The sequence below is a fragment of the Corvus cornix genome, chromosome 1, assembly GCF_000738735.6.
Source record: "Corvus cornix cornix isolate S_Up_H32 chromosome 1, ASM73873v5, whole genome shotgun sequence".
Taxonomy (NCBI): domain Eukaryota; kingdom Metazoa; phylum Chordata; class Aves; order Passeriformes; family Corvidae; genus Corvus; species Corvus cornix.
Window position 1 is genome coordinate 4,880,150 of NC_046332.1, and position 141,627 is coordinate 5,021,776.

The following is a 141,627-nucleotide window of genomic DNA, read 5'->3' on the forward strand; positions in this document are numbered from 1 at the left end:
TGTGACTGTGCCGTACCGGAGGGCAGCCGGGACCCGGGCAGGCACATCGTGCCGGAGCACCACCAGCCCTCCCTGCCCCTGCCCGCTGCCCAGCACCCCAGTTCAGCCCCCCAATCTCCGGGAGGTGCCCGAGGCCGGGGCTGCCCCGGAGCCCCGAGGAGAAACCCCGGCAAGGCCAGGAGAGGGCACCTGGAAACAACTGTTCTGTGCGTGGCTCTGCTGCTGGGCTCTTCCCTTTCCCTTTTCTTTTTATTTTCGCTTCCCCCTCGCCCCACCTTCCTCTGCACATACCCTGTGAGCCGTTTTCATCTTCCTGGGAACTCGCAGCTTTTTGCCATGAAAGAAGCGCACTGAGCACCGCTCGGTGTGCGGGCTGCGCCTCTCCCGCCTGCGCCCCCTCTCCTCCTGCCCCAAATTCTCTCTCCGACTCCACGCACATGCCCATGCGCGCCCCTATATAAAACACAGGGCACTTTCAAGTGTATTGTCATCACGCAGCAATTCAGGGGCCAAAACCCGATCCTTTTTTCTTTTTCTTCCCCCCCGAGAAGCTCTCCCCCAAAACATGCAGTTTTCAGTAAGGAGCACCTGCGTTCAAATCACGGTGGCATTTCGAGGAAAGAGAAAAATGCCCCACCTCATTGAGCAAGAGCACCAGGCTGGAAGCAGTGCCGGGCTTGGATGTCTTTTTGAGCCGCCACTACACCCTGGCTCTTGGAACACTCCTTGGAACAGGCTGCCCTGGGAAGGGGTTGAATCATCATCCCTGGAGGTGTTTATAAGACCTGTAGCTGAGGAGCTTAGGGACGTGATTTAGTGGTGGGCTTGGCAGTGCTGAGCTAATGGTTGGACTCAATGATCTCAGAGGTCTTTTCCAACCTAGATTATTCTGTGACTCTTATTCTTTTTGTTAATACTGGTTGAATGGTGCTCCCTGAAAATCCGGGTTTTCTGAAGGATGAAAACACTGAGCCATCAGACTTCAAATGAAAGGTGTCAGGCTGGGGAAATGTCCAGAGCCCCGTTGCACTGAGGGGTGGCTGGGTGCAACACCAATTTCAGCCAAGTTATAAAGCTCCTGGCCATCTCTTTGGAATGAATTTTGACGCATGCAGTCACATTGCAGCATCCCCGCCTTGCTTCCCTCCTGGGACCATGGATATCCCATGGTCTTTTCCTCTCTCATGTGTGCAGAAATGGACTCTTCTCATCCCCAGTCCCCAGACGTGCTCTGTTTCCTCCTCACTTCTCATGGGTGCTTGCAGATTCATGCATGAAATCTCTACCAACAAATGGTTTTTACACTCTCTGCTGTGTGGCTATACACTTACGCCTAATTGTGTCACTTCCCTGGAACTCCCTTCCTCAGGTGAGCACCCCCTCTCTTAGTCAAAGCATGACACAATAAACATTTTTTGCTCAGTAGCTGTGCCCAGATAGTGCACATATAACTCACATTACATGTACATCTTCACTTATTAAGCACAAAGGCACTGCCTGCTCTGTACTAAATTCCTACTACAGACTGTGTGTATACAGGCACATTTTCCATACAACTTCAAGTTAAAAAAATATTCTTTTTCTTTGCACGGGCAGGCACACACACACACACGTACTTTCCTCTCTCTGGAAAAGACAAGCCTTTGTTGTTAGGCTGTCTTTGCTCCTCTGGTCTTTCTTTCCCCCCTTGTTTCTGTTTTCCTTAATGCCTGTCTCTCCTGCTTGTTCAGGCTGTCAGCTAAAGCTGCAAGGTGCTGCAGATGTGCCGCTCGAAATCATGTTTGTCCAAGGCATTTTCCTGGGGCGACGTGTGGCTTGTTAAAATGGGCTCTGTGTGTGCTCCCTCAGTGAACCCCCCTGGTCTGTTTTAAGGGTACAAATGCAGCATTTTGACAAAATCTTTGGTGGGATGCTCTGTGCTGTGCTCCGGTGGGAGACCCCTCGGGGAGGTGAATATCCCTCTGTGTTGCCAGAGCTAAAACCTGACAACTGCTTTTGCAGACTCCTGCTCTTGCCAGGACAGACTGGATGGCTGTACCCAGCCTGCCTAAGCACCCCTTTGCCCTGGGTGAGGTGTTGGATGGGTGGGGGGTGTTGCTCATATGCAGGAGCTGAGGGAGAAGCGGAAAGCTGGGGTGCAACAAGCGGCAGTGACGGAGGCAAGTGATGTGAGTGCTTGAGTGGCCAGGAGGGGTTTCAAGGTGGCTTGCTGGCATCAGCAAAGGCTTGTGGCTTTTGGGTGGGTGCAGCTTGTTGTAGGGGGTCCCTGCTGATGGAATGGGAGCAGGCAGCCAGGCTGTGTTGTGCTGCAGCACCAGGGAAGGGGAGGTCGTGGGGTATCCCCTCACTCCCATGCTGAGTGCTCAGCACTCCACACCAGCCAGTGCTGGGGAGGTTTCTTGCACATTGCTGCTGCCTGGTTTGCCCAGGGCTCTCAAGGACCAGCCTTTCCAGGCCTTCTGTAAATGATGGAGTGCTCCTGCCCAGAGCTGCCAGTGTCTGAAGAGGGGCAGGGCCTGAGCCCTGGGCAAAGGGTGTCAACTCCAGCCAGAGTTCAGCTGCTTCCCCAGCTGTGCTCTGTATTTAAATAACAGCTTCCTGCTGCTCAGAGTGAATTGCCTCTGACTGAGAGACCAGGACTGTGAGGAGGTATGTGGATGACAATGAGAAGTGTTGGCTTTATGGGATTTGACTGGTGCAGAACCAGCTTATGGCTTTGCATACCTGAGCACTAGTGGTGACCTGTCCTAGTGCTAAGGCAACATGCAGCAAATAGAGCTGTGCCAAGTGTCTCCATCCCTCTTCCCAGTCTGCATTGACCCCAAATGCATCCACGTGTTGTGAAAGGCTCCGCTGAAGCGGATGAACAGATATGAACTCACCTGAAAGGGATGTGGTGCAATGTGACGTGGTGTGGGATGGAGTCCTGAGTCTGAGGAAGTCTCTGAGTCTTCTGTGGTGCCCCTGAGAGTGGTAGCATCTTGTGCTAATCAACATTTTTGCCATGAGAGTGATACTGGGGGCGAACCTTTGAGTAAAATATATTCAAAGATACTGGCTTGTCCCTGCAGTACTGTGCCAGCAGCACCCTTAATACTCAACCCAGTTTCCTCCCCTACTGGTCTTAGGCTGCTGGGTGTCTCACTGGGGTTAGGGTCCTAAATTGGTCATGTGCTCTTCACTTTTTTCCCCCCTTTATATTTATTCTTTTCTGTTCAGAACAGACATGAGGCAGGAAGCAATGTCCAGCAGATGTACTGTGCATCCTTCATGGTCTCCTCAGAGCTGTGACACTGATGCTACTTCCAGTTGCACTCCTCTTTTCATGCCTTCATCCCAACCTTATGGTGAATCACAACAGTTGTATTTATGTCTAACAGAGCCAGGTTTTGCATAAGCTGTTTTATTTTTTAGTGAGCCCTCTCATCTGCTCAGTCAGGGGATGGCAGCTGGTGCTACCACGGTGGGGAGTACCTTCAGCTTGTTTCGCTCTGCCTCTCCTTTCTTGTGTACAGTAAACCAATGGCTCTGGCTCCCCACCCCCAGCAGCTTGCTGACCTGGAGACCTCTGGGCATAAACAAAGCGCAGCGTTAGTGGAAAATTGGTGCAGCCCCCAGAAGGTCCTTAGGAAACATCTGAGCCCGGATGGAGCCAGCTGTTCTGCGTGGGAAGGCAAGAGGCTAGTCCAGATGAGGCCGAGCAGAAAGGCGAGCCAGAGCTGGAGCACATTATTTGTCTTGCGGCCGAGAAGATGAGTGGCTTGGGCTGCATGTGGGTGAATGGTGCTCGGCCGTGTTTTGTGCGGTGACCTTCAAGGCGAGCTGAAAGAGCTGTGGATGTCAGGTCTTGGCAAAAGGATGTTGGAAACCCAACAGCCCCAGGAGGCTCATAGGGCAGCATGCTGCTGTTTGTAATCATTAGCTGAGTCTTTGCACAAGTTTCCTGTCACCTGCAGTTTTATGTTCAGCAGCAAAGGCACAAACCCAGTAAATGGGTAGTTGCTGTCTGGTGCACAGCTCCTCTCTTTGCTTCTGGACTGGCATTGTGTGACAGAAAAAGCATCCAGGCTACCCAAGGAGAGAAAATCTCTTCTGTACAAGCCCTTGCACCCCGAGGAGCTGATTCAGATTTGAAAGGTTGTTTCTGACATAATCTTTGCTCTGGGATCCCGGCTGGATGTGACTACGGATACTGTGAAACACATGTGTTAAGCAGGGTGATTTGTTGGTGCTAATGGGGAGGGCACAGCTTTTTAACCTCCTCAGGAAATCCATTTGGGCTCTGCATGTGTGTTTTGGGGGTAATCTGGCTCAGACACTCAAAGCCCTCCCTCATACCACTGCCATGGCTCTGAGGCTCAAAGCAGAGGGTGAGGCAGCATCCTCTTTGTGAAGTGAGTTGAAATGGTTCAGCTTCCCTTCAGAAGTTTCTGGGTGACCAGCCATGTTAACACAGCTGCAGCTGTGTCTCCACAGGGATGTTGTTTTTACAAGCTGAAACCAAGAACAATTCCCTCAAAGATGCGCTGAGGATAAAAGTGATGATGCGGTAAAGACCAGTGTTGTTGCTTGAGTGGTGCTTTGGCTCAGATCTCTTCCCTCAAAATTGGAGAGCCATAGGATCAAAGCTTAATTTAGGCTGAAAGGGACCCCCTGGAAGTGATTTAGTCCAATCCCCAATGAACCCCCAAATGCAATGGGTAGACTGCAAGGCATCGTCATGTTTCTGAGTAGAGAAACTCTGAAAATAAATCTTGGCTTATTGGGGTTCAGTGCGACTTATGTGGTAATACAAGAGGGATCAGAGGTTTGGTTTGGCTGAGGATCACATCCAGACTCTTGTAGGTCCATGTCACCCTCCAGAGCCGTGGTGGTTCTGGTCCAAGCATGATCCCTTTAGCTCATCATGAATAATTCTGCTGCCTCCACCACTCTCAGCTGTATCTGTCTGGGACAGTGTGCTCTGTGCCCGTCATCGTGGTTGTGCTTTCCTGGCTTGGGCTGGATAAACAATGGCCTCTTTGCCCCCCTGCAGTGACTATGTGGCAGTGCAGTGGAGAGGCACAAGAGCTGCATCACCTCCTGGTTTGACCTCCTGGTGAAAGGGTGGTAGGAACATGGTTTGTGGGGCAGGGCCGTGTGGGCCCACAAGCTGTGAGGAGGCCACCACTGGTGTTCTGTGGCTTCACATGGGTGGTGGTTTCACCTTGCTGTTGCTGCTCCGTTCTCCTGATGGTGTCCTGGCACCTTTCCTCCCACCCTTTTGGAGCCAGGGCAGGAAAGGAGGGTGCTTAGAAACCTGCCTCTCTGCAAAGCAAATGCTGCAGCTAGCTACAAGCAGTTGTGTCCTGTCTGACCCTTGGTAGGAGGTGCATCTCGTTGCAGAGAAGGTTAATACATCTGGCATTTCTGCTCTCTGGATCCCAGAGCGCATATGCCTGCAGCCCAAACCCTTCCCCAGACCTCCCAGGTTTCCATGAGTTTGCAACTGTGCTTCCTGCTACTGGTTGGTGTGGACGTATGAAAGGAACAAATGTTGGATGTTATTTAGCACTTCAGTCAGGTCATTCTGCAGCCAGGAAGCGCCATGGTCTGTAATGGAGACCATATGGGATCTCACACAAACACCCTCACTCGCTCCGTCCTTGTTTCCCTGCCTGTCAAATGGAAATAATAATTCAGTACCTCAGAGAAGAGCAGTGGGCCTTGCTTAACAAAGGGATTTGCGTAATGCTCACAGACCTTCATCCAGGAGGGGCGGCAGGAGAGGGTTGTGTTTTTAGCGGCAGGAGCGTTGCCAGCCTGTCTTCTTCTCTTGCTCCTGGAGGGAAGGAGATGCTGGGTGGCCTGTTTGGATGACAGACATTGGAGCACAGTGGCCCCTGACCACACAGGGACCTCTGGGGGCCTGGCTGTACCAGATGCAGACATTGCAGCACAGTGACCCATCTGTGCCCATCTGCACAGTGGCTGCCCCAGAGCCCTTGTGGTGACACTACTCGGGGCAAGATCAGTCCCACCCATGGGGGAGTTGGATGGTTTCTCTTGGCCCTGTCATCCCTGCAGCCATCTGTGTCTGTTTCTCACTGGTTGTGAGCAAAACTGGATCCCTCCCGTGCAGCCGTCCTTGCACATGTGTGCTCTACATCAAATGCTCGTTCCAAGAGATGTGAGTAGCATAGAAAAAAATTGTCTTGGAAGATAGGAATATTTCCCAGATAGTAACATAAAGTAAAAGCCAAGAATCTATTTGTTTATTTTTTCCTCTTCCTCCTCTTATTTTTTTTTTGTATGACAGTTTTTATTTTGCCAAACTATATTTATCTTAGAGCTGTTTTTAAAAAATTATTTTCCTTTTCCATACTGACCTTTATGAGGCAGAACAAAGGAACAGCCTTCAGAGAAGAGAGCTGGTTAAGCCAGAAACCCCTTCTGCCTTGTCCTCCTCCTCATCCAGGGCACGGTGTCTTTATTCCCTCCATCCTTAACTCTTGGTGTTGATTTCTAGAGCAGAAAGAGATGGGCTCCATTTCGCTTGAAATGGTTGGTTGACAGGCTCTAACACTAACACACACACACACACACACACACACACACACACTGCCTCCCTGTGTTGGTTGATGTTTTCTTGGTCTCTTTACTCCTGCTGAGCCCAACACACTGATGTGATGAGCTTGAGGTTCAAGGCCTTTCACTAATGATAAATCCGGGTTCCTGTAACACTGGAGGTCCTCTCCAGTCTTCAGCAGTAGGGTTTGTAAGAAGTCATCCTGGTGCCCAAAGCCACCTGAAAAGCAGGGTGGCTGCAGTGCTGTGTGCATTTGGTCAGAGTGAGACTCTCTCCCACCATTTCAGTCTGGCCAGAAAACCTGAACTGTGAGCACTCTGCACAGAAATTTCCATAAAACCCCAGCTGCTGCTACCTGGCCAGGGAAACCGAATGTGTGGGAGAGCTTCTGGGGGCAAGAGAGAAAAAGAGGGTCCCTGGCACCCCCCTGAGAGGCAAAGATGGGGCCAGCAATGTTGCTGGACTCATCCTGCAAACCTGTGTGGTAGCTGGTGAAAATCTGTCAAAGCTGAGATGTGCTGAGCAAACCAGCTCACCAGTAAATGAAGTGGCATTTTGCCAGAGAAATTTTTGCTTAGCAGAAACTGTGTGGCTGCATCTGATATGGACCCTGTAAATGGCCATTAGACTGTTGCGGATGGGAGTGATATAATTGAATTTAAGGAAAAGGTTTAGGATGGAATAAACTCTTTTTTTGCATAATTTCCCAGAAACACTTTTTTTTTCCCCCCCTTCAGTTGGTAGCTGAAAATGTCAATAGGATGCAGTTAATACCTGGATACAAAAATAAGAGCTAAGGGAGGGCAAATGAGAGGGAAAACTAGAGATGTCCATCTTCACTAGAGCTGGGCATATGTAGCAATAAACGTTCACAAAATGTGCTTGTGAATAAAACATGCAGCCTGTCTTCCTTAGCGATTGTGACCCATTTTATTCCCAAACACTCCGCTGGAAAAGAATTTTCTACCCACAAAGATGTTCACGAAAGCAAGCTATCTTTTGGAGTAATGTGAATAAATGTAATTGAATGCTCAGGCTGGCGTTCACTCTTAAAGCCATGCTGAAGAGCCCTATCAGTTGCATAATAGGCTCGTGGAACAATTCGGCATGATTGCAAATAACTCGCGACGAGGAGGGGATGTCACCTAACTAGAAGCATCATAGGATGACTTCCATGACCAATGGCACAACATAAATGCTGAGTGAGGAGTAGGATATTTTCAGCAAAAGGGTCCCAACTCAGCCATATGTTAAAATGCCTTAATGCAAACTGCTTGTCACAGCCATTGGAGAAGCGAGCCCGCCCGGGAGCAGCCAGGCTGCCGGCTGATAAGCGGGGACAGATAGCGGGGCTGCGTTTGTCAGGGGTTTATCTGCAGTGAGCGACTTGATCAGCTTTAATCATATGTGACAGCAATGTGAAGTCTGAAGTTGTGGTCAATCAGTTTGAATTAATCCCTCCATCAGTGTCACTGAACCGAAGATCAGGGCAAGTTGGTGTTGTTTTCTCACTTAGCCCATTCCCAGGAGGAACGGCTCTCCCTGCCCGCAGGTGATCCAGCCTTTCCTGCGCTGGCCTACACTTCTCTTTGTGAGCCTTCCCTGACCATGGTACCAGGGGTGGAGATGGAAATGAGCTATTGGTTCACACAGTCTGTTCACCCCTGGCTGTTGCAAAGTCCTCTCCAGTGGGTTTTTCTTTTTTTTTTCCATGTGTAGCAGCAAGTTGCCTTTCCATACGCCCAAAATGCCTGGGCTTTCCCAGCGTCTCCCAGATGGCTATTACACATTAAACTATAATTGCACAGTCAGGGAGTTTTCCTTTCTGATGGTCTGCCAATGCGTTCCTTTTCAAAAAATTATATCTATTGAGGTTAGCAGCTCGGGCAGGAAACAATCCAGACAAATGCAGGCTGCCCCATCTTCGGGCCAATTAATCTGAACCAGATATCCAGCGAGAGGGTGACGGCGGAAATGCTGAATGAGAACTGTGGGGAGCACAGGGCAATTTAGCCGGGCTGTAAACTTGCAATTGAGATGCTGGCAGCAGCACTCAGTGATTATGGGCTCTGGAGAGGGCACAGGAGGACTCTGCCGCAGTGGGCAAGGGAGGATGGGGTTTACGGGCAGCAACTACAACGCTGTTGTGCTTCAGGCATTCCAAGGCCAGCTCCGAACTGACAAACTGCTGGGCATTTCTGGAGGGAAGGCCGGCAAAGTGCTAGGCTGGAATAGCATTCCAGTGGGAATAACCTGTTGGCAAAGTGCAGGAGAGGAGCCTGCATTGCTCAGACCCCACCCAGGAAGCAGTTTGTTGCGCAGCACAGCACTGGCTAAAGGTGCTATCCCGGATCTTGGCAATGCAGAGAGCACCTGCATTAAGAAATTAATGGAAAATTAAGAATGGCAGTTTTAGGGCAGAAACACTTCTAGGAAGCTGGGTGGCTGCCTGGATGGGGCAGTGTGGATTGCAGCAGAGCTGATGGGTAGGGAAGTTGTGAGCAACTCATTCCTCTGCTCTGGAAACTCAGCAGTATGTAGTGACTGGCAATACCTGGCAACCCCATGGCAGGACAGTAAATTAAGAAAACATGATCTAACTTAAAACATGGCAAAGAGACAAAGCCATGTATTTAATTTTCTTTATTCCATCTATGAGGATTTAAGACCTTCTGGCTTAGAAAGAAATGAAAAATTGTTCCAAATGTTTCATATTGACAATACTGAAATGAAATCTTTTGGCTGCCTGAAGAGTTGATTGGTCACCCCCCACCCCTATTTTTTTTTTCTTTTTAAAAAAAATACCAACAACTATGCAGGTTGTGATGAGCCCACGAAGATTTTGGTGCCATCAGATCTGAATATATGTCAGAAAAAGCACTGCCAGTTGTATTCAGGTGCAGAATCAGGTGATTGACGAGATGTTATGGGATGGGGGCACGAATTTCTCCAAGGAGGGCCATGAAGTCTGAGATCAGGTTCGTAGTAATGAATGTTGACCAAATGGGGAGGAATGTGTATACGAAAAGTTTGATAGAGAGGTCTAAGAGAAGGAGATTACCCTGAGATAATAATTGCCTTTGTACTACAGGCTGGTTTGGGGGGGAAAAAAAAAAATTGTTTTTACCCATTTTCTCTCTCCCCCTCTATCCTGCTCTCCCCTGTTTGATTTGTAGTTATAATACAAATAACACAATATCTATAAACCCTCTCTCAGTAGCTCCATTCCTGACCCTGCCTGAGAAAAAAACCCTCAAAGTAACAGAAAACCTTAGGCAAAAACATTTGGAAATGGATAGCATGTGATATTGTGTATAGATTTTAGTACTGCTAGCTGAGTTATATGAAAATGAATTGGATGCAGCAGAGAGGTCAGCAAAAGCTGTTGTTAAAAGCTACTCTCTTTCAAGATACATATAAAACTCCCCGAACACATTCCCTTTATGAAATATACAGCTGAAATGATAGGAGCTGCTATCCAAATTGCAAACAGTGCAAAGAGTGGGTCAGGAGAGGTGTGACCAGAGGAGAGAGTAACTGAGTGCAAGCACAAGAGGCCGGTGCAGAGCACAGGAGGGAACTGTATTATTTTGTGCAGAAAAGCCACAAAAGTGCCACGGAAGCAGATAAAGGAGGATGTAAGCAAACATCAAAGAAGGGCTAGTAGCATTGCTTTGGAGAGTTTTAGGGGAAACAATCCCAAAGTGTGACTGGGAAATCTCTCCTTTGTTTCCCTTCTGTGTTTAGGAAAACAGGCTTTACCATTGCTTGCATGCACAGTTCTGCCAAGGAGAGAGGGACGTGCCCTGCTGCAGGACAGGCAGGCTGTGAGGACACGGCAGCAGGGACAGGGGTTGCCGAGGGGCAGCCAGGACACTCATTTTCTCTCTAATCCCCTGTTCCCCTGTTGCTCAAAGTGTTTGTCTTTCAAGCAATGGTCACTATTCCAGCCTGGGTCCTGTGCAGGAAGGAGGCTTTCTCTGGAAAAGAAATGTGGTTCAACCAATTAGGAAGAAAGTAGTGATGTTCTTAGCAGATTTTTGGCCAAAACCCCAGAGCATGAAAGGCTGAAATTAGGCAGGGAAGTTACCTCTGCTATGAACAGCTTTCTCAGCTTACGTCTGCAAAGTTGACTTTTTCTTGAGCACATTTTGATTGCTTTAAAGTCATGTATTGTGTGTGCACGGTACTTTTTTTGTGTGGCTATGGTCTCAAAGTGAGTGTCTGAACAAGGCTTTGCAGTCTGCATGAGTGGCTGATTTCCCTGCACAGTGACAGGTCTGGTTAAATGTATCATGGGCTGAGCAAAGTGTCAACAGAGCCCCAGCCTCACCCCCTGCAAGGGTTGGAGAGGGGCAGAAGACCCTGCCCTGCAGGTGGACCTTCCAGGGATGGGGCATCCACAACTTCTCTGGGCCACCCTCACAGTAAAAAATTTCTTTGTGATATCTAATCTAAACCTGCCCTTTTCCAGTTTCAATCCATTCCCCCTTGTCCTGTCACTGCATGCTCTTGTATAATGTTGCTCTCCATCTTTCCTGTAGGCTCCCTTCAGGCATTGGAAGGTAGGATAAGAGGGGAACAAGAGATACAGAAGCCACATTTCTGGGAGGTGGTGAAATATGAGGGATATTCTGCTCCTTGGGCAAACAGGCATGATGTCCACAGCTTCTTCTGGTATGCAGCAGTGCTTCAGAGACATGCAGACCAAAATTCTTACTTTCCTTAAAATAATCAACAAAATTAAAACAAGCCTTCCCTTCCTCGCCAACTAGAGATGGAATGTTGGATGCCAGCTCCCCACAGACAGCATCTTTGTGCAGGTGGCCATCACCAGCCCCTGGGCAAGGGGAAGGAGAGTCTCAAGCCCCACACAAGGGTTTCTGGGTGTGACAAAGGGGGACTGTCACAAACCCACCCTGCTCTTGGGCTGTGTGCAGAGGCATGCGGGGAGGGAAGGTGGGTGCTGTCAGTGCCCCCAAGAGCCAGTGCAGGCTGCTTCACATTTTTCCTGCCCAATAAGTCAGCAGAGAAATCCCTGCTAGAGACAGTCCTTTTGGATCTCTTGACCTCTTCCCTTCCACAGCCCACTGCATCCTCCCTCCCCACGGGAAGGGGTACAGCATCCTCAGAGGGCTGGGTAGCACCTCAAGACCCGTGGGAGGTCAGTCTGGGGGCCTCTGTCACGTGCTGCAGTCCTGCTCTGGCTGGAGGACAGAAAGGGTAGCAGGAGCTGGCAGTGCCGTGTCTGTCATCCCACGGGATGGGAAGCTCAGCCTGAACCAAAGGGGCCATTTAGCATTGTGAATTATTGAGTGCTTTGCACTGTGGAGGAGCTGAGTGAGTCAGCTGAGGTCGGGCAACCTATGCTCCACTTTTAGAAACACTGGCTGACCAGGGCCCAAAACACCCGTCCAGCCCACCAAAACTGCTCTGTGTGGGCTGGAGCCCCTCGCAGCCAGGTGCTGATGATGTGGGGGTGGATGGGAGGCGATGCTGGGGGTCTCACTGGTGGCAAAGGGGAAAGGGATGCACTTTCCCTCCAGGGATGGAGAGAGCAGGCTGGGCAGTGAGCTGTGAGCACACTGCTTGTGCTTAATATTTATTAATGACTTGGAAAAGTGGGGGAAGCAGTGAAGCAGCAAGTTTTGCAGATGGCATGAAATAATTTAGGATAGAAAAGACTGTGCAGGCACTCGGTGGGACTTACCCAAGGTAAGGGGCAGGCGACCCTCGCTGTTGGCACACATGGTGGGGAAGGCTGCCTCGATGCCACCGCCGCCTCGCCAGGTTCTCAATCGACTGCAGCCGCCTGGGTGACGGTGGGGGGAGGCTGGGTGTCACCACACACAGTTCACTGGGAACATCTGCTCAGTCTGCAGCAGCTGTCTCAGAAGAGAACAAAATGGCTGGCTATATAAAGAACAGCATTAAAAAAAAAAAAAAAAAGCCATGCTGAAAATACCACCTTTCTGCTGTCTAAGCAGAGCAGGTGAATTGTGGACTGGAGACATCCTCTTGTTGCACAAGTAACAGATGAAGAATGTGGAGCAGGGAAAGTGATGGATGCAGAGAGGCTGAAAATAGTGACTGTCTTGTCCCCACCTGTATCAGGAGGATTGAGGTGAGGTGTTTGTAAAACAAATCAGTTTATCCCCCTAAAGGAGCCACAATCAAAGATACATCCATGGGCACTGATGGACAAAATGGCTGATGTGGGCAAAAGGATGGATTCTTTTCAGCTGTGTAGCATCAGCCTGGAGACTGAGTTAGTGCAAGATACATTGTGCACACCAAGAGTCCAGCATTCAGAGCAGGGCTGTACATGTGGGTGAATCACAGACATTCATGTTTTGTGTCGGGGTTGGGAGTTGGCATGGCAGGTTGACTGGGCTGTAGTTCCAGAGGGTTGCCCTCGAGGTTCCCTGCAGCTTTTCCCTGAGGCATGGCAGTGGTCGCAGTGCAAAGGTGATGCTGAGCTGGGAGGGCAGGTGAGTGGTCCCCCCCAGCAGTGTGAAACCATCAGCCAGCATGTGGGAACCATCTGACTTCTTCACAAAAGAGAACTGAGGTGCTGGGCTGTGCCAACAACAGCAGTGGGGGAAAGAGGCAGAGGAGATTGGGGTTTACATCAAATATCAGCCAATCCTTGCCTCTCCACCTACCCAATGGCAACCAGCCCTGAGATTTGGTCTTTTACCTGCACCAAGGGTGCAGAATCTCTTTGCCCCACAGCTTTTGCTGCTTGGTGCAATTGTCTGCAAGATAAACACAGCGTACAGAAGTTGTGCCTTGGCAACTAATGGGGTAAAAATGCAAGCTGGAAAAAGCTTGTCTCAGAGACACACATATCCGTACTGCTGAAAAGGAGCTGCTTCTCACCTAGGATCTTAAAGCAGTGGGGCTGTAAACAGCTTTTGATCCCTTGCACAGGTCTTTTTCATTCCTCCAATGCAAGGCAGGGGAGTCATTTCTCACCATGGGCACTCGTGGCACCGCTTGGTAAAATTCTTCCAGGGTGGTTAGTTAAATTACTCAAGCAAGACGAGCCTTTGCCTCCGATACGGTTGGGAAATGTGACCTAGTTAAGCCCAGACGTTTTTGAGTGCGATGAAATGGAAGCGGCTTGCGCTCGCTGAAAATTGACACCAGAAGCAGAGCATTTGCTGCTGTCCCAGCCTGCGGAGCGCCGAGCCCGCAGAGTGTGGGGTGGGTGCACGAGGCAGGACCCTGCCACAGCAACCCTGCCCCAACCCTCCTCCTCTGCTGCACCACAACTGTCCTGCCAGGCACCCCTGCAGCCCCAGCCATTCCCCCTCTGCACCTCGCTCTCCTCCATGAAATCCTATTAAAGGGTGAAATGAATTTTGGAGTCACTGCTACAGGCTGGGAAATGTCTGTGCATGGAGGAGGGGGTGGAAAAGGCCTGTCTGCTGGTGCTGGAGCAGCAGAGAACTGGCTCTGGTCTCGTTTTAAGCCCAGCCCCACGGAAAAGCTGCTGCCGCAGCTGCAAGGGGACTATAAACGTACCATGCAATAACGTTATCGCTTTGATGGATGCTGGAGAGGCTTTGAATGCCTTTTCTTTTTTTTTCTTTTACAGTGTGGCCTTGTACCTTGCAGCTTCCCTTGCTGTAATGTGCCAGTTTCTTTTGTAACTCAAATCCTGCCCCCTCTTCTCTTTTAATCGGCATAATACCTTTGTTTGCTGCCCCTTTCCTGGAGGAAGAAAGAAATGCTCTACCATTCAACGAAAAAAAAGCCTTTGTCCTCTCCTCTTGCTGCGCCCAGAGCAAGTTTATGTCTCTCCAATACGGATTATCACAGAGGTGTCCAGAAAGGAGCACTGATGCAGGTTGTCCAAGTGCCTGGAGCTCTTCTCTTGGAGAGGAACTGGCCTTGTGGGGACTGCAGGCTCCTCGGGAGGGAAAACAAACTTCTTGGTGCTGAAAGGCATCGGTTTTGGCATTTTCTTTCTCAGAAACAGTTTCCCTTTTGACAGTGCTACGCTTGGGGCAGTCCACTCAAATGCGCTGCTGATGTCTTGGACCCTCCAAGGGGCTGACATGGGAGCTTAGGAGTGCACCACAATGATGTGACCTCCATTTGCCACTTTAGGAGGGTTCTGCAAATGGCTGGACTGGCTGATGCAATGGGTTCTTTCCCAGAAGGATCCCCTCCATCCTCCCTCACTTCTCAGCAGCTTTCCTCCATCCCTCCCTCCCCTGTGTTTTCCCCTGTGCACCCTCAGGCTGTGGAGTCCACTCCTGCTAGTTTGGGCAGAGGCCAAAAGCACCGAGGGGTTTGCAAAGCAATTAGGTTCAGAGGAGAAAACTCCCTGAAGGCTGTGAACGTTGCAGGCACAGCCCCTGGCTCGGGGAGCTGCTACGCCGTGGCATGCCAGAGGCTGGGAGGGTCCTCTGGGGAAAGTCACACTCTACGCCTGTTCTGGCCTTTCTGCACTTTTTCCTTGGACATCTGCTCCTGGCCACTGCTGCAGACAGTGTACCAAGCTGGATGCCCACCAGTCTGGTGAAGGGTGGTCATTACTACATCCTGCACTTCGGTAGTTCTCTAATTTTGTTCATCCTCCTTATTCCATCTCTCTGGCTGTTTCCCTGATAGGAAGACTTCTTCTCTTTCCCACTTGGCTCTGGCCCTGTTCTCATCTTAGACAATTTGTCTCAACATTCAGGCCTTGCTTGGCTTCAGCTGTGGGTGACTCATTCCCTGTGCCTTGCCTCAGTCCCACCTCTTGGCTGTCTCTTGGACATCTGCTGAGCACTGCATCATTCAAACACAGCCTGCCTGCCAATGCAGCCCTGCTCTGTGCCCTCACACAGCCCCCTGACAGCAGAAACTTGCCTTCCCTGGAGAGCTGAGGCCTCTCCAAGGGCGCAGTGGGCTCTCCAGTGGATAGCATCAACAGCAAGGCATTAGAACAGCCCTCTCCCCCCACCCCCAGCCTAAAGATAACTTCATCTCCCCACGAGCCTGGAGTCACAAGTGCAGGAGAGGGACAGAGCAGCACAAGCTCCTGCTGCCAGGCTGTCCCTGGGTACTCAGTTAAGGGATTTTTGAGCTCGTTGGGTATAAAAAGCCACATGCAGCCAGATACCTGCTTGCATTGCTGCCCCGTGGCTCCTTCCCTGCTCCTGCACCCATGTCCGGAATGTGCCTTGCTCAGCATGCTCTGCTTGCCTCTCTTTCTTCATTGCCTGCCCTGCTGCAGGGTGGCACAGCTCTCATGATGAATTCCTTTCTCATGGGAGGGGGAGGAGAGCTGTTTTGCACAACTCAAGGCCCTGCAGAGAAGGGCTGCCCCATCCTTGTTTGTTTCACAGACCGGGTTTCCTGGAGACCCCAGTTCCTCAGGGGCACAGAGAGCTCATTGTAGAGGGATGCATTGGTACCCAAAAAGATGGAGTAAGAGTATGATTTGTTTTAGTCTTACTTCCAAGTTTGCTTCCATGTAGATTTTAGGAGTAAGATGTTGCTGGTTAGCAAGGGTATAAAATCTAACAAAAGTCAAAGGCTGAATTTCAGACCAGTATCATTAGCCTAGACAAAATTTGATGAATGTGTTTTCTTTCTTCCCTCCTCTCCTAAAATGAATTCAGACCAGGCCAATGTTTCCTTCTTGGTGAGGGATTTCTGAGGTTCTGACTCCATGGAAAGTTTGACTGGCATGGGTGCGTGGCCAGTTTTTGAAGACAGCATTTGTTGAGGGTTTACTCAGTGCTTGGAATATAAAACTGAACAAAGCATATACATTCAGTTGCTGTGCTAAAAGTAAGGGCTTTATGTGTGTACTGTTCAAACACACAGGAGAGACTCTGCTGCTGCAAACCCAAGCCAACTGGCTGAATTAAATACAAAGATATGCACTTAAGAAACTCCCGTGCAGATTTGCAGTTGAACAACGACTGTGCTGAGAAGAGACAAAACCCAGGTGCATTTCCAAGTGAAAACTTCCACAGCTACTTAATGTCAACAACAATAATTCCTGTTATAGGTGCCTTTCACCTTGAAGCCTCTCCAAATGCTTTGTAGGTCTGTGTGTACATTTGATCGTTTGCCCAGCAGTGAAGGGGAGGCTCTGGTGTGGGATGTAGCAGCCATACTCTGTTACCTACAGTGCCCTTGGGCTCCTTCTCATTTCTGAGCACACAACAGCAGTGTTGTTAGCTCTCCAGCTCTCTCCTCCAACCTCCTTCCCCTGCATTTCTTCTCCACATCCCTCCTTGCATCCCTTGCTCCAGCTCTTGCCCTTCTGTGCTGCATTTCCTGTTCCTGAACAGTCCTCCCTCCGCTCATCTGTGAGCGCACTATCACTCTGCCTTGGCAGTCCTCTGCAAAACCGTCCTCCTAAAGTACTCCCCCTTCTTTCCTCTCCTCCAGACTCCTCTGAACTTGAACTCTTGGATTTCGGTTGGATTTGCATGCCGTGCCTGTTTTAACTTGAACGCAGCCTGGGACAGCAAAGATGTTTTATCTACAGTGACAAATTGCTGCGTTGCTTTACAGTGCTACATGAGGAGAACAACCACCCTAATGGTACTGCAACCTGACAGATGTAATATGCCAGGGAGAGGAGGTTAAAGAAAACAAAGGTCAGGGGTGTTTCATTAAGTCTGAAAGCAAAGAAATGTACGTAAAAGGTGTCTTTGTCTAACACTCTGCATCCAGACACTTTCTGAGATCATTCTGAGAGTCTTCTGTTACAGGTGGAGGAAGGACAAACTTCCTTGTCCCTCAGGGGTGGTCAGAGCATACTGATTGTAAGAGCCACCTAGCAAACCTCCTCCAGGCTGAGGCTGGGATCCCCAGCTGTCAATTCTACCAATGGTTCCATTTAAGCTGCTTTAAGTGAGGGCTGCTTTAAGTGAGGACTTCAGTGTCATGTGCCTAACCTCACACAGCTGATCCTCTGACATACCTGCTCACTTTAATTTCTGCTTTTGGGCTGGGCTTCCTCATGCTTGAGATGACCTTACCAGAGTGAGTGCTGCATGAAGTGCTGGGCAGTTAGCAAGCAAGCCGCCCTGAGCTGCTGCTCATCATCTACCTGACACTTGCACATTATGGTTTTCCACTCTTCTCCAAGCCCAAGCTTCACCTCTAGCTCTTCAACACAGAGAAGAGTCCCAAAAAGGCACAAAGAGAGTAATTTATGATGTGCTTGTGCAGCACCTCGCACCGCAGGGGCAAAGTCTTTATGTGCAATGCCTCACTTCTGCATTAAAACATTTGGATAATGTGTGATCTTTCTGCACCCTGGGCAGGAGCAGAGCTGATCTCAGTGCAAAGGGCAGCTCGGAGCCTTTGGCCCATTTCTCCATGGACGTGCTGGATGGTCTGACTCATGTGGCATGTGTCCATTAGAAACAGGCTTGGGTTTGTCCTCACCAATTTCTTCAACAAAATGGGCCAGAAAGTACCCAGGGGGATGGTACCAGGCCTTGGCTGTGAGTTCTTCCAGTCAGCAAAATGAGGAAAACCAAATGTTTTTGGTTATTCAGCTAATCAAAGGTAGCTGAATATCATCAGTGTGAAACCTGAGGTTGTTGAACAAGATAGGCACATGAGGACAGTGGAAAATGGGGATGAAAAGGGACCTTTTGTACCATATTGTCCAATCCCCTGCTGTTCGGGACAGCTGTGGTAAAGAACTGCCTCACTTCTGCATCAAAACAAGTTGGGATTTTTGTCCCAATAAAATCTCCTGGAAGTCAATCCCAGAGATGCACTTCTTGGACAGTCAGGTCCTTCTTCTAATTTCCAGCTGAAATGTATTCCTGGCAAATTTATAGGCGCTTGTTCTTGTGCCAGCACTGCCCTTTCACTCAAATAGCTCTTCTCTCTTCCTGGTACTTCCCTCCAGGGTATTTGTAAGCAACAAATATATCTCTTCCCAGCCTGCATTTTGCTAGACTCAAGAAATCAAGCTCATTTAGTCTCTTCTTGTAGAAGAAAGCTCTCTCCTCCCAGGTCATGACAAGAGAGAAAGGCACAAAAAAAGGCAATTTTAAATTAATTCATCTTTTATATGGACATACAATATTCTGTACTTCTGTGATGGCATTAAAATCTTGCTATTTCTGTTAGAACTCCCTCATCTGACATGTCTTAGGCTCGCATTTGTCTTTCTCACATCTGCATGCTACTGCCAGCTTACAGACATTTGATCAGCTCGTGCGCTCAGGTCTTTCTCCTCCTCTGTCACTTCCAACTGATGAGCTCCCAGCTGGTAGCAGAAATTCTCATTATTACTCCCTCGGGGCACGACCTTGCATTTCGTACTATTAAATCTGATTCCATCGCTATTGCTTCTGTCCCTTTCTCGTAGGAAAACTGCTCTGATTAGTCACCATATAATGCCTTAGAGACCTAAAGACATATTCACTATATTTTTATTTTTAGAAACTGTTTGCTGTTTCAGTATTTTCATTCAATGAATGATGCTGATGTCTCTCTGTATTACCACTTCTCTCTAACAGAAACTTCAGGCTGATGTGCAGAAGGGCAGGAAAAAAATTGCCTTCTAGATGAAATATATGGCAAGAAGAGCTGTATTTCCAAACAATTTCAAGGAAATAATTTTGTATGTTATTTGTCACTCTGCTGCACAAAATGATCAGACACACTGTCCAATCAACAGCAAACCAGAAACTAACAGGTATGAAAATGTTCTGTTTTATCTAACTACTTTTCCAGCGATCCAGATTTACTGTGAGTAAATTTACTGCATCTCACTGCTGGGATGCAGCTCTCATCTATAGAGCTGTCACAGTGATGGCTCGCAGCACTTTGGGTTTTAACCATTAAAACTATTTTTATGATGTTCAAAATACTTCAGAAACAACTGCTGTTATTGCTTAAATTTTGTGCCTAATTACTGTGGCAGTGGGCAGCTTATGAAGATCTGTGATGGTGATGAGAATTCATTTACTCTAACCTCTCATTTTCAATTACAAATAATGCTGTGTGGAGATTGTTTTACTCAGAGAAGGTTTGGTGTAATTCAAAACACCCCTCACATCCTTAGGATGCTGCAGCTACTCTGAAGTGTCTGACACTGCTGGTGCTTTATGGAAAAATGCATTTCAGAAAATAGCTGGGGAGAGCTGCCCACAGCAGTACTGCAGCATTTTATTTCCCATGTCTAGATTGTCTGGTGGATGTTTGTGAAGTGTTTCATAGGGCTGTGAGCTCTTTACTGGCTTTGTAGGTGTTTCAGCAGCACCTAAAGCAATGGGGCTTCCTGGCCTGAGTGGACTTCTGCAAAGTCCATCTCTGCCAAGTGAGATCACTGTGACTGCTTGTAAACCAGAGAAGTCTGACGTGTGTAGGGAGCTGTAGTCCTGACAGGGTATTAAAATCAAAGGCATTTTCAATTTGTTCTTGCTTATACAAATGGGGCACATTCCAGAGGCACACAATGATTTGCCATGGAGGTCTTCAGATGGCCAAAATCTGTTTCTCTTGAAAGAGCCAAATTTTCTTTCCACACTGTGCTCTGCACATGCTCTGGGGATGCCTTCTCTGTTGGGATTCTGGGGGGAAGAGGTATCTGGGGGCAGACTCTTGCTGTGTGCCCATGATACAGGCTTTGGTGGCATCTGAATGACCTGCTCAAAGTATCAGGACCTCTGTGCACCTTTTCAAGCTGTGCATCATGGGTTTGTGCCAGCAAAGATTGTATTTCTTGCCTCATCCAGACATGCTAATGAGGTGCTCTGACAGGGCTTACCTTTGGAGAGGTGAAAGAAAATGGCAGAGGGAGATGGAAGGCAAAGCGTCATTTTGGAAGCATGAGAATTTCTGAAACATTAATCAGGTGAATAACTCCCTGCCAACAGAATTTCACTAAACCATTGATCTGAATCATGTCACAGATGGCATCATCTTCCAAAGTGTTAGCAAAACACAGGGCTCAACCTTCAGTGCCCCTGCATGGCTATTTCTGATCCAGCACAACAACATGCCTGCAAAAGACAGAGCGCTTAATAACTGCAACTCAGGAAAAAAATAACCAACCCTGTCTGGGATCTGAATAGCTGCCTTGCAGAAGGAGAATTGCCCATTTTGCTCAGTGCAGCAGTGAAGATGGGCTCGTAGGATACAGAGTACCACATGCTCTGATAGACTGCGAGATCCGCTACGATGAGTTTTTATAAGTGTAAAAGCTCGACTGGCATTTCTGAGTGGAAGACAAAGGTGCTAGGCTTGATAAAGTAGGACCAGTCATGGCACAAATGGAAGGAGGAGGAAGAAGATGTGCATGTCAGCTGGCAGCCTCCACTTACGGCATTTCATGGCTGCAGGAAGAATTTAGGCTTGAAACATTGTTTTAAATACTAAAAGCAGCGTGACGTGATGACAGGATGGATAAATAGCAGTGCTCCCGGGCATGGAATCTCCGGTGCCAGAAGCTACATCTGTATTACCTCAGCCAGTGACCTTTTTGGCACCTGAACTTAGGCGCCCATCCTGGCTGTGTCTCACCTTCTCAGTCAGAAGAGATTAATGGTCCCCCCCTCCCTACACCTGATTTCCATGCAGGAAGGCATGCTAGCTCCAGGTCACATCTGTGGGTTGGAGCTCATTCGAGTGGCCAGGAGCCTGAGGAGAGCCACAGCACTCATCCAAGACATGTATCACCTCTCCCAGGCACCTGGGGCCTGGCAGCCTGACCTCAGCTGGAGTTTTCACTGGAAGAAGAGCTGAGATTTCCCCACCCTGGTTTTCTGAGGAGGGACAGGCCTCCCAAGGACACTGGTAGATGTCTCTGGGGCTTTGCCCTGTCATCTCCTGAGCTACCACTGAGAAGTCTTTACAAAAGATGGTCAGCTGCTGTTAGACATCTTTCTAACCACCACCACCACCCCAAGCAAAAAGATGTTAAGAGCACAATGCTAAAGATTGCGAAAGCAAGCCCTCCACAAGCAGGAAGGCAATGGAGGAGAGCCAGAATAATGGTTTCCTTGTGCAACCTAATTTTGGGCCCCATGAGCATCCAACTTGCCTGCTCCTTTAGCCCCTGAAGCCCTGCCTCTCTTAGTGCCCATGCTGCAGCTGTGGAGGGGCTGAACAGCAAAGCATGAGGACAGAGGAGGCTGTTGCTGGTTGAACTATACTCCTTTCTTTGGAGAAGCTGGAAAGTGTCTAACAGTTGACGTGGAGGTTGAAAGAAGACGCTGTCTCACTGAGAAGACACCAGAGTTCTGTCCCTCAGAGCTGCACTTTCTCCCTGCCTGCAGTGCCGTGTACCTGTGGGATATCGAGGACATCACTTCATCAAACAGTTGTAGGTAATCATTGCCTCTGTGTGCTCTCATTGCCCAGTGCCCATCTTGAAATCAAAATCAGTGACAGAAATCAGTGAGAGTCCTGCTCTGAACCTCCATGCCCTGAGCCAACTCTGGTCCCTGGGTAGGCAGGCCCTGGGCAGCTTAGGGGGTATCAGAAATAGCTGCTTTTTCTCACCAAATGAGCTGGTGATAATAAATGCGGGAGTTGCTGTAAGCACTTCAGCATTATAATGGTATTACAGAGGAACCTACGAGGAAATTAATAGGACCAGAGTAACCAGATTTGAATAGCATTGAAAAGGCTGAGGAATCCATCAGCCCTAGGCAAGATCTCTCACAGAAGATGTCAGCCCAGCCAGTTAAAGTCAGGCAGCGTTAGAAGAAACTGAATATAATGCCAACCTTCATAACAGACACTGCTGCCACCTATCACAGTAATGATATTTCATAAAGAAAAGCCCATCTCGGTGGCTTCCAGAAGGATTTCCTTTAGCAGACAGCTGGGCACCTGGGCTGATTAAACACAGATACAAGTTTGAACAACTGGAGCAGCCTATCATGTTTTATTGCACCCAGGCAGTTCAGGATGCAGCAAACACATCCAGTCCATTTCTAGTCCAGCTCTGAATGTATACACTGTGAGATAACTAAACATTTAGTCCCCACAATGAACACAGTGCAGCACAGAACTCATCAGCAGTCCTTCCATGGGAATGGGCACTCTGCTGAGGCCCCAGGGGTGGGAATATCATCTCTGCCATGAGACAGCAAGAGGCAGTATGCACAGATTGGCTGTCACCCCATCCTTCAGGCTGATGGAGGAAAGCAGGACAGTGACACTTGCTCTTGGTTAGAAGAGAGGGGCTGCCACAGGGTTTCCTCAGTACTGAAGGAGTACCTGAAAGCATGACTTGGCCATCAGTGTCTCCACACTTGGCTCTGCATTGCAGTACAGCTGTGATGCTTCCTGGCTGCCCAGAGCCACAAGCACAGCCCTGTCCCTCCCAGCAATACGCTGGTGAGGTTCTTATACCTTTTCACTGGTTTGAAAATCAGCCACTGCCAGTCTCAGTTAAGGCACTGCCAGCTGGAGTCGGGGCTGAGCTTGTGATTTTGATCTGTGATTGCCTGGTGACTTGTTGGACGCAGTAAGAGTCACCAGGAAAAGAGCTGGAGTGAAACATTGCAGACACTGGGCTTCTAGGTAGGGAGCTCTTCAGACCTCGCTTCTGCCCACAGAAAGGTTTTGTTTGTCTCTCAGAGTTATCTGGGTCCCAGTTCCCTCCCTCAGGACCCCACTGCCACCCTGACAAATCATGTCAATCTCAGCAAGACCTGCTTCTAGCACCAAGCTTTTGGCAATATCCTACTTTACAGCCAGGGCTCAAGCAACAGTGAGACAATCTAGGGAAAAGAAAGGGATTAAAAGTGCAATTAAGTGAAGGGATGCCAGAGGCAGGGAAGGCTTAAACTCCTCTCCTTGTTAATCTTTGTAAAGCTGGAACTGAGGCAAAGCCGTGATTCCTCAAATCACCCAACACCTGGAAGCCACTGGCAGGCTCACAGCACAGGCAAAATTACACCACTTTTACTGGTATTATCATCACTAACCAAGCAGTGAAGGAAGAAAAGCATCACCCAAGGAACAGTGTCCACCATGCATTTGTACACCATACGGCTTTAATTGCACTCAAAGGCTGACAGATAAAGGCCAAGTCAGTGTTCTTTGAAGTCAACCAAAAGATTTCTGTTGACTTGAGTGGGCATTGGCTGAGGACCACAAGCTGCAGGAGGAAGTCTGAATCACTGTGATCCCATACAGGACTCTGTGAAGGAATGGTTTTTCCTCCCTGAGAAGCCACTGTTGTCAGAGCCAGCAGAACTGGGAGCCCATGGCTGCCAAATCAGAAGCGTGGATTTAGCAAAACCCCCATGCTGTGGTGTTCCCATTCACTTGTGATCTGTAGAGTTGCAGGCTGGTCCATAACCCTCACCACTTACCCACACAATCCTGCCCCATTTGTAGGGAGTCACCTTTCTAGAACTACTATTTTCCTGGTTGTAAAATGGGACCAGGACATCAACTGGGGCACCAGCTCAGCATCTGGCCTCTTTTAGATTTTTTTTCCCTTCCTTCATCTAGAAGAAATGGCAATCCACGCTAATTTTTAAAACTGGAAAAACTGTCAGATCAGATTCAATTAGCCTCTTTCCACCCCTTGCACATGCCTGAAATAAAGCTTCTGTTATTGGAGTTTAGCTGACGATGCTTTTGTGCAAGGAAGGAAAGGCTCCAGTTAGTTTTTCTTTAACTGAAGCCATATGGAATTGAAACTTGTTGAATCAATAATGAAACATGTCTGTGTCACAGAGCACTTTTGATTCCAAGACATACAATGGACTGTTTGCAAAGTCACATTGCTGGTTAAAACTACATTTTCTTAAAATTGACAAATAATTTAGGGACTCAGCTGCTTAGGAGGATATGGTCTAGTTGATTGCCTGAGAAAGTTAAAAAAATTCCCAACCAGCCTGAGGTTCTCTGTTGACTCATTTTCATAATGCATTTAAGTACTGTGGCAAACACTTGCCAGCCATTTAGGCAAGCAGTTTAAGACACATCAAGAAACACAAAGCAAAAATGATTTCAATGTCCTAATTTCCCATCCATCCTTCCCAACACGTGCACAGTAGCTTCACTGAGAAGCAGGTGAGTTGCTAATGCAGATTAAGTTGTCCTTTGAGAAGCCACTGCAATTAATCCACCCAGTAACCCCCGAACAAAGAAATACTTCCGTGACACATCAGTGTTTCCAGATTTGGAAAGGATTTGACAAATGCCAAACTGAACTTGCACAGCAAGTGAACTGTGGTGGAGAAAAGAGTGTGCAGCCTCCAGCGGAGGGCATGGAATATCTAAGAGGATAAATAACCTACTTGCTCAATGGTAGCTGTTATGTTACGTTATGTTATGTTATTTTATGTGTTGTTATGTTTTGTTATGTTATGTTTTGTTATGTTAATTTTATTTTGATGCTTGACAGTAAAGAATGGGGTTCAAGGATGTCAGAGGTGCTTCAGAAAAGCCTGCTGGTGACTAGGAATGTCTTCACTTTCTGTTAGCATGCAGGTAGCATGCCCACAGCCACCTGAAGTCCAGCTATATTACTATATGAGGTATTCCCTCTCGTTTTGGTTCTCGGCCTCAGTGTCATGCAGTTTTGTAATGTGAATGTAAAGTAGCATTTTGTGGAACTCAAAAAGCTTTGGTAATTCTTTTCAAGATGCTGAGCTTTTCTGAATGTCCTTTCTTGGAAGTGCTGAGCTGAGTCTGCCCTGACAACATCACATTCCATAATCCCTTGCTTCCTACCAGCTCTGGGAATAAGACAAGCGTAAGACCCCCATGCTCTCCGAGCAGGAGGAATGTTGTGTGGTGGTGGACTCCAGGCTGGCAGCTCGGGTTTCCTCCTCAGGGACTGTGGGAGCAGATGCCTGGAGCTGGTTTTCTTTCTTTCCTCTCTGATTCAGTGTTGGGTAATTAAGGACTGAAAGGTTGCCTTAAGTGCAGCCTAGAGAATTGTATTTTTCTGCAGATGGTGTTCCCTGTTATCAGTTATTGTATTGTGATAGGGCCTAAAAATCCGATGCAGATATGATCCTTTCTTGGAAAGGTTTAGTATCGGAACACAATCACCACGCAGGCAGATAAGAAGATATCTAGGATTATGGTGCACTGTGGCACTCTAAATGGAGGTAACCTGAGCCAGAGAGCGCTGGAAAGAGGCAGGCACGGGTGGCAAATCGCTCAAATCCCAGTATCTGAGTCCTGTAGCAAGGGGATCAAAACACCACAGGGGACAAAATCATTACTAACCAAAATAGCTGACATCATTGGTGGTTATATGGGAACCTGCCTGTTGGTAGGGATGTATATATATATATGTACACACATACATATATATAAATTTCCTGGTGTGGATTTTCCATAGCAATTTATCACTTCGGCAAAAATAAAAACCCCAACAAAACCCAAACAAATGAAGTGAAAAAACAAAAGAGTGCAATGTCTCATAATAAGCTCTTTCTGTTGAGGCAGCAGCTGCAGTTTCTCCTCTCAGATTTCTTTTCTTTTATTACCCAGAAAGAATCAGCAGCTGCTTAGGAAATATTCCAGAAAGATTCATTGAGAAGTTCCTGGCTGTTTTTCACATACTAATCTGACAGAATCAACATCTTCAAGGAAGGGACTAACTCTCCTGGTCTTTGTCTGCTCCTCATAAATTAGTGGGTTCTGATAATGTGGTTATCTACAAGGAAATAACAGCAGGAAAAATAAAGAAATAACATGTCCTGGTGATGGGAGACAAGTAGGTTTTTTATGTCACAGAGGGGGTGTGGGAATTGCTTAGGTTCTTTCAATGGTCGTGTTTGCATCTCTTCAAAAACTTTTGCACAACCAAAGTGCTTTCCAAATGGGTGTATCTGGAGGCAACACCCCTAAGAGGGAGCATTTGGAAGAGACATAACACACGCTCCTTGAAAAGTAGGATACATCCAGGACATATTAACTCTGGGGTTATTTCGGCGCTGTCGTGCTCTGTGCTTTAGGACTGGAGCGTGCAGCCACCAGAGTATGGATGGGGAAGCTGCTGGGGTGGAGCTCAGTGGCACAGTCCAGATCAGTGGCTCTGGGCAGGCACTCCCAGGGCTGAACTTCTCTGTTCTTTCTTGCGTGGCTTCTTTTAGCCGGGCTGCCTCCGCGTCAAGAACATTCCTCCCCATAACGTGGATGCCTCAGGAGAGGCAGAGCTGGTGCCTCACCCCAGGCAGGGATCTGGCAACCAGTGCTTGTTAAACAGGTGAAGGTAGAGATGGGCAATTGTGTCAAGACTCAGCGTTCCCTCAAAATCTGACTGGAAGCTGTCACCCTGTGCCTTTCCCCTGCCATTGCAGGACAAATCACATTCTCATTTCCAGGTCTCTGGTGCATGAGGGCACAATTCAAATGTCATCTTTTGAATGATGTTTGCCCATCATTCAACATCAAAGGGTGTTTGCCCTTCCCCTGTCCTTCTGTGTCACAGGCAGCTCTGCCTCTGAGCTCACTCCTGGCAAAAATCCAAACCTCCTGTTGGCATCCAGAAGTGGAGACATGGATCTTCACACAGCATTATGGAGCCTCCGAAGAGCATGGATCTTGCTTCATGGAGAGCTCAATGAAAAAGCTGCTTCTTCCTCTTCTGCTGTCATTAGTGACTAGGGGAAAAAAACCCTACAAAACCCAAAAAGTAGCATGTGATTCTTCCCACAGAAGGTCTGAGGAAAAGCAGTTTGGATCTGTGATGTCCGGTGCTGCAAAACACTGTCCACTGAAGTACACAAACTCTTGGGAGTGTGGGAGAGATAATTGGAGGTTAATAGAGCTTTTACTGCTGGCTGCCTGGCCTATTATTTCTGTGAAAAAATCCTGACATTTTCCCTTTATTGAAGTGAGTTCATGATCATCTATATAAAAGAAAGCTGTATTCTGAGAACACATATGCATTTGCATACGGATGGTGTTCTCTTGAAAATTATTTGAATAAAAATAAAAGAAGAATGAAAACAGGAGTTTTCACTCAAGGGAAAAGTTAATGAACTCACTTCTCTTTCTTTCACTCCCTGATTAAATATTATGTTACCATTTTATCTTTGTGCATGAAGAGTAAAGCCCTATTCTGTATTTTGCCAGCTTCATTCATGAAGCTTTGTATTATTTTTACTGCAATAAAAAACTAAAAATTACTCTCTCCACATGAGAAGCAGAATGGAGAAGAGCAGTAATTCCCCACAGTATGGAGGAAGGAGAAAGTGAAAGACGAGACATCCTCTTTTGTTTGTTTGAATAGGCATGAGATGTACTCCAACATGTGCTGGCAGGAGCAGTCGGAGAAGACCGGCTACAGAAGCTCACCAAGAAATGCAAAAGGCATTGCCTGCTATCTAAGATATCAGTGAGACCTTCCTTTCTGAAGAGGCTTTTTCCTTTAATGCTCATTATTTCTGAGAGTCTGTGGGCTCGTAGCAGATTGTACCGATGTTTTAAAGTTGACTACTTCATCATTCTAATTAGGATCCTGTGGATTTTCAGTGTTGCTAGCCAAGTGCATTTCAGTGCATGTTCAGTTAGACCAGCTGAGTACCACTGGACTTCTTGTTGTGCAGTGGCCAGGTAGCTCAGCTGAGCCAGGGTTACTCACATGGGGCACCACCTTCGTTCAGCTGGCAGCAGAAGCATTGCAGCATTCAGGTAAATAAGCCCACATTCCTGTGCCAGAGTATGATTCCAGATTTGGCTTGGCATTTTATTAGCACTTCAGAAGGCTATTGCCATGGGTTTGTCAGCCTCTGGATACATGAAATTTGCTAGGAGTTCCTGTCTGAGACGGGACAACACCTGAAAACTAGCACTATGTCAAAGCAACTTCGGAGGGAGTGCCCATCACCTGCTAAACATGGCTGGTTTTCAAATGTTCTTAAGAATAAACGGTGTTGATTTTAGTCTAGAAAGGGATGCTTTATGGAGGCTAAGTGCCTGAATGGCTTGCAGTCTTGTTTGATTGGTGTTGAGATGTGAGCAGAGGAAACATGAAATCTCAGATGAGATATTCACATGCAAACCTTGTAACACACAGTGTTCTTGGGGCAGGGTGGGGGAATGTTAATTCCAAGTGTGTGAAAATGAAAAACAAACAAACATGAGAATGGGGAAAGGAGATTTAAAATTTAGAAATGGACCCCTCTGTCCAAGGATTTCATCTGTGCTGCTGTTACTGGCCCATTGCTCTAGGTAGCAGGAGCAAGGCTTCTAGCTGCCAGTCAACCATTTTCTTTTTGATAATTATTCACATTGCTGCAGAAACGGAAATTATCTCTATTTTCTCACTTCCCAATTCAAAACTGTAATTGCAGCTGCTCCCTCCTCCTTGTTTGGAAGTTTTACATGCAGAGAGTCATCAGCCAGGCTTGCCTTAAATCAAATCTTCCCATGCAGCCTGGGTTATAATCTAGTGAGCACAGCAGCTGCCTAGTCGCAGCAAGGAGAAAAGCAGCACATTTCTGCAGCCACTGGCTAGGAAATTCTTGCTAAAATAAAAGGGCTATGCCTTGTCTGATGCCTTTATAAAAATGTAAAGGAGTCAGCTTCCTGAGGGCTTTCACAGATATTGCTAATCATCTTAAATTGAAACAGGACTTCCAAACCCAGCACGTAAATCCCCATAACACACCTTCAATTTCTGTCTCCAAGGCTACCCAGCTGCCCTGATCCTCCGTGACAAGCTCTGGAAATGCAGTGATACTTCCTTTTGCACTAGTCCTTCCCTGCTCCTCAATCTCCCTTGCTCTTGAGTCATCTTGCTCGCATGAAACACCACTCCACAGCGTGGTGGTGGGTGAGGAGCTGGCCTGAAAGCCCACGGGAAGTCTGAGTGGCAGGGAATGTGCAGGCTCTCATCCCTTCCACCCACAGAGAAATGCTGTTTCCCTCAGGGATACAAGAAAATAGCCAGAGCCCCCGTGCAGACTTGCCCAGCTTTGCTCACTCATCTGTGCAAGGGCTGAAGTGGAGGTCTCCTTAAAACAATGCTAATAGGATTTATTCATGCTGTTTTTATCAGCCCTTCTTATTCTGCTACAGGACATGCAATTCATGAATGACAGCCACTAGTCCCCAGTCACAGAAGTGTATTTTGAGGGACACAGTATGAGTAGCCTTACTGAACATTTTCCAGTGACTTTATATGCAGAAAGTGTACTCTCACAGAGAGCCAAAATCTGCCCTCTTCTGAAGTCCCTTGGGTCTAAATTAGTGAGATTTTCATATACTGTGATTTGAATCTGAATGTGTTTCCTTGCTTGCAGTCTCTATGGTCACACAGTACGCAAGGGGACTCTATGCTGTGGTTTACCTTGTGACTTTTGGGGATTTTTTTGGGGTGTCCTGAAGAACCACATGATCAGCAGACACATTCCCCATGCTGCCAATACAGGAGCACCTTCTGACAGTGCTCATCTTCCAGGGTGCAAGATTTGCCAAGGCACAGGTGTGTGGAGCATCCTAGCAGAGAACAGGAGCCCTCAGCTGACAGCTCAGCTGAAGGTCTGGGGTGAGATACAGCTTCTCTGACCATTATCCAAGACTCACAGAAGATCTGCTGATGAGCCTTTTGTACTGCAGATCTCCTCAAAACGCTGCGGGGTCAACAGCAAAGTGCCAAACTAGAATCAATGAGGCCTTAAGCAGACACTCAAGAATAGCAAGTCAACCAGTGGATTTGCAGGCAGACTTTAACAGCTTGTTATCTAATGTCCCCTGGGCAAAAACACTGAGACATCTGCAGTTTCTGACCTTTTTTTTTTTTTTTTGTCTCTGCTGGCTCAATAGCTAGTTAGCTGGTCATTTGATGGGAAAACAAAACAGAGGAAAAGAGAGCAAATTGCAATAGGCAGGACATGCTGGACTATTTGGATGCCAAAAGGACTGGAAATATATAAGCATAGAGGTTGCTTTGCTCTCCTTTATTAAGCTCTCTGAGATGCTTTCTGGAACTCTGCTAAAAGCAGGGCTTTCAATATGCCAGTTGTCACTGAACTTTTATGTTGGTTTTATTTTGCATGTGTTTTGCATCTCTATTCTCTTTGCTTGGCACTGCAAGTTAGAAATTAACCTGAAAAACACACACTGAGACTTCACTGACTTTCCCAGATTTTCTTTTTTGTCTGAGAACACAAAGCTCTCTTCATAGCATCTCCTCTAGTCCCATCAAGGGGAGGGAAGATCCCCAGAAGACTGACTTCTGGATCATCCTTTGTACTGAGATCTCAGTTCCTTGGAATGCAGTGACTGCACTAGCTTATATGTACAGGGGGTGTGGAGCCTCCTTCCTGTTTCTAGGCTCTTGTTAATAAAGTGTGCCCACATTCTCAGACAGGGCCCTAATCACCAGCCTTAGCCTAATCTCTTAATTAATTCCTGTTAATGTAAATGCACTCGAAAAGATTCTTTTAGCCATAGTGTTCGAGAAATTAGAAGTCCTTTTTTGAAGAGACAGTGTGCTTCTTCTTTCATGGTCTGGTATAATGACGACACTGTCTTGCTGTATGAGAAGGATTTGACACATCCTATGGTGCTCACTTCTCATCCCTGGATTATAGATTATTTTAAATCAACTCAGGATAATAGGTGACAGCTCAGTGTATATTATATGTAGCATTTCAGTCTAGCATAGGCAGAGACCTCCTGGCCTCTTGTTTCCATAATTTCTGTGTCTCAGAATGGCCTAAAGTCAAGGTTGGGTTATGCACCTTGTGTAATAGAAGGCACCAATATGTGAAGTTCTGGGACCTGCCAGAGAAATGCACTGTTCCTGCTTCTAATTTAATCTGATTTATTCTCATTGCATGGATGTCCTACTCATTACAATCAAGGTCAGAAAAGGATTTGAGCCTGTTTCTGATGTGGGAAGACAGCAGTCCCAGAGGTAAAAAACACAAAGAAGAGCTAAGCTCAGATTGACCTCACTAAAAAAAAAAAAAAAAAAGCTCCCAAAATGGAGTGTAACTGGTCAGTACCAAGAGAGTGAATTCGGAGCAGGGTAAGAATTGTACCTGCTCCCGTTATAAGCAGAGACCCCCCTCTCTCGTGACTTCAATTTTGCCTAGGAGAATCCATATAAAAACAAATAAATGCCAAGAGAAATGTTTCTATTGTTTTCCTTCTCCGTATCTAATGAAATCTATTCCTTTAAAACAGAGCAATATCCTCCCCTATGATTTTTTGCAGTCACATCGCAGAAAGAGAGAAAACCTGAAAGCAAAATTGAATCCTTTTGATTTTTCCTGGTTCAAGAGAGGAGACATGCCAGTGGGAAGGAGAATAAAAATCTCACTGAGTAAATCTGGATTTTAAACTGCCTCTAATGATCAACAGCAATCATACAAATATTTATTTTTGGGTTTATAGTTTATTTGTGTTAAGGCTGACAGCAGATTTTAAATTTGATATTCAGTCTTCCTTACATAAAAATATGTTGGTTATTTAATTATTCACTTCTGTAGGAGTTCAGAGTGCAAGTTGTTGTGGGGATAATTTTGTCACGTACTGCCTTAGAATGTATTTTCTGTTCCCTAATTCTTTGGTTGCAGAGGCTCAGTTCGGTACTAGAGATCAAATCCTGTCTGCACTCAAGCTGACAAGGAAACGTCCAGTAGTTTGAATAGGGTGTTGATTTTATCCTTACTGTTCATGCTGTAGTGGGAGCTGCCATAACATCTAACATCAGATCTTTAACATCTCTCCAGTCCTTTGAAGTGCAAGTCCCTCATATTTCATTCACCATTTCAACCAAGAAACAGCAGAGGGACTGCAACCCTGCTGCTGGAAGGGCAAGAGGGAGGCAGGAGGTAGGAGGATGTGTCATTTATTGCATAACAGGTTGGAAAACCTTTTTGCATGTGGTTTGCTCATGTGGTGACAGCGACATGATGTGCAACCTGCAGCCACAGGCAGGTTTCTGCAACCTGCCTGTTTCGCAGCTGTTACGGCTCTAACCTGTGAGACCATCAAGCACACAAGCATCTAGAGATATGCTGCTAAACCTGTACATATGCATGGAAATATCACGACACGTGGGGTTTTCCTCGTGTTTAGTGCTCAGAAATTCCATCAAATTTCAACAAGAGCTCAGCATGTGGTGTGTTTATGAGTGCTTAAGTAGTTAGGAATCAAAGTTCAGGCAGCTAGGTTTGAAAAATGTAGTCAGTCTTTGAATGATGTGCTCTGTTGAAAGGAATCTAGCCTAAGACGCTCAAGAAGTTTGAGAGTTTAGGATGTAAAGAAACCTGTAGCATGTGGTGTGTGCTTTCTACTTTTCCTGGATTTCATTATGCCTTCCTGCCTCACAGAACAGCTGTAACACTAAACCCATTGAAATTTGTAAAGTGCTTAGAGATCCACTGAAGGGAGGCTGTAGAGGAGTAAAAGGTACTCAATTTTCATTGCTGTTCTATCAGGCAAGAGAGTTTCCAGAGTGTCTTAATAATAAATAAGAATAAATAACTGCAAATGTAGAATCTGTTCTATGCTCATTAATAGGTACCTTTGGGGCTGTGGTTGAAGAGAATCTCTTTTAAGGAGAAGGTGAGTATAGATTTGAAGATTTGAATTCATATTTCAGTATCTTCTTTAGGGCCATGGCTTGAAGCACTGGGGTATGGTTTAGTAGTGTATGAACACTATCCAGGTCTACCGGAATTTGAATAATAGTGGCAGATTGTTTGACCATTTTCTCCTGTCAAATTTCAACTAGATTTTCAAATAAATCATTCACCAATATTTTTTCCTCATGGTTTGGTTAGCTCAAGAGCCAGCTGAACAATATTCATCAAATAAATTACTCACTTTTTCCTCATCAATCTGCAAATAATTTATTCACAAATACTTTTACATGAGGCAGCCAGCTCTAGCCAGGACAAATCAAGGTAATTTCCTACGCTTTTGATCACATGCCAGTAGGACTTTATCTTGGACAGCTCAATAGAGACAGGTTTTAATGCATAATACATAAATGGGTAAGCTGAGTTTTTCACAGTTCTTTGTGAGCTCTCTACTATTGCCCATACTTCTGTTCAACTGCTAAAGGGGAATGACAGGGGGACATATATTTTCCATCCAGGTACGCTGAGAAACATTTCACAAAACCGAGTGTACAGCTCCGAGGGTGTGGGGCTCACGTCAGCCACAACCGTGATGGGGCAGCCCCCTGGCTGGAACACGCAATCTGCTCACTGGAGCAAGGCGAAATTTAACAAGAGCTGAGGAGAGGAAATGAAGACGAGTATTGTGCCTGCTTGGAAACACAAAGGGAACCTAGGGGCGGAATGAAATCAAGCAACGTGGAATTTCGCCAGCGTGCTGGGGATAAAGTCCCTAGCTCTTGAGAAAAGGGTCTTTAAATGAGACAGCACATCCCCGTGCAGATGTCTCCAGGACAACGTTTGTGCTGCAGCTCCCTTTCCTCAGGGTTCTCATGCAAACAGTTTGGAAGCCACTGAGAGTCCCCTTCCTGCCCTTAGAGGCTGCTGTGCTGCTGACAGGGCAGTCGAGCATGGCCTTACCTGTCTGTCTGCCTACGCCTCTTGTTTGTTGTGGAGAGCTCCTGGCTGCCACACGCCAGGCAATGGCACCAAAAGATTTCTCCCCTGGTTAAGGTTTGCAGCCTGCAATCTGCACTGCACGAGAGCAGCACTTTTGCACCTCTGCCCCTAAGCAAGGTGCTGGGTCCTCATCACGCCAGGTCCTTCTGCTGTTGGTCAGAGACATACAGCCCTTCTAAATGTTCTTTACTCTCGCACTCCATGCTGGATGTGGGCCTCATACACAGACATTTCACCCCTGTCCTCCACTGCTCAGGCAACAAGGTGGGGAGAACAAGAGTTGTTATCCATGTTTGCCAAGAGAGAAACTTTGCAAAAGCTAGCAAGTGTATATTAGAGGAGTGGCGCAAGTAGGGAGTGGTTGCTTGTGGGTTTCTTTAGGATCAGGGTGTGTTCATGTTTCATGAATGTGTGCATGCATAATAATGTGTTTAACGTAACAACTCCAGTCCTGATCCTTCCCCGAAATTCTGCTGGCTAACCTAGTTACCCCCAAATGAGACACTTTCAGCCCATACATTATGCAGAAATGTAGGTATGAAGAAACGTAAGCAAGCACTTTTACAGCATCATCAATAAATAAATACGTGCTATCTACTCAAATCAACAACATGCTAAACACTGAAAGTCAAATGGGCTGCCTTCCTGAGAAACAAACAACTGACCATGTATTTACTCTGCAGCTCATGAATAAACATAGAAAATGCACAAAAACAGAGGAAGATATTTGTCTCAACTTGGAGAAAGCTCCTGGCTCAGACTGGCTCTCATAGCTGAACGATACAAAATGGAATTGGCAAGGGGGGAAAATGACATAATCACATACATGTAACAATCCATTCAAAGTAGGACACACAAAAAGGAGAAGAAAACAAGCTTTGAAGGAGAAGGTAGACTAACACAGCGGTCAGCTTCAAACCTGCTCTTTCTGTCATCTGTGCTGGCGATTTATCAGCCTTGGAGAAGCGGCTCTCAAATTGAAGGAGGGATCTCAGACACCTGCTTCAATTGTCACAATGTTACAGAATGTATTTTAACACATCCTGCTGCAAGGCCACGTACTGAGGGGGGAAGAGCATAGTGGTGAATGGCAGGATAAAGATGCTCTCAGGAAAAACAGAGATGTAGAAAGAGATTTGGAGACTCAACATGGGTAATGAACTCCACAAGCTTTTTGTACAGCGTAGGAAATAGTCTACTTCCATTTTTAGTTACGAGAGAAGGGGAAAAACAATGACTGAGAAATGACTTTTAGTCTGTGCACAGCATGTGTGTATAGACCACAATGACATTGTACCCAGGGTGGGTGCCTGCAAGTCAAAAAACACGCTTAAAAACACTGGAGTCCGAAAAATCTGCAGCGACTGAAACTAAATCTTACAATGTAAGGCTTCAAAGAAAACAATCTGTTCAGTTAAACAAGAAGTGATAGGAGCACCATGTATAGTTACTTATCCATGAAAATGGGATCGGTGTGCAGGTTTGTAGGCAAAGGCATAACAAGTTCTGATGTCTTGAAGTTGAAGTTAGACAAATTCAGCCTTAAAAGAAGCAATTTCCTAGCAGCAAGGATAATTAAACATTGGAATAAATTAGTAGGTGGAAGAAGGCAGTTGCCATTACTTGGAGTCTTTAAGACAAGATGTGCTGTCTCTCTAACTCACTTTGATCCAACTGCTGAGGAAAAAAATCTATGGCTTTTGTGTATGGGTCAGATGAATGGGTTACAGTGGCCCTTCTGTCTGGAAGTCTGACTATGTGGAGGAAAAGTGGTTCTTACTGAAGTAAAAGAGTGAGAGGTGAGAACACCACCTATGGGTCAGGATAGCAAGAGTTTCAGGACTAAAGGTTGAAGAAGGATCAGGAGCTTAAGCAGTGTGATGGAAGCTGACTGGCAAGGGTGAGAGATCTTCTAACCTGTTTTCTGAATTTGATGTAAGGGACATGTCTTGGTTTATGGAAATGACGTTTTCCAGTGAAGAAAAAGTTGTTTAAATGCTGGCTAAAGGAGGATGTGGAGCAGACTGATTGGAAACAGGCAGCAAGAACAAGCAGGGATATGAGGGCATTGTAAACATATTTGAAGACAGCCTTGTTTTGTTCGGGCAGTCTTTTCTCAGTCACACTTGTGGATTCAGCCTCATTTGCTGTCTGGGAGCTCAGAGAACTTCAGTGTGCACAGGACCAAGTGTCCCCCAGACACCTCTACAAAGAGGTCTATCTACTCTGTGCAGGAGCTCGGGTAACTGTGGTTGGACAGTGAAAGTTCTCATCAGTTTTAGGAGGGTCTCATTTCATTCCTGTCAGGCAACACCCTCTCTGCTGTAAAGCATTACAGAAGGAATAAAGTCCAGCCTAAAATCCAGTCTGATAATCATGCTCAGTTATGAACACAACACACACTTCCTGCTACTGGGAGCAAACAACCTCAGCCAAGCCAAGTCATGCTCAAGAACAAAGTGCACTGGAGACACTAGAATAAAGCCTAAACCAGCCATTTTTGTGCAGGAGCAGTTGCCCCAAACCATGGGTAGGCATCAAAGGTTCCCCACACAGGGAAATGCGTAACACGGATCCCTCTCTACCAGGGAGCCTGGGCAACAGACAGCAAAATGTGCCCAAGGAGGGCACAGATTTCCCAACGAATGTGGCAAGGGGACTGAAAGAGCAGATAACTGTCCGAGTTACTAGAGAGCCGCCCAGTGCCTCCGCTCTTTGTTTTTACAAACAAACAGGAAATTAAATCCCCGAGCAAACAAAAATCTCCAAGCAGGCTGGGAAGAAAGGCGGTGGAGCGGTGGCACAAATGCCGTGCTGCAGCAGCCCCTTACTGAGTTAACTGGGATCTCAGGCAGGGGAAAAGAAACAGAGTCCCCAAAAAGGGCAGTGCTGCTTGTGGGGCTGCCTGGCACCAGTAGGGAGGGAGCGGTGGCCTTATCCACGAAGTGCATGGGGCAAAGGGTATCCGTGCTCTCCCGACCCAGGCCGTGAGCAGGGCAGGATCGCAGGAGCACGGGCAGGCCCACTGTTGCCGCGCTGCCCGTGGAAGGGTCGGGGACACGAGTGGGCGCACCCGGCAGTGCATGGAAGGGGCATGAGTGGCCGCTGTGCCTGGGGGGTGCGCAGCCCAGCAGGCAGCCCCCGGCGGGGGCTGTGTTTGGGGACAGGGGCAGCAGCGGCTCCCCACGCGTGTGCGGTGGCTCTGTGCGCACGGCGTGAGCAGAGGGGCCACAGGCGACCCCGCGCTGCGGGAGCGGACACGAGGGGACCCCACCCCGCGAGGCGGGGCCGGACCGAGTGACCGAGCAGTGCCCCAGCCCCACGCTGCCCAAGAGCCGTTCCCGGGGCTCCGGCGGACACTCCCCGCCGGGCGCGCCCGCCCTCCCCGCACCGGGGCTTTCCCGGGCCACGTGTGCGCGGCGGCGGCGGCCCCGGGAGGGAAGAAGGGAGGGAGGCGACGAGGGCAGCGCCGTCCTCCGCTGGGCCCCGCTCGGCTGAGGCGCTCCTCCGCGCCCCGGGGCCGGCGGCCCCGCTCTCCTCCCTCTCTCCTGCCCGGGGGGAAGGGGCCGGGCCGGGCCGGACCCCGCGCCGCCCCCGCTACCTGCGGGCGGGGGCGGGCCTGGGAAAGTTTGTCTCTGTGGTTGGCTGCGCCGCGCGGCGCGGCCGGTCGGGGCGGGCGGGCGGCTCCGTGCGCTCGCAGGGCAGCGAGCGGCCGGCCGAGGAGCGCTGCCGCCGCCGGTCCCCCTCGGGCCAGCCCAGCCTGCGTGCCCGCGGTCCCGCTCGCGTAGGGAGAGGCGCCGCGCAGCCCTGCCGGCATGGGGCACCGCGGGGAGAGGGCGTCCTGCCTGCGCCTCCTCCTCCTCGTCCTGCTGCTGCTCGGTGAGCCCGGGGGTGCGCGGCCGGGGGCGGCGGGGAGGGCGGCCGGGGGTGCCACCTTGCCCGCAGGTAGCGCGGCAGGGCCGGGAGGGAGCCGCCCGCCGGGCCGTGCCCGCCTGGGGCGCGGCGGAGCCCGGCCGGGCGCTGCCCTGCGCGGGGCCGGGCTGTGCCGCCTGCCCGCCGGGTGCGCCGGCCGCGGGCCGAATCAGCCGGCGCAGCCCCCCGGCCCCCGCTGCCCCCTCCGGGGGATCGCTGCCGGGTTTTCCCCCGAAACTTCAGGGGGCCTCCTCGGAGCGGGGGTGGCTCCCCGCCGAGAGGGGCTCCCGCAGGCTGCCGGGGTCCGCGGAACGTGGCGGTGGAGCCGTAGTTGCTCGTGAAGGAGCCGGTGCGTGGGCTGTGGTCGCGGTGAGGTGAGAGCGCTCCTTCGCTCTGAAATCTCACCTGGCGGAGATGAAGGCGCTCGTTGAGGCGGGGACCCTCCTCCTGCCTGTCCCCCGAGGGGCTGCGAGAGGGGCCCCGCGCCCTTCTCGGGTTCGCCGGGCACACGGGGTGCCGGGGGAGCGGCGCTTCCCCTGCGCCCTCCCCGCCGGACTCCTGGGGTTTGCTGCCTCTGCCGGGAAGTTCTCCCGCTAGGAGATAGCGTGTAGGTGATGGTTTATGCCGTGTTCAGGTAATTGTGTAGCTGTCGTTAGCGTGACATGTGGCATTGTTCCTTACTGGTGTCAGTGCCAGCCAGGCAGCGTGCAGGAATAAAGACAAGCGAGCGCTACACAAAAGGGTGGGTGGTGGGTTGTCGTGGGGTTTTTTACTTTTGTTTTTTTCCTTTTTTCCCCAGCCTTGTACTTGTAGCATTGTTGCTAACCCTATTGCAGAAGTAGCAGTAAGTAGAGCACCAGAAGACTGTTCGGGTAAGGTAGTTCTGTGTTAGTAGTATTTAAGTGGCTTTGTGTGGGCTCTGGGCAGCCAGAGGGACCTCAGGTGCTGGTGAGCAAGTTACTCACCACAAGTCCTACAAGTTACTCTATGTAGTTCGTGACTCAGAGCACTTGATTAATTGCAGGTAGTAAGTGGGAGCATTTTCCAGATTTCAGGTGGAAGGAGTAACTAAACAGTACCCCAGCCCCACACTGCCAACATTCTTCTTCAAACAAAACTCTATTCGCTGACTTAGTTTGTGCTTGCACTTTTGACTTTGCTGTGACTTTTGTTTTAATTAAGTCTGCCAGAGCACTTTCTTCATTTTTTGGCTGTTGAATCTTTCATAACCAGGTCTGCAGACCTGAGAGTTGCAGTTGAAAAGTCAGCTCCCTAAACCTGGGCTTGTCCTAGTCTCTTTCCTGAGGCTGCTTGTAGGCAATTGGGGCAGAGGGTTTTCTGTCTGCAAGATCCTACCAGATAAAGGTGTCCACTGTGCTTTCTCTTACTTGCAGCTGAGGTTAGTCATCTCGTTTATCTTTACAATATTGGCATTCTGCCAGCTGGGGAAACAGTCAAGAGCTGGAGAGCTCACCTTCAGTGTTTTTGTTTAGAAACAGAAAGGGAATAAGATTTTTCAAGAGAATGGTTTAGTAGGACAAGCAGAAAATCAAGACTCTCAGATGCTCAAGGTCATGCAGCAAAAAGTAAAAACTATTAAGAATGACGCACAACTGGAAAGTTGTTTCCTTCTTCATTCAAGATGAAATAATTAGAAGAACTTAAAGTGTGCATGCAGAGATACATGGCCATTGTTCATGATCTGGTTTGTCTAGATGTTCTGAGCTGTCTCTTGGGGATTTTTTTTTGTAATTGGAATGGTGCTTTTAAAATTCAAAGTGCTTTTGTGTGCAGAAAAATCTCTGAACTTTAGTCATACTTGTGGTGTGTGTTGTAGTGTGCCTATCTTCTGATACCATTACTTGGTCACTTCTATGAAATATTCCAAAGGTTAAGAGGTTTGGAAAGTAGTCTTTCTCTCACTCTGGATGGAAGAAGTGTGCTTCTGTGAGCCTTTTCTAGCAGCTCTTTAATGGAGAGGAGGTTTGGGGCTTTTGCTGCAAGTGTTGAGGAATTCTTGTATGAGGGAGGTGGAGGGAAGGAGCTGAAGCATAGACAAGCTTATCCCTTGTGAGTACTTAGACTTGACTGTTTTCTTCAGATATTTACAAAATAATCCAGCAAAAGGATGCAAATCGCTGAAGTATTTGGCTGTGACAAATGAGAATGTTTTATCATCCTTTCTTCTTGATCCAGTACAGTTATAATCTGTTTGGTAAGGAGATTGTGGATCCTGATACTAAGGCTTGATCTACTCTCTCTTTTCTTCCCTCCTCTGGTGTGGCTACATCCTGAGAAGGGAGGGCACTATGAAAGCGTTTTCCTCTGTCTGTTTCATGTGTGATTTCACTCTGCAGCCAATCTACCTAACCAACCTGTGAAATGCTCTGGAAACCAAAACATCTCTTAGGACAAGACAGCCAAAAACCAAACCAAGTATCTGATTGTTACCAGGGCTCAGACTGTAAAGTAAACAATAAGCATTCCACCTCCTGGGCTTTTTTCCCTGGCTCTTATTTGAGGTTCAAGGTAATAATTTCAGTGGATCTGAAAAAAAAAGGTTTTTGTTTAAATGCTATGGGCGTGAGGAGAGCATGTACTCAGCAGATCCTGGGGGAAAACCGCTGATAATGGGTTTCCCAGAGATTGCCTTTTTCTTACTCACCCTTTAGACCTGTGTGGCACTCACTGTCTGCTATGATGAAAGTCAGTTCCAGCATGCCAGAACCCCAGGATGTGTGTTTAGATGAATGGACTTGTTTCCTGCATCTCGTGTCTGAAATAATTTTTGTTTCTTTTCCTCAGAAGCTACAACAATTAGTCATTTGAATCAAGGTTTAATTCAAGCTCTGCAATAGAAGGCTTTTGGTAATTAGTGTAAGTTATTGTGATCATGCACTTCAAGGAAAAGCATGCTTTAATCTTTTCCTGCATTTGCAGCTAAAGTGGAAGCGTTAGAAAATGGGAGAGCCTCAAGGTTTAGGGCAGGGAGGCGATGTAAGGATGATTCCCCACGGAGTGTTCAAGGTATGTTAGAGTGGAATCTGCTCCCTGCTCCCTTGCTGGTGCCTGCTCACCTGCGGGTGAGCCCAGGGCTGGCCCTGTGGCCTTTGCCTGCCTGTTCTTGGAAGGAGGCAGGCTCAGATCCTCACTGGTACTCAGGGAAGGCTGACAGCTAGACCTGCCTATCTCTTGCGACTTAGGAGGTGGCTCAAAAGGCTTCCAAAGGCGAACTGCAGACTGCTAAGACACTAGGAGCACGTAGTGAGCGTTGGAACTGGGTTGGTGAGGCACTGAAGGGCAGGTGGTGTTGCTGAGGAGGAAGCGCTTTCCCCGTGGCTTTGTCATGCTGATGTATTTTCTTGGTGTGTAGGCTGTGGGAACATGTGGGAATCGAAGGGCGAGCAGTGTAGTGAGTGTTTGTTCCTTTACATCCTGTGCTCTTTAGGGTTGGCAGATGATAGCTTAGTCACCTTCTCTGGCTCTCTTGCATCTTTGTAGGTGCCTGTCTGGGGCTGCTTTTTAGGGAGTCTGGGTGCTTTTTCTGAAATTCTTCGACCTTGTTCCCCAGGTTTCTCAATGGCTACATTTCAACATAGCAACAGCTTGCTCTCTTTAGGTAGCCTCTGTTGTATTTGGCTCTAATCCCTGAACTGAGGTATAAACCTGCCTGAATAAGATTTGAAGTAAGCAGTAGGGGTCATTTAAAAATGCAGCCACATGCTTGATTAGAGTGGAATGTGCTTAAGAAATAATGTATATCCATCCATCTAGTTATATAAACAAACATTCAGGGACATTTGATATTTCAGCTTTCACATCTAATGTATTCATGGGTTGATTTGTTTCTGTGTGGTTGTTTCTTGTTTTGGGTTGGGGTTTTTTTTCCAATCTCCATAATCCTTGTCAAACACTAACCTGCAAAACAGAAATGTATATTTTTTTTAGTAGGGAAATGAGTATATATCTCAGTAAGGTATTTTTAGAAAGTGAGCATTTCAATTGTCTGGTTTTAAATGCCTTTCAGTGATGTATTTTATGGCGTGTGAAGTTCTTTGTTTTAGAAGGAAGGGAAAGGGGACACATTGTCTGAAAACGCGAGTTCTTTCAGACTATGTATGGAAGTCAATCCATTGAAAGCTAAGTTGGAAAGAACTTGAGGAAAACATTACTAACGTGAGCTGGGTCAAACTAGGGGTTATGTCAGTGTCTATAAAAGTCTTCAGCACTTTCAAAAGAAAGATATTAGATAGAGTATAAAGTCAGACTGTATATTGCAATGCAAATAAAAATATCTGTTTAGTACTTTGGTTTTGATTTTTATTGGAGATGTTACTAGGCCCCTGATATTTGTTCTGCTCTCTCAGATCTCTGATAGTAAGCGATAAAGTCTGTTTTATAGAGACCTGTGAGGTGAAAATTGTCTAGGCATACCAACGTTTCCATTTCTGTCCAAGAATAATAAGCAGTTTCGTGCATGACCCCAGTTCCTAACCTGCTCAAGGTACCTCAAAACTGGATCTAACAAGGCAGGGAGAGACTGTGACATAAGCAGGTTTGAAGTTGTTAAAATTTTCTCTTCTAAAGAAGAAATAAGCTTATATCAGGGAGATGGTGTCTGTGGGGAATTATAAGAGTGAATTGGGCTCTGAGCTGTAAAACCTGCCTGCAGAGGCACATGGCAGCACACAGAGGTTTGTCTCCACTAGACCCTGGGGGAGGAGGTGTCACAGGGCAGACCCCTATGGAGAGGAGCCTGCCAGGAGCTGACAGACGAGTGAAGGACATTGAGAAAGTGTGTTGCTGATGTGGCAACACGAGATAGGTCACGACATACAAGGAAACACTGTGCCTTGGAAAAGTATATAAGAGCAACTCACTCCTTTGAATAAACGATTCAGATTCCCTGCTGGTCTGGGTCCATCATTCAATCGCTGACAAATGGTGCCCCGTATGAGTAGTTTATTATACACCTATCTGCGCGTCCGTCGGTGAGCCCCACGGGACTTGAAGTGCTGCTGCAAGAAGCAGGAGTGCTGGCCAGCGATAATCCCTACAAGTTGTAGGTGAGCCATGGGGGACTTAGGGGATGGAGTATCCCAGGAACAGAACGTCCCAGAGATGTTAAAACAGATTTTAAAGAAACATGGCGGCAAAATTAAGTCTACGGATTTGAACACACTCTTGTTCTGGGCAAGAAACTGTGGCTCAACTTTAGATAGGACCAATACTTTTGATCCTCTGAGATGGGACGTTTTAGAAGACGCGTTGTGGGACCCGAGTTGTGCAAGGCGCTCACAGCGCAGGTGGCACCCAGAGACCAGACAAAGAAAGACAGATGCTTGTGCCACCGCAGCAGCTGTGCTGAGCCCTTCTGCGCCACCAGTGAGTGACCATAAGTCTGTTGGGGCTGTGGGAAGAGAGCCAGAAGATGGCCCCTCGTCCCCCGAACCGTTTGACCCTGGAGGGAAGCTGGACCGTACCGTAGAAAGGCTCGCGCCACGTGGCGCTGGGTCGCAGCAAGTGGCTGGAGTCAGGGAGTCCCGTCCTTGTAGCGTGTTCCCCCTCAGAAAAGGGGGGAGATGCAGAAATGGGGTGTGGCCCCTGTGAAAGACTGTCAAGAAGTTTACATGTTCTTAATTTTTCAGTGGCATTCAGAATGATGTTAATAAAGTTTTTAAGCAATTTTATAAGTATTTTAGAGAAGCCCTCTCAGTCAAGGCTTAAGGCTCTGGCCAAGCCCTAGCCCTGGCTGACTGGAAGTTATACCATCAGACCCAGGTGTTTCTGCCCTAAAAGTGTAATCAAGTCATTTTGACTTGGTAATTTGATCTTAAAAAAGCTGGACCCTCTTTCAAAGTAAACTTGAAAGTCCTGCCTAGGAAAGACTCTCCAAGTCTTCACTGTGAAACAGGACCTTCCAGCAGCTGCAGACTCTGAGTGATGGTAAAAGCTTTAGACAACTTTACATTGTTTCTCAAAGTTTTATCTATTTGATAGCTACCATAATTCTTAATTGTATAAAACAGAAAAGGGGGAATTATGGGGATTTATAAGGTAGAGTTGGGTTGTGAGCTGTAAAACCTGCCTGCAGAGGCACATGGCAGTACAAAGGAGCGCATGGTGGCACACAGAGAGGCTTGTCTCCACTGGACTCTGGGGGAAGAGGTGTCACAGGGCAGACCCCTATGGAGAGGAGCCTGCCTGGAGCTGAGGGACGGGTGAAGAATGAGTGACCACCCCATCGAAGGACATTTAGGAAGTGCATTGCTGCTGTGGCAACATGGGATAGGTCACGCCATAGAAGGAAGTGCTGTGCCTTAGAGAAGTGTGTAAAAGCAACTCCCTGCTTTGAATAAACGATTCGGATTCCCTGCCGGTCTGGGTCCGTCATTCAATCACCGACAGTATCTATATACTTGTATCAATGGTTCTCAGGTTTTCCTTTTTGTTTTTTTTTTTTTTTTTATCAGTTGATTCTCTGTAGACCCTAAAATTTCAATTATCTTTGAATAAGAAGACTTGAATATCTACTGAGAAGAGGCTTTAAAAATAATGAGAAACTTTTAATACACCTTGTGTTTTTCAAGGGGCAAAGGTATAAAGTCAGTTTCAGACCAAACTGCTTTTGGGTAAACTGGCAAATAGCTGCTAAGGTGCCAAAAGTCTTGAATAATGTCTTTCCAGATAATCAGCATATGTAAAATAGGGTAAGAAGCAAGACAGAAATTAAGGAACTTAAAGTTTCTTAGGTTTTTTGAATTTCATATCAGAAACTGGCTTATTCATTTACATGTAAGCTTTTATAACTGTAAAGCATAACTGTTTCCTTCTCAATGAAGTCTGAGACAGAAAAAAGGATGGTCTTTTTTTTTTTTTTTTTTTTTTTTTTTTGTGCCTTCCAGAGTTGAAAGTGGTTTCAAAGCTGGGTTACCAGTGAAAACTGTTACCAGCTTTGACTACCGAGTTTAAAGCGAGCTAGGTAGAAGGTAGAGCCTGTTTTGCCAAATGCCTTTGTTGAGTCTTGGAAAAGTTACAAAGCAATATGGTAGTGCTTGTAGATTTGAGTCAATGTAATGGCCGTGGGGACTGCTTGAAACTGGCACTGGAGTGCTGCAGTTGGTGCTCATTTTCATTACCCTGGAGGAGGCAAGTTGTGGGGAAAGAGGGGCTGAAGAAGCAGCCTGGGGAACACTGTCTGTTATAGGCAGCAGTGGCAAAATACTGCTGCAGAAATATGAAGAATTGCTGAAGCAAGCCGAAGTATTTGACTGGTGATAATCTCCACGGCCAGATGGAATTTGCGTGGATGCTCTAAAGGATCTGAACTGTTAGCTGAGTTATGGGAAGAAGAGGTAAGAAAGACAGAGAATCTTGGACAGGATTTCCTTTAGAAAAGAATCTGAGGGTGGTTTTTAGAATTAATTGACTTGTGAACTTCAGGAATGAGAACTAATTAAAGACTGGAGCTCCCAGGCAATCTGTCACAGCTGCCAATAAGCAGGGCTGGCAGCAATGCCTGTAGCATATCTGCTTGTTACTGTTTGTTATGAGTGCCATCTCTTAAATTGTTTATTATTCTGCAAGACTTCAGGCATTCATGCTGAAATTTTCTGGGCTGGATGTCTCCCACAGGTTGGCTTTTTTTTCCCCCCAGAAAATACTGCTCCCCTCAACTACCTCTTTCCTTAAAAAGCTGCAGTACTTCTGGTAGTTACACTTGGGGAGGCAGCAGGGGGAATTTTTTTTTCTTTTTTGATTCTTGCAGGTTCTAGTCATTTCTTCCTTGTCACTCTTGAACCAATAATAATCTCAGCTGCCAAGTTTAGAAGTTCTAGCACAACCATGGTTTAGAACAAGAACTGGAAATTTGGCTGAAGTGTTAACTCTGCATCAAGAATGTGGCTTTTGCTGTTCTTAGGAAAATGTCCAAATTTGGCCACATTATAAGACTTGGAAAAGCATCAGTTTGTAAAAGCTTAATAGGGAATTAGTCTCAGGTCCCTAGAGAAAGCATTCTGTCATTGCTTGTAAGGTGTCAAAGGATTACAACTGCAGCTGGGGGTGGAGAAACAGAACCCTCCTTTTAATTCCAGTTTCAGACTTCTGAAAGTGTGTGTGAAGTCCTTTTTTTTTTTTTTTTCTTCCCCCCTTCTGTTCTTTTTTTCTCTCCTTTTGCCAAATTGGCCAGTGCTGGAGTGATGTACTGGTCTGTGTGGATCACTGATCAGAGCTGCTGTGAGAGTCTGCTGCTTGTAGCACACAAAGTATATATATCATCTTTCTTAAATGTAGTTTGGAAAAAAAAATCAATGTAAACTTTGTGTTGCTTTTAACTTTTGTTCTCTGGCTTCAGTTCTTCTCTCAGGGTTTTTTCCCAGATATCCATCACCATTCTTTACTTCACACTGGCTGTAAAACAACTCCTGCTGCTGTAGCTGCTCTTATTCCACTCTTTCTGTTTAACAGGCTTGATTAGTCTGGACTTGCCTTTCTGCCTTTCTTAAAGACGTGGTTTAACTGTGCTGCTCAGTGCTTGCTTCACGACTGCAATTTGCGTGCTTTCATGCTCTTTGAGTCACTTTCTTCTTGCCATATCAGTAGCCTTTAAAAAGAGTTTGGTGGAACCATTGCTGGGGGGTCGTGTTGGTTAGCAAGAGTCCAGTTCCGACAAAAGCTGGCTCCGCTTAGGTTTGCCAGTCTTAAAAAGAATAATTGCCAATGTAAAGGACTTTGTTTCCGTGCATGTTCCACTGCTGGCTCCAAGTGCAGAGATTTAGCGTCGTGTTTCATCGGCCTTTGATGCAGTGTGGCTGTGGGGAATCTCTGAGCAGGCTGTAATGCATTGTTCTCCTACACGCATTAAAATGATTGTTGCAAGAGAGGCATCCGCGGGGACCTCTGCCAGCTCCTTATTGATGTGTGCAGTTTCATCTATTGACACGCTACCCTTCGTTATTGCACAGTGGATCCTGTGGCAGTGGAATTCGCTATTAAATATGCCCCGCAAAAGAGAATTGGCAGAGGCTGCTTTAAAAGCAGTGTGACCCCTGCATTTGCACAGAATAGCTTCTAAATATGAAACAGATGCTGAACTAATAGAGGATGCTTCCTAGATTTTCAGGGTACCAAACATACTCATTTTGAGCAAAAATTCAGAGTTTGCTTGATTTGTGAATGGTAATTTAAGTTTCAATACCCTTTTTCCCCCCTCAGAAACACATGTATAATCAGTGCATGTATTTGTGCTTGAATGCAGCCAGTAATACTGAGGTGAAAATAGGCAATTATTTGTTAATGGAAACTGTTCGAATAAGCAGTGAGGTGTTAGTCTTTCTGTCTGCACTCTAATCCTCTTCCAAGTACTAGAGGGTGGGAGAAGTGATGTATTTTCCTTTGCCACCGACTGTTTTGTGTTTTCAGAGCACCATCCCGTAATATTTACCCAGATAACATCCACCTTCCCCCAAAAGAAGTGTTATGTTCTTCAGAAGCCCAGCTCTGTGTAAAGAGCCTTCATGGGGTATGTGGAGTGTTCCTGTTCACATCCAGTTCATAGGGAGGTTTAAATTAATGCAGAGTAAGAAGTGTATCTCATCAGCCTTGTTTCTGTTTGATCTCAGGATTTGGTTCTGGACAAGGCATGCTGTACCTTTTGGCATGCAGGGCTTAAGTGCTTGGAGCCTTAAGTGGCCTCATCAGTGAGAAAATAAAGAGCATGACAACTCATTGGAGGTGGGAAGTAACACGAGGCTGGGTCTTCCCTGTCTTACCCCAAAACAGGGTTGAATGGTCACTAAAGCTATTGACTGAGCCCTGTCTGCTGCCAACTGTATTGATAGGCACCTGTCAATAATTGCAAAGCTGATGACATCCCTAGGTCTGTGGCTTTATCTATTAAAAAAAAAAGTTGAGAAAATAGCATATGTATACCCAGGGGTCTGGGCACAGAAGTATGGCTGTTGCTTGAAATTAAAAGTGGGAGAAGGAAAGGGAGAAGAGAAAACTGGAGCAGGGCATGCTTTCCACAGAGAAAGGAAAGTGGGTGAATAGCTTGTTTTAAAATGGAAGAATTAGTTAATTGTATGTCTGCATGAGATGGTGGTGCTGGGGCAGTTACCACCACAAAACAGCCTTGGTAAAAAACTGCAGGTTTCTCAAAGCTCTGCAGTTGAATCTTGAAATACCATGGTTTTCTAGGCAAAGTTTTCTGCTCACCACTGGCAGGTAAATGGAATATCTAATTGTAGACTCCTGCAGAGTTTAAAACAAGGACTGAAGTGTGATGCATGTGGCTGCAGGGTATGCTGTGGCATTTGAGTTGTTGCTGGTGTCTGCCTTTTAATTCTGAAAGGGAGGGTTGAGGGGGAGGCTGCAGCGCTGTGAATAGAGCTACTGGGTGGGGATGTCCTTCCGAAATAGCCAAAGAACAAACGAGACTTCTCATGGTACCCTTGTTCCTGCTTAGGACCAGAGGCCACAGGGCGTGTGCCTGTTCCATACTTTGCTTTATAAACCTTTAAGGATCAGCAGAGATAGGCCAAAACTACTTAGAAAGTAGCTGTTAAAAGTACTTTGAAGCATTTTTCATTGGCCCTCCTCTTGATATGAGCCATCAGCTTTTAGTTTGTATGTATATAGAGAGGTTTTTCTCCCTGTCTGATGCTGTAGAGAGACACTTAAACCTCTTTGTGCATCTGGGCAAGGGCAGTAACCTACAGGTGGATGCAGAGCTCAAACTTGTAAGGTGGGTCCTTTCCTTGCTTTAACAATTCCTACCCAGAATAGGAAATGAGTCCCCTTACCCAGACTTTGATGGAACATGCATTTGTCATCAAAGAGATGTGCTGGCTCTCTTCTCCTTCTGTATTTTCTTTTTTTTTTGGTTGCACTTCTGGTATTGGTGCATGGGGGTGACAACACGCTTTGCATATGTGGGTTTGGCCCCAGTCCAGCGTGAGTTCTGCTCTCACATGAATGCAGTCTGGGCTCAGCACTAATCCTCCAGTGTCAGGGTTGCCTTGTTGCTGTGGGATCTTGACTGCAGTCCAAAACAGGGCTTTGGTCAGGTGACTGTCATCAGTACACAGATGTTTCTTGGAATTAAAACTCTGCAACTGAGGTTGGCTCCTGAGTGAGCTGGGAACCCAGTTTCTGATCCAAAACAGCCAGGTGTGTGTTGGCTGTGGCTGACACATGGACAAGGAGGGACAGCCCTGTCTGCGCTGGTTTTGACTGTTTTGTTTGCATGGATGAGTGAAGAACTTCGATCTGCAAAGTTACTTGAATGCTTCTTGGTACTAGTTCACACCCCCACTTCCTTCTGCACTCCCCCAGCAATTGCTGGTTTTACATGCATTAGAGACTTGAAAGGCTCATGCAGTGACAGTTGTTCTCAATGTATAGAGCCAAGGGGATCTTTAACCCGTGGTAATTAATGCCCCACCTTTAAGACCTCTGTGTTGTCCTGGATGTATGTCACCAGATGATGACAGGAAATGGTCTGATGACTGTTTCTGTGTCTTTGCAAGATCTTTAAATTCCTCACAGGCAGTTGCATGTACCCTTCCCTTGTAATTTGATATAAATCTGCTCCTGTTACATTTACCATGTTTCAAACAGATATTCAGTACTTCCTCAGAGGCAGTGGTGTGTCTGGCTAAGTCAGGCTGGGCTTGGACACTCTCTGAAGATGAGCAAGTGTGGCTTGCCAGTGTTCTTGTTGTGCTGTGGCCTTTCTTAGAGATGCCCGGTTCATGCACTGAGTGTGGCTTGGAGGGTTGGTGGCAGCTTCAGGGGACCTGTGGGTCTGCTTCAGCAGCCTCTGCCACGGGAGCCTGAGACTGTCTCCTAGCTAGCCTGCCTGTACTGAGGAGGTTCTGCTTTTTGTGGAAAAGATGGCACGTGTGCTTTGTATTGAAGTAGGTGAAGGGCAGTGAATACCTGCTGGGAAACCTGAATAGCACTTGGACAGAATTCTGCTCATCTGGTGGTATATATTGTTGGCATTCTTAGGAGAGTAGAATCTCTCTCTTGCCCTCTTTCTGAACATCTGTTTCTGTGCATGAAGTCATCTTTTGCCTGCCTTTTTTTCTTCCATTTGAATCCACTTCTACCTAAATAGTCTTCTTTGCAGCATCAGGAGTGTGAAGGCCAGCAAGGATTTTGTCAGGTCATCTTGGGGTGTTGTGTTCTGCAGGAAAGTCACTGTGAGTAGAAGCACTGGAGTGTACACTTGTGATGGGCAGAACTATAAGAGGCTGTAGGGCATGAGCTGAGCTGTGTTTGAGCTCATTGAGGCAGAATGATAGCAAAGGTGTAACAGTAGAGAGGTTTTTTCAATAGGATCTTGGTGCTTGTGAAACTTTACAGAAGTTTCTTATTGTTTCTGTTTCAGAAAAAGGACATGTATGCCATCTCTTCTTACTGTAACAGCGGGTCTGATGAAAGCTATCTAAAGAATATTGCCTTTTATTACTGTGGTTACATAAATACTGCTACTCTGTTACACAGTTATTCTGTGACTTGTTGTAATTTTGATGATTTTTGCCACATGAATGCTGAATTATGTATTGCATGGAAGCTCCTGTCACAAGTCCCAAGTAATAATAAAACTGGAGTTTAAAACTGAGTGAGCTCTAAAAATGAAATAGTTGGCAGAACGTTCTTTGAATTTTTGGTGGGGGTCGTATAGAAATTCCGCTGTCCATTTCTGGATTCCCCCTCCTTAGCATCAGCTACCTCTGATTGTTACAGAAATTTTTTATGTTGAGATAGAAGCTAATTGGCATTAGGGCTGCATTAGGGCTATGAAGATGGTGAAGGGACTGGTGGGGAAGCCATACAAGGACAGCTGAAGTCACTTGTTCTGTTCAGCCTGGAGAAGAGGGGGAACCTTGTTGCAGTTACAGCTTCCTTGTGAGGGGAAGAGGAGGGGCAGGTACTGATCTCTTCACTCTGGTGACCAGGGACAGGACCCAAGGGATTGGCCTGAAGTTGTCGGGGAGGTTTAGCTTGGATATTAGGAAAATGTTTTTCACCCAGAGGGTGGTTGGGCACTGAACAGGCTCCTGAGGGACATGGTCACAACACCAAGCCTGACAGAGTTCAAGAAGCGTTTGAACAATGTTCTCAGGCACATGGTGTGACTCGTGGGGTGTCCTGCGCAGGGCCAGGAGCTGGACTTGGTGATCCTCATGTGTCCCTTCCAACTTGGGATACTCTGCGATTCTGTGAATGTTTTTTTCCTTGTCCTTTGGTATTTCTGGCATTTAAGGATGAAATAGGGACAAACATTTAACTGTGTGACATCCAGGCTTAGCAGGAGCTTGTGAAGTTAGATTGACAAAGTCTGTTTTCTTCTCTTTGCTGGCAGAAACTAGGGAGCCTTATTTTAAGCTTTTCATGCAGAATGTTTCTTGTAACCCCAGTACTGCCTCATGGACTTCGTCTGACTGTGATAACTGCAGTTGAATATCCAACTGTTGTGCATTTCCATAAAAATACATAAATCCTGAAACAGTCCACAATAGAGATGTTAAATTTGTTACTGGCTTCTAGTGTTGACATTCAAGGATGCAGCTTTTGCCTCTGCTGTTGTTTCAGGCTCTCTGCAGATAACTTACAGCCTTGGCTTACAATACTCTGGGTGGGTTTCACTCAAAGTTTGAGCTGCCCTGTATAAATATGAATCCTTCCTGCAGAAAACAGGGTTCTGATTATTGAGTTCTTCTGCTTAACCAATGTTTGTTTCAGTGATAACCAGCTGACTGACCATGCCTGTGACTCTTTCCTAGCAGTCAGCTGTGTACATACCTTTTCTTAAAGTGAGTATCAGCTAGGAGTAAGAAGTGGTTTTGATGATTTACAGCACCATGCCCAACAGCCTTCTTTTCCCAGAGGCTTTGTAATCTGAATAATGTGATGTGAGTACTGCTTTGTTAGATTTGTAAACTCACATAATGATTAGAAGGGAAGAATACATCTGCCAGGTGGATTAATGAAGATGGTTCTTTTCATCAGTAGAGAGATTTTTTCAATAGGATCTCGGAGAATTCTGGGAGAACTCACTGATTGTACTGAGCAATTGTAGGTGATGGACAGGTAGTGAATTTCTTGCATTGAACTGCTAAGAGATGAAAGTGAAGTGATGTGAACAGGGTAGGCAGAAATATAAATACCTTAGAACTGCCCAGGGAAGATAATTACTCAAATATTAAGCTGGTTTTTTTTTTGTTTTTTTTTTTTTTTTTTTTTGGTTTTTTTTTTTTTTGTTTTGTTTTGTTTTTTGGTTTTTTTGGTTTGGTTTGGTTTTTTTTTTTGTTTTGGTTTTTTTTTTTTTTTTTTTTTAACACAATTCTCTTTGGTAAAGAGGATATCCTTTTGCAATAAAGGCAAAGAGTGCTGCTTTTCCATCTAGGGACAGAATGGACTTCTGCACTTTAAAACTTCCTAGCAATCCCTTGTCCAAGGCTTGCTTATTCCTTGTGAAAGGAATAAAGATCTTGAAATAATCTCTGTTTTGTCTGGGGAAAGGCAAAACATGATCTAGTTGTGTGCTTTGTGCCCTGCATTTTCACTCCTGGTAGGCTTAGGCTATAAAACTACAAACAGTGGAGGCATTTGTAGGCTGCTCTTGCATTGCATTAAGGCGGGTGCTCTTCTGCTTGAATTCTTTCAAACGTCATAATTTGGTGGTGTGGATTTGAACAGGTTTAAGCTCCTGGGAAATGCTTTTCAGCATATTAATCTCTAAAGACCTGTTCTTTTTTCCTGAAAAATTAAGTGAGGAGGCAGGAGGTGAGATGAAAGCTGTATAGCTAACTAGAGCCCTGAAAATTCAGTGAGTACCTTCTATGTAGATCTTCACTAGCAGCAGGAGCGCCTTTTAGGTACTTTGTTATTTTCTTGTAACAGTAGTAATACTGATTGCTCTCTAATAATAAACAAATTTTCTATAGGATAGTGGTGCTGTTAACATGACTTATGACTGCCATTCCAGCAAGAGAGAAACCCAGTTGGTTATGTGGTGTAGTAAAATAAAAATTGAGCAGGGTGTATAAGTAGTACTTAGAAGCTTTAAAGTGTGAATTTATGAACAGTGAAGAAATTAAAAGGGAAATAAACAGTTTTGTTGTATTTATTTATGAAAGGCTTGTCAGTCTTATTGTTAGGTATTGCTGACATTGGACAGGGCTAGGTGTAGACCTGGGAGGAAGATACTTTATTTTTAAACCATCCATTGAGAAGTCTGAGTACATGTATACCGTGCTTCTTTCTCAGCATTAATGAAGGCATAACTCCTTTTCTTTTGCCCAAGGGGGCTTAGATATAGCACTGGCTTCTTAAACAATGCTATCTTTTCAGATGTTATTATGAAGTATGTGAGCAAGGAGAACTGCTTGGTGCTGCACAGAGTTCAATCTCTTACTTGCTTATCTTTTTATTTGGTTGTTTGTTTGTTTGTTGGTTTGGGTTTTTTGGGTTTTTTTGTTAATGCTTGTGAGATCAGGCTTTCAGTTCATTTTTTTACAGCCTGAGTTAAGGGCTTAGGTGCCAAATGAACACCTCCTCGGTTTAGGTTGGTATGGTACAAATATATGTCACATTTCTGATTTCCTTCTGTTTCCTTACATATGGGTCTGTGTTTTGTGCTTGCATTTGGAGGGATGTGTCAGTTCATGTGGTCTCTAGTGCTAAGGCTGATGAACAGGTCTCTTTGCCTTGGCATGGCTTCCAGGATGTCTTCTGGCACAGGGATCAGGGCTTGCTCTGCTCGTTGGACGGGAGTGTTTCATGCTTTGGCTTTCTGGGCCCAGTGAGAAGTACCTCTGGGGAACATTGGCTCTCTGTGCAGTGAGTACATCCTTTGTTACCCAAGGGCTGTTTGCCCTCAAGTGAAGGGGATAATTCAGGGAGACACCTGTTCACTAGAAATCCCAAAGGTACTTAAAAGCTGCTACTGAGGCTTTTCTCTCATGCTTTAAAAGCGTGGGCTGCTAATTCTAGTGTTTGTGGCCAAATCCATCTACAGCTCTCCAGGTGAATTTTAGCACCCTTGGCTTTCTAAATTGGTGGTGTACTTTCCAGTCCCATTCTCATGGTGTTAGACAGCCACCGCGTTTGCACTAGACATAATTTCAACTGATACTAAAATTTTGTTTGCATCAACACAGGGGTTGCTGGAGACTTCTGAGGCTTAGTCTGCAGTGCACTGTTGCTTCTGCAATGTGTACTTGAGGTGTTGTCTGCAGTTGTTGTGCTGCGTATGTGCACCAGTGCAGGATCCACAAGATGGATGGTGTGCTGTCCATTGGGATGCAGAGTCTTTTGTTCTGCTGAGCAATGTGCTGTGGGACATAACTGTTCTTTCTGACGCAGCAAACGTGAGGATGCCCGGGGTGCCTGCAATCTGCTGTCTGTTTCAATGTAAGCTGATTATAAGTGTTAGTTACCGAATAATTTCAGCATATCCCAAGTTTCACCCAAATATTAACAGCTACTTATTTTGTGCGTAGGTTGTCTTATTAAATAGTGTAACCTAGAATAGTTCTGCATGGAGACTGGAGTAGAAAAGAAACAATTAAGCATTTTCCCTCTGGGTGTCTTTCAAAAATCGTATTCTCCTCCTCCTGCTATTTTAATGTCATGTTGGTTCTCTACCCGCCTTTCACTCTTGTTTCATGCTCAAAAGGATTCCCTTGCTTCTGATTTTGGAGTTACTTGAAAATTCTGTGTTCTTTCATTCCTTTTTTTGTCTCTGTTCTCACTGCTGGGCCCAGCCTAGTAACCAGCCTGGGCGCCACTGAGGAGCAGCAGTGGTAAAAGGGTAGTGCCTCCAAGCTCCTCCTTCCTGAGGCTGTGGAAGAGAGGGGAAGGATGTATTCAGCCTCAGGTCTTGCCTCTGACAGTGCCCACGAGTGGAAACCTAACGAAGAGTTGAACACAGCCTATTACTATCCTCATGTATCATCTCATCATATGTAGCTTGGAAGCTTCCTAAGTTACAGATGGTATCCTCACAGAATCATAGGATGGTTTGGGTTGGAAGGGACCTTAAAGGTCATCTAGTTCCAAACCCTCCTGCCATGGAGAGGGACACTTTCCACTGTGGTTGCTCAGAGCTCCATCCAACCTGGCCTTAACGTGCTTAACCATGGCTAATTCCTCCAGGTGTTTGCTGGCTCATGGGTGTTGCATTTGGCCACCTCTGAAGTTGGTTTCTGAAATGTCCTGGGTGTTGGCACCTATTAGCTGATCTTTGTGTGTTAACTTTCCCTTTCATCACCTCTGATGTTGACTGTTCAATGCATAGCATGCCAATGACAGCAGCAAAGTATCTACCTAGGACATACATTCCTTAATATAACAGGAAGCATTTTAAAATGTGTATTTGGGCATGCTTAAATGAAAACGGGTAGCTAAAGACTGAACCCCAAACTTTGCTAAGACTCCAAGTGGTACTGTGCTGTGATAGTCCTTTATTAAGTGGCTACATGTGGGTTTTCTCATGTCTAATCGCATCACATTCTTCCTGGAAGCTTGAACGTGTGTGACAATCTGTAGTGCTACGTGTTCCTGTGTGTAGCAGGGAGGCTGTTCAGGACTGATTGTAGAGGCCAGAGTAGGTACTGCGGCAAATGCTGCGAGTTTAATCAAAGCAGATAACAGTGATAACTTTCTGGCATATAATCTAAAGGGAGAAAGGACTTCAAATTTGTGATGGGGAATGTGAAAAGACTGCTGGTCTTCTTCGGCCAGGTGCTGAATTGATGAGCCTTGCTATTCTGCTACTGGATGTAACAAAATACCTGCAATGAATACAGGGCAAGGTTTTCAGAGGCGATGGAAGGCTTGGGACTGTGAGCCTGGAACTTTACCAAGGAGACTTGGTTCCCCAGAAGGTTAATGCTCAGGCATTTTTGGTAATTGAACCTTTTCCTTTCTAGAACTAGCTAACTTTGGTCACACAAGAGCAGAGTGCTTCTTCTTTCTTCCTCTCTTTTTTTTTTTGCTTGCTCTAGAAGTCACAAGTAGAAGTGTTTGTTTTTCTCCAGGATTGGGTAATTGGGAGTGGAATTTCACCAGGTGCTTGCTCAGTGCTTTGCTGGTTTCTGAATCTCTTTTTTGTTGCCCACATGCACATACCTGCCCACCTGTTCCAGAAAATCTCTTCTTCTGTCCAGTAGAATTAATCTTCCAGGAAATTAAACAGCAGCAGCATACAATACTGTTTCCTTTCACATGTGAGAACAGCTTTCTAGAGGTAGGATTCAGGGCCACAGACAGCTAATTACACAGCTAATTTGCCTTCAAGCTCTTGGAGGCACTGAATGCCAGGAAATTTTTGACTCTTGCATGCTTTTTTGGAAATTTTGGCTGTTAAATTTGTTGAGCAGGCATAAGTGATGCTGTGAAGTGTGGGTGGATTTCAAATCCTGGCTTTAGTTCATGGCTTTAGCTCACATTTGTGATTTAGGGAAGAGTTTCCATTTCCACACTGAGCTTCAAATGTGAACAGTCCTTTAAGAGCACACAGGTTGCATCTTCATTACCGTTTTGGCTGTATTTCTGAGGTGAATCTCCTCATTGTCCCAGTTTCTGCACTTTGCTTTTTACTGGGAAGCCATCTGAGTGTGCAGTTAGTATTCCTTTGGATGTAACTGAACCAGAAGTGTCACTCTAGGAGCATATCTGCTGTGCTTCAGGTGTCTTGGATCTTTGGTGTGTTGCAATGCCCCAAACATGCAGAATGTGATTTTTGGGGGCTTAGCACCAGCTGCCCTCTACAGCCTTTTCTCTTTTTAGACTGTACCAGTGCTAAAGTAGACTGTTGTCCTAGTCTTAATTTTCTTGGTGATGGGGATTTTTTTTTTTTTCTTCCCAAATATTAGTGAAGGAAATAAGGAGTCCATCTTGAATTCTTTCCACTGACCTAAAACTTTATTCTAAATTTTCAGGAGTGTTAATGAAACCAGCCATATTGATTTGAATGTTGTTTGTGAGGCTTTTCCCTGTGTTTCCAGAACTGTCTTGTGTTGGTATTTGTCCCTTTCAAATAATGAAGAGTGCTGTGGCATGCCTGTTTTCAAAGCCAGCTGTTTTGCAGACCCATCTGGGGGTAATTTTATTTAACTGTCTGTGTGGGGGTTGCACAGAGACCTTGACTGGAATCCCTGTGTGCCTTCTAGATGTTGTTTTATGTCCCTGACCTCTCATCTTTTTTCTTATCCAGACCTCTTTTCTTCTCTTGCCCCCACTGACCCCCTGCTTTGGAAGTAAGAAATGATTCTGTAATGGAAAATATTTCTTCCTGAAATGGGTAATTCAGTCTCTTTTTTTTTTTTTTATGCTACAGATGAGACTACCTATCTTTTCTGGGGCAAGAGAGTCTCATTGTCTCTCCCACAGCAAATAATGAAAGCTCAGCAGCATCAAGTACTGTAAATACCTTGCAGTCCTGTTCTCAATTACAGAATTAGTTATGTAAATCTTGTCTTAAAGGAGGAAGAGCCCTGATGTGTCTTAAATCATACTCTCTGTGTGCACGCATGCGTGCAGTTCCTGGTCATCCAGGAGAAAAACACCGTGCAGGCTCCACAGAGATTAACATACTAAACACTGTTGCTCTGCATGACCTGAATTTGGCTTTTGGCTCTAATTGGATCTATGGGCTTCGAGAGCAGGGCTTGGAAAACACCAGCCTCCAGTTTTCCAGGTTTCAGACATCAGTATGGATATGGTGGTTGTGTAGGTGCCCAAGTGAAGTCCTCTGGGGGCACCAGTTGCTAGAGCACAAGTTAGGTGACTGTGTTAGCTTATGTCCTCTCTGCCTGGCTGTAGATATCTTTGTGCTCACCTTTATGTAAAGAAACAGTGGGATGCAGTGAGCACTAAGCCTGAAACCAGGAATGCCTGTTATCTGTTCCTAACTGTTCCTGGTTTTCCAATTTGGTCTAGTTGGTTAGTCTGTCCAAGTAGATCTGCTGCAAAAAGACCTGGCAGTAGCTGTGCTGCTGCGCTTACCTACATGTGCCGACAAGGCACAGGCACTCGTTTCCGTGCCATAACACCCGTTCTCTGTGCATCTGCTGTTGGCATTTTTAATGTGGCTGCTTGCTTGGAGATTATTTACAGTGAAGATGAGAGCGTTAGAAAATTAAATTACGGGTGAAAAGGATTGCTCTAAAACACTGAGCTCCATCCCCCCACTGGTTTCTGTGGCTGCAAATCAGTTGTCAAGCGTGGAGCCAAGGTGGGCCAGTGCCATATGCTGCCTTGTTCAGCAGTTCCAGCAGCCTGGCTGCCCAGCCACCTCCTTCCATAATCTCTCACAACAGCAGATGCGGGCAGAGGGAAGCTGCCCTTCAGGATCCCAGCTGGAGAGTTTGAGAGCCCAAGTGTGTGTGTGTTGTGTCATTTGGCGTTGTGGCTGCTGACTTCTGTGATGGGCCTCTGTTGCTGCATTTGCTGAAGCCTCCGGGATGTCTTTGCTCATCCTGTGAAATGCTTGTTAGGAAATGAGTGCGTGGAGATTTGAAGTGAACCCCAAAATAATTCTTGGAGAAGTGGAGGTTAAGATTACTAATATCTAGGTTATGAAAGTATTTGGCTTTTTAAATTTCGTTTTCCAATCCCCTTTAGATTTAACTTGGCTTTAGACAGGATCTTGTCTGTTACGAGTGGGGTGTTGGGTAACATTGCAGTGGACAAGTGCCACCAAATTTAAGCAGGTAAAGAACATAAAAAACCAACAACAAAAACCTCCTGCAGCCTGCCCCCCCATCCCAAACACCAAATAAAAAAGCTCACACCTAAAAGCAAGGCAGAATGATCACCTAAGAAAACTGGCCGCCCCCAAAACCTCCAAACAGCTGCTTGTGCTTTTTCTTGCTTTACTTTTTGGTTTTAGTGTAATTGTCAATGAAGAGTAAAAGACTTTCTGTTGGTTTCAGCCCTTTTTTTGTAAGCATTTTTAAAAGGTTTTTTTGTGTATTACCTAACATTAAAGATAAGTTGGAAAACAAATTATTACTTCACACTAGTAAAAATCAATGCTTTCTGCTTTGGGAGGAAAAAGGGGTGATGATAGTGGAAATTATTTTCGGGAGAGGAGGGAGTGTTTCCAGATTTCCTTTTTAAAATACATATATATTATACAAATTACAGATTTGTGAAACACATGGATATTGCTATTCATACATCTTTTAAAAAAGTCTTTTGACAAAATGCTTTTTCTTAGCTTTCCAGCTTTATCAGCTCTGCTACATGCTATGTCCTCTTTAAAGACCTGCTGGTAAAAAAACTAGTAGCTTTTAGTATTTTAATATGATCTTTCTAGGATTTTTTATCTTGGATTTTCACTCAGTATACGATTTTTATTTAATGTAGATGCAGATTTAGAAATTATCTATTCCAATTGTTTATCCCCAAAAAGTTCAGTTTAATCCTAGTGGTGTGGTGCATTCCACACAGAGCAAAGAAAATGGTTTGTCTCTGCCCAGAGGAAATTGCAGTATAGAACAAATGGATTTGGACTGCTCTGCTTGGTTCCAACTGCTTTGGGAAAGATTTAAGATAAGAGATAAGTGCAAGTTAATGATGTTGCAGAACAGCACTGATTTTAATTCTGTATATTCCAGTTTGGGGACTTTTTAAAAATACTGCTCTTGCTCAAGTTGGCATTAGTAGTAGGTGTTTTTTAACCTGTGTCCTTCCTCCCCACTGAAGGAAATGTGAAGGTATTGTAGATGCAGCATTTCTAGAAATACTTGCAGCCTGGTTTCCAACTACGCTCTCAAGCCTTGACTTGTGGGCTTTACTGCTTTGTCACCTGTTTTCCTTAGAATGTAACATATTGAACTTCTCCTCTGCAACACAAATTGCTTCTGAGGAAGAGCAACAGAAAATCACCTGTCTTGTGTGGCAGTCTAAATACCACTTGCAGTCCACCTGGACTTTTTGGGTCAGATGTCACCAGGTAACCTAAATGGGCTGCTCTGTCAGAGTAGGATAAAAATGGATATCTCTGAGACTATTTGGAGGACAGTAAATGAAGGCCATTAGTAGGGACAGGTTTGTCAGGTAAGACCCAGGAGGAAGTGACATGTTAATTCCTGCATTTCATGGGGGTTTTTTCCCATCTCCTTTCTTTTTTGCTCCCAGATGCATTTTAGAGACTTGTCAAAAGTAGTTCTTAGATAGAGCCTTTTATCTTTAACTGTCAGTCAGTGATAGGGAAAGGGAATAGAGATTATATGTGATGGAATTGTTTGACATCCAGAGAATCTAAAACGTCATCTTTGGTATTATCTTTGCCTGCTAGGTGTTTTTTTTTTTTGTTGTTGTTGTTTGTTTGTTTGTTTTTTCTGTTTGGACCAGTGGTGCTAGGGCAAGGGATAGTGGCTTTAAACTGAAAGAGGGCAGGTTTAGATTGGATATTAAAAAGAAATCTGTTTGATGAGGGTGGAAAGACACTGGAGCAGGTTGCCCAGAAAAGCTGTGGATGCCCCATCATTTGAAGTGTTCAAGGTCAGGTGGGCTGAAACTTCTAGGAACTTGGTCTAGTGCAAGCTGCCCCTGCCCATGGCAGGATGTTGGAACGAGATGATCTTTAGAAGTCCATTCCAGCCCAAACCATTCTGCGGTTCTGTGATAACTGAGAACTGTGTCCTAGTGAAAGCCTCGTGGTTTGTTTAGGTGCTTTTGAAATCCCACTTCTTGCTGGCAGTGGGTGAGAGGGGTGAGTGGTGAAGACAGCAGGTTGTTCCTGTGCTGCGAAATTAACATTCACATGCTTTCACATGAATGTTTGTCCACATGGTATAGAGGGAGTTCAGCTGGGAAGGTACTTGCTTTTTCACCCTGTGCTGGAAATGTGGCTTTTCTGAGATCTCAGATGGTATGGGGATTAGAGCAATCCAGCAGCCTTGCAATCCAGATAGCCTTTCTGAGGCTCCACTTAAGATGCAGTATGCGTTTCTTCATCCTGATAGAGATAATGGGTTTTAAGCAATTACACCCAGGCTAATTCCTTTTGATAAGAGCTCTACATTATCTAAAAAAAGAATCCTAGCCGCTTGGGAAAGAACAATGTAAATGTCTGTCTCACGGACTCTTTCATTTGCTCTTCTCTGATATCTTCAGATGATAGCTGCAGATTTTTCAAGCCATAAAAATCTATCAGACTTTTTTTAGGTAAGGGAGTATTGCAGCCAGGGAGGTGTAACACGACTGTTTTCTTGCAAGGTATGGAGGGAGCCCTTCTGCGTGCCTCAGATGATCCCAGGCTAGTGTGGTGATTACAACTTTGACATTAAGAATCAAATTTGGTTTATTTTAAAGGAGCACCTAGTTCCTTCCCTGTGCAGGCTGGCTGGTTGTAAGGTCTGGGTTCCTTCTGCTGATTAGGGCGATCTGAATTTTGTAATTTGGAAAGAATAGGAATAGCCTACCATTTTATTTAGCATACATCCCAATCCCTGCTGTGTGTTTGTCTACACTGGAAAGAAGGATATGATGATGTCATGTGTTAAGCAGGAATGGTAAAGGGATCTCACTTATTTCATTTTGGTTTTTACTTTTCTTTTTGAGACTAATATGGAAATCTTGATAGTTAGCTGCCTTTCTGGTACTTCAAGAACTTCCCTTTTCTGCTTAATCTCTGACTTTTCCTCTCAGACTTTCCAGTGTAGTGTAGAAAATTTAATTGACTGCGTTTAAAAAGTGGAAGAAATACCAAAGTAAAATGTTTGTTTAAATGTGCCTCTTCTAGGAAAATCATGTTATTTATATGTTAAAGAAATTACTGCCTTAACAGTATTGAAAGGTTTTCAAACATTTTAGGTGTGTTTGGTATAACTTGTTCTTTCTCTCCCAGATAGTCACTGATGACATTCTTGATGTGTAGCTGCCTGATTATAATTGAAGCTGGGAGGAGAGGCAAGGGGAAGAAGGGCAGATTGGAGATAAGGATTGTAATCTCCTGTGCTGATATGCTTTGGCTCTCCTTCCCAAGAGGAGAGCCTGTGAATGTTTGGCATGCTTCCTGTCGCTTCACCTGCCTGCTCACCAGGGAAAGTTGCTGAATGCTTCCCAGCAGGAGCCTGATAATTTCTGTTTTGAAAAGAGAGGAAGAGTATTTGAGTGGACGTGACTCTGGTGGGCTAAAAAAAAAAAAACCAGGCAAAATAATTTTTTTTCTTCAGTTTGGAAAATGGCTTCATGCGTCGCAAACACTGCAGTTAAGGAGTTCAGTACTGGAGTGAGAGGTTTGGGATTTTGCTAGAGATAGGAGGCAGAGTGCACAGCTTTAATGGTGGGGGATCCATTGCTCATACTCCACGTGGCACAAGAAGGGTTGCCCCTGCTCAGCCCACTCCCACAGTGCTGCAGCAAGGGCTGCCTTGACTGGAAGTAAATGGAGGAGTCCAGGGAGGGATGGAGGGAGGATCGTTACCGCCGTTTGCAAAACTGGCTGCAGTATTTTTTTTCCTGTCATAAACTGTTGTGAATTTGAAAGGGCTGCTGGGTATTTCCTCCCCAGACATGGTAATGTTTAGTTGGCAAATGAAACAACCTTTTGTTCGGAAAGCTCTTTTGAGATGAAAGGCGTCAGCAAAGTTGTCGCTGTGTCTCCTGTGACTGCCTTGGTTGAGGAGCTGGACTGTGTGTTCTAAGTCTTTCTGATGCAGAGGCTCGAGTGCTTAGTCTGAGCCAATTTACTCATTCGTTAGCTCTTACTTTTTTGACTTTAATTGGCTTCCTACTGCATGTCAGATTGCATTTTCCTTTGGCTGGCGGATGTGGAGGCGACCTCCTTCTCTGGGCTGCTACAAGAGCAGGTTTTCTTATTAGATAGAGCTGTCTGGTGCAGGCTGGGGGAAGCACCTTGTGAGAGAGTGCTGAAGCACAAGTGTGTTCTTTGCAACAGTAATACCGTCTCCGCCTGGTGGATGACTCCACAGGTTACTTTTCATCTTGTTCTTTCATAAGTGATACACAGATGCAAAATGTATATGGAAATGAAGCTCCTAGAAGACTTTCCACATGTCCCTAATGCAAAGGGAAATCCATAACCAGCCCTTTCCTTGAGGAGTTTTGTAGCTTGTTGAGAGTTTCAGCAGACTACCTGTTCTGTTGATCCTGGACTGTTTTTCTGCCTTGTTTTCTCGGTTATCCTGAAAATGACAGGTTGCTATTTAATGCACTCTGATTGACTTCACAGTCTATCTATTCAATCATCTGCTTTCCTTGTTCTCCTTTTTGGAAGGATTTAATTTAATGCCAGCAATGAGATGGTGCACCTGGGTGGTGGGACAAATTTATGAACCACTGCTAGGGAAAAAGTAATAGCCCAAAGCTGCCTTGGCTATGTCTGAGCTGTCTTGCCTCTGTCTTACTAATACGGCAGACCCCAGTTTATTATTATTCTACCTCGAGCCATGCTGTGTCCCTGTTTCTGGTGGAGTATTTAATGCATTTCCATGGGAGAATCCTCTAATCAAGTGCTTGACAAGTACCCCACTAGGGCTCTGTGGTTGTCTTACATTTGTGTGTTTCTGGCCCAGCCCTGCAAAAGGACCAGTGTTGCCTGGTAGTGCCGTCACCTGTCTAATGAGCCCAAGGAGGCCTTGTGTGTTTGTGTGCTGTCCTCCTTAGAGGGGCTCAATTTCCTTTTGTTTTGGAAAACGGATCCTTGCAATTTCATCTGGTGGTCTGGTAACTCAGTGAAAATAAAGTTTTGTATTTAGGCAGTTAACCTTGTGCTTGGGAAAGTTTGATGTCCAACACGAACTCAGATCCAGTTATTGAGTTCTTACTGAATACCCATCTTTGGTGAGGTCAGTGATGCTGAAAAATGCAGAATTGTCAAAGTTCTTTTGTTTTCTGTCACTAGTGTTTACATTGTTTTGTCCTCCTCCATCTGTTTCTATAGTTAAATGGGATTCAGATGAATTCATTAAGAACCTGTCACCTTATATTAACAGTGAAATATATTGGCTGTCATGAAAAATAAATGTTTCCAACAGATTTACAGAGTTTTAGGCTCTTGTATCATGACTACTCTGGGAAGGTGAGGGAGTGTATGCAAGTTACACAAGGCTCTGTAAGAATAAAATATTTGTAAAAGCTCCTCACTTATTTGCCAGAATAATATGGAGCTCACCTTTTGCCAAGATCAGTGTCCGTAGCACTGTGTCTGTAGCTACTTATGCCACAGTTACATGAAATGTTAATCCCTAATGCACAGCAAAGAACATAACACCTTGTTTAGTCTCTAGGGATATTCTTGCTGCAGGACCAAAGGCAGAACCTTGAATTCACAGCCTGCTGGGTCACTTAGAAATGCAGCTCACCCTTGGAGTGTCTGCCCTGTGCACGCTCCTCCTCACTTGTGCGGAGGTCACAGCAGCTGCTCTGCAGGAAGTTCTCACCTCTTACTTGGTGATGTTGCCTCTGCTCCTGCTGTACCAGAATCCTGATTTATCTTTGCAGTAACAAATGTTATTGTTTGGAAAGTACAAAATTCTGTTACAACTCGTCCCTCTTCTCTTCTGCAGCCTATTCCACTGCCTTCCTTCCAGCCTTGGGTTAAACAGGAATTGCTTGTGGGACTGTGCTGGAGGGAGGGGGATAATCATGGCTTTACAGATCTGGTGAGGACTCCCTGTGCTCCTGTCTTTTCCTTTGGCTTGCCTTTTTGTAGGAAGGTGCTAATCACCCCCTACCTTCACTTGGTGTCAAAGGGTCTTTAGTGACCTTGGAAGAAGAGAAACTGAGCTGGTGGTGCTAATCTCAAACACAAATGTGCAGCCCTTGCCACATTAGTCATGCCTTTGTCACCTCTAGATAGGATTAGTGCGGTGCACGGTATGTGGGTCTGCAGCTGAAGACACACGCAGAACAGTGTTGTCTGCTTGTTTTAGTGTCACCAGAGAGTATTTTCTAGAGAGATGTCAGTGTTTGAAGAGGGCCCTCAGTCAGGATCCTGAGCTGACTTCTCACAGTGGTTTGCTGGAAGCTGGTTTGACTGTCAGGCTTTAAAGCTTACCTGCTGCTGTTACTGCTTTCTGTAAGAGGATAAGTTGAAGGATTGAATGCAACTTAAGATTTAGTGAGGAAGTATATCAGAGCCCTGTAGCTTGCTTTACTTTTTGTTGACTGTTTTTCTGTATGGATGATTTTATGATTTTAGCGTGGTGCTTGGGTTTGGAGATGTGTCCTTGAAGACATCTGGCTGTGGAAACAATACATTGACAGTGGAGGTTTTCCTCTCCAATGCACGTGTGAATGGTGCAGAAAAGTCCAGCTTCCTTATTAGGCCTAGTCAATCACTTGATCAGGTATATAATAACAGTCTTCTGGGAGGGATAGAAGGGGTAAGAGATTAACCCCAGTCTGCATTACAAATAAGTTTAATGAAGTACTAATGTTGAATACAGAAGGTCATGGCAATGAGGAAATTGGACTATTATGACTGAGCCTGTACATGTGAACAGACTGCAAAGTAAAGAGCATGGTAGGAGTTCTGAACTGGGGAGGTAAAGGCAGTGCCAGTCCTTGGTTCATCTGCTTGCTGAACTGTAACTGCAAATAAAAATACACTTTTTCTCTTGCAGTTTTGCTCAGTGTAGCTTTTTAGCTGCCTTTGTAGCTTTTAAATGCCCACAGAAATCTTATTCTTTAACACATCCTTCTCCACACCTCTCTGGCGGGGACAAGCTGTGCTTTATAGCAGGTTCCCCAGTGGGGGGTTTCTGTGCACAAGACTCCTTTGCCCACACTTGGATACCTATTGGCATGGTGGGCCTAAGCCAGCAAGCAAGGTCCTAATCTACAGGAAGAAGATGTGCAGAGTGATGGGAGGGGAAGGGTCAGAGAATATATTGGTGTTCATGTCACTAGCTGGTGGCTTTCCCACTGAACTTGGTGAACTGTATCCAATGTGGGTTGCTGTACTTTGTGTGTTGGGGGGTTGTTTGTTTAACTTTGGCTTTTCCTCTGTGATCAGCCTTTTGGTCCAGCTGCTTTTGGTGTTGTTAGACATCTACTTGGTTGTATGAAGATCGGTCTTTCAGTGTTCTGGCTTCTGTTCTACCTGGCCGTTAAAATATTTTGCTATGGATACGGAAGTGGTGGGATGCAGTAAGCTGTTTATGTCTGGAGGCTGAGTTTAGGTAGTACTCTGAAGACATTTCTCTGGTTGGAGTTATGAATCAAAGCAGTTTGCTCTTTGGAGAAGTAAGGACCTGCCAAAATCCATGTGCAGCTGCTGGGGTTATTCTCTGGACTACAAGAGCCAAATCAACCAGAAAAGTCTCTTGCTGTGTCTTTGCCAGGTCCTCTGGCTTGTTTAAGTGGTTCACACTTTTGCCTGGAGCATAACATACTGCTTTGCCAGCCTTCTGCAGAGAACTGCTGCTGTCCCTCTATCCTTCTGGTGAGACGGTCCCAGAAAACACAGTCTGAGCACTGTGTGTTCCTCTGCTTTTGAGGGAGCCTGCTCTGCCATGCTCCCAGGTGTTCTGGGCTTTCACCAAAGATGAAGTGTGTGCTAGAAACAGGTGTGGTTGCAGAAATCCACTCAAGCAAACTGTGTCTGTTATAATCAGCTCTTCCTTTTAAATCAATTCGGAGGGCAAGGAATCTCACCTATGTGAGAGAAGCCATGACCCTTCAGGGCAGCTGTGACTATACTCGTTTTTGGAGAACGTCGTCGTAAAATTCTCATGGCCCTCAATTGAGGGGAGAATTAATTTCATACTTCAGACTCTCTAATGGTATCAGCAGAAGTCTTATAAAAATTCCTGATTAGATTATGCCCTCATTGTAGTAATGAAAACCACTTATTAATGTTTTTTTTAAACATCTTACATAGCACTTGCCTTGTAGTAGAGAAACTGTTATCCATTGGATCTATGGCTAATTCTCTTTTCTTTTTTTTATCTCTTTACAATTTTCTCTCAGTATTTTGTTACCTCATGTGGTATTATATAAGCAGTGAAACAAAGATTGCCCACACTAAAAATGGTGTAGGGGCTCCTGATTCAGTGAGATTAAATGTTAATGGGAAATACTGCTCTTACTAGTTCTTGCTTTCTGCGGAGTGGGATGCCCAACCTTGGCATGTTTAATTCTTGTTACTTTCCTGGTTGAAGCCTGTCCTTAACTGTGTGTTACTCTTCATTCTCCTGCCCAGCTTTCTGCAGAGGGCGCATTGTGAGAGTGCCCAAAGGTCCCCTCATTCGAGTGGTGGGCACGGAGGTGGCGATCCCTTGCAGCGTTAGTGACTATGATGGACCCAGTGAGCAGAACTTTGACTGGGAGTTCTCCCGGGAGACTGACTTCGTGCGGATAGTGAGTACCTGGGATTCTACCTTCACCTCTGAGGAGTACCAAAAACGCGTGGGCCGCGGGGATATCAAACTGAGACGGAGCAGCAACGATGCTGTGGAACTTGTGATTAGGAACATCCAGCCAGCTGACCAAGGGAGATACAAATGTTCCACGCCCAGCACTGATGCCACCGTTCAGGGAAATTATGATGCAGAGGTCCAAGTGAAAGGTATTTCTGAAGAGTGAGGTGTGCTTTAAATTTGTTTTTGATAATGATTATAGATGTACCCTTAAGAATGTTGACTTTCTGTTGTTTATGATCATTATGATTTTTATTTGTTTTCTTCTTCTTCTTCTCATTCCTCTTTAATTCTCCTAAAGCCAGAATTGAAAATTGGGAAGTATGATAGCAAAGGCAAGTGAGGTTAAGAAGTGAAGAGAGGCTGTTTACTATAAACACCACTTTTCTTTTTTCTGTCTAGTAAATATGTAAATAAAACACTAAGTGGTGGGTTTTCTGAAGATGTCTGCAAATATTTCATGTCCCTAAGCCTCTGGTTAGAGAAGCTAAGTTCAGGTAAAAACCACAGGCTGTCTTCTCTCTCATTTTTAGTGACATTTAGGGATCTTTCTGTATGAAGGAGGTAATCTTCTCTTTCTCCTTTAGCATGTTGATGCTACAGTCTTATTCTATCTTTGCTCTATCACTTAGCATTTTTCGGTATTACATTTGGACACTATTTCTTTTCCCATGTCTTATCTTTTACTCCCATGAATATCAAGCTTAGTTTTGCATGGGAATAGCAAAATGATGATGTTTAGATGAGAAAGTAAAGTGAGTGGAAGGCTAAATGAATTCTTGTCTTGGCTTTTTTAAAGCAGAGCACTTCCTTTATTGCTTTTTCAGCTGAATTTCCTTCTTCCTGGAATATATTTTTGAGTGGAAGAAGGAATGATTGGCGAGGTGTTGCTCTGTGGTGGTTTTATTGCCTCATATCTGAACAGGTCGCTGTGGGTGTTCTCTTCTTGATTCTGTTTTATGATGCTTGTATCTTTCGGGTTTTTTTTCCCCCCCAAATAGTGATTTCCGATGGCTTGTCCGTGAGTGGTTCCAAAGCTCGCTCCTCGATGTCTCTCCGGCTGTCTGAGGGCGACTCCTTCAAGCTGCGCTGCTCAGCGATTACCGCCTCACCGGAGCACACTCACCTGCACGTGACCTGGCAGGTCAAGAGTGGATCCTCTTGGCAGGACATCCTATCTTTGACTCACGAGGGCAAATTCCAGCCGGGCCCTGGCTACGAGGAGCGCTACCGTAGCGGGGACATCCGCCTGGACACGGGAGCCAACGACACGTACCAGTTATCCGTGTCCCAGGCTTCCTCCACGGACGGCGGTGCCTACAGGTGCCTCGTGAGCGAGTGGGTGAGAGGGGCCGATGGCTCGTGGCAGAAGATCCAGGAGAAGAGCGTGGAGATCGCCACTGTGTCAATCCAGCGCACCAGTGAGTGCTCCTGGTGGGCTGGGGTCACGGCGCTGGGCTGTGTCCAGACTCTGATGCTTTGAATGAAGGGAGGGTGCATTCCAGCAGAACCTAGGGTGCTGTTTGGATAGCTGGCCTGTTTACATCCTTGACGTAATTTTTCTAGCTTTATTTTTGGGAAAAGGGGGTTGATGGCATGGGAGGATTGCCTGGAACCTCTTAGATGCCTAGATCCAGATTTTATCTCATCCTTCGTTTACTTCAGAGTGCGCATAGTTTTTATATTTCTTAAATAAACATTGTATTTAACAGCTGATCACCCCAAACCTTCCCTCTGCTCTTTTATTAACATAGTGTTCCATAGCACTAAACAGCTGCACTTCCCCAGTGAAAGTGGCTTGTGATTCAGTGATAGATGTGAAGCTTTTCTGTATGTTATTTATTAAAATAGCATGGAAAGATCAAGAGAAAGGAGGGAGGCAGTGATAATTTAACAGGGCAAATTATGCAGTGATTTTTATCACCGGTCTGATTGCTCTGCTGTGTTGGCAGGGGTCTAGGACAGTAATGGTTCTGTTAAGCACATCATTGCATGCTTGGCTAAGGAGACAAAAATACATGCAGTGCTATGCTGAGGATATCCAGATATCCCTGCCCATACAGATTTCAGGACTAGATGCACTAAGCACTTGATTGCATTAGCATTATCACTGCTGGTTGGAGGAGGGAAAGCAGGGGTGATGCATCTTATCACTCAATAGGTGGAAAAACAGGCAGTGATGGTCCCTCAGAAATATGAGATTATCACGGTATTTTAGAACTGTTCAGACAGGAAGGGTATCTTTTCATTTTTGTAATCCTTTAATCACTATAGGGAGAACCCAAAAGTCTGGGGTTTTTTGATTGGCTTGTTTGGATGTAGTTTTAGTGTCTTGGTGGTACTTAGCCTGTGAAAAGTGACAGGATCAATCTGCCCCCTCCTTTCAGGGTGTCTGTTGCACAGCGAAGCTTACAGGTGCTCTCTGCTGACACAGGACTTGCCTAATTAAGAGCTGTAATTCTCTATTTTGTCACACTTTTGCAGTGGCTGAAAACAGCATGAAGCTGGTCAGGACCAGTAGTGGTACAGTTTTTTGATGTGGTTTGGGTGTGTGGTTTGTCTGTTGTGGGGGTTTTTGTTTGTTTTGTGGTTTGTTTTGCTTCGGGTTTTCTTGCCTTCATTTTAAGCTCAGTCATTAGCAGCACTGGCACTTTGTCAGGGGTATGAAGGCTTTTTTAAAGTTGTGCTAAAGGGGATAGGTTATTCTCCAGCAAAGTGCTGTATACACATCCTGCAGAAGGACTTGAAGAGCATCTTGTGCTGACATCTGAAATCTCTGCACTTGGATGCTAAAATGAACTTGAGATGTAAATGGTTATATGCCTATGGGTAAACTCTCTCCAAGTCCCTATATGTGCATATACTGCCAGATTTTGAATGCCTATCACTTCCATGAAGATAAAAATGTTCCCTGGAGAAATGTTGCTCTTAACCTTGCAGATGAATCTTATTTTGTATTCTGGTATTAGTCTGTTAAATTAGCTAGGCTTTCCTAGTGATTCCAATCCAGTAAGACAGTGAGGCAAGTCCCAGTGAGAGATTCATCTGGATTTGGTTTCAGCACTCAGGTGGGGCCTGCTACCCTCTGTTCAGTCTGACTGCTCTCTGTTATCAGGTAAGATGAGCATTGCTTGGTTTTATTGGCAATAGTTCTGACTACTCAGTTTGGCTCTAGCCTTTTTGTGTTGCCTCTCATTCCAGATGATAGTCCAAGGAAGTTTATGCAGATGGGGAACTATTATGTAGTAGAACATGGTTTTACATAGAAGTCACTGATCTCAGCAGAGACACAGCTGCTGGTTTAAAGCAGGTATCTCTGTTCTTGCTCGTGCTGAGAAGAGCCATGGCTGTAGCAGCCCTGTCTGCTGGCCTCAGTGGAGACTTTAGGAGCAGCTGCATTACACACTGTGGGAATAGTGCTGCACTGAGATCCAGATCTAATCTTTGGGCAGTGTAGAACGAGGGAATGAGCAGGTCACTTGGTGAATGATCTGCACTGAGGTTTACAAATGTACACACACAGTGTGCCCCTGGTTCACTGCTCACCAGTAACTAAGGCCAGCTTTTCTTCTGGTCTAGATGCTGTGATTCCATGGTTTTCTTTTAACATTCTGTGTCTGGTCCTGTTTGAATGCTGGCTATGACCATATGTGATACGTATATTGAAAATATTCACTGGCCAGTGGTTGTTAAGTGTGTTTTGAGTGGCTGTTGGTGTTGCTTAAAAATCCCAGTGTGTGTTGTTCTGAGTAGTTAGTGGAAAAATCAGCAGTATAGGGAGTTACTGCTGCCTTCAGTGTGCTTCCATTTCATGTTTTTGCAGCACACCTGAGGTCAGTCAGGATTCCAACATGTGGCCATGGCTACTTCTCATCTAAATCTGTTTGAGGAGCTCAAAAATGTCAGCAGAAACCATGCTGAGTTCCAATGTTCCTAGTGATTTCTGTAGATGCTTTGTCTTCTGAGGTGTAGTCCCAAAACACTTTGACCCTCCTGTGAGACTGAAAAATCCTGTACACATTTTCCTGCTGTGCAGAGGTGAGGGTGCGGTCTGTGGTCGAGACAAAGCCTTCATGGACCAGTTGCTGTTGAGTTATAAAAATGCTGTTCTCCCTCCCTTTCTCCCCTCTGCCCTCATCACACATCCCTTACTTGACTGATAATGTGTTTTGCCCTTGCAATAGATCACTCGGCTCAATATCCAACAGGCATTTGAAGGTAGGGCTACTGAGCCTCTTCAGAAGCTCCCACTGTAGAATGTGAAGTCCTGGATAACTTGGAGTGAACTCTTTTTATTAAAAGCAACAAATGAAAAAATACTTTTTTGTTTGAATTTTTGTGTCTCTCTTTCCAAGCTCTAGATGTGGTCATCTCAACCAGCAATGTGTCTGTGACCGAAAGAGACTCCCTGGATCTTACATGCAACATCACAACAGACAGAAGTGGTATTTTCCAGGCAGAGGTGATGTGGTATTTTTCTGCATCACCTGATGACACCTTGTCAGATGCTCAGCTCTTGCTGAGCATGGACCATGATTCTGTTGTCAGTGATTCAACTCTGATCAGCCTCAGCCACGTGGACAGGAACTCCTATCGCCTCTTGGTGCGTGATGTGGACGTGGAGGACTCTGGCTACTACTTCTGTGAAGCTGCTATCTGGGTGCCACTGCACAATGGGAGCTGGCATAAGGTGGTGGAGAGGACGTCTGCACCAGTCAGTGTGGTGGTGACAGCATTAGGTGAGTGATTCTGCTGTCAGACTTCATGGGTAGTGTGTCCCTCAATCCTTGGCCCCATCAGAAAAGGGAGAGGACCTTGCAGAATCTCTTCTGAACAAGTGTTTCTCTTGTTTGCATCTATTATCTATATGTAGGGATCTCTCTTTCACTTATAATAGATATTTCTCCTTATGCAAATACCCTTAGAAGTTACCTGGGAGAAATACTAAAAATGGAACTCCTGTGAAACTTCTTAAAAAGCCTATTGTTTTGCAGATAGGTCTAGGTATGTCAGCCTACCCAATCTGTTCCCTAGTTTATTCTTGGGGAGATAATAGCTTCAATTTAAAGGCAGTGAAATTCAGGATGTTGTTGCAGAATGATGTAGGTAAGGTATATGCACCTGCTGAAATTTACAAGGAGTTGGTGGTGTTGGAGGCATGAATGAAGCTAGATGTGGACTGGCAGAGTGCTTGGTGCCTGTTCCAGCTCTGACTGGATGCAAGCACCCACTCCCAAACCCTTTCAATGTACCCTTTCAGATCCTCTTGTCATGAGAAACTGGTGGTGCTGTCCAGTTACAAAGGCAGAGGTCCTCCAACATAAAAGTGCTGAATGAGGCCAGCATATAGAGAGCCTGGTTTTCAGCAATAAATAGCTGTGCCATAAGGTTAAATCCCATCAACAATGACTTTAAATGTTGCATTTTAGCATTGTGCAGAGCAGTTGAGCCGTGGCAGTCTCCAAGTACACTTGTAATGTGTACTAGGAGTTCACAAGTGATTAATGTCTTCATTTCCTGTCCTCATTCAGCCATTCACATTTCACATTTAACTTGTGAGTAGTGTTCCCTCCTTCCCCCACTTGTGTGCGTGTGCAGTCATGCACGTGTGTTCATGTGTGTACAGATGCTCTTGGCATGCTCATGTGCTTTCTTGTAGTGCCTGTACCTGTAGGACTATTCCTTACTCTTTCTATTCCAATTTGGCATTATTTGGGAGCAGGAGAGAATAAAATCTGCTTTCCAGCAGATGCAGATGCTTGGTTGCTAGGGAGAGGGAAAGTAGAATAAATTTTCAGCGTTTGAGGTTTTCAACTGCATCCAGAATTCACCAACTCCTCCTCCTTAATGGAAGTTAAGAGCTCCTGGAGTATTAAGTCGTTGAATTGTCTGTGAGGCTGTTCTTTGACAGCTGACAGAGTGGAGGAATGAGGTTTATCCAGCCAGCCTTTTATTCTTTCTAAATCCTCTGTTTGAGTGTCTGTCAGGGTGAAGCGCCTATCTGGAGTGCTGCTATCAAAGAGAAAACTCTCTTCTTAGGGTCCTTCCCATGCCCACAAATAAAACAAACCTGAAGCAATTTTCTAAGAATTCGAGATTCTTGCAGCTTTTTCCTTCTTGTGTCCCTGTCTACAGAGGTGTATCTGCTTTCACAGCCTTTGTTGCTGTGAAAATATTAGTTGGTCTTAAATGCCTTCTTTTTGGGGGGAAGGGGAGGCAAAGGGGGAATGGTAATAGAATTGTAGAATGTGAGCAATACATCATGAGGCCCTGGAGTAAACTAGTCTTTTGTGAATGAGAAAGGAAGAGCAGTGTAGCTGTAAGATCCATGGGGGCTTACACCAGAAGTGGATTTTGGCCATCATTAATAATCTGTGCTTTGGTTGTAGCAGAATTCTGTGCATTTTCTTTTTATTTTGCCTTACTTACCCTGAAAATGTGAGGAAATCTCCACATGCTCATTGGTAGTAGGTACTACAGACTTTGTAAGCAATGCTTTTATGATTTTGTGTTACTTAATGCCACAGAAGCTCACGATTGGTATTACCAGATTCTCTGGGGTCTGGTGTGTATTGATGCCCTTGTTCTTGCCAGATGCAAGGACACTGCGTGCCTAACACTTACTGGTGAGAGATCTTTTCTGCAGGCTGACACAGCAGCAGCCCAGCTTGTTTGCTACAATTGTTTTTATCCTTTGCATCTCAAGTCCAAAAGTGCATATGCACACAGAGTTTCCACAGCAGTTCTATTAAGATGCTTTATTATCTTGGCTCGTTGGTGAGCTAAGCCTAAGTTTTAGCCTTGGATTGCCTTCTCTGTCCCAATTATAGCTTCGGTTAATTGTTTCTAGGAGGGCAAAATGCCAAGTAAAACATAAAGCAGGAAATAAATACAGAGCACTGAATACAGTTAGGCTGTAAAAGCCGCGTGATGAGTATTGGCCGAACAGTTGGGAAGCTGGTCATTTTTCTGAATTATAGTTGACAGGAAAGAAAAAAATATTCTAATACTAGTAAATAAATACGTATTTCCTTTGTGGTGTGAGGTTCTTGCTGTAATCTTCTTCCTTTACTATCTCTGTAGTCTGAGAGAAAATAGTCATGCGGCTCCCTTATCGCTTTTGGGCTTTGGGCAGCCAGCTATTTCAGATTTAAATCCAACAGCCCCATTCTTAACCCGTGAAATTCAGGCACTGATTTTCCAGCCTGAGATATTCCAGCCTCACAGCTCTACAGCACATACTTCTCTATTCAGACTGTGGAGCTTTTTCTGATCTACACATCTTCGACTCTTATCCTACTTAGTATTTATTGACCTAGGTAGTATTTAAATTGCTGACCAGTGAAATTTGCTGTGCCAAGCTCTTGGTGCTGCCTGTGGCCAGTGCCAGTGGTGTCTCGTGTCCCCTGGTTTGGGTCTCTGTGTGGGTGAAGTGTTTGCTTTTTAATGGGCTGGTTTTCAACATTCTTAAACTATTGTAGAGCCACAGTGGGATGGTTGAGTGTGGAAAAGAAGGCATTTCAGGATGGGAGATAGCTCTTATCCTGGAGAGATACTAAGGAAATGGGATGTCTCTGGTCAGTCCAAAGCTGGAGGATAACCAGTGTCCTGCTGCAGGCTGCCCCAGGCATTTGGCAGGTGCAAAAACTGGGTTGAAACTGAACCCACAGGTGGGTTCTTGGGGTCAGGCCTAAAGGAGGGGATTATTTTGCTCAACAAATCCTGATTTTTCTGAAAAGATCTGACTAGACCTTTGAAATGGAAAGTCGTGTTTGGGAATGCAGGCCGAGGAGTACCTGTGTCAGACTGGTGCAAGTCTGAGAAGCAGAGTCCAAGTTCCAAGGTCTTGTAAGAAAAATGTGTATTGTAGCACTTGGCTTTTGGTTGGTAGAGGCTGAAACTGGATGTTAGAAGTTAGTGTATCTTTTAATAAATTCTAGCATTTTCTCCCTTCTTGGAGCTTCTAACCTGTTTCTCCCGTGTTTCCTCTCCTGCAGAGCCAGACTATGATGTGTTCCTGAACGCCTCTAAAACACCCAAGTTTTCAGATGACCCCACAGAGCTCAGCTGCAGGATCACAAATGTACAGGACACCGAAGCAAACATCCGCTTCACCGTCTCCTGGTACTACAGGCAGCACCTGCCTGGTGACGATGTGGTGACAGAGGAGCTCCTGGCCTCGATGGATGCAGACTGGACTCTGATACCTGGGGACAGGGGCAGGGAACGGATTCAGAATGGGGAAATAATCTTCTCTAAAAAGTCTGCTGACACCTTCAGTCTGAGAATCCAGTGGACTTCAGAAAGTGACAGAGGGGATTATTTCTGTGTCATCTCGGCGTGGAGTAGGCACCGCAACAACAGCTGGGTGAAGAGCAAAGATGTGACTTCTGCATCTGTCAACATTTTCTGGGCTACACAAGGTAGGACCTTTGCACCTGGGTGGTTGAGAATAGGCTTGTCAGCCAGCAGGCCTGCTAATGGGCTTTGGAAGCGGGGTTCTGTGTTACGAAGATTGAGGAATAATAACAACTTGTGTAAAGGCCTCTTATTTGTGGAGGGGAATAACTGCTTAACAGCATTCGCCAGTTTTATGCAACAGTTTGAAGTGGAAGTGCAAAAGAAGAGACACCATAGAAGGAGAGATTCCATCAAGCTGCTGAGACTTCCAGGAGCTGGGCTGGAAGTGGCAGGGGTGGTATCCAGCAGTGTTGCTGTGGTCATTGCCTACTTTCATGGCTTGGAGTATTTTAGTCTCTTTAGGATGCATCTTGCTGCTAACAACAGGGTTGTATTGAGGTGAAAAGAGGAATGGCGCTTCATCCTCTCTGACTGACAGGTTGAGAGTTGTGGTTTTATTTTTCTCTTCTACAAGCCCATGTTTAAAAGGCAGTTCTGAGGAAGTTCATGGGCATAATACTACCAGAGTATCAAAAAATAAGTGGGTAGCAGAACAAAGTAATTCAGTGGTTTGCTTGGATCTTGACCTTTTTTAGGCAGTAGTGAACTAGCTGTAGTCAGTATTTAACTGATTTTGGGAGCAATTTTTAGAAGCTTGATAGTTAACTGAGGTTGCTTAAATCTGGTTTAAAATGGGATCTGTGTTTCCTGGATGTCCTATAGTGTGATACTGTTTTGGCTCAGAGTGAAGTCATGCAAGAGGGTATGTTGGAGAGCATCAGAAAGGTTAGGATAACCTAGGATGTAATGTCTTTGGCAAAAATCTGTGCTTAGCTAAGCTGCATTTATCTTGATAGATTTGTTTAACAGTCTAGCTTAGGCATCCACAGGCAGAGAACTATATTTCACAGACAAGCAATTTGAAATAATTTTGAAGTTGTTTAGGGATAATCCCTGAACAGCAAATGGGAAATCTTCTGCTGTGATTCTGCTTCAGTGGAGAGAGAAGTAGTGGGCTGCTTGCTCAGTACTCTCTGCATCCCCAGACCAAGCCTGTGGTCCAGGGAAAGGTCTTCTTTTTTTTTTTCTTTTTTCCTGAAGCTGGCTTCTCCAGCAGGACCGAGAACTCTCATTAATGCTGAGTGTTGGTCACAGCTAGTTCAGTGTTATGCCACAACATGGAGTGTGTGTATGTGCATGTGAGTGTAATGGATCGTCGCCTTCCGAGCAGCTACGGAGACCAGCTGGAGTTGAAAAGTCTCAGCCTGTGTTGACATTTCTGAGTGAAAACAAACCGTGACAGGTGTGAACATTCCCTTGTTTCTGGTTCTGTTCCAGAAACTCCGCTAATTTTGCAGCATAAATGTAAATGTTATAGTCCCCATGCTGAAAAGTACGTTGTTGGCAAAACTTGGGGTTGGGGGATTTATTACGTGAAAGCGAACTTTCCTACAAAAACCTCCTCCTCCTGAAAAAGAATGTTATATGTCTATGACATGGGGAGGGTGAAATATAGGTTTGATTTCCCCTTCTCTTCCACCCCTCAACTCCCCCTTCAGCAGTGCAGCCACAGATGCCTCTCTCTGTGTGCCCTGTCCCCTTGCCATATCCTATTCCTGTGAGCTCCAGACTCGGCTGGGAGCCCAGTGCTGTAGCCAGCAACTAAGAAGGAGTTAATCTGCTGCTGCCTGTGCTCTCTGACTGTTGTTTTGACAAGTATCTCTGGTGATTTGAGTCCCTAACTGCTCCCAGTGCTTACAAAAGCCAGCAGCCAGGCTCCCACGTGTTTGCCTAAGGAGAGAAAGCTGCCTCTTCCTTGGATAGCTTGTGCCTATATAGAGACTTTTCTTCCATCTATTTCATTGCTTGCATCCTCTTTGCTGACTTTAGAGCAGTGCTTTGGGGGGAGGACTTTGGAGAAATCTCACTTTGAAAATGATTGTTCAGAGTTCTTGAGAAAGGAGAAATGGGTTTATATTGTGTCTGTGGGTCTCTCAGCAAAGAGAGGTGTTCAGAGCCTTTATTCAAAATGTAAACATCATGTGAAGATGCCAAAACCTCTTTTCTGTGCATTGTTATAATAAGTTGTGTGTCTGCCCATTTTAACTTGGGGTTTTATTGTCTCTGTTTTCTATTTTATTCTATGGGGACCAACAATACTCACACATCTTTCTGCTTACTCAGCTTTGCAAATGCAGCCAACTGCTATCATAGATCACCATTGTTTTTGACATAGTCTGCCTGCTATGTTTCTTCCCCCCTTCTACTTTCTCCCCTGCCAAGGTGACAAAGAAGGCATCTCTATCTCATCTCAGAAATTAAAAACATCAGTTGTATTGTGTTTTGTTTATTTAGAGTACAAGTTCCAGTCAGTGAAAAAGGATAAAGGAAGGGAGGAAACGTTTTTTGACTGGCTCTGTAACTCATTTTCAACCCAGAAAACAGTTTGATATTCTATAAGATAATTGTGTTTATTTATTTGAATATGAGTACTGCCTACATTTAGAACACAGATACTGTTTGCAGTAGAATGTGGAATCAATGCTTTTTTCCTAAACCAGTGTTGTCAAGTTTGGATCTGCATGGAGTACTTTGCAGAAGAGAACATTATCTTTTAATTGAAATTCCAAATCCCAAAGGTACTATTATTTGGGGTTTTGTTAATGCTTCTGTCCTTAATTTACAAAATAACTATATTTAACATAAGTTACTTGTCCTAAATGTTTGCCAAGGCCCTCCCATCACACTTAATTGGGAGCAAGGGTGTCTTAATCTTTCAGACAATCCTGCAAATAGAGAACAGATAATATTTCTGCCACCTACTTCCTTTATCATTGCTGATGTATCATAGACACAGTGTAGTACAGACACACAGTTCCTCCCAGGCAAAGAAATCCCCGTGGCACTAAGCTGCTGGGTGTATTTGCCAGTTTGGGTGTAGGAATAAGAGAGTTCCTGAAGTCAGGTGTGGGTTCACGTGTCAGGCTGTGGTGCAGGCTTTGGTGTGGCTGTGGTGCTTCCAGAGCTGCTGGGGCTGCAGTTGTACCTCGGGGTGTTGTACATCCACCTCCTACCACAGCAAAGCTGTCACTGCCTTGATGTCTCCTGCATTCCCTGTACTTGCAGCCTTGTTAGTGCACCGGGGGATGAAGGAGCCTTTATGAACTCTGAGATTCTTGTCAGCAGCCTCAAGTAGCGCCGTGAGGCTCCGAGGTTGCTGTCAGCCCTGGCCATTGTGCTGCTTTTCCAGCTGCAGTCAGAGGAGTGAGTGCAGGGAAGGTGTTCGCTGTTTTCTAAAGTCTCCATGGCCTTGTAGCTGTTGGGCTTCTCTAGAAATTTTCCTGGCTTAGATTAGGTGAAAACTGGTTTTGGTCACTAGCCAGGAAGCGCTCTTGAAGCTGAGCACGCACTTTGTGGTAGAGAGCAACAGGAGAATTACAGTGTGGCTTAACCACTTGGACTGGCCAGCGATGGAAGGCAGGCTCCAAAGTACAGTTCACTCAAATTTTATTTGGATCATTTGGCTAGGGTTTCTTCTGTTGCTAGCCCTCTGTCTTGGAGTAGTGCCTAAGCTTTGGGTATGGTGTACTTAGGAACTCTTCCCCTACCGCTTTCCAGCATAAACTGCAGATTGCAGCCCCCTGTATGTGAGCAGCCAGGGTGTGTTTTATTGTGCTTTTCGTTCATGGAGCTTTACAAGAAGGAGATGAGACTCCACATGGGACTGCAGGTATGCCTGCAGAGAGGCAAGCATGTGGAGTAGCGGTCAGACAGACATTGCTTCCTTGGCAGTTCCCAGAAGATTAGAAATGAGACCTTAGGCTGCAGTTCTTGGAAGAAAACGCTCATTTGACCTCTCTGGCTCATCTTATGCTACAAGATCTGATGAGTAATTTCTGCTAACATAGGAAACATGAAGAAACTTTCCTTTCCTTCTTAATTTTCCGTGCAGATTACTGTTATTTCTAAGATAAATGCTAAATCTTCGGGCTGCCCTCTTTCTCATAACGTGCACTCTTCCACACACAGACAGCTACGTGCTTTTCTAGGTGGGGGTGAAGGAGTGCTAATTACATTTCATCTGCTGCTACTGAAGGAGAACAATATTGGCACAGAACCAGAATGTTAAGAATGGTGACCCAGGTTTTTCTAGTTGATAGGATATGGGGCCTTTTGTTGCTGTTGTTTTACTTTGCTACATATGCAGGTCTCTAATGCTATGGCACATACAGAAACATTCCTTTGATCTTTTTTTGACTTTGTTGCAACAAGAAACATTCAGCACCTGCATGTGGTGGGTTGTGTGTCCCCTTCTCTTACTCTGTTCTGGATTTCTTATGGTCTAACAGAAGGGGGAGTGCCTCTGCCTTGTGTGTTCATCCAAGCTAAGGATCTTTGGGGTTTTTAAAGGTAGAATAATGCTTTGAAAGGACTTTCATAAGAACATATCTCCTTGTTCTCTGTTCAGCATCCTAATTTCTAACCCTTTTGAACTCTACCACTGTTCTCCAGCTGCATCTCTAGGCCTCAGTTGTTCTCTTCCACAAACTCTACCAATGGTATTTCTGCTGTTGTCGCATGCTACCACCACTCATTTCTCCTTTTTCTTTAGCAGAAATACTTGGTAAAAGCATTTGCTATTGCCCTCAAATAAAAAACCAAGAAAGGATATCTAGGAACAACTTGCTGGGGGCAAGGTACTGCCCTTTGTGCTGCTGCCTGACCTGTGGCTCAGGGAGTAGTGGAAATTAAGGTGTTTGAAGCCCAGGTAGTAGGGAGATTTATGTCAGCTGTAGCTGAACTGCTCTGAACATGTGAGGGTATTTAGTTTTAAGCACATCTTCCGGAGACCAGATGTTAAATTCCCTTTTTCTGGTGTCTAAGACCCAGTGCTCTGACTGGAGATCAACAACGTAAAGAACATTTAAATAAGAAGGGATTTTTGCCCAGAGCCTCCTCATATGGCCTAGAAAGCAACAATATGTGCCAGAAGAGTATAACTAGCTGTTTGTGCTTCTGCTTTTGGGACAAAATATAATTGCCTACTATATTCCTAAAATATGTGAAAAGCTGATCTGTGCTGGGCTCCTAAATACTGCAGCCTTACGAAGAGGGAAATATCAGAGTCTCATAGACATAGAATGAGGAAAAAATGGATTTGGAATCTGGTATCTGATGGGTGTTTTCACAACGGAGAGGAGAATGACTCTATACGACTTCAATTGCGATTGTACCCTGAGTGCCTAAATGTGCAACTCTAGTATTGCCACTTGCTTAGTGGGTGGAAGTGTGAGGGGGGTTTGGTGTGGAGTATCAAATAATTCTGTGCTCAGCTAGACCACTAGAAGCATCTCAGCCTTCACTGCTCCTGCTGTTTCTTTATATAGCTTTGTACTGTGATCTGCTTTATACAGTACTGATTTAAAGTTGTCATACCGGGTTTCTCATCTTGTGGGCTGTGTTTACTCATTGTGAAAACTGCTGCTTGAAGGCAAAACACTGCAAAATGTAATCTTGACAAGTATCTTGTTGCTCTTGTGGGGAGGACATAAATATTACTGCATTTAAGTTCAGTTTTGGGAAATGTGTTTCAATCTCACCGTTGCTTATTTCCCTTTTCCTGAGAAGCTTCGTCTTGCATAAAGGGGTTCTGTGAAGTTTTTTAACAGGTCTACACTCTTTTTTTTTTTTTTAAATAAATGAGGGAAGGGAGACTATGGTGCAGCAAAGTAAGTCCAGACAGTTGGATTGGCTGTATTTTTGCAATACTGTTACTTTCATGTATTCTGCCCCAGCCCTCCCTTCCTTAGGAAGAACTTTGATCTACAGGGTGTCTTTTCATCACAATGCCAGGAAACTAGCAACTCCCTTTTCTTTTATCTGATTCTGATTTCAGTCACTCCTCATTTTCTCAGTTTCTCACTGTGAGCTGGTATTTTGTGCCTCTTGGAGCTGTGCTCTGAGATGTATAATTTTCCCAAACCTTGTAATGAAGGGGTTCTTGGGATCGAGGAGCCAGTAGAGAATGGAGAACAAATGGAAGGAAACTAAGCAGTAAGTGTTGCTGGAGCTCTTGATGTCAAATGGGCTGTTGGGAAATGTGAGGGCTTCTGGCAGGCTTGTATGCAAGTAAACGTACGAGAAGCAAGGGGAGGAAAGGCTGACATGGAGGCAGAGGTGTGCCTATATCTTTCCACACAGGTGTGTGTGTATATGGGGATGCCTGGAGTGGAGAATTCTGTTACCACCAACTTTTGTCATGTGTTTTCAGCTGACTGTGTCTGGATTGCTGTTAGGGTGGCTTTTTGAGGGAAATAAAAGGTGCTACCCTAAGTGCTGCCAATTCAGCGAGTGGCAGCTTTTGTCGTTAGTCATGAGTATTTCAGCAGTGCCCTTACTACCCCGTCACTGAGGGTGCTCTTCCAGATCCAGTATACAACTGGGACTCTGAATCTTGTCTGGTATCTCTACTCTTGAATAAAACAATCCTGGGGATCCTGTCTTGTTACAACCTGTGTATTCTATTATCTGTTCAGTATTTGGTGTTCGTTTGAATTTGTGCATCTTGACCCAAACTGTTGTGTACCTGTGTGTGTGTGCACTGTTGAGTAGCATTCTAGGCTGTCCACATGTTTAGATAAATGTGCTGGGATTTGTTCCTCCAAAAAAGGAACTCTGCCTGTCTGTAATCTTCTAGGTTGAAAGGTGCTGCAGAAACACCTGTATCTATTTGTTAACCCTCTCTTGCTGCTTATTTCCTTCCCTCTTCAGATTACACGCTTACAGTGGAGGCGGTGAAATTGAAGCCATTCTTTGTAGCAGGCCACACCTTTGAGATGACATGCAAGGTGTCCTCCAAAAACATCAAGACGCCGCGCTATTCCGTCCTCATCACAGCTGAGAAGCCCTTCACGGATCAGTCGAATCCCAACGGAACCACGCGCATTATCTCCTTGAACCAGGACTCGGTAGTGCGGCTGGAGGACTGGACGGACCAGACCCGTGTGGATGGGGTGGTCCTGGAGAAGGTGCAGGAGAACGAGTTCCGCTACAGGATGTATCAGACCCAGATCTCTGATGCTGGGCTCTATCGCTGCGTGGTGACCGCCTGGTCTCCGGGTGGTGGTGGCATGTGGCGTGAAGCAGTGAATGGCTTATCCAACCCTATCCAGATAGACTTCCAGACATCAGGTTGGTACAGAACCTGGCAGCTGTGTGTCTGAGCCAGAAAGGGAGAGAACTCTGTGATGCTTTCCCATTGATTTCCCCGTGTCTCAGAAATACCTACTCTTTGGAACAAATGGTATGATGGCTGAGAGCTATGCTTGTCTCCTTTGGTGGTACTTGTGTCCTTTGTGCTATTGATTGTTTACAGAAAGATGTTTAATGAATTGGCTGTAATCATAACCCCTGGGTTTTTCTCTACTAATGCAGCTTTTATGGTCCTGCAGGCTCATAGCTGGTTCTCAGTATGGAGCAACTGCTGCTGCATTTGCCAGCTGTATCACTAGATTGTTAGTAGTGGCTGCTCTGGAAGAACATTAATATAAACTGGATTTCTGTTCCGAAACAGGCTCTATTAGCATAGCATTAAATTCCCTGAGCACACCTCGCTGTTGATGTAATTGCAGAAAATGGTCAGGTCAGGGTAACATTTCAGCCATCTCAGTGAGCGTATCCTGCCACTGCGAGACCTTAGGGGTCCCTTGCGGCTGAACTACAAAGCTCCACAAATTGGGATGAATTTCGGTACCCAGAAGGACATCCTGTTCCTCAATTGCTTGCTGAAACCCTTACCTTCAGCTGTAACAAGCCTGCCTGTTGAGATTTTTCTACAGAAACGTGCCTGTCCTGATACAATGTTGGGGGGAGGGAGAGACGGACAGCATTGATTTGGATCATCAGAGAAGCATGTTAACCCTGATTTCCTGTCATGTTATATTGTTGGGAAGTGCAAGGGAGCTGCTTTTGTAACACTGGTGCACGTATTAGTGAAGGGCTCATCTCATGATTTGATAAACCAAGCTGGTGGGATTTTGAGCAGGTTTATAGCCCAAATGTAGCCTGAAGGTGCATCCTGTGTTGCAGCTCTCTAGTTAGCTGCTTTATCACAAACCTCTTGCGCTTGCCTGTTCCTGTTCACAAGCACAGCTTGGAAGGAGGTCTTGCCTCACATCTCTTGTTCTTCATGCTCATATTCTGCTTGTAATAGTGGGCTGTAGCATATTTAGAAGATGTGTCTGTGTCTAGGCAAGAGCAGCCTGACTTCTGGTTGCATCCACAACTAAGGTAATTGTTCTAGATGATGTGGTTCCTAAAAACTGAACTTGCTTATACGAGGCATGCTGGGAAAAGGACAAGGGCTGAGCATAGGAAGACAGCCTGGCAATGAGGACATCACATTGTAGGAAGCTTTGAGATGTAGCATCGTGGTACAAACCCTAATGAAGATGTAGCTTTGATCTAAACTGGCCAGACAGAGGACATTGACTTCTGCTTCTTTCTGTTTTAGGTAATTTCTCAAGATGGTTTAGTGGGCTACAGTTTTAGCCTTATTGCTCTTCATATCTGGGTCAGACACAGTGGGAGAGTAGCATTTGCAAAGGGGATGATAAAAGAAACCAGCAAGAATGAAATCTGCCTTAAACCCCACCCTTCCCCTCCAGGCTCTGATGTGGATGCTTTCCTGCACAAAAGTGGTGGTTGGTGCCTCTCCCAACATGGCTTGTCTTGTGTCACTTTGAACTCCCATCCAAAAACTTTGGCGGGATGCTATTGATACCCAGGGTTCAGAGGGAGATCTGCAAGCAATGCGAGGGAGGGAAGTGTACGTGTTGTAGTCTTGACTTCTTTTTGCTGTCAGCCTCTCCTCCCAGCCCCTTCACCCAGATAGAGTTTCTGGAGCGTGGAGTGAAGAAAGGGAGGCAGCATGTAGAAGTGCCCTGGGAATGTGTGAATTCCAGTAGCAGGGCTGGAGCAGGGGGAGGGATGGTCCTGAAGCCCTGTCAGCCTTTCATTCTCTATAAAAGAATGAAGAAAGAAATGAGATCCCAGGCACAATTTGCTGGAGCGCTATTTCCCAAAATAATCTTGGCATGTAGCAAAATCTGTCTTGAAATACCTGCAATTTTCTTTAATTGATGGATGAACTTCATGTCCTTCAGTTGTTACTCAGATATCCCTGCTGGATATTCACCTCTGGGCATGATGAGAACATGTGATGACCACAGTTAGAATGGGCTCACTGAGGAATTATTATTTGGGAAATCATCTGGAATTAAGTACACAAGACAGAAGATGTTTTGTGGGTGTGTTACTTTGGTTTTGTTTGCTGAAGCCTGTCTTTGATGCAAACCGAGTCAGGGAGCCAGAGGTAAATGGCAAAGTTGTGGAGCAGCTATGAAAGCATGGCTCAGATATCACACCCTTCTCTTGCATCCTGTGGCACAAGCAGCTGTCAAACTTTTTATTCAGAAAAAATAAGTTGGTGCCAAAATTTCCCTAATGGCTGTGGTGAAAAGCAGAACTGCTGAGGGAGCTAGTTATTTCTAGGGAGAATTTCCCCAAAATTGGAGGGAAGATACTAACAGGAAAGGTGCAGGAAAAAAAAGGGGGGCATGCAGCTTTCCAGGCAACTGGAAAAAAAAAAAAGCTGGCGAGCACCAGTGTGCTAAATCCTGAATTATAGGGAGGTTGGGGTATCTTATGAGTGTTTGTCCCTGATAGGAAAACTGTTAAGGAGTCAACTGCACTGATTTCTCAAAGTGTAACAGAAAGACAACTTATCTATAACTGCTGGAGGGAGTATAATACAGCAGTGTAATTTTGAAAAATAGGATGTATTGCAGTCTCCTCCGTACTTTGAAGTCTTGGGCTCGGACAGCATTTTCCGCGTGCATCGTGGCTGGTGGAGTGGGGCAGGGATCAATACGGAAGCAGCATTTTCAGCAAAAGGAAGCCCTTAAAGGGTTTAACGTGAAGCTTTTAGTCCTAGGAGGAATTTCTTTCTCAGTTGTTTTTATTGATTCCCCTTTGATGGGGGATGGTGAGGCTTGCTGGGATTGGAAATCCTTCTCTCCAGTTTGACTCTCTCCCAGATCTCTCCGAGCTGAGTGATGTTTCAAAGAGGGGTTTTTAGCGTGCATACACATTGTGCAATGTGATCTCTCTGAATGGCAGGGGCCTGTGAGCTTTTCATATATGAGCTGGGGACTGCACACATGAAACTGCAGTGTTTCCTGCCACAATAGGCTTGAAATGTGGCAGTGCTCTGAAATGTTTTTCCGTGAACATCTGTGGAAAATGTCTTGCTCAGATTCTTTCCATTCAAGGCAGAACTTGCTGGCTGCAAGCAGAGATCTCTTCTCTTCTTTCTCCACTTGCTGTTGCAGAGGGACGTATTTATTCCATTTGGTTAATGATCTGAAATGTTAATGTACAGGCATTTGTTTGAAACACCCTGAACTAAAAAAAAGGAAACGTGGATTTTGTTCACCGGACCGTATGAACTGGAAGTGAGGGTGGGGGAGTATGGTGAGGAGGAGCCTACTAGGTCATTAGTTTTCAAATATTCAATCAATGGGAGATTGTTCTCTGCTGGATATATTTTAAGACCAGAGAGGATCTTGTGAATCCTCTGGTATGACTTCATGAATAACATGGATCGCTAGACCAGTTTCGTAAAAAGAATGCCTTTTGTATGTCCAGCTGCTCTAAGCAAAATAAGCTTATCTGGGGGGCAGGGGAAGCTGTCCCCTATGCAGAATTTAATATTCCTCAGTGCTTTGTTTGTTTGTTTGTTTTCCCATTGTAGGACAGAGAGGTTCTGCCATGTCTTTTATAAAGGTTGCCCAGTGATGTGAGGAACAAGAGCAGCTGCCAGTGCCTGTCTTGAAATGTTCTCTTAATTTCATCACACTGTTTCTACTCCAATGCATCCTCTCTCCTCCCGAGCTGTTGGTTGATGCATGTGTACACAGCCTTTCTTTCAGCCTAGAACACACCTGTCTTCTGTCCCTTGCTGTTCTTCTCAAGTCAGTGTAGGAAGATAGCTTCATAAACTCTGCTTTGGCATTTGTCCTTTAATTTTCAATCCCTTTTACCATGAACTGGGCAACCCAGGTTAGTGTTTAGAATGTCTTTGCCTGCTACACACTCACAGGGATTTCCACAGAAGTGACTTATTTTCCTTTCCCTTGAAGGAAGCAGGGAGAAGGAAGCTTTTAATCTCATGTTGAGAAGTGTGTTATGACAGAGACCCATTTGAAGCTTGGCTGTGCTCTGAGCTGTCTCTGCTCTGTGCCATTCAGCAGAGGGTAGAAAGTTCTGGAGAGAAAAAAATAAAAGAGAACTTGTAAGGGAAATATCTCAATGAAATCTTCAACTCTGGATTACATCTCCATGTGAGCTCATTGCACAGCAATGTATTATCGTTCACTTTGGAAGAGGCTGAGATAAACCAAGAGCTGCTGAAATATGAGCTGAGTATTGATGTTGAACTTGCAATTAAAATGAAATGATGCCCTGCAATGACCCCGAGAGATACTCAATTTCAAGAAGGGCGAATAGAAAGATTCTTAAAGGAAAGAAAGCTTAATCACGGAAATGAATGAAAAGCGATGCAGCAGAAAGTCTTTGGCAAGAAAGGCTGGTATTTTCCAGCCACTGTTAATGGGCAGGAACGTGCTTTGTCATTGTGTGCCTTTGTGCATTAATTTGTAGCTGGAAGTAGAAACCACAGACTTAACTACTGAGGGCTTCTTCCAGTAACAGCTATTATGAGGCTTGGGGTAAAGCTTGTTAGGGAACAGCTTCACAAAGAAGCAGGGAAAGGGCAGGGGTCTGGAAAAGTCAAGGTGAAGAAACTTTTTATCTGGAGAAAGGCAGGTCATGGAATTCTCAGTTGAAGAGTGAATGATTTGGTGCCAGGGCAGCGGTGAGTAATATTTTGGACGATGCAGAACTCGTGGGTTGCATCAGTTGTTTTCCCCGTTGTGGTCTGTGGTGCTGTCTGATTGCATTCAGGGAAGCTGCACGCAGGAATTCCAGCCCCCCTGGTCAGTAATGGACTGGGCACAGGCTTCTTGCAGGGAACAGTCTGCCCTGGGTCTCTGTTGTCATCAGATTACTTGACCTTTCTCTTCTCTGCTTGTCTGGGAAACAAAAGTAGCTTGTGTCTGTGGGGAGACTATACCTTATTTCTGCAGAGAAGTACAGGGTAAAATGATAATGAGAGAAGACAAAACATCACGTAGGACTCTAGATAATTAGGACCGCTTTGTTACAGAACTGGATTTTAACTGGCCCTTGGTTATTCTCCTTCCTTTTCCCATTTTTCTTGCAGATTTAAAGTGTTTGGATTACTGAGCAGGGAATGAAAGCAGGAAGAATGGGGTGGCATCAGGTAGAGATGGCTCAGAATTTTTCTCCAATTTGTAAATCCTTAAGTTGAGTAAATTAACTTGAGCAACTTGAACTCCTCCTTTCCACCCTGCAGCCCCTTCCGTGTGAATCTGATTGATTGAGCACATAATAACAAAATTTGGTTCAGCTTACAAACACTTTTTCCTTTCATTTTTATAGGTAGAAGAATTAGCATAGCACTTTTTAGCTGAAAACTGTATTACTGTAGGATCTGGCTCCTGGAGTTACCTTCCTGGTGAATCAACAGTTTGAGCATTGAGATCTAACATAAAAGGGAACATTTAGAGAAAAGTACACTGAACAATTCCTGATTCTGAAACCTGGTTTGTCTTTAAGCACTTCTGGGTTTGTACTAGTAAACTTCTAACCTCAATTTCTTCACTTTCTGTTTAAAGTTGTGTAGTGTTTTTCAAGCGTTTGGGAGTCAAGAAATACTATCCTGACTGCAGCTGCTTTTTAATATAAAATTGTTATTTTTTTACTAAAGAGAACTTCTTTTAGGGGTTGTATCTAAGCTTACATAAGGCCTTACTTATAGTGAGGAACAGATGTTTTGGTTCATTTTAAATCAAAGGTCTCAGCAAAATGTGGCAATTTATGATGCTTAGCTCTTAGAATTGGGAATGCTGGTTTGTTTTGTAAATCTGTGCTCTTTAGCTTCCATATTATCAGAGGGAATGACACTTACCTTCAGATCTGAAGTTATTAAAATCCAGTCATTTCTCAGCTTTCAAGCTCATGATCAGCTTTTCAGCATTTAACTTTGCTTTGTTCTTGATGAGTTTTACAGGTCATGCTTGATCTGTCAGCCCTGCAATTGAAACTAAGCTCTGGTTTGTTTATTCTCCCAGGTGACCAGTAGGTGCCAATAACAGTATTTCAGACTGTTAAATGCAGGTGGCAAGGTGGCCAAAGCCACAGCATCTGTTATCTGCAGAGTTCTGTTTTTCTCGGTGTTAATGTAGCATGAACTCATATCTCACTGAAGGAGAGAGTTCCTGTCACCTCCCCAACCCTTCCTGTGACACTGTACGTGCTTGAGCATGATGATGCTGAGACCCTTAGCCAGTGTCATCAGTGTCTGCTGGGAGTTGCCTGTTTCACCACATGCTTCTATCTGTAACCAAGGCATTGAGGTGTTTGGCCTTTTTTTGTGGTGTGTTTTTTTTTTGTTGTTGTTGTTTGTTTGTTTTTTTTAGTTTTGTCTTGGAGGGCAAACACTTAAAATAGTTGGGGTTTGTGTACTGAGTCTTGCTTGGCGTGGTCCAGATTCAGGGCCTCTTGAGCACTGGTGGGAGAATGGGGCACTCAGGCAGCCTCCTACCTTTTCAGGTTTTGTAAGGGAGTGGGAATAAATCTCTGAAGGTGCTTTATTCTGTCCTTTCATGCCTGAGGGCAGCCTGAGACCCAGGGCATGGGTCATGTGGGCAGAAGGTGTGAGATACATCCAAAGAAGACATATAACCCTAGGAAGTTGAAGCCACGCAGTTTTCCAGACTGAACTGAGAAACTTTCACTGTAATTAATCTTGCTTGGGTTTAAAAAAATAATGAAATGTTGTTTTCCCTCTTCAGCTGGAGAGGGAAGATCACCACCTCTGACACATCCCTTGACTCTTTGTTGATGTCCAGTTCTAGCACAGGACAGTGATTTCTGCCTGGAGGCAGAGATGGTAATTTGCAGGAGATGTTACCTGCTAGGGAAATAACTAGAAGGAAAGAACTGTTTGTGCCTTACCAAGGGGAAGCACAATCCTGAAATGCCAGTGCAGCCGATGCCTTGGAGCCTTCCTGCCCAGGAAGCTTTGGCTCTTCATGGGGGAGGCAGGCTGGAGATGTGCTTGGTGACCCGAAATGAGGAGTGTGTTGGGAGCGCCGCATTTCCATGATCCACAGAATCCTGGCTGAGTGACCAGCCAACCTCAGCTTTTACCCTTGTGACATCCACTGGCCAGGAGTGCTCTGACCCTGCTCCACATTAGCAGTTTGTTGGTGTGCCAGGCTTTGAGGGCAGTGTCTGTTCAATGCAGGAGGTACCTGGACTTTCATCCTAGAAATAAGGCCTGAAAAATCCCATGTATCCTCTGTCTTTCCTTGTTTAACCGGGTAGGGCAGCCCATCCTTAGCCCAACAAAGTCGGAGTCATGCAGTTCATCTCTCTTGCTCAACCCCTCCCAGCATCCAGCCTGTTTGCTGGAGTAGAGCATGTCCCATATTCCTGACATGATGTCACCTCACTTGCTGCAGGATAGGCAGAGGATAGACTCTGAGCTATGGACAGTGTCAGGATTATTATGGTACTGTTCTGCTTTTGATCAGTGCAGCAGAGGGAGTGTGCTGGGAATGCAGGGATGTTCCTAGCAGATTTTGACAGTCTCTTCACTTCTTTTCTTTGACACTTCATGCACAGCTTGAGACTTTTCTGCTTATAGTTGGCTGGAGTGTCCTGGTCCATGCTGCCTTTAATCCCCTAGGACTTTGAACTTCTGTCTGCACAACTCCAAACAAAAGGATGGAAAATGTCTTGTTTTATCTGAACACAAATAATCAAATACGCTGCAAGGGGAATATAGTTTGGCTTGTGTGTGTGTGTGAATGTCAGGAAACAAATTGAATTCACACAAAACCAGTTTAGATAGATGCTGAGAAAGCAATCAGATTAATCTCTGTTCATTTCCTCAGAAAAGGATACCATCATGCTTAGCTTAAGTTAGGGCTGCAGCCCGCTTGTGAAGTCATTACCTGAGCAGCTGATCTCAGTATTCTGGATCTCTTACTTCCTTAAATGTGTTCTAGCATAGACATGTAGGAGTCTTGGTTGGTAATCCATGTGTAACCTCTATTGCATCTCTACCACCCTTTTTTTATCCTTGCTTGGTGGGGTAATTTGCAGTGTTAATTTTAAGAGAGATCTTCTAGTGTCAAAATGGATGTCAAACTCTCAGATTATATGTCTGCTTACTGCCCTTGTGTACAAAAGTACAACTGCTTCTGGGGCAGAGGAGAGGGCTGTAAGAAAACTTACGGTATAACAAAGAGCAGCACATTGTGCCCAGTGGAAATTGCAGGAGGGGAAAGTTGAAAGCTGGAGAAGTAATTATTGCATTGTAGTTGGAATGAATTTCTTCGCATGCTGTGTATTTTCTGTTGACCAAAACAAGCCAGGCCCTTGTAGTCTACAAAAGTTGCAGCAAAAATTAACTCTAGCTTCATGATACACCCACATTTCTTTCCAGAACCTCAGTTTGGGAATGATGTGGTATGTATGTGCCATGTGGTGAGCTATCAGTGTAGCTTTCCACAGAAACCTGTTGAGAGGGCAAGGCACAAGTGGGTTTTTTTGGATGATTTCCAGAAGTGTTCTTCATTAAAAGCATTGTTTGCCACTGATCTTCAGTGCATTTGAAATGTATGGTTCTTGTACTAAAAGAGTAGCAGGTAACAGTGGAGGAGAGCAAATAAACAGCTTTTCTGTCCTCCCAAGTCACCCTTCTCTGCTTGTCATTTCTGCTGCTGTGCCAGAAATAGGTGAGCCAGGTAATAACGGCAGTCTAGGGAGTGTAAAAAGGGTTACTTCTTAATCTGAGTCCCAAGTTTCTTCTTGGGTTCCCTGCCTCTTCCCCCCGAAGTCATCCTGGAGGTCACTGCTGGGATCAGCTTTCCTTCTACTCGTCTCCTTCACCCTGTTTAGTAGAGAAATCATGGAGGTATTTTGGTACATTCTTCAGTTTCTGCCCTGTGAAATAGAATTAACAATGCTGGCGTATCTGAAGAGTTGTGATTTTGTTACTTTTGCACTAGAGATGCAGCTGTTTTCAAAATTGGGGGAAGTTTTGGGTTTTTAACTTAAGTGTGTCAGAAGTCAAAATATCACAGTTGTCATGGTATCTGAGTATTTCAAAACAGCCTAATGGTTTTCATTGATATCATCACCACTTTGCAGCTGAAGGAGTTGCTGTACCCTTGGGCTTTGAGACATCCACAGAAGAAGCTGTCTGTGGCAGAGCCTGAAGGAAAACACGCAGAAAAGTATTATCAGATGCACCACTTGTATTGTCTGTTCTAGTTCCACTGTAGAGCCATTGGTATTGTTAAGATACTGTTTTAACTTGAATTCCTATTGACAGCCTCAACAAAAAGACCCATTCTGGATTAGCCTGAAGACCTGAACTCTCATGCTCTTAAAGGAGTCACCAGTGGAAGACCAGCTCCTTTTGTGCTGGAGAGTAGAAGGCAGACTTGGGCAGCAGCCTCTGTGTTGGGTGACAGGTCTGATGGTCTGGGTACTTTGTCTTAGTACAGGATTAAATAGCTAAGAATGAGAAACTATTTCACAAAACACTTAAATGTTTGCTTATCCCTGCTTCAGAGCTCTGTCTCCACAAACGAGGAGAAAATACTTCAAAAATGTGCAAGAAAGGTGTTGGGTAATGAAGTAAAGCCTGTCCTGAATAATTGTGGTTACTCTTCTCCAGGTCCCGTGTTCAACGTCTCGGTGCATTCTGACAGCCCCACGGTTTACCAGGGTGAGGTGGCAGATTTGCTGTGTATCGTCACAACGGAAGGAATGCCCCTTGAGCCAGGTATTTCAGCAAAATTATTTCACTCCTAACTCATTTGACTTCAGAAGTTACATCCCTATGTCCTTTGAGTGAGGCTGGAGAGCTGAGAACCTACAGTTCTGTAGAACTAGACAAAAACAGGAGCATGTGCTTGCTTTACACAGCTCAAGTTAAAGCAAGTTTCTTGCATTTCACCTTCTGAGGGGAGAGGGGAAAGAGTTTCTTACTGTTAAATTCCCCTCTGCTGTCCCCACCAAGTGACCCCGCTGCAGACAATCTAAACCCACAACCACTAGCTGGGCCATGAAAACTCTTCCTGTTCCCTTTAATTGGGAAGGAGGTCCATTGGCTAAACCACTTAGGAGAAAATGGTTATCTGTAAAGAAATCTTAGACACCTGGCCAGTCAGCTTCACACTTGAGAGTGAATTTAAGGCTTAAGGTAAATCTAAAAATCATAATAATTGACTGCTGCAGCCTAAATGCCAAAATGAATGTTCATTGCCTTCAGAGCTGAGCATCCTTTTTCATGTGGAAGAAAGAAATACAGTACCTAGTTCCTGTGAAAAGGATAGCAGACACTTTAAAAGCAAATTTTTATGGAGAGCTAAAAGTTCAGAGAATTGCTCAAAACCTAGCTGCTTGCCAAGCATTGTCTGAGCTGCTTTTCATCAAAATGCTGTGAGAGTAACTCTCTTTCTTATGCCCAAAATTTGGGTTTGGAGAGAGTTTAGTCATTATGTATATGAATATAAATATCTCTTTAAAATAAATCTACAAATATATATGTAAATATAAATGTATGTGAATATATCTAAATATAAACTTGTCATGATTCATGCTAAACTTAAAAGCCTACTCATAAACCACTACAAAAGAGGTGCTGTGCAGAAAATATTACTTACGATGTAGTAGCTGATGAAATGAAGTACCAGGCTTAGTAAAGGCCCATCACTTTGAAATTACAAGATGTCTGTTCTGCATTAAATCTGAGCGTGGCAGGGAAGCAATTTGCTAGATTACAGTCGTGTGCTGCCTGTGAAAAAATGATAGAAGTCTGTAGATTGTATTATTGAAATGCTTGGTAGGGAGGAACAGCTGAGTAAACTTTATTGCTGTCAAAAGAGTCATAGCCTGGGATACTGGGCATAGCAAGCAGTGATGTGTGCCTGTGCATCCACCTCAGCCTGTCCCGTGGCTTCTGCTCAGCAGGAAGCCTCTTCCAAGCTGAGGTGCGCTCAATCTCTTAGAGGTATTGTTGCAAGGTGGTACCCAGAGCAGCTGCCTTCCTTTCCAAAGCAATAATTGCTGACAGGCAGCAGCTGCTGCTTCTGCTGGTGTTCAACAGCCTAAATAAGCTTGGTGTTGCCTTGTGAAAGAGGCCTCAGCATCCCTGAATCACTTAAAACTTGAAAACTGGAACACAACAAGTTCCACCTGAATATAAGGAGGAACTTCTTTACTGTGAGGGTGACCACACACTGGAACAGGTTGCCCAGAGATGTTGTGGAGGCTCCTTCTCTGGAGAGGTTCAAAAGCCCTCTGGACACAGTCCTGTGCCATGTGCTCTAGGATAACCCTTGACCAGGGAGGTTGGACCAGATGACCTCCAGTGGTCCCTTCCAGCCTTACCCATTCTGTGAAAAGCGGCCACTCAGTAGCAGTGGGGCTCTCCTGTCAGTGCTTCACTGCAGTTGGGGTTGGGATGGTTTTGTGTGTATTTGGTACCTTGAGCCTGGGAGGAACATGGACAGTATAAGGATAATCAAAAAGGTTGAAGTAAAAAGGTGTTGTCTTTGAGGAGCTGCTCATCAGCACAGTTACGTTTTAACTTGGCAACCTCACAAGGGTTTGTGGGTGTCCCTTGAATTGATAGATTACCCCTGGAGCTGGAGATGATGCTGTTTCTAGCGGTCACGGGCAACCAGAGCAGTCTTAAATGTCAGCACTGTAATCTGTTCCATAGCTGGGTAATGTCATGTTGGACATGGCAGACCTCTGTGGTGTTTTTTTATCTTGTTTATTTCGTGTTGGTGGTTTGTTAAGGTTTTTGTTTTTTCCTTTTTCAGTCTGTAATGGGGCAGATGAGGCACAGACAATAAATGCACCTAGAACGGAGTAAAGTGTGGCATTGTGGCAGGCTTTGAGGGGACTTTTCAGTCCACACTCTGAGCCTCTTGGTTGCTGGATGAGCAGGATTTGGGGCCTAACCAGCCCAGTCATGCTGTGTGATGAAACCCCATGGGCCTGAGAATCTGGTCCATCTCCAGGCCTTGCTGGTCCTCTGGATGAGACTGGCAGAAGAGCTGCAGGGAGCAGCTGGAATTTATGCAGGGTGTGCAGACTTCCGTCATCCATCTGCCTCCTTGGCCTTGGGAGCTGGAGAGGGCTAATGGGGCAGGTTAGGGGACGGGCTTAAGGGCTTGTATGGTAGCAAACAGATGTAGTTCCTCACCAGTAACCTTTTTCTTCTGTATCCCATCTCTGATCTGTCTTTATGCTGTGTCAGTATCACAATTTAATTCACAACTGGAATGGAGGACTTGCTTTTTAAATTAGTCCCAAATGTTAGACAGACTGTGAAAATAATGGGGCTGTCTCATCCCACTGGGGACATGAGGCACGCTGTTAGGGAAAGCCCACACCTGGCAATCAGAGAAACAGGGCAAGAGTTGCCAGCATCTTCTGGAAGAAAACAAATGACTGCAGTGCAGACGTGGTCGTTCCATTTGGGAATGTGATGAGAAAGGAGAAAAGAGCAAATGCATTTGACTCCCTTCTAAGGGGCGTGGTGGCTTTCAAGGCCATCTGTACTTCTTGTGTCAGATGTGCTGCAGGGCTGTGGTGTGGGATCTCTTGTGAGCAAAGGAGGACCAGGCTGTTTCACGAGATGTCCTGTAAAACGCACATCCTTTGAACACATTCCGTATGCCAGCCAGCTCTGCTCTTGTGCACGTTGGCACTCAACTCTGCAAGCATGCATGTGGATTAGTATGTATGCCTCCTGTAATAAGCTGATGTCAGGTGCCACCTTGTCTCCCTCTCTGTATGCAGAATCAGAAAAATAAAGTACTTCCAAGGAGCTGAAGAAAAGCTAAATGACCAGTTATCTCTGTCAGTGCCATTTGTTACAGTTAGATTGATCCATTTTTGTTGTTTTGGTTTTTTTTTTTCCCTAGAGGCATCACTTATGGTTTGAACCCTTTTCTGGTAGAGGCAACTCACAATGCTTTCAGTGTGTGTTTGTGTGTACCCACCCTGTGGGAAATTTTCAAAAGGGTAGGAAAGGTTTTGATGTGACTGCTACATGCTTTAATTTCCTCTGCTTCCTTGAGACCCTGCTGAAATCTAGTGTGTGTTACTAAGCCCAGTACATGGCAGCAACTGCTCCCTCTAAAGAAGTGCTCCTTTGGCTTGGCAGCTGTGGTTGGTGTTTTGAGGGGAGTGTGTGTGTGTCAGGGGGGAATAGTAGTTCTTCTGTGCCCTGAAGATATAAAAGCTGCTTCTGATACTTCTGTTGAATACACATTTTCACAAATGATCTCTCTAGACTTCCCAGATCACCCATTCTTGGGCTGTGTGCTTAGGGATTTAAAAGTATTACTTACTGTGTCTGAAAGGAGATGTGGGGTTTTTTTAATCTGCTCCAGACAGACCCAGTGGGCACTCTGGAGAATTTAACAAAACCAGCTTGTTTACCCCTTATATGGCTTGAAGTGGTTTGCTCAGCTCTCTAGGAAGCCCTATTCAACCTCATTTAAATGTAGTAAACAAAAAGGGTCTCAAAATTGTGATTCAACGCTGTAACAGGATGCTGAGAGAGCTCCATTCTAAGCAGTGGAAGTGTATGGTTCCTAAGAAGCTGGTCTAGAAATAGGATTCCGTTTTTTGAGGAGTGATTGGTCAGGGAAGTAGCTCAGACCCAGACAGCTTAGCCCTGTGTGTCAAATCGCAATGTGCGTAAAGATGTGCTTTACATGTTGATGATCCTCGCTGGCTGAGGAGGGGAGGAAGCACAGCACCACTGTTACTCTGCTCACAGAGCTCTGAAGTGTCCAGCTCCCAGTGCTCTCTGTTCCTTTAGGGCTTCCTGTCCTGGTGGTTCTGAGGCCCTCAATGCCCTTGTGGGCTTGGCACTGGGATGTTACACTTCACTGTGGGGCACCTTGGCCAGGTGTTCCACACTACTGACTGTGTGGCACAGAAAGAACCAGGAAAAGAAACCTTTGTTAAGTGTGAGTGTGGTTCTTGAAGTGGAGTTTCTGTAGATTTGGGTCAAAAATTGAGAGTGACTTGTCAGCATTGACAGAAGGTGTGTGGAATGGTGCAGATGTCTAGCGTGTACCTGTTTTATGTCAGTCAATCTACACACGGGATTATGTCAGACTATCTACATATGTATTAGCACTTGGGAGCTGCTAGGCATGTTCATCTCTGATATTTAGGGAGCACCTGATTTATGTCTTGGCTTTGCTAAATTTGCCTGTGTTTTTATTGCATGAAAGCCAGAGATATATAGAAATGAATCAGATGACTTTGCTGTATTAAGCTATTTCAAGGAGGATAGTGACAGAGTACTTGGAGCCAAATCCTCCCTCTGACTGTCTGTAGTGAGTCACTAATTGCAAACTGTATACTGACTAATAAAATATGTTGCCATAATACTGTTGTCCGATGTTGTAATTACAGAAGACAGATTCAACTATTTCAAAATGACAGCAAGTGCCTGTACTCATCTTCATATGTGAAGGGAAGGGAACCTCAAATTATCTGAGATGCAAAAGAAGGAATTCTTCAAAGCTGCCTGAGGATCTGAAGGCTAGATTATTATCATCTTTTAATATCTAAATTTATTGCTTAAACCCTTTTCAGCAAGGTCAGTGGTGTGTTAAATAAAATTTGACTTAGCCTGGAAGGTGTCTATATGCTCCTACAGCACCTGGAAACACAAGGGCAAGCAGCAGTCTTGGATCTTTGGAAGGAATTGGTCATTCCCAATGTGACTGCCTGTGGACCAGCACTATTACCGTATTTGGCATAAACAGACAGCAGGGATGAAGAGTGGTTTCTATAAACAGAGCTCTCTCCAGCAGAGGCCCTGTTTCCCATAGGCACTTGGATGAGTGCACAAAGCAGAGGTCAAAGTTTGGTCTCGTTGACTGAACATGTGTTTATGGTAATTTTTATTAACTTTGGTTTCAAGGGAAGTGGTCCGAGCGCTTTGCCAAGTAACTCAGAGTAGCGTTTGTAGGATGAGAGGCAAGAGGGATTGCTCTGAGGGCTGCTGCTCCATGTGACCTATGCCGAGCCCCATGTAGGATTGGGACACCTGCTCCTGCTGTAGGGCTGCAAAGCAGGCCAGGTGCTCTCCCAAGGTCCTGTGCATTGCCCAGAAGGCCAGGCTGTGGCAGGCAGGGCAGGAAACTGGCTGGTGTCCCAAAACAGTTTGGTCAGACACGGTCTCTGATAGTAACATGTGCTTTCTCCTATTTTTGTTTTGTTTCTGTAGATGTGTGTAAATGCAGTGCACCTTAGGAAGGAGTTAATTATACCCCAAACACTGGTTTGTTTTCTTTTTTTTTTCTGCAGTAAGGAGGAATGTCCCACATGGCCAGCTGATAATATAGTTCAAGTAAAAGAGCTGAGGATGTCCTTTTAATTTACTTTAAAATATGGAGGTTCCCTTCTTTGCCAAGGTGCTAGCTTGCCTGATAGAGGCTTAAAAATGATCTTCACTTAGATCTGTAAACAATTTCAGTACAACAGCAGGTTTAGGGCTTCAGTTATTCCATTAGCCTGAAGGTCAAATGTGAAAGTTTAGAGAAAAGCAAACTCAATTAGACAAAAGATCAGTTTTAAATTTCAGATTGCTAGCACTGTATTTTTCAGAGCTCTCAATACTAGAAAATGGAGGTCTGATATATTGCCAAGAATCACTGGGACTGCCCTAGGTGTGCACACACTGTACCAGTACTGCAAACTCAGGACAGAAATAGTAACCTCTGTTCCCAGTTTGGGCCCCTCAGCTTGCTCATGTGCCAGGAAGGAAGAGCTGTGAGGAAACAAGTGAGCAGGCTTTCCTGTCTGTGCTGTAGGTCAGGCCAGGTTTCTGACTCTGACAGGTGTTGCTGGGCTCATGATAGCAAAGAGCAGCGGTTATTTTAAAAGTAGATACTCAGCTACATCTGCCTAATAGGGTTAAGACTGAGATCTGCTAATGAGATCGATAAGACCTTGCATGAGCACACAGCAAGCTAGATGTGCTGGTGGACTCTGACTACCTGTCAGCTGAGTTAGAAGTGTAAGTTCCTGCAGATCCATATTATAGACTGTGTCCATGGGTGGTGAAACTTGTACAAGGCATCATGTCTGATGTGTCACAGTAACCCACAGCTCTGGGGAAAAATGTATAAAAGCAGCATGGTCAGGCTTCGCTCCTGAATGTTTTGTACTGTTGCAGGTAATTCTTTGTGCACTATACAGAATCTGTGTTCATTTAGGCAAACTCTAAATGTAAGGAAGGGGCCTTCAGGATAGAGCCTCCTGATTTTGTGGCTGTGTAGGTCCTGCATGAAGACCGGAACTGCAAATCACTCTCTCCTAGCAAATACCTAGCACTCCCACTCCCTTTCACTGTAGGTGCAGCATAACTGTAGAACTTCTTATGATACTAAGCCTGCTTGGTAAAAACTTAGAGTTAAATACAAATTTTAGAATGGCAGGCAGAAAGGCAAGAAATCTCTTCTTTGTCATCCCTGTAGTAAGTCACCCTTTCTGTACAACTCTATTCTCCCTGTCAGTGCGTTTCATTGCAGTTCACTGCTTGAATCTTCCTAGAATGGACATGTTCAGGGAACTCTCTCTTTTTCTTTCTGTTTTCTTTTTTTATGTTTTCCTCTGCTGACAGACCAGCGCTGCCTGTGCTGCTTACAGATTAACCTTTCTGCTGAGAAATGGCACTGTGAATCCTTTTCAGAACTCACCAACATGTCTGAATTCTTCTTTGTCCACAAACGCAGATGATATGTCCTTTGATGTCTCCTGGTTTGCTGTGCGCTCCTTTGCGCTGGACAGAGAGCCCGTCTTGCTGGCCTCGCTGGACCGGAGAGGGATTGTGACCCAAAGCAGGAGGAATGGGAGCAGTGATCTCAGCCTGGAGAGGATCAGCCCTCTGGAATTCCGGCTCCGCGTGCACGGCTGCGAGGACCATGACTTTGGGAATCACTACTGCGTAGTGACCCCATGGGTGCGATCCGCCACGGGCGTGTGGCAGCGGGAGCCTGACATCAAAGCCAAACCCATCTTTCTGTCTGTGAAAATGGATGGTAAGAGACTGAAACATGTGTTACTCAATTTAGTTTTTAACACCTTATTATGTCTTTTTGTGGCAAACGTTCCCCGTAACTACTTTTAAAGGTGCCTCTGGTAATCTCATTAGATTTTGTCATCTTTTTTTACAGTTTGCAATTTCTTCTTCGAGATTCTTCAGAGTGGAAGAATCTTTTCTGCCTAAACAGTTGATAGATATAAGACTGGAGTGGTTTTTTTTTCCTGATCACCTCTTGGTGATGTTTTGCACAGCTCAGGCACCTTTCAATCAAGGGCACAGTATTCTCTCAGTGTTAACCCTTCTGCTGCCTGCTGGAGGAAGGCTTGGTTTGCAGATGGGGCATGTGAATTAGTCACATTGTGGTTAGTGTCAAAGCTGGGAAGAGAAAATCAGAGCTCTGACTCCTTCCTCCCTCCCTAATGACAAGACATGTTGCTCCCTGCCCTTCATCCCTTGTCTGCTTTCCACCCAGAGTTGCAAGTGTTGCTAGACTTCATGAGGAGGAAGTTGCACGCTAGATACTGCATTCAGCACATAGCTAAGGAGGAAGATGAACACAGGAGGGGTTTTGAACTAGTTGCTTTCTTGATATTTTCAAGAGAGGTCATTTTTGGAAGTTCCCTGAACTTGAAATGAACAATAAGCTTTTGTTCTCCCCACTGTGCTGATAACTATTAAAACTGTACTTTCCAAACTCCTTACAGTTCTTACTGCCTTTTAACTGAGCAGTAGGTACTTCAAAATCCATTTTTTTGTTTAGGCACCAGCTTTGAAGGTTGATTAGACAGGGTAAATATATAGTAATTCGAATAATTCAAAGCAAAAAGGAGTCTACTCCTTGCTTTTTGGAAACATGTAAAAAAGAATGCAGCCACACTCAGCCTCGGATGGAGAAACAATCCAGTGCTTTTGTATGGAGAAATGTGTGATAGAGTGACTCTTGGAATGAACTTTACTTTGCTATCTCACTCCAAGGCTCTTCTGGTGCTTCCAACCTTTCCAAGGCTTTGAAAGGGTGGAGGAAGAAGAGGAAAGGGAGACCAGTAAAAGAGCAATTTTTCAAACCTGGGAAGATGGAAATCAAGAAAGAAATTACACTGATTTTCTTTCTGAAGTAATTAATCTGCCACTGGCTGAATAATGGGGGATTTTCTCCTTTTTCAGGCAAGAAGAAATAAAGGGGATGTCTGAATTTCTCAGTGATATCTTAACGACTCTGCCTTCCTTTTTCAGTTCTGAATGCTTTCAAGTATCCCCTGTTGATTGGCATCGGTCTGGCCACTGTCATTGGACTCCTCTCCTGCCTTATTGGGTACTGCAGCTCCCGTTGGTGCTGCAAGAAGGAAGTGCAGGAAACGAGACGAGAGCGTCGCCGGCTAATGTCGATGGAGATGGACTGAGGGTGGGAGCTGGACACACTTGCATTTTGGGAGAGACTCACAGGGCTCTTGGATTGTGTTGAGACACTTGCTCACAGTCCCAGACAAGACAGTGCGTTTGCTCTCTGATATCAGCCTGGACCTCAAGCTTCTCCTCGTTACACGTCATGTCCTGAGAACAATCAGGCCATATTTAGCAACTTGGGAGTTCTCCTTTTCCAGCAGCACTTTCTGCATAGGGATCGTGTCCTTCTAATGTGCAAACTGTTGAGCCTTCTTTCAGCAGGGCCCTGTGACAAAATTCATTAATGTTTTGTTTGTTTGTTCATTGGTTTTATTTCCCCCCTTGTGGTTTTGGAAAGATGTCCCTGTACGAAAGCAAGGTGGGCAGGATGATGGATGGGAAAGAGGCTGGTAAAAGTGTTAGACTTCCACTGTATTAACCAATCTACTTTTCCCGTCTATCTCCACACCACCATCCTGTTCCCTTTCTCTCTCCACCTTGGTATCTCAGAGACTTCTCTGTGTTGGGTTGAAAGCTGGGGAAGGTTCCTGTGCTGGAACTATCATGAGGCTGTTCCAGCAAAGAATTGTTTTATGGTTGTCAGCATGCCTTCTCTTCCCTGGCTTTCCAGGAGATTGAGTTAATCTTGACACATAACTTGCCTGGTGGAGGTCTTTGAAGCACTTTTATAAACCTTTTCTTTTCAGTGCTCAAAGCTCTTAGCTGTGGTGAGTAGGGACTAACTTGGCAACCCTTAAGAGTCAATCCTCAGACAAGCATTTGATGGATGTCTGCCTATGGCCACCTTCTTGCCCACCCTTCCACCTTCTCTTCTCCCCACTACAGCTGCTCACATTGTGCCTGAGACCCTGTTCTGCTTGTGGCAGGGGGGCACGTGGTATCTAGGGACAAGGCTCAGCCTTCTGCTGGCCTCAGCAGGGAGGTTGGAGACCTTGCTCCCCTGGTGATGGTGTGACTTATGAATACAGTTAGAGATGGATCTTCATCTGCAGTTGGCCAGCTGATTGTGTTTAGAGACTTGTAAACTATGTATTACCAAATGCACAGACCAGACTTCAGTGCTGCTTCTGCCAGTCACTCACTGGTAACCCTCGAACCTGTGAGCAGAATCTGAGATCTGCAGTAGCTGCAGTGCAGCTCAGGGCAGGAATAAGAGCAAGCCCAAGGGGGCATCCAGAATCCTTCAGGTTCCAACAGCCCTGGTCTTGAGCGTGGACCTGCAGCAGGCCTCTCCCCATGGGCTTGAGACCTATTCCTTGGTGCTATAGTACAGAAGTCCTGCTTTGGTCTTCCACATGCACTGACCTGGCTCCTGAGAGGGAGCAGCATCTTTGCCAGGCAGTTCTGTCTTCCCAGCACAGCTGGTGTTTTAAGCAATAAAGGTCAGAATAAAGATACTGTGTACAAACAAAGGAGGAAGTAGGACTTCACCACAGTCAGATGTGGTAGCCATGGTTTGGCTTGCATCAAGAAGGGTGAGAGATGCAGAGTTGAGTTCAGGGCTCAATCCTTTCCATGGTTTTTAAGATGGAAGATGGTAAAGAAGAACATCCATGGAAGGTAATGGCTGTGGTGTGCTGTTACCTGATTAGATATTAGTTATGTCCTAGACAATCTGCTTCTCTAATAGCTCATCCCACTGCGTATTCCAGGGGAGCTGCAGGTCTGGTATCTCGGCTATGAAGGTTTTTTGTGGTAAGTTTTCTTTGTGTGGGTTTTCTTTTTTTGTCTTGCCTTGTGACCTTTGTTCTGAGGCTGATGTGAGGGGGTTTTCCAGAAGGCTGCTCTGTGTCCTGTGTGTGAACATGCACCCAGTCACATCTGTGTGCATAGAGGTGTCCAGTGATTTTTGAAAGATGAATATGAAACATCTCAAAAATGGGCTTAATTTGCAAAGTTGGGGCTTGCAAGTTGTTATTTGACTCTTTAGGACATTTCATGTAGTATTCCAAAACTGGGACCCCCAGACCTACGAACCTCTGAAAGACTTTGGCCTGAAGGTTCATAGGAACTTTTCTTTCTGGCCTGATGTTTTTCTTTCTGGAAGAGCTCTGAAAAGGCCTCTGTTGTAGGCAGACTTAGCTGCCTTTCCTGAAGAATGGGGCAAAAGCAGTCTGTACCTTCCACTGTGAATGCCCAGAAATCTGTAGCAATGCTTTCCAAAGGAAGGGAGTTCAGGAAAGGACTCACTCAGATATTACTTTGACAGCAAGAATTTTTCTTCTTCTCCTGTCCCTGCTGTAGTGAAATCTTGCTTTTTCCTGGGATGTTATGAAACACTATCCTGATGTTTGGGATGCTGGCTGTTGTAGCAGCTTCTTTCCTGCATTAACATCTGCCTTTCTTCTCAGAAGGCATGTGGCATTGGGGCATATTGGGAGGGGTGGAAGTGGTGGTGAAGCTCTAAGCCCAGCATCATTCACTTTTTGTCCTGGCAGACTGACTTCTTGTCTACGCCCTTGGTAAAGTTTTAGGGAGAGAGGATCATGACCGTAATGCAATAATTAGGGAATGGATGAGCAGGGAACCGCCAGCTCTTCCCAAACACACAATATAGCACACTTCCTCCCTGCTGGAAAAAAACTCAGGGTTATTTTGGTCAGGGCTCCCTTCTTCTCTAGTGAAAGATCCCCATGTCCTTATCTAATGCTGATCTTCCTTCACAGCCCATAACAAACCATCTTTGTCACTCCAAGTGAAGGAAGTTTGCCACTAGCTTGTACTGCTGACAGCCCCTTGGAAGGCAATGCAGCATCCCATTCCACCCTGTACTTGCTGTAGTTGGAAGGCTAGAAGCTGAGGGGCTAGATCTAGCCCCCAGGTTTCCTTCTACTTGTGCCAATTTTGTATTATCCCCTTTTTTAAAAATAGAGTGTGAATCTTCTCTCTAAGGGAAAAAAAAAAAATCTAGGTCACTTTTCATGTTTTTTATTGTTGTTATTATTATTATTTCCTGTGTGACCAGGGTTTGTGTGAGTGGAGGTGTGTGTGCATCTGGTTGTGTATTAAACCTGCAGAGTATCAGAAGAGTAAGCTGCCTGTGGTGCAGTACAAGCATCCATCCCTGCTGCAACCTGTGGTATTGTCAAAGTATCCTAAGGGCTCACATTGATCTTCCTCTGTTTGCATTGCCACGTCTCCTGGTTAAGCTGGTAAATTCCTCCAGGCACTTGGAATTTCAATCCAGGGCAACCTTGAACATCATACAGCAGAAGGGCAAGGTATTTTCTTTCTTTTGTTTTAATTTCAAAGTTATAAAATAAAGTTTTGGGCACAATTCTGGAATGCAGGTACTGAATAGTTCTAACAATGCTGTGTAAAATGTTTCTTTTTATGTTTAAAATAAAGAGCGAGCCTTTTTGATTATGTCTGTGCTGTGGGTCTCGATGTCTGAGCTATGGGCAGTTCCTTCCTTGTACCCTGCATGTATGCAGACACTATTGCTGAAGGTATAAAATGTAAACCTTACAGTCCTGTTTCCAGCACTGTTCACCCTGTAAAATAAGCATGAGCCCTATTTTACAGTAAGTTTTAAATATTTGCCTACATTTCTGTGATGAATTGGGAAGCATAATTATTTTCTGAGTCTGTTGTGTTTCTACCCCACTGTAAGTCACCTTTTTTGTTGGGAGAGTTTTATTTTGATTAGCTAAGGCCAGGAGTCACAGTTGGGAGTGTACATTTAATATCTGCTGTAAAACCTGGCATTAGATGTTGAGTCTTCCTTGACCCCTTCATGAGGCTTCTTGTTTCCAAGGTACCAGGAGGAAAATCAATAGTGTTGGAAGAAAACTTCCTGCTTTCTTTGCCAGTGGCTGAATTTAGGATGGTTTTTTACCCCCAGCAACCGTGTAAAGACACCAAAATCATACAGCAAGGAGGTGACTTGCTGTCATGGTTTAATCCCAGCTGGCTGCCAAACCCCACACAGCCCCTCGCTCACTCCCCCACCGGCGGGATGGAGGAGAGAACTGGAAGGGTAAAAGTGAAAAAAGTCCATGAGTTGAGATAAAGACAGTTTAATAGGGAAAGCACAAGGCATGCACTCAAGCAAAGCAAACCAAGGAATTCATTCCCCCCTTGCCATGGGCAGGCAGGTGTTCAGCCATCCCCAGGGGAGCAGGGCTCTGTCACGCATAGCGCCGACTTGGGAAGACAAAAACCATGGCTCTGAATGTTCCCCCTTCCTCCTCCTTCCACCAGTTTCATATGCCCAGCATGGCACTCTCTGGTCTGGGGTATCCCTGGGGTCAGTTGAGGTCACCTGTCCTGGCTGTGTCCCCTCCCACCTCCCTGTGCCCCCAGCCCACTCGCTGCTGGGGTGGGGTGAGAGGCAGAAAAGGCCTTGGCTCTGTGTGAGCTCTGCCCAGCAGTGGGGAAAACCTCCCTGCACTATCAGCACTGCTTCCAGCACGAATCCAAGACACAGCCCCATGCCAGCTACTGTGAAGAAAATGAACTTCATTCCATCCAAAACCAGCACACTTGCTTTCCAGCAGGAAGTTGTTTGAGGCAGCAGTGGTTTTGGGATGCCAAGGTGAGCTTTGGCAAGGTGAGTTTGTGTTCAGAGTGCTGTATGCTCTGAGATGGTTGCAGTGCAGGCCAGGTGACAGCAAAGTGTGTACCCTTGGCTTCTTTCTACATGGAAAGTGTGCTCTGCAGACTGTGCTTGCAGGAAGCTGGAAGGTGGCACCAAGCTCTAAATCCTTAAGAAGCAACAGGAGCCATCAGCTGAGATAGAGGAATGTCATAAATGGTCCCTCAGCAGAGCCTCTGCCAGCTGCAGGTGTCCAACACACACTTGTACAGCAGCAAGGAGTGGTGTGCCTGTGGGACAGCAGTCCTTGACCTTGAGCTGTGCAGGTTACAGCTTACAGTAAGCTTGGGTTAGCTTTTATGAAATTTGCTTGCCTTCCCTACCCCCTGGGATGACCTGGGTCTTAATACTGTTCTTGTAAACGTGCTAGGATTTTGTCATAAGAAAGAAAGCTGAAAAGTTTAAGTCTGGAAATGAAAGGGGGTATTGGCAAGTAAGTGCCTGGGTGTTGCAGTGAATGATGGGCGGTATCAAGTCTCTCACAATCTTGGTACCTGCCATGGGCTCAGCTCAGCCACCTGCTGATAGAGGTATGGCCTGCTGCCATAGGGGTAGTCTGAAAAGCACTTTTGTGCCAGAGCCTGAGAGTTCAGTTGCTTTCATAACACCAGGCTCAGGCAACACGCTTGGCTGTCCTTTTTCTCTGACAGAGCCTAGTGGTGCTGCTATGGCTCTGGCTGACTGCCCTGCTCGGGTCAGGGGCGGTCCAAAAACCCTCTGTGGGCTGAAGCTGATTGGTGTCAAACAGGATGCATGAGAAGACCTGCCAGTTCTTTGTCATGTGAAGGCGAAGCCCAGTCATGCAAATCTTCTGAGGAAATGTGTGGCTTTAGCCTTTCCTGTGGGACTTCCCACACTTGTGTGATTGCAGGGGGCTGAGGTCTGCACAGCAGGTATCAGGACAGATAGTGTTTCAAGAGAGAGTCTTTCAGTGACTGACTGAAGCTGTGGGATGTGCTAACTGAAGGCAAAGCCACTGCTCATTCTTGTGCCAGGCAAGTACACCTTAAATGCCACGTGTAGCCTTCAGTCAGACAGCCCTTTGCCAGGGGTCTCCTTCTGCTACTGAGGAAAATGGCATTGTGCTGTGGTCAGCAGATGACTGATCCTGAGAGCTCCAGGGGAATGCTTGGGTTATTGAGGAAACCAGGCTCTGTGGATTCCCAGATCCCTCAGAAGAGCTGCCATAGACACAAGCTGTTCTCCTCTCCCTGGCAGCAGAGTTGCATTCCATGAAGTGCCAGAAGCATCAGAGCATGTCTGCTTCCACCTCTGCCAAGGGATAGAGAGGCAGGACTTCGCAATACAGGCTTTGTGAAAGCAAGTTACCATTGTATTATACTTTGTTCATCTGGGGCTTTACAACCTCCAGCATGTGCTGGGCCTTAGACCAGACCACGGACTTTGGGTGCACCTCTGTAATTGTCAGAGGTGAGTGATGAAGCTGCAGACAGACAGACACAAAGTTCTGTTTCCCCTTGGCAACTTAACCTGGCTTATGCCCTCTGGTTCCTTGCTTGTACGATGCTGGCAATGATTTGACATACTTAATGGATGGTAGGGAGTGCCAAAGACACTAAGTTCCTAAAAGTTTCCTAAAGGGTGGAGCTAGAGAGAAGGGAGGATGAACTTGCAGAGCTCCTTCAGCAGAGCTGGCAATGTGAACTTACCAGTTACTGGGCATCTGGGAACCCAGAGATGTCTGAGAGGACAGGACTGGTGTTGCTTTTGTAGCTTGTTGCCTCTGTGCTGCCTTCAGCTCTACAAAGGCCCTGGCATGATGTGCAGTGTCTGGGACACTTAGACTGTGGTAAACAGGGAAGATACCCGTGCTGCTTAGCATTTGCCTGGATGCATGAAAGCTGTGTGTGGTTACAGTCAAATGCAGGTTCTGAATGCAAGTGCAGTAGCTGTAACCTCCCCTTTGGTGTTCAGGTACATCCTTTTTCTGTCCCCAAACTTGTTTGCTGATTTAATCTGTGTTTTCTTCCCTCTGCCTTATCTCTTGTTTTTCATGCTTCCCTTCAGGAGCCTTTTCCTGCCTGTGTCTCTCTGCATCTAAAGGATGATGGCCTTTTGTGCTAGTCTCTCTGGAGTTGAGTGAGGGTACAGTGTTATGGTGTGTTCTTGAATCATCTGCTGGGAGCTCAGGCTGCAGAACTCCAGCCCAGTGCCCGCCACAGATCACCTGCAAGGCTGGCATCCCGTGCACGTACACGCAAATGTTCTGTAGTCACTTTCCTCATGAGGACTCCAGGCAATATGCAAGGAAAGTAAGCATTTCTGATGGGGAAATGACTCCAAAGAGACATTTATATTCCCTTTGCCAAAGCAGAAGGGACAGATTTTCTTTCTAAGAAAGATGGGTTTAGCCTGCTTTCTCCATCTGCTTGCTATCATAACACAAATTCTGCTCAGTGTCTAGGAGTTCCAGACAAGCAACCATTGTGCTGAACATTTTCATTTTTCAGGATAACAACGACGTGATTCATTGTTAACACCCAGGATAGCTACTCTGGACTTGAGAAACAGGTAATTAAGGAATGTAATTTATCTGAGCTACTCGAGATATGTATCTTGGAGTAAGAACCTGAAGGCACTTGTTTCTCGCTGCTGCTGTAGAGGAAAGCGCAGCTCACCCGAGACATGAGAATTAGGCAAGACATTTGTATAAAAGTATTGGGCAGACAGGTAGGGGCTGAGAAAAATGAGGTAATGGCAGCTCCCTCTAGTGATGGACTGGGGAGGAGGGAAGAAGCCACAGCAGGGAGCTGTGGTCATTATGCAACCAACAGACAGATGATGGGTCCTCAGTTTCTCTCCAAACATAGCTTATGTCTCCGTGAAAACACTTCCGGGATGGATTCTGATCTCGATTTTGTTACTTGTGTAACACCTCTGCCTTTGCATAAGAGTCCTTGCATGATGGTTATCTGGATGAATCCAGTCTGCTCTAACTGTGGTTTTTATCCATGCGCAGGCTCCTAGACTTCAGCCAAGCAGCTTTGCTGCTGTGTGGCTACTGGAGTCAACCATGCCTCATACTAAGGTCCCTGGTGTGTTATCCACAGTGTCCAGTCCCTCTGAAGGTGTCTCCTCTAGTAGCTCTGCCAACAGCAAGTGACTGAGTTTCTTGGAGTATTTAGAGCAAAATCATTGCCATAAGGTGAGTCTTCCCGTAAAAAAATGATAATGTGTCTTTCCACTTTTATTGTGGCTTTGGCTTTCTCCCACAGAGACAGACCTTACACACAGGACAGACCTGGTTTGTGTCACTGCCCACTCTCTCCTCTTGCCCCCATCACTGCAGGCTGACCAGCATGGCCTCTTCCTCTAGCTCAGAAATGTCCATCTCTGGTTTTTCCAGGGAGAGCCCCTTCAGCTCAGAGTGCTCAGACTGGTAGAATGATATGTTTCATTAGAAATAAGATGTTAAGGTCCTTTTGAAGTTGATGGCTTTTCCTGTAGCCTTTCAGGTCTGTGCTGAGATGTCTTTGCCTTGTGCCATTATCTTTTTTTTTCTCTCTTCTTTCTGTCTCCTACAGTTCCCTGCATGGATGAATGCAGAAAAGGTCTTTTCAGAAAAGGTCTATAAAGGTCTTTTGTAAGTTGCTATTCATTAAATTCCCCTTCCTCGCTCCGACTGTGTACAGTGTTAACAAGAGAGCTCTCAGGACCCTTGGGCATGGCACTGCTGTCTTTAAACCCTCCATTACCTCCTGTCCGTTGTGGCAGCAGCATGTTGCTGGAGTGTCACCTCTTCCCAGCTTGTCTGAGACCCACATTTCAGCAGTGAGTGGTGTTCTCCAAGTCCCTGGGAGTAGCAGGGGAGTTCTGCAGGCTCTCTTAGTTGGAAGGTGTCAGGCAAAAGGAAGATAGCTGCTGCTGCTGTGTTGCAGTAGTGAGCACATCCTTTATCAAGCCCTTCAGTGGCAGCATTGAAGGGGGAGTTGCTTTCACACTGGGACTGACAAGCCGAGCACAAACAAGTGAGATGTAGTGTGTACATTTGCAACTCCTCCTGCCATCTCTGTTTAATCAAAGCAGTGTACCCTGCAGGCTTTCCCTGGAGCTCACTGCAGCTCCTGCCTTTTGTTTGAAGGGAATTTGTTTGGCTCAGAGTAAATATAACGTGGCCTTTCTGTGACGATAGCCAAGACACCGTTCTGTGGTGCAAATGGAGGATACCAGCAGCAACAGCCTCAGTATCACCTGCAATGTGCTCTGCTCTCATGGTGCTTGTATGACAGTGAGGGCAGTGTGGGGTGGCGTTGTCCAGAGTGCTCTACCCAAACCTAAGGAGGGTGAAAAGGTGACATATAGGAACCAGAGCATGTGCTGTGTGGCCAGGTACAGCTCTCTGGTTGCTGAAAACACCCAGCCCACCATGTTAATACTACATTGTGAGTCAAGGTTCCCCTGGCAACCCCTCAGGCCCCAAGCTGAATTTCTTTGGGCACCTGCATATGGATACTTGAAGAGAAAAGATGCTTTAGGAGCTTCAAGAGGAACTGAAGCTGGCAGTTATGGGATTTTTTAAAGGGCCACTCCAGCTCTGCTGTTGGGCCTTGCAAAGCCACTGCTACTCCTGTGATCTCAGAGGAGTGGGAAAGAGGGAGTTCTTTCAGGCAGATGAGCAAAGGCTTTGATGGTAGGCGAGCTGTAAGTGCAGTTCTGCCATTGCTACCTTGCTTTGTCATTTCAGGAGCAGCACTGTGTAATGGTCCCATGCTGCTGGCAGTGCAGGGCTGGCCCCACTCCCCTGGTGCAGAAAACACTTCAGTATCCTGGCTGGTAAGGATGGGACTTTCTGTCTGTGTAGATGGTGGGGTTTTATGTGGTGGGGTTTCCCCTGGCAGCCCCAGTGCGGCTCCGTGGGACCTCCAACCCCTCCGTCTTCAGCCCCAGCCCCACGGTTGCCTGCCTACAACTCCTGGGTGCTCTGCTCACTGCAGCAGCCGCAGGGCAGGGAAAAATCCACGCACTTTCAGATTCACACACTGCCACTGGAGAGGCACGTGCTTCCTGAAGTGCCTTGGAACCCTCTGCCTACCTCTAGGACTGGGAAACACGTTTTTGTGCATATTCCACCTGGGTTAGGAGAGCACCTCCCTACTGCAGCTACTGGTGTAATGGGTTTTGGGAATTGGAGTTGTCATTTTCCCAGCCTAGATGTATTTAACAATTGGTTGCAGCAATGGGTGTTTAATTCTCTTGCTAGCATTTCCAGGCCAGCTATTTAGTTTTATTTTTTTCAAACCCTCTTGCTTCTGGAAATCCTGTAATCGAATCCAAGCTCTGTCAATCTAATTAGTTTTGAAGTGTAGAATCTCCATAACTTAGAGACCTAAATAAGCAGCTTAATATGAAAACCTAGTTTCTCTCCCAACACGTAACACCGTTCTGCATTCCCCCACAGAAATTCCTCCTGAACAACAGCCCACTGCAATTGCTCTCCTATCCCTCTGTTAACCTCCCTCCTCTCTTCCCCAGCCTCTGCCCTGGCTGTGTCCATCGGGAACCGAAACAACCAGGCGCATCCCTCTGCTGCTCTGCTTCAAAGAGTCTTTCATGATGCTGCTTGTGTAAAAGATGCTGATGCTGCTTCAAATGCCAGCACAGAGCGGTCCGGGGGCGGCATGGAGCAGCTCCTGGTGCTGCACAGAAGCCGGGCTGGGCAGGGGGGCTGCACTGGGAGACTTCACGGTGACGTGAGCAGGCCCTGCGTGTGCTGCAGAGGGGGATCTCTGGAATTTATGGAGGGCAGGCTGCACCACAGAGCATGGCCTGATGTGGTGCAGGGAAGGGCAGCTGCTGAGCAGGGCCTCTGTGCTGTGGTGCTGCACCACTGGCTCCTCTCTGGGGTGCTGTGAGGAGCTGGCAGGGAGGAGCTGAATTAACTTCCTTGGTGCAGCATCCATCCAGGTCTCCAGCAGTGTGTTGTCTCTCTCAGCTTTCCACTGACTGAAGCAAAGCTGAGATGTCCAGTAGATTTACGTCAGAAACGCACTGCTGGCCCGAACTACAAAGACTATGGCTCTATAGAGGAGTGAGGTTTTCAGCCCTTTTGTATGGGTAGAAGGTTTTAAAAAAAATGAAAATAAGGGCAAACACACACACAAAATGGAAAATCACTTTTAACTAGGGCAAGACTGGGGCATGTGGTTTAGGCTTTGCTTATGTACCCTTGGCAGAGCAGATTCAGAACAAGTGTTTTTGCCTGCTGCTGTGGCGGTGAAGCAGGAATAACCCATCCCCCTTTCCTGGTTTCTCTGGTTGGTTGTCTCTGCAGTGCCCTGGCCAACTGTGCTCTTCTTTGACCTTTTTTCCAGTAGAAATCATGGTGCAAATATGAGCAAGCACCCATTCATCAAAAAAGAGTTGTGGGTATCCTCGGCTGAGCGTGGCCAGAGTCCTTAGAAGCTGCAATTGTACAAGACAGGTGTTTCTCTGCTTCTCGGCCAGTTCTGCTCTTCGATTTCAATTTCTATTGTTTTGTTTGTGCTTTTAATTATTTGCTTTCAGTTGCTGTACTGTATTGTGTTTTTTTCAGTGCAAACCGACCCAACAACCTTTCTGTGCTGCTGTGGGATTTTGCTCATGAAGACCCTGACCTTGCCCTGCATTGGAGCCACATCCCATGCAGGCCACACAAGATTTGAGTAAAGGAAGCAAACTTTCCCACCACCATGAGAAAAGGTTGTTATTTTCTTCACCTTTGCTAGTCTTCCCCTTTGTTTTTTGTGTCTCTCTGGTTTTCCTGGGACTGACAAGGAGTTTGGCTCTGCAGCACATTGGGTGTGGGGAGATCTGCATCCACCGAGATCTCGCTTGGCTCCGACAGCCCAAGGTGGAAGCCACGTGGCAGCAAGGCGAGCTCCCAGCAAAGTGAGCGTGCCTCCAGCAGGAGCTAGAGGGATTTGGGCATTTATGCTTCGTCAGGAGGTTTCTAGCTGTGAGAGTGTGCCCGGGGGAGCACAGCTGAGCTGCCGGCCTTGGGGAAGCCAGGCAGCAGGCCGGCTCGCTCTGTAATTGGGGGCAGTAACCAGCTGCCTTTGATGTCTGAGCTGGGCTGAGAAAACCTGATGGCAGACTTCAAAGTCTGTTGCGCCAGCTCCCCTGATTATCTGTAGGCTTCTGGCGCGTCCCCCAAGACTGCCAGATTATCCCAGCTAATGCTGTGCTCTTCCCCGTGTCCCCCCCACCCTGCCTGGCGCCAGCCTCTTGCTTTCAAGGCTGCAGCTTCCATCCCTCCCTGTCCTTCTGCCTCTCCCCAGGCACTGTGGGTGTACGGCAGTGGCATTTCTGGGTGGGAGACAGAGCTCCCGAGACTTGTGAGGCAGAGGCAGCATTTTTGGAGAGCTTGCCTACAGCCTGCACCCCTGGGCTGTGTTCTTCCTCCCCATTTGGTCACAAGAGCAGCCTGAAATGCGGGGAGCTCCGTGCAGCTGCTCTTTGCAAGGCACAGAGGTGTTTACAGCCACGAAGGCACCAGGTGCCTTTCCCTGCCTTTCCCCTCCTAACAGGCTTTCGGAAGCAGGGCTCCCACCCACGCTGCCTCAGGGCATGATGCACAAGCTCAGGAGGGCTGCAAGGACAGGCCTGTGTTGGATTTTTCCTCTTCAGCCTCTCTGCTGGGACCTCAGATTAGTCCCTGGCTCCTTTTGCCACCTGTTCTGGTGCTGAGGGAGCCCCAGGCTGCTGGCAGAGATGTGATGGGCAGGTCATTGCTGAGGGCTTGGCTGGGATGGGGCGAGGAGGTGGCAGAGCCTTGGGGCTGAGCAGAGGCCCTGAAACCCACACCTCTCCCAGGGCAGTTTGCTTTCACCTGGGATATTGCATGGCAATGACAAAAGCTCATGGGGAAACCCTCCCTTTTATGAGCTGGGCTTTGTTTCCTCACAGAGCAAGCAACTTGTACAAATCTGGATTTGCCGGTGACATGGTTTGAGGTCTGATTTCCTTTGGATGGTGGTGTTTGCTGTGACTTTTCAGTGGAAACCAGCAACGAATGTGATGGCTACAGGCTCAGGAAACCACAGATTCCCTAACCCCAGGAGCCCAAACGGGGTGAGGGAACTCATGGGAGCCACATAGCCTGACAGGGATCTGGGCTGCAACCATTCCCGTGTTTGCCTAATAGCTTTTGGTTCTCAACAGACTCTTCCCCCCTAAAACCCAACACTGATTACTGGGTCACCTCCTTCATCCTCACCAACTTCCTCCGCAGCATTTCTACCCTGTGCCTTATTCCCATCTCTCCCCAGGCTCACTGCAGTGTGTAAGGTGAGCGTCAGCACTTGTCTAGCCAGGAGGTTTCCAAGTCACTGTGGATGTTGCTGATGGCTGCTCTGCTCTTTTAGGCAGAGCCTCCACCCTGGCTGCACTGGGCTTGGTAAAACTTCCCATGCTGCATTTTTGGTGCCGTTTTTCTGGAAAGCTTTGACCCAAAGTGTCTGAGCAGCATCCAAAAAGGATGCATTCGAAGGGATCCAGGGAGAGGCAGGAGGAAGGAGAACAGGTATGAAGGCATGCAATTAAAGGTGGTCATCACCAGTGTGAAAGGCAAAGCTAGAGGTGTGGGCAACCCAATCTCCAGCTTTATGCTCTGGAGTGGGAGATGGTGATACCCTGCTGGGGTGTGCTGACAGGTGGCCCTGCTATGGTGCTGGCAGCAGCCAGGCTGTTCCAGGGGCTAGAAGCCGGGAGTGTTTAGTCCCTATGGGCCTCTGCAGCACTTCACCAAGTGGGGTGCCTGGGCACATGTACCTCCTGGCTCAGAGGAGGCAAGTTCTTTGCTCCATGTAGGTACAGACAGGGACCCTCTGTGCTATTCAAGAAGCATATTTCCTTGTCATTTCCTGTCTGGTGTCATCCCCAGAAAAATAGGGCAAGGGAATTTTTCTCCCCATGGATTTGGAGTCACTGATGCAGCTTCTAATGGCAGTGCTGTCTTTGTGAAGAATTCTCCGATCCCCTTCCTTCACTCTTCCCTGCTGTATGTCTGGTTGCATTGATTTCCCAGGGAGGAAGAGAGTGAGTTTTAGACTGTGCAGTCCCAGGAAGAGGGAGCTGTTGGTTTTGTCCATGGAGCATCATTATTGCCAGGGATAGGGCTGGGCCAGGCAATCCTATTCTCCCCAGTTTCTCTACTGCAAATGTGAACAGCGACTCATGCATCATTAGAGTTGCAAGCTTGGAGTTAAACTGTCCCCGAGTGTGTGTTTATCTGCACACTGACTGTTGGAAGCTCACTGAGGTTGAACTCCAAGTTTCCTTTCCATTTACTCTGTCACTGTAGCAGACATGCTTTTGATGCTTTTCCATCCTCCAAAATGGTAAGTGGGTTGGCTTACTGTCAACAGGATGATCCCCCAGGGCACTGCTGGGAGTGGGTTGCTCTTGGAAAGCAAACCTCTCCGTCCCTTTCCTTCTGAAATGGGAAGGTTTCATCCTGCAGCAGGGAACGTTAGCCTACCACAAGCTATGGCTCTCTCTGTGCATGGCTGTGTCCTGCTGCCACAGGGCACCGGCCCTCCTCAGGGTACAGGTGGGATCCTACAGGGACCTCTGCCTGTTGCCACAGCCTATCCCCCTGGATTTGGCTTTCTGGAGAGCTGTGTGGTGCTGTGGGAGCTGATGAGGAGCCGGCTGATGGAGGGTCAAGCCTTGCAGCAAGGGGCCTCTGCCTCCACCTCCCAGCCTCTCAGGCTGTCGTATGAGTTGGTTTTATAAATGGGGAAAGGAGGAACCTCATGTTTGTTTTGGGTTGTTACATGAATCTCTTTCCCTCTGGAAGCCCGCTGGGATCAAGCAAGAGGAGTTGTTTTATGGTTGGTTTTTGCTTGTGAATCCCTGAGCTAATTAAGTCATTCAGTCAATCCCGCTGGCAGTGTCAGGAGCAGCATGGCTCAGGGATAAATACTTGTGCCACCTGGGGAAAAAAAGCCCGACAACCCCAAAACAAAGAAAACAACCCCACCCCAAAAAAAAACCCCAAACCAAAAAGCCCAAATAATTTCAGAGAATGTCCCTGAGCCCATCTCTAGAGTTTTGGCTACATGCCTCAGAGACTGGGTTTTGCCTCTCCAGGATATGCCCCTATCAGCCTCCCACCATGTCCCAGGAAACCCCTGGCACCTGCCAGCAGGAGCAGCAGCATGTCCCAGGCAATGCAGCCACAGCACTTATCTCTGGGAATGTGCCAGAGCCCCTGGGACTGTGCTGGAGCCTCCTGACCTCGGTCTTCCAGTGCAGCTCCCTGTGATTTCATTGCTCCTGCAAGGAGTGCTGGGCCAGGATCTCCCACATCCATGTGCCTGCCCACGGGATGTGCATACAGGATAGAGTTCTTGGCCAACTCCTGGAGATTCTGTGGTGATCCTTCAAGAACCAACAAGCCAGCTGGAGTGGCTGTTACGATTCTCCTGACCCATGTAGTGGATGGGCTGGTGGGAGTGCTGTGGGAGAGACACCCCACTTGGGATGCCCCACTGCACCCTGAGGCAGAGCTTGATCAGCCATCTTCAAGGCGCACTACAGGCCACCCCAGCCTGTACCTAAGGCCTCATGCTGCTGCCTGCAGCCATGGGAAATAAATAGCTGCAGGAAGCTTCAGCCCTAGAAATGTGCTTCCATCCCTCCCTGGAATCCAGCCCCTTGCCCCCTCCTTGCTGTTAGCAGGGAGCAAGCTACTCCATGCAATAAAGTGGGAGGAGTGATACAGAGGTTTAGCCCATGAGCTGCTGTTGGACAGCAAAGCCACAGCCAGTAGGCACCCACAGGTGGGCTTCTGGCACAGACACAGTGGCAGAGGGGCTTTGGGCATCGTCACACTTGCCCAGCTGGCCTGGGGACAGGGTGCTGGCTGTCACCTCCCAGAGGGTGTTACTTTGCACCCTGCTCCGTAACTTCTCTCTGCCATTCTAAGCAGAGGAAACCACCACCGACAGACAGTTTCCTCCCAGCAACTTTCTAAGTAGCGGGGCGGCTGTCGCCATCGCCCGGCAGAACCTACCACCACCCCTCTGGGAGAGGAGAGGATCCACGCACAGCGGATTGCCATGGGCCTGGCACGGTGCCTGGCAGCTGCCTTCCTCTTTCTCTTCCTCCTGGGTGAGTGCCCTGCACAGTGGCTGGAGCTTTCTTGGAAGTGTTGTGGGGAAAGCAGAGCACAGGGGGCTCAGCCAGTGCTGGTCTGGCTCAGTGGCCATGGGAAGAGGTGCATCAGCATGTGCTCCTTTTGCACTGTGTTTCCACTCCAAAACGAGAGCCCAAAGCCTAGGAGGGTTTTTGGTGAGGGGATGCGCACATCCTCGTTGAGTGGCTGATTGGGGTGTGGAGGGTGTTACCTTGCTCCCTTTCCACTGGGAAGGAATTTCTGAAGGTTTCCTAGGCAGTGCTGTCACCAGCTCTCTTCCCTGGGCATCACGGTTGGTTTTTTGACTCAGGCCTGTGTCCTGTGGGCAATCTGCTTGGTGTGCATGCCGAGCACCAGACAGAGCGAGTGTCACCACTGGGAGCTATGCAGAAGGGGAGGGTCTGTGGGTGGCAATCCCCAGACCCTCTGCAAGCAGAAATGGAGGGGGGCTCTTGATGCTTCCTGGTGCCCCCTGCCTTCAGAGGAGCTCTTGCTGACCCCCTCTGCTGTGTCCTCCTCCGTTTCTGCCTATGGAGCATCCCTGAAGCAGGCAGCCTGCTGCTGACCTCCCCTGTCCCATGTCCCTCAGCTTCTGCGTTGCATGTCCTACTCTGGCAGTGATCAGCTCTGCACCCCTGCTCCCTTTCCCCCCCAGTTTGTGCAGGACCTGAGAGCTTAGCCCTCTTAATTTTAACACACCACAAGCTTCCTCCAGTCATCTCAGCCTGGTTGCTGCTGGTTGAGAGAGGCTCTTCAGGCACGAACGGGCTCGGCAGCCCTCTCGCCATGATGCTCTGGTCTCTGTCGTGTGACCCCCAGTGTGGCAGGAGACAAGAAAGCTCAGGGCTCTGTTGTTACACGACTTGTTCTTGTGATTGTACCCCTACAAACACCGTGTGTGCTGACAGGTCTGACCACTAGCCAGCGGGCAGTGACTGTCCAGAAGGGGCCTCTCTACCGCGTGAGGGGGTCCCACGTCACCCTGTGGTGCAAGGTGAGCGGCTACCAGGGCCCGGCGGAGCAGAACTTCCAGTGGTCCATCTACCTGCCCTCGGCCCCCGAGCGGGAGGTGCAGATCGTCAGCACCGTGGACCCCTCCTTCCCCTACGCCATCTACACGCAGCGCGTGCGCAGCCGGGGCATCTTCGTGGAGCGGCTGCAGGGGGACGCCGTCCTGCTGCACATCACCGAGCTGCAGGAGCGCGACGCCGGCGAGTACGAGTGCCACACGCCCAACACCGACGAGAGGTACTTCGGCAGCTACAGCGCCAAGACCAGCCTCTCAGGTGGGTCCTGAATGAGAGCCATGCTCCCTGTGGGGCAGGTTTCTACAGAAGTGGTCGTCTGTCAGAGGGACAGCTGGGGAAAGGGGCAATTAATGGGGCTGAGGTAGGTATGTCCAGATATCCCCTTGCATATTCTCTGGTTATTGCCTCCCAGCCAGGGCAAGGGAAGGGAAAGGAGGCCTCTGCTCTCCCATGGCCTGACTTCAGCTCCTGACACAGACACAGCATGTCAGAGCTGAGCACTTAGGAAGGCAGGAGTTTCCAGGCTCTGCGCATTAACTGTTGTTGTCTTCTCAGGTCAGGGTTTGGGAATTGTCCCAAGTGGGATACTCACAGATGGAAGGAGGTAGCAGCTCTTGCAGACCGCTGGGGAGGGAAGGCAATGGGGTGGAGAGACAGAGGGAAAGGCCCTACTGTGAGCCCACCAAGTCTACACGGTGGTATGGTACTTCCACTTGGTGTTCAGCCCTGTTTTCTCCTGTATCTCGGTGTTGCACCAGTCTACATTTGGGATAGCGGGGGGATGGATTTTAATCTCCTTGGCATTGCTTAATTAATACTGGCTGTAGTTTGACTGAAGATGGCACTGCAAAGAGATTCTCTGTTTTCGTGTTTGCTGAGGTTTTAGTCACTTCACACCTCAACATAAGCGGCTGGAAGCCTTGTCAGTCAGCTACAGAAGGTATTTCTCCTATGCTGTTGGATCCCTTAGGCCCTGGTCGCAGTTTCTTGGGAGTTGTCCTATGCAGGGACAGGAGCTGGACTCAGTGACTCTTGTGGGTCCCTTTCAAATCAGGATATTCCATGGTTTTCTGTTTCTCCCCCATGCTCAGTGATTGCAGACACGCTCCTGGCTTCCATGGCTCCTCAGGCCCTCACCCTCTCCGAAGGGGATGCGGTGGAGCTCACCTGTGAGGTGTCCACGTCCACTGACCAGCACACCCATCTCTCAGTTGGCTGGTTCCTTCTTCAGGGAGCAGGAGACCACCACGCCAAGGAGGTCCTCACCCTCTCCAAGGACTTCATCCTGAAGCCAGGTCCCTCTTATGAGCAGAGGTTTCTGGAGGGCAGTGTGGGGCTGAACAAGGTTGGGAACACCACGTACAAGCTCTTTATCAGGGGAGTGGAGCCATCCGACCAGGGGCAGCTGTACTGCGAGGCAGCTGAGTGGATTGAGGATCCTGATGAGACGTGGAAGGACATCTCCCGCAAGCAAACAGAGAGGACTTCACTGGCAGTTGTGAGCCAGGGTAAGGCCTTGCAAACTCACATGTCGGCTCCAGCTCCCTTGTGCGTTCAAGGCTCTACAACAGCAGATTTCAGTGCCCCTTCACCTGCCTCTGCTGCAGCCCAGGGACACGCTGGGCACTGAGGGGGTGGGCTGGGCTGGGCTCAGGGCCATGGCAGTCCCTGACTTACGAGCTCTTGGTGCTTCATGCTTTGGCTGTTCATGCAGCCAAATCTCCAACGCCAGCAGCAAGCACAACCTCACAGACCATGCGAGGTGTTAGCAGAGGGTGCAGTGTGTGCCTGCAGCAGGCTGGCTCCTTGGCAGTGCTAAACTCCAGTGTTTGGCAAACAGTGTTGTTTACACTGCCTCGAGGCTCTCGTGGCCTTAATAAAGTGCACCCCAGTCAGCTGCTTGTCACTGTGCCTCAGCCACAGGCACGGAGCGACACGGGGGTGGACTGCATGTGCTGCTGCGTGGCTCTTGTTGGGGGTGGCTTATCTGTCCCTGCTGCCACCAGCCCGCTCGTTTCCAGAGCAACTGGTGCTGCTGTTTATCAGGCCATTCCTCTGAGCACCCTGCCACAAGCCTTTGCTGGCTGTGGTCCCTCCCTCTGCTCTTCCCCCCGTACTTCGAGGTACGCTTTACCTCGAAGCAGCCAAGACAAGGCTGTGGCTAGCTGGTGTCCTTTAACATAGTGTGCAGTGAAATGGGAGCAAGTCTCCCACTGAGAGCCTGCCTGTGGAGGTGGTGTACCCTGTCCCCACACCTCAGGGCGGGTGGAGGAGGCTACAGAGCAGAGCTGGGGCAGTAAGGGGAACTGATGTCTCGTGGGAGGCTGGTGAGTCAGAGCAGGAAACCAAAGAAACAAATGGGTGAGAACTAAGCACTCCCTATGTGGCTCAGGGGAGCAAGGTATCAGGAGGAGGGGGAGTGAAGTGTGTTCTCTTGTCAGAATCTGTTTCCTGGAACCTGTCTGACTGGCAGAGCTTTATTCCCCTCATTGTGCACTGTTTGCAGCAAAGGCTTTCCAAGCCTGCTGCTGCTTGGGGAGCAATGGCAGTCAACGCACTTCCTTGCATCCACTTGTTGGAGAGGGCTTGTCATGATTGGAAGTGTGTGGCTTCAGGCATCAGTGCCTCGGGATGGTTTAGAAATAGAGAAACCTTGTCAGAATTTAGAATTTGCCCTGTGGTAACTGTTAAAGGTAGAAGGGAGTGACGGTGGTGAGAGGGCATTATGGTGGCAGTATTGGGGCTGCTGGTACTGCCATGGAGGGACAGCAGTGGGCGTGCAAGCCCTCAAATCTGCAGGGCTGGTTTCTTCCTCCAGCACCCAGTGGCGGAGCCCAGGCTGCAGGGCTGAGCACCCCATCACACCGAGAGCCAGTGACCACTCTGACCATGGCTAACTGCTCCATTGGTTTCTATAAACTCTCCAGCAAATATTTAGGAATGCCACACATATCTGCAGCAGCTGGGATTCCTGTTTGCAAACTGTTTATGAACCAGTGTTTAAATTCACAGGGTACTCTGCTTTCAATAAACTATTTTAGCCCTTCCAGTTGTGGTCTGGGAGCTGCTCTGTTTTACTTCCAAAGCATGTAACCTTTCCCTTGTTTCGAGACTCAGGGGGCTCCGCAGTGACCCAGGGAGACAGAGTGGTATGAGCCAAGGAATCGGGGCTCAGTCCTACCTCCAGGTTTTTGGCCATGCCAGTGCTTGTAGGGTCATGGCACAGGGTTTTGGGGTACCCAGAGTGTCTCCTGCTTTCAGCCACTGTCCAGCCAGGCTGATGCCAGGAACCAGGGGCTTTGACTGCCCAGCGAGGGAGGTGAATGGTGTCATGGGATGCAGAGATGGGGTCCTTACCTCAGACACAGCTGACTGCCCAAGAGGGTCTGCCAAGGGGAAGATGACTTTAGGTTCCCCCTGTCACTGCCCTCTTTGCTCAGCATCTACTGCTAACTGGTATGGGGGGTAGGATCCACCTCATCTTGCTTCCTTCCTACCTCCCCATGCTGTGACAAGTCTTGACATTTCTGCTTTCTGTAGGAACTTAACCCAAATCCTCTCCAGCTTGGAGAGCATCTCTTGCCCACAACCCACAGGAGCCACTGGGAGCTGCAGCACGCAGGACCAGCCACAGCAGACTCAGACAAGCCAGCCCTTCATGCACCTTTTTCCACCACATGCAGCAGAGTTAAAACCACCACTGTGATAAAACCCCTTTGTTCCCCTTTTTGGCTTACAGGGTAGGTGTTCCATGAGGTAAAACAGCTCCAGGAGCTCCAGAGCAGCACCTGCAAAAGCTGATGCCTCTGAGTTAGGGCAGCCCTCAGTTCAGATGCCTGAGCTGAGCAGGGGGTGGCTGTGGCCCAAGGCTGTCCCAGTGAATGCTCTGCTCTGTTGGGTTTAGCTGTTCTTAAGGGGGGAACCCAGCTCCCCAGGGCTCTGGCACTTCCTCCACCTGTGACTGCTGCTTAGTGCCTGGAGCTGGCAACCCTCTCCTCAGGGGCAAAGTTTTCCATCCTGATCACTTTTCTCATGAAAGAAAACGTTTCAACAGAGAATTCCCTCCTGTTGCCCTCTGAAAGGCTGCTGGTGCTGCCAGGGAGGAAGGAAGCAGGGCCACCCATCACCCTCCTTGTTTTTGATTGCCCACAGGCAGAGACCTCTCCGTGGACATCGCTGCTGCTGAACGCTCCCTTTCTGAAGGGGACACCTTGCAGCTAAATTGTGTGGTGGGAGCCCCAAAGAGCAGCAGCAGACACTTTAAAGTGCTTTGGCTCCTCAACAGTGTGGAAGTGGCCATGGTTGACCACCATGGGGTATTTATTTGGGAGGAAGAATACAAGGAGAGAGCCAAGCTGGGGCAGCTCCGAGGATTCAAGCAGAGCAATACAGTTTATGTCCTCACCATCTCTGAGGTGGGGCTGAAGGACAAGGGTACTTACCAGTGCTCTGTGTCAGAAATGAAGACTCCTGGAGACTCATACAGCATCCAGACCAATGTGTCATCAGGCATACAAGTCAACGTGAAGCCAGTAGGTGAGTAAATCCTAACAGCTGCTCTTCTGGGTACTGTCTGCAGGATCCTTGAGTGGGGAATGCTTTAGGTCTGCCCTGATCTTGACAGGGGCAGCAAGAGTGCAAATATGCCAAAGTTTTTGATACATAATGGGAAAAGCATTTGCTTTAGCAAGTATTAGCCTGACAGACACAGTAGCTGTCAACGAAGTGTAAACCTTTAGCTCAGTCTCTTCACAGTAAGTTTTGGGGCAAAACTTAGATGGAATTCTGAGGAGTCTGAGTCCTCCTGTGTCTTTGACGCTGAAAACTGGGCAACATCTGTTGCTACGTCTGAAAATCACAGGAAAACCCAGCAGAGCAGGTATGTCTCGGGAGGAGGATCATTGCCACTTCCATCAGGGTACTCTCCCTGCCTTGGACGGATGATTTGTGAGAAACCACTCTAAGAAAAGTTTGTAGGAGGCTCTTGGTTTCCTTGTCATAGCTAGATAATGGTTGTTCTGATGTAGCTGGGACTCTGTTTCTTAACTAATTCTTTATATATCAATGTCCCAAGAAAGACATTGAACAGAAAAAACCCAAACCAAAACAAAAAACCACAGCCACAAAGCCTTCTCCAAACTTACAGGAAAAGGCCGGTTGAAAATTTCAGACAATTCCCCAACTCCTTTCCTTTCCCAATGTCAAGACTTATCCAGCAGTTCCATTTAATGCTGCAGTACCTCTGGCTTTTCCTAAGGAGCACAACATCCCCCCCCCAACGTGGTAACTGTTGTTTGCAGAGAGCCACATGCGCCTGTCTGTGTCCACCAGCACCCCACGGATCACAGTGGGAGACTCGCTGATCCTCCACTGTGAGGTGCAGGGAGCCACCGGCCCCGTGTCCGTGCAGTGGTGGCACCTGCTACCGCAGCACCCAGGGCACAGGGTGCTGGTGGCCGCCATGGAGCAGGATGGCACCCTGAGCCTGGGCAGTGCCTACCAGGATGGCCAGACTCGGGGGAGCCTTCGGCTGGAGAAGGACACCTCTGGCACTTTCACCCTGGTGATCCCCAGCACGCTGGACGAGGATGATGGTGGGCAGTACAGGTGTGAAGCAACGCAGTGGCCCCGAGGCTGGAACTGGACAGAGAAGGGGGAGGCAGCAGTGACGGTCAGCTCCATGGGTAAGTTCAGCCACCCCTATTTCTGGGCTGGAGGCAGTGATGGAGGAGTGGGTGGATGCATCTCAGTAGGAAATGGGCCTGCTGTGCACTGAGCTCTGCTGTTGCTGCAGGGTGACCTAGGGCTGATCACTTGGCCCTGCATGGCTTCCCCATTTCTAGCAGGATGCTAGAGTCATCCATGGGATGTTTTGGGAGAGACCAGTGGGAGACAACAGCTGAAATGCTGAGAGACCTGACGGGCACTATCTTGCTCGGCAGGTCATTCTGTTGCCTTAAGCTGAAATACAAAATAACTGTTCTAGAAGCACAATTACAGTAATTAAGTTCAACAAAGCTACTTGCTGAGTTGTCTGGTGGTGTTTGTCAGAGATACAATCCTGGTGTGCTGGCCTCTGACTGCTTCTCCTGCCCTCTTGTCTGAGTGCAGAGCTGCTAATCTCCACGGTGTGCAGTGCCCACATCCTTTCTTCTTGGCTGCCTTTATGGAGAGGCAGCTTTTGGCTGTCATTTAATGTGGTTTTACTTTCTTGTTGCTGGGCTGGGTGCCTGAGAGCACCAGTCAGGCCACAGGAATTGTTCAGCTTTTGTGGAGGGTGGAGGGAAGCAGCAAACAGGACAGCAGCATCAGCGGAGGATCCCTGGCTCCTCTGGTGTGGCACGGGGGAACTTGGATGAGAGGGTACTGAGGGTTTTCTGGGAAACTGGGGGCGGGGAAGTGTGAGATAGGAGAGGGCCAGGGGCTGCATGGGGCTGGCAGAGCACAGTGCAACTAAGTGGAGAGTGGCAGTGGCAGAGGAGCAGCAGCACTGCTGGTGCCACGGCCCTGCAGTGCCTGGGGCAGTGGTGACAGGGCTGTGTGAGAAGGGTGGCAGTGAGGTGGCACAGGGCAGGACTTCTGTCCCGACACCAAGGGCTCTCTCCTCCCGAGCAGGTCTCGGTCTGCATGCCACGCTGAGGAGCCGAATTGCCACCATCAGATACGGGCAGAGTTTTGAACTCTTCTGCCACGTGAACGCCGGCTACACCCTGGAGAAGGTGCCAGCGTCTGTGCGGTGGCTTTTCCAGCCCAGCCCCGCCGGTCCCTTCCACGAGCTGGTCCGGGTCGTTCCCAGCGGCACTGTGGTCTGGGGGACTGCGCAGCCACACTTCCAGGGGAAAGCCCAGCTGTCGAAGGCTGACACCTCCTTCAGGCTGCACATCCACAGTGCCTTGCCTGCCGATGGGGGGACATACCAGTGTGAGGTGGAGGTCTGGAGGAGGAACACCCTGCCCCTGGGGCAGCCAGCAGCCAGCACCAGGTCCAATGTCGTGGGGATAAAGGTGGTGCTGCCAGGTGAGCAGAGCCTTCAGCAGAGGTCTCTCCTGCAACTTTAAATCCATCAAACATGACCCAGGGCAACCAGGGCCACTGATGTCTGGGGTATCCCCAGCAGGGTCATCTCCCAGGGCTGAAGGAGATGGTGCTGCCTGTTCTGTTGCTTCCTCAGCACCTGACAAAACCTTGCAGGCAAATTTGGTGTTGGCAAGTGGCAATACCTATTTGTTTGCAGATCATGCCAAGCATACAGGGATCAGCCTTGCCACTAGGATTTTAAGCCTGGTTTCTGGAAAGAAGGAGTGCCCCCCAAGAAGCCCAGCTGAATGTTAGGGGTGCAAGGTGCACCCCATGATGTGGGCTCTGGGAGGCAGAGAGAGACCAGCCCCTGAAGCTGATGCTGGGATATGGCTGTGTTTCCTGACCAGAATAGTCAAGGTTTTTCTGAGAAAGCACCAGGGCTCTCTGCCGGGCTGGGAGCCAGCACTGAGCGTCGGGGTGCCAGGGACTCCGTGGGGAGGTATCTCCTGCCAGGCACGGCTGGGCTGCCCTGCCCAGGGTTCCCTTTTATGGCCACCCCTGCAGGCAGGGTCTGCGCTGTCATCCCTCCTGCCAGCATCCCGATGGGAGCCTCGTCCTCTTATGGAAGAGAGATGTTGCAAACAGACTTCAGCCCCCCGGCCATCCTGCTTCCTGCCCCTGGCAGCACCAGGGTGTCAGTGTGCCCTGCTCACAGCTGGGGCTGCTGCTGGGACTGCAAGGTTTGTCCTGGCCAAAGCCTCTGAGCCTGTGGAGGCAGGTGTGAGAATATGGGTTGGTTTATTTTTTTTTTGCCCTCGTGTCTGTTCTGCCAGCCAAGGAGAGTTCTCGCTCTTTTTTTCATGCATCAAGTGCTCCTTCCTCTAAAATCCTTGGATTTTTGGAATCACAACCCAGTGAACTGAAATTATGCATTTTTCATGTTTTTTAACTGATGGGTTTGCTGTGCCGTAAGTGAATATATTTCCTTCCCTGTCTGGGCCCTTTGCTCTGGTGCTCTCTCCTGTTCCACTGCTACTCTTTCCTCACCCCTGTGGAGCTGACTGCTGGGATGCTCTGTGTGACACCTGAGCTCCAGCCAGCTGGGGCAGGGTAGCACTGAGGCGAGGGGTGACGATAATCAGCATCTCTGAGCACACATCTCTAGTGTAAATGGCATTAGGATGAGCAGGTGTAACTGCAGAGCATCTACACAGAGGAGATGGTAGCAGCAAGAGACTACAACATTTGGCTCCAAACGTATTGCAGCTGTTGTTGGATACTGAGACACTGTAAAGAGGGTGGGAGCTGGGAAAGGGTGATGCACAGGGGGAGGTTGCTGCTGGCTCTAGTGCCATCTCTCTCAGAAAGGCAGCACGAGCCAGTGAAGGATGTTTGGGAAGGTAGAGAAGTCTGGGGAGGGAGATGACTCAGGAAGCAATAGGGTGAGGCGAAGCTGCAGAAAATGAAGCTGCAAATCATGAAAATCACCAGCCTACTTCTTCTCATGTAGAACCTCATAGCTGAAGCCTGCTGAGATACTGGAGTTCTTGACTTTTTGCTTCAGCACTTTGTTTACTACTTGATGTCAGTCGGTACTTTAGGAGTTCACATGCTGCTGTGGTCTATGGATCATCTTCAGATGGGGGGGACACCCATGAAAGATTATAACAGGCGGGGAAGGAGGACAGATCTTCTCCATTTCCAATTTCTTGGGTGGGGTCTCATCATTATTGTTTCATGAACCTATCAGTGCAGCTGCCTGCTGTGGCTTCCCTCACACTGGAGTGAGCTGCAGGGGTTTTTTCACCTCGTGTCCCTCAGGCCAGCAGCCCACATGGGCCATGCCCTTCTGCCTGCTCCACTGCTACTGGGCCAGGCAGAAAACAAAGCATCAGCAGGCACGGGTCACAGGGAGATGGGCAGCAAGATGCTTGGCTTGGTTAATTAAATTGAAAATGAAAGGGAAAACAGCACCATGGCTTTATGTGAGAAAGGCAGAGGCAGGCAGCTGCTCTGCCTTTTTGGTAATTGATCTTTAGCAGCAGAGAGAGGAGATCTGGAGCTAAAACAAAGGGGCTTTGCAGCAAGTGCTCTGCTTCCTCTTGAGGTGATCTCTGAGAGTGTAACCGCAATTCTACTCATCAAAATGAAGTGCTCAAAGCAGTGGTTCCTGTGCCTCCTCTCTGCACTCCAGTAGCTTTTCCTTCTCTGGAGCATTTTCTGCCCCAGCACATGTCAGGCCAGGCCGTGCTCAAGCAAGACCCTACCTGCCCCTCGTCCCCTGGCAGTTCACTGACTGGCTGAGTGGTATCCTCGGTACGGAGCAGATGAAGTTAAAAATTAAGTGTCTTATTTTTTCCAGTGTGATCAGTTCACCTGTCACAGAAACATAGGATGGTGGAGATTGGCAGGGACCTCTGGAAGTCACCTGGTCCAACTCCCTGTGCAAGCAGGGCCACCTAGAGCAGGCTGCCCAGAGCCATCTCCAGATGGCTTTTGAGTACCTCCAGTGTGCCCCTCCGAAGATTTGTGCTTCCATAGAGCCAGCTCTGGGATGGGTATGGTTTTACATACTGCAGTTTAAGACATCAACTTCCATCTAGTTCCCAGGTGTGCTCAAGTCTGTGTGATTTTTGTGGTGGATCTGATGAATTTGCACAGTGTCCTAATTAGGGTGACTGCTGTCCCTTTTCTTCTGCTTTTTGCCCATACCTGTTTCTTCAGAGCAGCAAATGTGCACTGTGAAATGCAGGTCAGCACTTTGATCCCTTGGAAGCATCCACCTCCCAGACATCCTCGTGAGTGTTGCTGTGGGAATCCAAACCACTGAAGTGAGGCAATAAGTGGATACTGGGTCTTGTGCAAGTCCCTCTGAGGAGGGAACTGTCAACCTTTTGGTGAAAATGTGGTTGACAAAGGAGGAAGAGCAATGGGGTACAAAAAACAGCATAAGCACGGAGATTTTGTTGGCAGATTTGACATAGAGGCAGAGGCCTTACAGGGATGTAGAGAGCCATTGGCTGGGATATTTTGCTTTGACCAGTCTCAAGAGAGGCAGCGAAGGCCTCTGAAGTGGATTGCTTGAGTTTTGAGAAGAAATGCTTGAAGGAAGGGGAAATATGCAAGCTTTCCCCTGCAGTGTCCCTCTTCCCCCTCAGCCCCTGTGCGAGAAGCCACAGCTCCCTCCTGTCCCAAAGCCCTCTCCACAACCTGCTGCCATCACATCCCTTGGGAAGGTGCTGTGGAGGAGAGTGCCCTCCTGAGCCTGTGGCCAAGGCTAGGGGTCTGGGACATTCTGAGGGACCATCTCAGTGTGTCCTCTGTTGCCTGTCCCCAAACCAGCACCCAGGGGCTGAGCTTAAGGGAGCTCAGTTGTCCCCAGCCTCTGTGGCAGAGGGTGTCCTGCTGCTCAGCTCATATGCAAGGAAAGTGCTAAGAATGGAAACTCAGGCTACAGTCCCTTAAAACCGTGATGGTGTCTCCTGAGTTATTTCTGCCTACCCAAGGGCGGATACCTGTGTGTACTCCCTCCCCTGATTGCTGACTTCATCTAACAGAGGTGGGGTCTCAGAGTGGAGGGGGGGGTGGAGGAGAAATGCAGGTAGTTGGAACACCTTTAAAGATACGGATTTGCAGCCTTTTCACTGCTGGAGGAGAGGTTCCAACAACAGGTGATGTGCTGTGGGAAGAGGGTCCCTCAAACCAGGAGCAGCACAGACACAGCAGGACCAGCAGTGCCTGCTGGCGGAGGGCAGAGCCGCAGGCAGCACTACAGTTCCACTCTCCTCAACTGCACAGCTCTGAACCATCACTGGGTGTGAACACAGAGGTGTGCAGGACTCTGTCACGTGGTTTTGGATTAATAACCACAGCAAACACCTGAGATGGCAACTGTTAGTGAAACCCACATGGGCTCTGTAGTCTTCTCTGCGATAAAAGACACTTGTTCACAGTCTCCAAAGGCGTGGGTGGGTTTTGTCACATATGTGTGAGCCTGCTGATGGAAGCAGTGGTAGACAGACACATTTGCTTCAGACAGAGGCTTTGCCTCCAAGCTCCAACACAATGGTTGCCTCAGTCCCCCATTCCTGCTCCATGGTCTCCAAGGCACTTCCTCTGCTACTCTTCTTCCCAGTGACACCCAGCTGTGATTCCCTGCCATTGTTCAAACAAGGGTGTGTGGATTTGCTCTTTCCCTCCTTCCTCCACCCCTCTGCTCCAGCATCCCCTAATGAGTCTTTGTTCTCTGTGCACCCTCTTCCTCCCTCCTCTTTCAGTGTGTTTCTCTCAGGAAAGCTTTATTCCTCTTCTTGCCAGTATCCCTGTATTGGCAGCTGCATCTGGCATGATTGTTTTGTTTCTCCATTTTAGAAAGCAAGCTTCAGGTTGCTACAGAAGACAGCTCTGTGGAAATTGCCAGCAGCAACACAGCCATTGAGTGCAGGATTGTGTTTGCCCAGAATAATTCACAGTTTGCTGTTACCTGGTACCGCCTCCCTCCTCTGGCAGATGCAACCCCCTTGCAAATCATCAGGGCCAACTACAGTAGCATACTGGAATATGGGTCTAAATTCAGCTCTCCTGAACAAAAGTCCCGGTTCCTGAGCCAGAGGGTGTCCAGCAGCGTATTCCAGCTGCAGATTCTGTCTGCAGACTTCAGGGACGAGGGCAGGTACTACTGTGTGGTGGAGGAATGGCTCTGGCTGGTGGATGGCTGGTACAAGCTCGGAGAGGGAGCATCAGGAAGGACCACGGTGAAGTTCAAACCCCCAGGTGAGCAGGTGTTATCCCTTGTACAGGTACTGCTGGAGAAGGTTGGATCAATGTTTGACAGGCCCCTGCCAGGCCTCTCCTAAGCTGGCAGGGCTTAGGAAAAGCAGCAGCTCCTGCATTGGATCTGAGGCTTAGGGATGCAGGAGTTGTCAGTGCCTCTCAAAGGGAAATTAGGAAGATTTACCACATCCTCCCAAACCAACCAAGCTGCTATTTTTGCTACTGGTAGATGTAGTCAAATGCTTCATAACAAAAGTGAATTGTGGCCTTTTTCTTTTCCCTCCAACACCTGGTGCACTTGGTTGGTTGTACAGTGCTGTAATAGAGAAGCTGCCCTTTGCTGGTACTCCTGCACATCCTGAAGGAAAACACTTGGATTTCCTTACCCTGCAGCACATTGCTGCTAAGAAACAAGACTGAAGGTTCAGCTGCTCTCACCTTAATCACTGCACCACTGGGGTGCATGGTGGGTCTCCCTGGCTCAGTTCTTCCCTTTCTCAGCCTCACTGCAGCCCTAAATAAAGTGGATCAGAGAATTTCAGCTTCCTAAATAGCTTTTGGTCCAAAGGATGCCTTTATCACTTATTTGGAGGGGGTAGGGAGTATTACAGCACAGGGGGCAGAGGTGATGGGGAAGGTGGGGACACGATGCCCCAGGGAGAATGAGCCACAGGAGCAAGGGGCCTGTGGGTGTCCTGCAGAGGCTCCCACAAAGGCCACTCCAATTCCTCACACTTCGCTCCAGAAGGTTTCTATCAGCCTGTGGGTGCAGGCAGGAGTATTTCTCCGGCAGTGCAACACCACAACATCTCTTTCTGCTTGCACCCTACCCCAGAGCACGGGCTGCAGATGGAGAGAACCAACCACAGCCTCTCTGCGAGGGAGGGCGAGGAGGTGGTGCTGCCCTGCCGGCTGCGGGGTGCCCAGCTGCCCGGCACGCTGCTCTCGGCCACCTGGTTCCAGGCGAACAGCAGTGGCCGTGCCAGTGCCCTGCTGACCCTCCGCTACGATGGCACCATGGAGTACCCCCAGGAGCGCCTGGCAGGGAGGCTGTACCTCCGCCGCCTCTCCACTGGCGACTTCAGCCTGACGCTGAGCAGTGTGGAGAGGGGAGATGCCGGGGCGTATTACTGCCAGCTGCAGCAATGGCAGCAGCAGAGCGAGGGGAAGGACTGGGCTCTGCAAGCCTCTGCGTGCTCGGGGTACACCCAGCTCACCACCATCCCGCCAGGTAACTCTGCTGGGTGCCAGCGGCTGCTCGCCCTGCATGGCTCGTCTCCCCATAGCCATGCTGGGACCAGAACCTTAAATGTTTTGGGGGAAAAATTCTTGGTGGGAATTTCATGGCAAGTCTGTCTCCAGCGAGGTCTCTAAAATCAGCCTCTGTTCTCTTTGGGGTGAGTTGGGTGTGCATGCTGGGTGCAAAGGTAGGACCGGATTCTGCATGCACAAGCTTAAATAAATAAAAGCAAAGGTTTCAGTCAGGTGCACGCAGTGTCTCTAGGAAGGTAATAGGCAGGAATTGTTGCTGTTTTGGGAAAATAGGAGGCTCAGATGACCCATGTGGAGGAAAAAATATAAACTGTGAAATCAGTCATGATGCATCCAGCTGAGAGGATCTTGCAGTCATACTCATGCCTTCAGCTGTGGAGCTGCCATGCCTGAGGCCAGCCTGGGTGCCTACATGGGTTATGGCTTCTGCAGCAACCCCTGGTGCTGACCAGCATGGAAAGGGTGACCCTGCAGAGCCCTCCCCAGTGCCTGCTACTCCCACAGCCAGGCACGGAGCCTGCTCTCATGACTTTGCACCTACAGCAGAGCTAATCTGGATTTAATTGCACAGAGAGGGACTGACAGCACTTCATCCCCCCTGCTGTTGTGTTACTGCTGTTGTGTTACTGCTGTTGTCCATCACGGCTCCCTCTAGCACTCAGATTTCTCCTTCATCAGCTCCCTCTGTCTCTTGTTACCCATTACTGATGGAGTAACTATTGCTAAGATTGCTCAGTAACTGCTAGTAAATTATCCTCCAATTTTTGAATAAGTGTTTTTGCCAAGTGGTTTTCATGGTTTTCAGAAAAGGCAAAAGATTAGCTGGGTTGTTTTTCCTTCTCCCTCTCTTTCTAATATTTTTTTTTCTTTTCGGAGGGGTGGCCATGTGTGTGCATGTCTGTTCCTCCAGTGATGCAGTTATCTTTGAAGTACCTAGCAGCCTCCACCTCAGCTGGGGAGCTGTTCTGCAGGAGCTTCCAGGGATGAGGATGGTGCTCACAGCTGCCTGCGGCTCAGTGTGGATGAGATACCATAGCAGATCAGCAGTAATGAGGAGGGGCAGGTGTCTGGTGGGAACAGGGACCTCTTGATCTGGTTTCCTTTGCTTTCCTCTTGTCCTTTCTTGCTCAATGGTGCAGCCTCTGACAGACTTCTACCTCACCCTGCCGTCCCTGGTGTCAGGCAGGAACCCAGAGGGGTGAAAGGTGTGTTGCTTTTCCTTACTGAGCCCAGTCTGGAATGGGTTAGCTAAAGAACTGTGCAGTTTCTGTTGGGATATTTCAGATGAACAAGCCAAGACCTTATCTGACCTCCCCAGACAAGAAATTGAGGCAAATTACCTGGTTTCTCTCCCCCTTCTCCTCAGGTAGCCTGTATGAATTCTTAAAAATTGGTAGCTGTTGAAGATTGAGGGAAAAGTGTTAAGAAAATAGAACTTAGAGAAACAGTAGGAGAGAGAAACTCAAACTAGCTTGGGGGCTCATTTTTTCTTTCTCTTTTCCTTCAGAGTCAACGGTTTTGTCCAGGATCTGCTCATCCCCATCACTGCTGAACTTCATCTTATACTTACCACTGGTTCTGATCCTTCTCCTGGCCCTTGCTGTCTTCTGCTGTTACTGCAAATTCAGGAAAAGCAAGAAGGGCAACATCACAGGAAGCCAGCTGATGGAACTGGAAGGGGATGGCGAGGTCAAGAAAACTTAGCTGGTCTGTAGAGGCAGATGTAACTTGGAGCAGCAGAGCTGGACAGCTGAGAAGGACTGTACTTGCAGAGGGGCTTTTTATTGTTTTGTAGTAGCTCTTGCAATAAATCCTTGAAATTGTGTGTTTGCTTTTGATGGAATGAAGCAGCTTTGGAATTACTAAGCAAATAGGGTTTTCATAACAAGTGTTCCTGTCTTTTAGGTTGGGTACTCACCCATTTCCCACTCTGCTCATTGTGGTATATTTGGGGTCCTTGCAGTGTGTATCTCCTACTGTGGATGGAAGTGGTGTTATTCCTCTGCAGGAATTAGAGGAAAAAACAGCTCTTTCTGCACTGTCTCACAGAAGTACCACATTTCTACTATTTTTGGCCATCTTGACAAAATCTATGTGGTATCCAGGCTAAAAACCAGTGGTAGAGCTGGAAATGGAATATTGGTGTCCCATTTAGGTCATCACCCTTGCCTTTGCCCACCCTTTGCTGGCAAGCTCTTGGACACTGCTGTTTTCACATTCTGAGAGTGCCTGTGCCCAAAAATCATCATCTCCAAAATAAAATGGGTCTTCATCACAAAATCTGTCACAGGAACATGAGGAATGAGAAAGGCTGGCTGGGTCTGAAGAAGGTCCAGAGCAGAGGAATTGCAGCCATCCACAAAAAGCCAATTTCTGTTGACCCAGTAAAAGACTCACATGGAGTCTTGGATCCCAGAAGAAAGTTGTGGACACCAAACCATCTCGGACATGAGTGAACAAACTTTCCAGCTCCTTCCTTTGCTTTCTGCTGTAGAAGACAGCATCCAGCCCCTGGTACCTGGGCTGTCTGTGGGTCAGGAAGCTGCACAGCTGGGACCTGGTATTAGGCACATCCAGGTGGTCCCATGTAATAAAAAAGCCATGTGTGTGTTTGTGGGGCAGCTCCTCTATACTCTGGAATCCAGCTCGGGCTCACCTTTTCAAGGCTGAGAAGCTCTGCTACCTGAAGAGAGGCTGGCATAGAAGAAAGGAGATTTCTATCCAGTCCCTGTAAGCCAAGGGATACTCAACCCCTAATTGTGCAAAATGGGATGTGGTCCCAGGGAGTAAGGTTCAGGTATCAGGGCAACACTTTGAGCACTATTCTCAGACCAAAGTAGCTTTATAGAAACCACAGCAGACATTTATGAACCTGCTTCCTGTGACCACAGAGAGATTAGGAGACACCATAGCCCCTCCAGATGATGTGTTCTTTCACTTTCTCTGCAATTAGGAAAGCTGCCTGACTATATCCTGAAGAACAGGATAGGTACTTCAGCCCCTTGAAAATGCAGTTTTTGCACACATCTGAAGACTGCTGCTCCTGCTTCCCTGTTCAGCCACCTCTGTCTGGGCTGGCTGGTTCCAGCTTGCTCAGTCTTTCCCTGCAGGATGTTTTCTGGACCCCGTGCAGCTTTTCCCTTTGCTGCCTTGACCCTGTCTGCCTCTCCCACAGCGTGAGTGCTCAGAGCTGCACGTGGGGCTCTCTGCAGAGGTTTCCCCCCTGCCTTGTGGGTTATGCCCCGTTTACACATCCCAGTTGGATGTTTGGTTTTCTCTGTGTGCGTGTGATGGCGCGGCACCGTTTGTGCTTGGCTCGTGATCGTCAGGCTCCTCTCCTGCAGCTTTGCTGTCTAGCGAGTTGTGTCTCCCCTCTGAGTTCAGGCTGTTGACTTTTCCTATCTAACTGAAGCCCCGTTTGCATGGGGGTGTTGAACAGCTTTCTGCACCAGTTTGCGGAAGATCCTGCTGTCTGTCTGAGCCCTGTCTCGGTAAAGCTTCAACTCACGGGCCAGTTTCAGTCTGTTTGACAGAGAAGCAGATGCTCCCAGGATATTAAACTCCTACAAGTTTCATGGAGGGGTAGGTGGATGAAGGAGAGGAGGCAGGCGAGTTTTCCCACCAAGGGGAAAGGCTGCACCTGGCTTGTGCTTAGGGGATATGGAAAGGAGATGAAGGTGTGCTAGGCATGGGAAAGCAAAGGAGGAACTGCTTTTGACTATCAACTGTTAACAGTAATTCTGTGCATATAGCTTATCTGCTGATTTTGTGCTGTTCATCCATGTTTTCATTTGGATTGTTTCCTTAGCTTGCCCAAGAATACCTCAGGAGCCTACTCCACAAACCTTGGTAAAGTCAAGAATATATGATGCCTGCTGCTTATCCCTTCCCACAAGGTTTTCAGTCTTGTTGCAGGGGAGATAGGTAGGTCTGCTTTGGCTTTGTTCAAACAAACAAAAAAGTTGTGGGGTTTTTTTTCTTGCATTCTTTTTAGTACTTTTAAATACGTTGTCCCTGTACCTCCCTGGGAATTACAGTTAAAAAGATGGTGTTCATTTCCACTTCTTTTTAAACATAATTTTGCCCTATTCCTCTCACTTGGTGTCTCAGACCTCCTCAGATATTGCCACAGCAAACTACTAGCAGATGGCTTGACAGCCCATTCCTTACATGGCTTAGGATGAACATCATCAAGATGATCTTTCTAGTCAAAAATCTGAATTACTGAGGCTGCTATTCATTACCAGAGTGCTGGGGACAGCCCCTACCCTGCTGTAGGAGTCACATGTGTGGGTCAGTCTCCAAAAGCTGTGTGAGCTCTGAGTGGCCTGGCTGGGTTTGGTGCATCCCCCAGGCTTGTGCTGTCCCCCTCACTCAGCCACCTCAGCAGCCCCTGGCAGGTCTGTGGAGGCATCTTTCCTGCCATCTGATCTGCACACAAAAAGCTGCAGACTGCTGCAACATGAGATTTTTGCATCTGGTGGACTGGGGGAAAAAGGTAGGCAGAGGGAGGTTTCTCCATCAACAGGGCACTTTATTCTTCTGTCCCATTTTTGCTCAGTTAACCAGAGCCCCATGTAAGTAGCAACTTTCTGTCCATGCAGGTGTAGACGGTTTAATTTAAGTTTGTAAGTGTGTCTAGGGCCTTGATGAAAGGTCTGCAAGGAGAATGTGTGGTTTTGCAGTGGTGGGGCTTTTTCCTCTATTTTTTTTTTTTTCCTGGCTTTGCTGGGTCACCACCAAACCTTTCAGCTGTGTTTTTAAGATTTATTTTTTTCCATGAGAGAACTTGGAAAGAGTTGTAACTTATCACAGCAAAAGCTCTAAAACAGTCCTATTTTTAAAGAGAACAATTCTGTCAGCTGAGGTAAATGTATGAGAGGGAGAGAGATATGTGTGCTTGGTGGGTCAGGGAGAGGGTGTTGCTTTTGCTGCTGGGGCTCTTGACCACTCTTACCCACCCCCAGCACCACCTTTTGTTCAAATCTAGCCTGTGATATACATTAGAACAGCTGATAAAAGATATATTTAGCTGTTATAGCCATTCCCCACCTGAAGGGGAGAAAACAATGCAGCAGCACAGCAGTGCCCCTGCTGCACCCTGTCCCTGACATGTGTCTGTGCCCAGGGAATGAATGTCCTGTGTGAGGGCAGCATGTGACAGGGAGATCCAGGGTCATTTCACAGGTTTAAAGCAGTTTAAAAGGGTTACAGGGCAATGCAGAGCTTGGTCCATGAGGAATTAATCCACTGGGAAGCGGTTGCACGGGGCTTTAAAAACAGAAGTTCTGTATTGTGTGTGGAAGGTTTTCATAGGAAGGTGTGGAAACTGTAAGGCAAGGGGAGAGCAGCACAGCACTGCCTCCCAGGCAAGCCAGCACACTCCTGCAGCTTGGACGGATGATGTGAGGGCGGGATGGATGGGAATATAACCCCTGCATTGCATATCCTTCCTGGAATGCTCCTGTGGCACCTGCCTTTGGGCAGGAGTAAGGCCCGCGCTCAGTGATTTATCCAACGTGCAGTGGGACAAAGGATCATACCAGTCACTCTCACCTGCACTGAGGACCTTTTTTGGTGAGGAGGGAGGGTGGGTCATGAGCTGGTTGCTGTGCAGGAGCGGTGGGAAGTGATTTGCAAGCAAGGAGATGGTTTGTGCCTGATGTCTCAGGGTCTCCTGGCCTGCCCTGCTCCTCTGGAGCAGAGGGCACAGGAGCAGCGTGCTGTCCTGGACTGCCAGGGCAAGGCTGCTGAGGAAGGTTGCCAAACTTTCAATAAATTATTCCAAACAAATGACCTGGAGTTCTCCTGGGATGCTCCCTCTCAAGCAGCATCTCTTCATTACTTCCTATGAACTTTTGAGTTGGTTTTGAAATTTGACGTTCAGTTTTCTTCCTGTGAGAAAACATTTAAAAACTGATGCCTTTTCCTGGTCTTAAAATCAAGAGTCATACACGGTTAGAAAGCGAAAAGGGATTTTACCTTGGTATTTATTGTAAGGATCCTTAGGTGTACATGTCCAGGTCATATGCATCGAGATGCACCCCGCCGAGTCTATCTCTGTCTCCCCCCAACATTGGGTATAACATTATAGGTTTTACTAATTAGCACATCTATCAAAGATTCCCCAATGAGAGGCTCAAGTGAGCCCCCCTCCCCAAGGAAGCTTCCCCTGGATGATTCTATCTCAGTTTACAGAATGTGTTCTGGAGAGGACCTTGGGGTCTGGGGCACACTGATCCCTAACTACGAAGCTTCTAAAATGTTTAGTCTCTCAGCTTGACAAACAAGTCCAAGAATGTAGGCAAAAAGCACTAGGAATACAGAAGTTGTAAAAAGGTATAACAGGGGTATAAAAGAAAAGGCAAAAATCTTCATGGCATCAAAACTGGAAATAAAAGAAGCAGTTTTGATATGTGCTTTGGTCTCACTTGATGCCATTTTTCATTCTGGCTTGTTCCTGCAGCCCCTGCTTGTTTCGTGTGTCTTTGGCCTTGGTCTTCGGCACCTCAGACAAAGCAGAACTGCTCACAGAACTCTGAACCTTCCTTAACCATTAAGAAACTGCTGCACTGGATCTGCCTGCTGCTGGGTTTTTTGGTCCTTCTCAAATCATCTGCTCCTCCCTCTTTTCTTCCAGCAGATAATATGGCATTACAGTCATAATTACTGCTACAGTTGCAGTAAAACCTAATGGCAGTTGCACAGGGCAGGAAAGGAGTAAGGCTTCACAGGGCAGAAGCAGTACAGCTGTGAGGCTTGAGGTGGGAAGGATGTATGAGGTGGTAGTGTGGTATCTGGCTCAGCTTGCTGCCACAGCAGGCAAGAGGGACCAACTCGGTGTCCTTTTAGCCAGCAGCACTCACCAGAAAAGACTCTGGTTGTGATGGGGTGGGACTGACAGGTTAATGGTCCCCTGCTTGCTTGGGTATTTAAAAAAAAAGCCCAAAGAAATAAAAATCCTTTCATGGGCATTGTTTAAACCAAACACAAGAGTATTTCCCTAGCAGCTTCTATTTGGAAATGTGAACTGGAAAGCAAAGTTCAGATGCTCCTTACTTCTGCAATCTGGACAGGAAGCAGAATACCACAAGCCACAAATTCAAGCGTGTGCTCATCTGGGCTCTCTTACTTTTATTCATTCATTACATTTTTTTCCTGTGTGTTTCTAAGGAGAGTTAAATGTTTATATGTGATGCTGGCAGGGAGCTGAACCTTCCTCTGCAGCCAGTTCCATGGCAAACCACTCACCTCCACCAGCAGCTTTATTTAACCAGAATGATCTGAGCAGAGGGTATTTTGCCTTTTAATTGACACTGAGATCCTTCCCCCTGCAGGCACTGGGTACAGGTCCAGCTGCTGGACAAAGCGAAGGGAAAGGGAGGGAGCTCCTCCTCCAGCATCCCCAAAGCCTGCCCTCCCCATGGGTGCTGCCTTCAGACCTCCTTGGGGACCAAGGAAGGCAAAGCATGGTGCTGTGGAACAGAGGATGGCCTGGTTTCTGTCCTTTCCTGCGCTCTACCTGCTCCTTGTAGAGGTGAGAGGAATATTCATTTCTAGAGCTGTCGACTAAGTGTGAAAATTGACCTGCTGGGGGGAGAACACTGGTTTTATCATTATTTTAAGCATGAGGGAACTAATGGGTGAATGCTGGAAGCCGTACGGCATACCAGGAGGGGGTGTGACTCCTCCCAGCCCCCTCGTGGGATGCTAATAGGGAGGAGAGGTCCACTGTCCCGTTTGAAAGGGAAGGGCCATGACCAATCGATGTTAAATGTGGCAGTAATGCCTCACGCGGTGGCCGCGGGATAAAAGGCAGAGGCAGCCTGAACTGTAAAGACATTTCATTTCCCTGGTAATGAGGGAGACACACTGTGGCAATGAAACCAGGGAGAGAGAGACTGCGAGATGCTAATTTCTGTTCCTGCTGCCGCTGCTGCTTTGATCTGAAGCAAATGCCCGCTTTAAATTGCAAACGGATGCAAGTCAGATATCATCCAGCCAGTGGCTTACAGGCTTAATGAAGTGGGACGTTCGCTTCTGCCTGGTAATGTTAGGAGAGGCAGGCAATTCAGAGAGGAATTACTGAAGGTCTAAAGAGACAGGGAGGAAGGGTAGGGGGGAAGTCAGAGGCTAACTCTCAGTGTGGCACAGTGTCCCCTGCTCTCTGTCCTTGGGAAGCTGTGCCTGTGGCTAAGCCCCCTCCAGCCCCTCGGTGGCTGGAGAGAAAGCCTCAACAGACTGTCCTGGTGTCATATGCCCGTGTTTTAAGGCACACATCCTGTACAGGCAATGCAAGGTCATCCTGCTCTTTGGTCTCAGAGCGTGAACATCACTTTGGGGTGTTCCCCAGGTGAGGTAAAGGTATGGGAGGTTAGGTGTTGTTCATTTTGTGCCATCATTTGGGCATTTAATTGAACTCCGGCAAGACAACGACGAAGCTGTTCTGGGACAGACCCAGAGGCTCCTGGGGATGGAGATATTAATCCAGAAGCAGTGACCTGGGAGCCTGGTACAGGCTGGACTGTATACTGGACAATGGCAGCTTCTTGAGATTCTTTTGGGCAAGGATCTGACCTGTCTTGAAGAATGAATGTCTAAAGGCTTTTGGGTCCTAGGATGAGGCTGGAGTTTGTTGTATGCCCTTTCTCTGTATTCAGAGGTTTGGATGTCTCTGTAAGCTGCTGTGCTTGACCAGGCAGACATGAGAAATCTGAGGGACCTGCAGGCACCTGGGAGGATTGACCTCTGCACTAAGCAAGGAAGAAATGGTCTGGCTGTTGAAAAAGGCTCACAAATCTATTAGGTTCTTTGAGGGAGTCAGCCTGTGAATGGGAAAAATCTCGTGGTTGTAGTCTGTGTGGAGCCAAAAGAGACTCCACAACGTCCATTGTTATTACAGAAACTAAGTAACGATAGGATAAACCTGGCAGCTCCTTGCAGGGCTGAGCTATTTGTTAAAAATACTAGGCAGAAAAGAAAGTAAATGGTTCTGACAGAAAAGGGAGGTCACCAGCGATGAGACCCATGCTGCTCAACAAACATAAAAATGGAGTGGAAAAGAGGATGATTGCAAATCGAAGAAAGATAATATTAAGTTAATCAAGGCATTAGCAACAAGGGCTGACTGATGAAATGCCCAGGGTGTTAGGAGATGGAGCAGCTGGGTAAGGACACAAGAGATGACATTTGTGTAGGGGACTGTAAAGTGAGACATGGTGGCAAAAACTAATCAGTCCCAGCTTCACGTATAAAACAATGGGCTCTGAGCTGACCACTGTCATTCAGAAGCAAGACCTTGACGTGAGAATAGCCAGGTGTACGTAACATCTGCACGAGGATCAGAGCAGCCAAGATAGCAAAAGAAGAAGTGAATTATCAGGAAATAAAGACAAGAACATAATTTTGCTGCTGTGTACACCTGGGAAGCACTCACACCTTCTGTGCAGGGCTGTTCCTCCAGCCCCAGAAAGGACAGCACACCTAGCCAGGGCACAGGGAGGGCTGGAAAACAGTTTTGGGTTTTTTCCTAAATATGCTCTTAAAAGCATTAGAATCCCCTTTCAGTTCAGTAAATCATGTTAATCTGTAGGCCACTAGGCAAGATGAAGCCTTTAGATTATCCATTATCCTTTCTTTTTCTACAGCATCTTCTATTCAAGGACTTCACATTATCACAATAAGATAGTTGAGAATTTTTCTGCTTAACAGAAAAGGGAACTTAGACATAGTGGTTTGCTGTGAAACAGGCAAAGAAATAGGAGATCTGTTTTTTAAGAATATCTCTAGAGAAAGAGACAAGAGAAGAGACTGAATCTAATAGTGAGAATCAAAGGGAAAAATCTCTGCTAGATCCAAAATAAGTTTCCATAGAAACAGATTTTTCTGAGAATGAATTACTGCAGTATGAAATTAAGATTGAGGATCTAATTCTGCAAAATATTTAAGCATGTTCTTTGCTTATCCTTATTCAGCTCAAGATGCAAGCATGTGATTTCCATGGAGGCTTATGTGCTTTATTTGATGGAGGTAGAAGTAAGGATAAGCTGCATTGAAGTGGGATCCAGGTTTTCTTGTGCTTCCTTGTCACTGACAAACTTGCAACTTATTTTTATGACATCATGTGTTGCTTTGCTGCCAAAAGTGTAGGCCCCAGTGCCTCAATTTGAGAGTTCAGCACAAAGTTCCACCAGACTCTTGCCACTGCTGGGGAGTGGAGTCAGCAGAGTTTTTACATTGCTGGGTACTTTATTGTTTTGTTAATTAACTTT

General features: G+C 46.9%; 2 protein-coding genes across 4 annotated transcripts; both read left to right on the top strand.

Moving 5' to 3' along the window:
• The first annotated feature begins 37,798 nt into the window (after window positions 1-37,798).
• Window positions 37,799-104,892, top strand: PTGFRN (prostaglandin F2 receptor inhibitor). Its single transcript, XM_039555724.1, has 9 exons — window positions 37,799-37,959; window positions 67,193-67,558; window positions 68,411-68,830; window positions 71,765-72,148; window positions 75,407-75,832; window positions 82,581-83,000; window positions 92,707-92,814; window positions 99,812-100,117; window positions 101,356-104,892. Exons 1-9 carry the CDS (start codon window positions 37,896-37,898, stop codon window positions 101,520-101,522), a joined length of 2,661 nt encoding a protein of 886 aa, XP_039411658.1. The 5' UTR covers window positions 37,799-37,895; the 3' UTR covers window positions 101,523-104,892.
• A 12,164-nt stretch (window positions 104,893-117,056) lies between these two features.
• Window positions 117,057-133,199, top strand: CD101 (CD101 molecule). 3 transcript variants are annotated; one of them, XM_010399481.4, is made up of 9 exons: window positions 117,057-117,238; window positions 118,172-118,549; window positions 119,383-119,799; window positions 122,444-122,827; window positions 123,592-123,975; window positions 124,907-125,308; window positions 129,683-130,084; window positions 130,920-131,315; window positions 132,864-133,199. In XM_010399481.4, exons 1-9 carry the CDS (start codon window positions 117,187-117,189, stop codon window positions 133,058-133,060), a joined length of 3,012 nt encoding a protein of 1,003 aa, XP_010397783.2. In that variant the 5' UTR covers window positions 117,057-117,186; the 3' UTR covers window positions 133,061-133,199. The 3 variants fall into 3 exon arrangements, with proteins under 3 accessions (XP_010397783.2, XP_019141431.2, XP_019141432.2); XM_019285886.3 differs by lacking the exon at window positions 130,920-131,315 and having other exon boundaries at window positions 117,058-117,238; XM_019285887.3 differs by lacking the exon at window positions 124,907-125,308 and having other exon boundaries at window positions 117,058-117,238.
• Window positions 133,200-141,627: the final 8,428 nt, after the last annotated feature.

Bases quoted from the DNA above. Each gene is read 5' to 3' on its own strand.
- PTGFRN (XM_039555724.1), top strand. From the start codon at position 37,896: ATGGGGCACCGCGGGGAGAGGGCGTCCTGCCTGCGCCTCCTCCTCCTC. The intron at 75,833-82,580 runs GTAGGACCTTTG...TTCCCTCTTCAG, and splicing joins CATTTTCTGGGCTACACAAG to ATTACACGCTTACAGTGGAG. The intron at 83,001-92,706 runs GTTGGTACAGAA...ACTCTTCTCCAG, and splicing joins GATAGACTTCCAGACATCAG to GTCCCGTGTTCAACGTCTCG.
- CD101 (XM_010399481.4), top strand. From the start codon at position 117,187: ATGGGCCTGGCACGGTGCCTGGCAGCTGCCTTCCTCTTTCTCTTCCTC. The intron at 117,239-118,171 runs GTGAGTGCCCTG...GTGTGCTGACAG, and splicing joins CCTCTTTCTCTTCCTCCTGG to GTCTGACCACTAGCCAGCGG. The intron at 131,316-132,863 runs GTAACTCTGCTG...CTTTTCCTTCAG, and splicing joins GCTCACCACCATCCCGCCAG to AGTCAACGGTTTTGTCCAGG.